Raw genomic sequence first — 120,185 nt, 5'->3', positions numbered from 1 at the left:
AATTGCTTTATGTATTGAAAGCTCTATTAACTATTACACGGCCCTTATTTAACTAATTTTGTTGATGTGTTTGAATTGTGAATTTTACAGGACAGTTTTTACTGCTGTTAGAATGAGGACTCATCAGTTACAATAATCAATATTGTTGCTTCAGCAGAGAACTGTAGCAAACACGATCAAATATTTTGCCATATTTAAGCTTTGTGTAGGTTTTTTGGTTTACGTTAGAAGAACTAAGAACTAAGTTGCTCCATGTAGGGAGGTTATTGGTTCGGGTCCTGTTAGCAGCCTGCATTAGGATCACCACTTGATTTCTTTTTTTCTTACTTTAACAGTTTGACCTGAAGGCCTCAGCAGCTCATTGAGCAGACTGGTGGGTGTTTTATTGCACTGCTGCTGAGAGTCTGCCACAACAAAACACTTGTGTAAAGGAGGGGACCTGCCCATCCCATGCTGCCATATGCCCGTGTGTGTGTGTGTGTGTGTGTGTGTGTGTGTGTGTATGTGTGGGGTGTGTGTGCGTTTCAACTAAAGGCACAGTCATGCAGAAACCAGCACAGCAAAGATCTTTTCCGGAGCCCCGCTTTATGTGCAGAGTTTCCATTGTTCTCTGAGCTCTGATTGGTTAATTAATGATGCTATTTATGTAAGCAGCGGGCAAACCCTCTTTGTCAGGCCCTGCAAAGACTCATCCATTCAGTAACCTGAGACCAATAGGCACATACACATCCACAGAAATGATCCTTACATATGGATGATTGTTTGACCTTTGTTTGAGAGCTCCTTCATACACACACACACACACACACACACACACACACACACACATATGGGCTAAGCCTGGTCACTGAAGGTGTTGCACATGCATATACCAATATTAGTCTTGCGTTGAAGTCACTGACAAAAAAAACATAAAATCTAAAAATTTATCACAGCGCACTGCATATAAAGTCAGAGACCAGGTGGAACAAATGGTGGAAGGGAGAGTCATCAGCCGGAGCACCAGTGTGATTTGTTTCTGTGGCTGTGTGAATAAGACATTTACTGTATGTGTACAGCCTGCCCTGCTACCATGCCCCAACATGGCATTTAGATAAACTGTATTGTCTCTGAGGTCCATTAATACTGGATGTGGCCTGTGTCTGTTCACCCAGACAATTTTCTCAAGTGTGACAGATTAGCTTTGACAGCAGGACATTACTTTATTTCCGTGCCTGAGATAGCATGCTAATCTTGGATGATAATGCCCCCTTCCTCATACTGCACTGGCAGACCCCTCATAGATAAAGTAAAACATTTAATTATAGGGTGATTAGAGTGCAGCTGGATTCATGTGTTCCTGCAATTCAAACAGTGCCGCATTCATGAAAATATTATCAGTGTAAGAGGGATTAAATACCAACACAAAAAATATACTAAAATGGTGAAATCACATTCATATTCAGTCCAAGGAATCAGTGGGGTCACATGAAAGAAGGAGGGAATCTTTCACCCTGGGACCTGAAATGACCCCATCATACATCATTCAACACTTTTGTCTGTGTTTCTATCGTTGCATACTGGTTTGCCACCGCTGTCTTGGTGAGTGTGTTTTCACATTAAGCTGCTGTTTGTCTTGGCTGCTTAAAAGGAAAGTCAGTAAAAATAAGCAGATGATCTCTGAGGATCACATGGAATTCTGTTTGGACCACTGGCTGCCAGCTCTGTTTGAAGGTATTTTTTTGTGTGTGTGTATGTGCACTGCTGAGTGTCTATGCATCAGTGTGTATGTGAATTACACAGCGGGAGGTGGATTGTGTGTTGGCAGCAGTCATATCCCAAAATTGTGCTGCTCACAGTGCAACCTCTTCCCCTCTCTTCCCATGAAGTGGAAGTGTTTGGAAAGTGTCTCCTCTTGGGAAAAGCAGACCAACTTTCAAAAAGAATACAGCAAGAATAGGAATTATAGGAGGGCATAGATTATTTAGTATTACCTTTACCTAAACATCCTATTTCCTGTCCTTTTCTTTTCACAGATTTATCATGAAGCTTCTCCTGTTGTCTATGGCAGTGCTGCTCCTGGTGGTGGGAGAAAGCACTGCAGACAGAATCCTGTCCAGACGGACCAAGAGGGAGCTGGCAAGTCCGCTCCATGTTGGTGGCATCAGGGATCCATTTGGCTCCTACTGCCAGAGGAGGGGAGGTTGCTGCCCCGGCAGAGATGACCTCTGCACTGTTCCCTACCTGGACACCATCTGCTACTGCGACCTGTTCTGCAACCGCACCGTCTCTGACTGCTGCCCTGACTTTTGGGGTCACTGTCTTGGCGTGCAGCCACCTTTCATTGGTAAGTAGGGGTGCACAAGCGGATGCTTAAATGTGTTTGTGTGCGCATCAGTGGATCTTGTAGGAGAGTGTGTGGGCCTGTCGTAATTAGTTAAAATCAGTCAGGGAGCAGCAAAGAATCCAACTGAGAGACTCTGAGCTGGAACACAGTTCACACCTGTAAATTAATTACAATTACATACCTTTCTTTTAAACTCACATGACGGTAAGCTGAATTTCACCCAAATTCTCAATAACAAAAAAAGCTTTGCAAATGCAATGCAAGAAAGCGACAGAAATACAGCCTCTCTTAGGCCCAGGCAGGTCCTTCTAGCTCCTTGTTTGATTCTGATGAGGAAAAATAAAGCCCATATACAGAGACAGAATTATTTTCCTTTGCATGTGGCCTAACATGCTTTTATGACATGACAGCCATCCTTTTGACTTCTGTTTGATTCCTTTTTTTGTTATCGATCTGAGAAGGGAGGGCTGAAAAATAAATAAAGTGAAAACATCAGACTAGCTTCCCCTCAGCAAAGAAATTACAATACCCTGCCCCTTCTCTGACCCTCCGTCCTGCCCTGATAAATTCTGAAAAGTCCTTAAGTAAATAAGTTAAGATTTAGCCAGTCCTCTAACTGTCTAACTTAACTACATTTGGACTCCCCACACAGTAATAGTACTATTCTCTTAAGGCGTAGGTGTAAAATGTGCCAGTGACAGCGGAGGCCTACCTGAGAACAGAGCAGGGAACAGTAGTCTTCTTATTAACCCAGACAGAGGGAGGGTGGAGGGGTGGATGGAGGGATGAATGGAGGTCAGGAGAAGGAATGTGGGCTATGTGGAGGGCGGGAGAGACAGACAACAGGCTTGGTGCAGGTATGTGTTCCCTGGACGACAAGGTAAGGGGATCACGAGTAAACGAGTAAAACACTAATGCATCTTTAAGAGCGTGCACACACACACTGCGACCACACAGTTACACAGCCGGGAGGGAAGCTGTGGTGCTTCGAAAGGAGGGAGGTGACAGATTTTTACAAGAGGTCCTTTTTCTTGTTGCTGCCTTACAGTCAAAGATGGTTGCAGTCCATAACTCAGTAGTCAGTGTTCGATTCAGGTGGGCTTTCTCAGTATGTTGTCAAATTCAGTATATCATTTTGTGATATTTGCTCATGGAAAAAAAGAACCCTATAAGAAGTGTCACATCATCTTATTACATGACACCACATACTTTTAGATTGCCAGAGTTCCCATGTATAAAATCCTTCACTGTCAATGTGTAACTTGTCACACATGCAGTAAGTGAGTTGTGACAGTCTTGGCAAGACAGCCGATTGGGGGAAGATGGGTATCAAAGGCCCTCAGTCATAAATCACACAATCAGCTCTGGGCCTCACACCACAGGCCAGGAAACCTGCTCATGTTGTAAATTCTCAGCCTAAATTCCATATGGATTTCACACTGACAGCACCTTCGATTGTAAATCAGCCTGTAGATAAACCTCACTGTGAATGTGTCACTAAGCCAATATAGTTTTCACTATCTAAAAGGAAGCAGAGTTCAACCTTCAAGTGTAATGGGTCAGATTCTTTGCTGTGTCACAGCTAAATTATTCTAGTGGTCACAAATGTTACAAATGCAATGCATGCTCACAAAAGTTAATACATTTTTGAGTGGCTTTTGGTGTTTTTTTTGTTGTTTTTTGGTTAATTATGGATGCATTGGCCCTTTCCCTCAGTCTCACTTGAGGTGGCGAAGTGAAGCGTAAGCTGGTTAAAGCATGACGAAGGCCCAGGAAGCCTGGGAAGGCAGGAAAGAAGCTAACGCCACATTCCTACAGTGGATTACTGGAGCTCAGCGCTCTTTAGACCTCACATGTTCTGTGTGTACACTCACACTCACACTCACACTCACACACACTGGGGGAGTTACTGTTAACACTTTTTTTATTATGCTTGCAAATGAATGAATTTTGCCAGTGTGACTGTATTAAGTGTGAGTGCTGTATACTGTATGTATGTCTGTCTCTGTATTTGTGTGTTGCTTTCTTGGAGATTGTTTGTTGTTTAGCTACATCAGACCCATATGTATTAAGTTGCCCCTCTTTTTCTCCTCTCAGGCACCTGCGATAGAAATGGAAACAGATTCTTTACAGGGCAAACATACAAAGAGAACTGCAATTTATGGTATGTAAACCCCTCTGTCTTCCCCTGTTTCTCTTTTAACCTCTTAAATCCTGGACTTTCCCTTAAGTAGCTTAAAGTAAAAAAAAAACATAGTTTCTCCTCACTTCGTCTTTATGTTCTATATTTACTTGATCTAACACTTCACATGACCCCTTAGATGCTTATACTGTGTGAAATATCAAAGCCCACGACGCCATGCTTCATGGATGTACATGGACACACAAATTTAAAAAATTGAGGTGTCTCGTGCCACATTTTTATTACATTTTCTATTCTTATTTATTGTATATATTCTGTAAATACTGAGTTTATTGTATCTCCCATATTTCTCTTTTGCTTCTCTGTATCAGAGCAACTGTAACGCCTGAATTTCCCCCTGGGGATAGATAAAGTATTTTCAAATTTCACCAAATTTCACTATGACTTACAGTACCTCTGGGAACTGTACTAGAATTATCAGTGTGGTTTTAAGAAATATGTGTCAGCACAGCATATGGCTTTATGGAGTAACATTAAGTTTTTACATCAAGGTTTTCAATGGAAATCATTCACTGACCACATAATCTTTATATTTTCATACAGACACACACACACACGCGCGCTTAACTCTCGTCTTTCATAGGCCTTTTTCTTGAAGTTATTTTGACATTCAATTCAATTTTCAATTCAATTTATTTGTATAGCCCAATATCACAACAGAGTGTCTCACAGTGCTTTACAAAGTTCACTGAAATAAACAAGTGTAAGAGAACAAGCAATCTAATAAAGAGTCCAGCAGTCAATGAGGCCAATGGATCAGTCCGGTGGATCTTTATGACCCTCCTTCTTCGGGAAGGAAAAACTCAAAAAACCCAGTGGGAAAAGAGAAACCTCCAGGAGCACCACAATGAAGGAGAGATCCAGCTCCCAAGGACGGACAGGCTGTAGCCTTGGACAGACGCACATCCATTGGCTGATGGAGAACCACATCAGCGGGACCAGGACCAGGACCAGGATCCAGGATCCATAGGAACCAGGGAACCACATCAGCAGAACCAGGACCAGGACCCACAGGAACCAGAGAACCACATCAGCAGGGCCAGGACCAGGATCCACAGGAACCAGAGAACCACATCAGCAGGGCCAGGACCAGGACCCACAGGAACCAGAGAACCACATCAGCAGGGCCAGGACCAGGATCCACAGGAACCAGAGAACCACATCAGCAGGGCCAGGACCAGGACCCACAGGAACCAGAGAACCACATCAGCAGGGCCAGGACCAGGATCCACAGGAACCAGAGAGATGAGAAAGCACAGAAAGGCTCCGGGGAAGATAGCAAGTTAGAGGCAGACATTTCACAATAGGAATAGCTCAGGTGTAAATCATATAATTAATGATGGCTGGACTCCATTTAGCTGCCTCAGTTTTAGGGTCCTGTTATTGTGCATGTTGTCAGTAACAGCTGTGCTTTTCTATGACAAGTGAAACTGTTGGCTGTGAAAAAGGGTCATACAAAAAAGAGAAACACAAATTTAGGGTAACAAGAGGGAACAGGCCTTGAAATGTTGAAGTCTTCTTATATGACGAACATTTGTTGAAAAATGTTATGTCCCCATTAAGATGAATTTGTAATTCAACTTTTCACCAATGTCATCAATTTGTCCAAAACTTAAGTTTATAATCAAATACCTGTAAAACTATGCTGACATGCTGATGAAGCCGGCTGTTATTTATTCTAAAGCATTATTGGGTCTGATCTGATATGAAGTGAAGAACAGCTTGGCAGTCTGTGTCTGTAACAGGAGGAACAGTAGCTGTATAACTCAGAATTAATCAAAACAGGCAACATAACATCCTAAATTTAATCATCGTTGAAACAGATTCCTGCTGATCAACTGAACTGCCCAGAGGGCTCTTAAACTGATGTAAATAAATATTCACTCTCCTCTAATGCACATGCTGAGGCTGAGGCAAGATATCGTACGACAAAGCTCATGTGTTCTTGGTCTGGCTCTTTTTTCCTGTTCAGAGGTACGGACAGATTCACAAATAGCTCTTCACTTAACCCCCACAATTCCCCAATTGTGCCCTGACCTCAACCCTGACCCTACATCGAGGCAAAATCAAAACTATTCAAAACCCCTAACCCCCTAATACTAACAGTAAAAGCGGATAACAGAGGATAGGAGAGGAGAGGTCAAGTGAGTGAAGGCAGGAAGAAAGGAAATTGAATTCCTCACCTTTCCCTCTCTGTAGTTCCTCACATCTGAGTCACTTGATGTTCCACTGTTTACATGTTACATGCACCCTTGCACACAGTTTTTGATTTAACATCCGTTTGTACTTCCATATTATATTTATTTTCATGCAACAAGAACACACGATGGCTGTTTATCATGACACGTCCGACCCAAACCACGCTGACCTCACTGATCTCCACAGCCTCTGCTTTTAGCCTCGCAGCTGTTTGACTCCAGTAGCTGTGCTTTGTCAAGACTGATAGCCTGGAAGTATGACTTTCACCAAGACAGGTTCTGATAGGTGCGTAGCAATGCGAGGGTGGAGGTTGATAAATGACGGGGCTAGCGTTTCGTCTTGAGGAAAGGTTGAGCAAACACAAGCTGCGTGGTAAAAATAACCTGCAGTGCTCCAGGTCACCAGAAAACAGCGTTTATGTGCTAATGCCCCTTTCCCCGCCAAACAAAAGAGTCTTATACACACACACTCTCACACGTGCTTGTTAAGGCGATACACATGAACACTTGAAAAATTGCACCACAACTTTGGTGTGGAGGGACGCACGTGCTCCCTGTTCCTACTCCCACTCTCTCCACTTATTAGTTTCCCAAATGTGCATCCTCCCAACTCTCAGAATCAGGGCTGCGGGGTGGAGGCTTCCGCTTTGTGTCGACAGGCTGCTCTCCCTCTGTTCCCTCCACATTCTCTCATTAGCAGTGGTCTTATCTAATCTCCTACATATTGACTAACCTCTAATTTTAGCAAAATAGGAAGTCACACAGCCAAATATCACAGATATTCAATAAAAATAGACTCTGTATTACAATGAGTATGAACTTTATCTTTTCCTACTGCATTACTACTACGGTTATAGCCTGAAATAACTCTTGGGCAGATTGTGTCAGTGCCAGACACCACTGAAATATGAGCATGAAGTATTGAAGCCATGCTTATGTTTACTGTGTGAAGATGTACTGTGATGTGTGTGGCAGTCTTTTGTTGTGTTAATGGGATCTCCAGCTGAGGCCTCTTCCTCCCTGAGCTGTTGGCATCCTGATAACTCTTTATCAGCCCCAAATGATCTGAAACGTGGCGCCTCCTTCTCACAATCACACACAGCGCGATGGAGCAACTATCTCCGCTTTGATTTGGCAGCAGCTCTGTACTTTAGATTGGACAACAACCAGTGCCGACTGGGACGCCCTAAGTTGTTGTATAGTTCCTCCGATGGTGTAGATACCTCATATCTGAACACACACAAACAAGGCTCTGTTCCCACTGTCCTGGCAGGGTCGAGCAAGATATGGCGAGACAATACACCTCATGACACCCAGGGGTGTGTATTCTTATGTATGCATGTATGCAACGTGTGTATGTGTATTGTCTCGGGGGGGGGGGAGAGGGTGTATCTAGTATCTAATAGGGAGTGTGACGAAGAATGTGAAATATGGCCTCCCACTGTCCTCGCAGCCCTCATATTTCATTCTCAGTCACACTCTGTCCCCTGTCATTATTCCTTGTCTGTCCTGTGTGTGTGTGTATGTGTGTGTGTGTGTGTGTGTGTGTGTGTGTTTATTTCGGTGTGAATTTATTGCTGATTTTGACCCACTGCCACTGAGCTGCTTGTACAGTAAGTGTTTCTGCTGAGGGAAGGGTGAGGGAAAAGGCCAGTGTCTCTGTCCTCCAATCAAAGCCATCCGACGGTCCTCAGTGGGAGGCTGAGCAGACTGGTCTAAACTCTGCCAATGTGTGTGTGTATATGTGTCTGTGGGTGTGTGCTTGAACATTGTACTTGTATGTCTCAGAGACCCAGCAGGGAGGGGTGCAATTGAGAGGTGATACACACTCTCTAAGCTTCAGTGTGACTAAAGGGGAATTTGGCCTCTTCATCACTGTGTGTGTGTGTGTGTGTGTGTGTGTGTGTGTTTAATGATCCTCTCGGGCAGGTTCCCCCCTCTGTAAACATGGCGTCTAATGTACAGTAGACTTTATGACTGGATGTCTATACGCGCCTGTGTGGGAAACACCCCTCATTCTTTATCTCTCGCTAATGCACTCATTTATTATGATATTTCCAAAACTGCCGCTGACCCTGTAGCTGTTACACACAGTAATTTATAATGATTTATCAGCTTTATTTAACCAGTTAGTCTTAGTGAGAACAAAAACATTTACAGCAAAGAAACCAAGAAGACATCCATTAAGCTTTATAATGTCCAAAGGGAAATGAAGGAATCTAGTCTGAGATCACACAATTCAGCTCAGGTCAACAACACCTGAACTTAGTCCATCCAAGATTACTGGGTACATAAGGAGATTTGTTGACATATAGGTTTGTCCATGTGACGTAGTTTGGAAGCTTTGACAGTAGATCTTTTCAGATGCACATCATAAAATAATTATACCCTCTTGTCAATAATGAAATCCATCTAAACTTCAGATACAGAGAGCATCAATTTTGTTAAATATTGAGCTTTAGAGGTCCTAGTAAGTACATTTTGTTTCCTTTGGACCAAGCCAAGCTAGCTTTTTCAGTTAGTTAGTTTGGTGTTTTGTTCAGACAACGGCTCTTTGGAAACATGAATGGAATGAAATATTCTGTAAATGGAGGAATTTACTTTCACTTATTTTATCAGTGGAAGGTGAACTGAAGTTTAGTGGGGGGGGTTATCAGCGACAATGACTCATCTGTCTGAGTAAGCTTTGTAACTGGTACAGTACTTTACTGAAGTGTTGCCATTTTATACTTTTTGTCCCCTACATTTCAGAGGGAAATATATTCTTACTCCATATGTTTCCATACATTTATTTTCAGTGTATTTTCAATTTATTTTACAGTCACATGCTAGACACATTGGCTGAGAAGCGATGATACATTATCATAGAATTATTAACCAGCCCATTCTACACTGCTCAAAAAAATAAAGGGCACACCTAAACAACACAATGTAACTCCAAGTCAATCACACTTCTGTGAAATCAACCTGTCCAGTTAGGAAGCAACACTGATTGTGAATCAATTTCACCTGCTGTTGTGCAAATGGAACAGACAACAGGTGGAAATGAGAGGCAATTAGCAAGACAACCCCTATAAAGGAGTGGTTCTGCAGGTGGTGACCACAGACCGTTTCTCTGTTCTCATCCTTTCTGGCTGATGTTTTGGTCACTTTTGCATTTTGTCAGTGCTCTCATCCCTAGAGGTAGCATGAGGCGGTGTCTACAACCCACAGAAGTTGTTCAGGTAGTGCAGCTCATCCAGGCTGGCACATCAATGTGAGCTGTGGCAAGAAGGTTTGCTGTGTCTGTCAGCACAGTGTCCAGAGCATGGAGGAGATACCAGGAAACAGGCATGCATGTTTCTGCTCAAACTGTCAGAAACAGACTCCATGAGGGTGGTATGAGGGCCCGACGTCCACAAGTAGGGCTTGTGCTTAAGCCCAACACCGTGCAGGGCGATTGGCATTTGCCAGAGAACACCAAGATTGGCAGATTCGCCATTGGCACCCTGTGCTCTTCACGGATGAGAGCAGGTTCACACTGAGTACATGTGACAGACGTGACAGAGTCTGGAGATACCGTGGAGAACGTTCTGCTGCCTGCAACATCCTCCAGCATGACCGGTTTGGTGGTGGGTCAGTAATGGTGTGGGGAGGCATTTCTTTGGAGGGCCGCACAGCCCTCCATGTGCTAGCCAGAGGTACCCTGACTGCCATTAGGTACCGGGATGAGATCCTCAGACCCATTGTGAGACCATATGCTGGTGCAGTGGGCCCTGGGTTCCTTCTGATGCATGACAATGCTTGGCCTCATGTGGCTGAAGTGCGTCAGCAGTTCCTGCATGATGAAGGCATTGATGCTATGGACTGGCCTGCCCGTTCCCCAGACCTGAATCCAATCGAGCACATCTGGGACATCGTCACGTTCCATCCACCAACACCACGTTGCACCTGTCCAGGAGTTGACTGATGCTTTAATCCAGGTCTGGGAGGAGATCCCTCAGGAGAACATCCGCCGCCTCATGAGGAGCATGCCCAGGCGTTGTAGGGAGGTCATACAGGCACGTGGAGGCCACACACACTACTGAGCCTCATTTTGACTTGTCTTGAGGAATTTCCTCTGAAGTTGGATCAGCCTGTAATGTGATTTTCCACTTTTATTTTGAGTATGATTCCAAATCCAGACCTCCATAGGATAATAATTTTGATTTACATTGATCATTTTTGTTCAACGCATTCCACTATGTAGTGAATAAAGATTTTCAACTGGAATATTTCATTCATTGAGATCTAGGATGTATTATTTTAGTGTTCCCTTTATTTTTTTGAGCAGTGTATATGATATGATATTTTGAATGGATAATGAGTACTTCTACTTTTGAAGTATGTTTTTCTTACATAATTCATTTTCATAATACATGAATACTTTTGGTTTTAAAAGTCCTCACTTTATGTGCTTGTACTGGCACTTTACTGAAGGAAAGGACCTTAATACTTTTTTCACCACTGGTCTGGCTCACACACACACTACTTCACAGTGAGTCATCAGAAACTGCACAGTGCAAGTTATTTTTGAGCTTTCCCAAAGGAAACATCGTCGTCATCATTAATATCCTGTTCTCTTATCTCTTCTGTCATCTTCTTGACATCAGTCTCTCTCCTTCCCTCTGACTAAAAAAGGATCTGCATTCTGCAGCTTAAATTGGCTGAATGTTTCTTTTAACCTCTCCCTCCATTTCTCACCCCCTCATTAGTTCTTTTTCCAGTCTTTTCCAGTTGTTGATGTTTTTCTCTCATTTCATTTCTTATTTGGGAATTCCACTGAGCCCCCACATATAGTAGTTGTCCATATCTCAGATGGTCTCTCTGTTGTAGTTCTTGGAAGTTCTATGGAAATCTCTCTATTTTAGCTGCAATTACAGTTGCCAATGCCTTTTAATGGTCTGATCAGTTTGCTCCTACTTTCTGTCTCTCCTCTGTAGTACATGTGGGACCACAGGACGCTGGGAGTGTGAGCAGAACGCCTGTCTGATTGAGTCTGACATGATCCGTGCTATCAACAGAGGAAACTATGGGTAAAAACAATCACAGGCACATAGAAACACACATACTTGATGTTATTTGAAAATCTGCAATAAGACCTTTAACACATGGTTGCCATCTCCTGTTTTGTGCTCTCAGGTGGAAGGCGACTAACTACAGTCAACTCTACGGCATGACTCTAGACGAGGGCATCCGGTTCCGCCTGGGCACACAGAGACCCTCCAGGACTATTATGAACATGAATGAGATCCAGGTATTCAACAGTCTTCACCTCTGACAATTACTTTGGGGTTAATAGGACCCAACTGACCAAAAATACTTGTCAAAAAAGAAATATGTCTGCGGTCAATTCGCCAAAGGCACAGGTTCAACCTTCAGTGTCAATTCTCTATTCAAGTCCGTTCAAATCCTTGCTATCCCCAGTGCAAATGTTTTGTATCTGACCTCAGACCTCTGACCTTGCTTTTAAAAGGTGGCAAGAGGCAACAAATGTCCACTCAGAGATTGAAGAAATATCATGTTGCTTGTTGCTAGCGGGTGTAGTAACCTATTAAACCCTGTATTTCCCCTTAAAATTCAACTTAACCAAATATTTACTGTGAACTTTACACACAATCACACATATTACACACATAATATTTTGTGATGTATCTCACAAAATATGTATTTGTTCCCTCTGAAGCTGCATGACATCACATTTTTTACAGCTGCACATTTATAGCAATCGTGGCAAAGAAATTATAGCAGGTCTTGAAAAATACTAGCAATACTAGGAATAAAATATATTTACAGTGCTAGACCCAACAATGTCTCCCTCGGAAGAGGGAACAGAAAAGTTTTACATTTTGAATACTTACAATTACATTTCTTGACACTTACACTTTATTTCTTTTTTGGCTATGATCAGAAGGAAATACTGTATTTAAAACAGCAGGGTGGAAAAGCAAAAAGTCAGCAACAATATTACACAGGAAAAAAATAATTTATACTCAGTTTGTGAAAAAAAAAAGTTATTTCATCAACCACAAATTTAAATCACCTTTTGTCTTTTAAGGTAATTATTTTAAGCCATAAAGGTTAATCTCATTTTTGGCTTGAAATTTAAATTTGTATATGTGCACTATACCAGTCAGAAACTAACATGAATCACATGTGTGACACATGTAGGGCAGGTGTGTGGGTGTGGTGGAGTGATATGTGGGTGGTCATGGTGGAGGAGGAGAGCAGGAAAAAGTGAACTGTTGCAGTTGTGTCGCGACTTTTTACTGCTGCATACTTCCTGTGAGTTCATGATTGATAGATATGCGGGTTTAAAACCTATTCAACAAGGGAACGCTGATCAAAACGTTTTCCACTTAATTATGGTGGCTTGTTGGTATGTGACGGCGTCTCCGTCTGGAACCTCAGCCCACTCTGATCCACTCAGTCTTTGTTTACGTTTTACCCAGACAGATTATATAAGACGGAACCAAAACATCAGACAGAGAAGATGGAGGGGATGGTTGCTGCCTGGAGAATAAAGAGCAACCTCCTCTCCGGTCTACCCCTCCCCACCTCCATCCATCTCTTCGTCCATCCATCCTCACTCCCCCCTGCTTACGTCTCCCAGCATTCCACGACTTCTTCCACTCAAAAAAACCTCACATCTCCCCCTCCTTCTTCCGGCATCAGCGTGTCCCTACCTGTGCCAGGAACCAGATCAGAGCCTTGCAGCCCATTCATAAATCTCTCGCTCCCTCTCTCCTTTCCTGTTTGTCTGAAGGCTCCTGTGTAAGGGATGGAAAATTGTGAATTCATGAATGAATTTATTACACAACGTCGTAGTCTTGCAGTACGTTTTCCTCTATCACGCTGTGAGGTCAGGTGTTTCAGGTGTCTGTGCTTTTGGACTTTGCCCTTCCACGGTTACAAATCTCTGACCAGAAGTGCATTCCTCAGTTATGCATCAGGTGGCCGTTTGCTCACTGAATACCTCACTATTAATCAGAGGAATGTGGCGCAAGCGGCCAGGCTCTTTATGAGAAAGAGGGGAAGTCAGTCGTATAGAAGTGTGTTCTCTTTTATCACACATAACTGGAAGATTAGGAAAGCATCCAACCCTGAGTGGAGACTAATAGATCAACCATGTTTGGCATCTGAGAAGTACCTGTGAGTGCGGAAAATATTTGCACTCCATCACAATCTTATCATCTAATTAGATTTTATCATCCCACTGATATTGATATTCTAAATGGAGACGGATGCCTTCATGAATGCTGCGAGTTCAGTAGGTTCAAATGACGCATTGGATTTTACGCTGATGTAACCAAACGGCCTCATGGTTTCATGGAGAGGACCAGGATCAAAGTTTTCTGTCTATTCTTCAGCGTCCGAGATTGACGCTGGGCCAAATGGTGCTAATCGCCTGTGAATAAGTCCCTTCTACTGGAGAGTTGATTAGCAGACTTATGTAATCTGCCAGTGATCCTAACTTGTCAAACAAAGCTGTCCACAAGTATTTTAATTGAAGCCGATAGTTTGTGCTCTGTTATGGGAAAACACGTTCTCTGTGCTGTCCAGCACCACATTTAAAGTCCCAATGGTGCATCTTCATGTTGTTTTCTCTATTTGACTCTAAATCCTCTCTCTATCAGATGAACATGGATGCTCAGAGTGACCGTCTGCCGCTCCACTTCAACTCTGCAGAGAAGTGGCCAGGAAAGATTCATGAACCACTGGATCAGGGCAACTGCGCTGCATCCTGGGCTTTCTCAACTGCAGGTAGAATAGGATAAATGGAGGGAAATATATGATATCATTACAAGACATAAAGGAAAATCTGAAAAATAGAAGAAAAATCAAGTAACATCCTTTTCAATGAGAAAAGGAATTGAAATTGTTATGTTACCTGTCCTTTTCTCTAGCTGTGGCATCAGACAGAATCTCCATCCAGTCAATGGGTCACATGACTCCTCAGCTGTCCCCTCAAAATCTTATTTCCTGTGACACACGCAACCAGGGGGGTTGCGCTGGGGGGCGCGTTGATGGAGCCTGGTGGTACCTTCGGCGTAGAGGGTAAAGACTAGAAACAAAGAAGCAATGCAGCATATGATAAGTTATGTGATTTATTGGTGTCAACAGACTTGACAATCCTTCCTCTTCTCACACAGCGTGGTGACAGAAGACTGTTATCCATACCGACCCCCACAGGAAACGCCAGCAGAGGTGGGCCGCTGCATGATGCAGAGTCGCTCGATTGGCCGGGGGAAGAGGCAGGCCACACAGCGCTGCCCCAACACACACAACTACCACAACGACATCTACCAGTCCACACCACCCTACAGGCTCTCATCCAATGTAAGCACCCGCAAATACAAAACAACACATGCATAAACAAAGACACATGATGCACAAATACATGTACCTACTCGCAGGTGTTCCCTCACACACGCACATGTACACCATCCTACATTAGTTCAACACCGGCCCAGCATAGCATATTCTTAAATCTCCAGTAAACATGCAGCTTTGGTACCCTTGCTGTACGTTTTTGAGACTTCCTCGTGCTACAGTAGACTATAATCTCTCTCACATGTTTATTACAGTATGTGTTTTTGCACATTTTCCTCATGCGTACTTGACTCCGCTGTGAATGAACAGTTTACAGGATTTAATGCTCAACAGCACTCTTCCTTGAATTTTTCCTTGAATTCCTTGAATTATTCTTACATGCATGTTTACCAATTTTCATGGTCCAGGTAATTGGATTCAGGACTGATAGGGTTGATTGAAATATAATACAGAGTTAAGAGGTAATTCTGATTGTAATCAGAGTAGTTTGGCTTTAGATATGTTGGATATATTGGCCAGTAAGTGAATTAAACCAGTTTGCAGACTACACTTCCGTGATCATTATATACTATAATTTCTACGGCACGGCCAATCTGGAATTGGATTTCTGTGTTTAGCTTCTAATATCAAATTACTCGACTCTTTCTACATATAATCTTTTCATGCTTAGCCACTATAGTGAGTTGAGTAAACTAGAATCAGTCGATATGAGAGCAAATGTTCTGACTGATGACTCATGAAACATGAAACAACTGTGCTGTATTAGTATCAGTGTTTATAAATTAGCATTTTCTTACAGAATTAAAAGTACACAATTAGAATATGAACTCTATATGTCTACATGTTCACAATATCAAAGCTTGTTGAGATAAATTTATATATAATTTTTTTACATCTGGTGCACTTCATGCACCTCTGTCCTTCCGTATCAGTGCAAAGTATCATGTAACAATCACTGAAACTCTTTCCAGAAGCCATCTCTGCATGCAGCTAAATGTATCTCCTCCAGTTCAGTCAACCACTGAGCTGCAACCAACATGTGGTTTTATCAGCCAGCATCCATCAATGCTAAATGACAGCTAATGCCTCTCAAAATCATTACAGCCTGTTGTTTCTGTCTCCAGATTGCCTGTGAAGTCAATAAACCAGGCATTAAGACCAGAGGCCCTGCTGGATTCAATCTTGTTATCTGACTTTTAACATCCAGGGGGGTTGTTTTCATCCTCTCCATTTCACTGACATGTAATGATCTTTCTGTCCGCCTCTCTCTCCTCTGCCTATAAATTCTTCCTTCTATCGTCTCTCTCAGGAAAAGGAGATTATGAAGGAGATTATGGATAATGGCCCTGTGCAAGGTAAGGTGAAAATTGACAATAATATTTTAGTGTCAACATTTGCTCCCAAGTGAGTTTTTGAGTGCAACGTTTTTAAAATATATTTTAAATATAAACAACACCGCTCTCCCAAGGGACCCACAAATCTAAGCACATGCACCTCAGAGCTTCGTGTTAGGTATCCGACCTCGCATGATGTCATGTTTGACCTTGTCATCTTGATGGGTTTGTCCCAGATTTCAACTATGACCCCAGTCACCTGGTCAGAAATGATGGGCCTTCATGTCAGTGTGGTTGAACTGAGCCTCCTTTACTAGACAGCCTCACTGTCTGGTGCCCATCTGGACCATTGTCAAGTACACTTGAATAGTAGAGTCACATGTAGAGGTGTGAATGTGTGTGTGTGTGTGTGTGTGTGTGTGTGTGTGATTCTCTATGAGCCTGTGCCAGCCACTTGTTTTATTGTGTACAGTCCAGGAAAATTATTGGCTTCACGTCAAAGTTTCCTTTTTTCCTTTGAGTTTCTCTTTGACTCAAAAGCATAGAAAAAAGTGTGTGCATGCTTGCATTTGTGTGTGTGTGTGTGTTATTGTGAGTTGTTTATAATGCGGGAGGTTCACAGACTTTTCTCAGCCAGAGAACATTGGATATAGTGCAGGTAGACCTCAAAATGAGGGAATTTCTATACTTCCAGAGGGTTATTCCCATTGAACTGGAATAGAGAAGTCACACAGAGTTATGTAGCTCTCACTGACACGCGCGCACACACACACACACACACATACACACATACATGCATGGCTGCCCTGTCTGATGTCTGGGTGTGTATGACTCAGGGGGGAAATTAAAATTTGTTTGGTTAAATTAGGTAATTACTTTTAGATTAATCAATATTTGAATAAGATTTTTATCTCTCGCTTCCATAATAGATTCAGCAGCCTGGATAAAGGATAAAGGATGTTGTGTATGTGTGTGTGTGTGTGCGTGTGTGTGTGTGTGTGTTATATCCGCCTACTAATTATCCCTGCTTGTTTGTTCTTGCAGCTATTATGGAGGTCCACGAGGACTTCTTTGTCTATAAGGCTGGGATCTACAAGCACACTGACGTCAGCTTCACCAAACCTTCACAATACCGCAAACACGGCACACACTCCGTCAGGATCACTGGGTAAGTTGGCAGTTTACAGTAACAATGCAAAATATTTAATAGCAAGCCTTTCCCCCCTTTTGTTGCGAACCAGCAGCCTATTATTCATAGCATCGCCCTAAGTAGAGGTTTTTCTTCTTGCACAAACCTGATTAGACTCAACATAAACACCTTAGGTTTTCACAGTGTGCCAGGATTTTATCCCTTTTGTTCAGTTGGAGTTTTTGACAGGAAAACCACCTGCCATGTCGCACAAACTTTGCATTCACTTATGAATGGGATCTGAACAAAAACATTTGCCCTTCCTCCTCCCGATCCAAGTCCTCATGTGTCTGGTTTCACTGTTACTACATGCGCAAGAGATGCCATTTCAGCAGAAAAGGTGTTTAATAAGGACAAATTAGGTTTTAATTTAGTAGCTGTTGGTATCGGGCTTGTTTCATAGCTTCACTTCACTTCACCTCCCTCCCAGTCTATTGCTCTTGGAGACACACCTTGGCTCCACTCCTCTGTCGGCCGCAGACAAGGCCCCCCTCCCCTTCCTCCTCTATCTAGTAACTACGACGACCACAAATATGCAGGCGGGTAGGCAGCTAACACACCTGGAGATTACCTGCCCTCACCCTCTGTCTGTCGCAATTCCCCCCGTCCTCTTTTTCCTGCCACATCTCGCTCTGTGGTGTCTCCTTCATCACTCCTCTGCCGGCCATCTGACTCACCGACCGTCCCGCTTCCTCCCTTTCTCTTGTCTCCACAATCAAAATATTGAGTAATCATTTAGACGGTTCTCAGATCCACAGGTTGTTGTTTGCTGTTGATTTTTACGTGTTCTTTGTAGGGCAGTGAGAGGCCAAAAATGTAAAACATCCATTTTCACTTTTACATTCTTTGCGAGTCATCCAGCTGGTTTCAAAGTGTGTCTGTTGTGACAATGATACGTTTGCCGTCTCACTTTCAAAATGAGAAAAATGAGCAGGTACCTCGTAATGGGTCTCTAAAGGGGGCTAAGGAATGTGTGTTTGTGAGCATTTGACTCAGCGTCTGTACCTCAGTGTCTGAGCTTGTCCCAGTTTCTAAATAAAAAATGAAAAAAATTAGAAAGAAACTCCAGACGGAGGATAAAAACACGTCTCTACTTTTATCTGATTGGCCAACAATAACAACAAAGCACATCCCATTCGCCAGCAGCTTTTCATGTCCCTTTTCATGTGCGTGACTTGCATGTATATTTTATGACATTTCATTTTATGACATAACGTGGCATGTGTAGGCATGTGTACAATAAACACTCAAGCTATCAGCCCCCAACCTGTACTTTGCTTGTTTAAATCACATAAGCATGCACTGCTCTGAAATGTTTTGGAAAAGTGTGTTTGTTCACCACGTTCTTGTGAGGATCACACTCAGTAGACTGTAATTACATCTCCACAGTTTTTCTGTAAACTGTGGAAGAAGGCAGACTTTGAGATGATGCTGAGGATAAGGTTGAGGATTTGCAGCTTTCTTGAATGCCTCCTGCACTTTGTCTCCTTCTACTGATTACTGATGCTGTGAATCCTCACTGGCTCACTCGGCAAATGGATGTGGATGTATCAGCGACACTAGTTTTGGGTCGGATGGAGGGACGAGAAGAGGGGGTGGAGCGAATGGGGGTGGGGGGGGGGGGGGCATAGTGTTTTGAGCTCCAACCTGCCAGCCACAGGCATCAGTGTGTTTACATAGGCCAAATCCCATAGCGATGCGTTCCTTTAAGCCCAGTGCCTGGGAAAGTTTGTGGAAAGAGCATTGAGGTCCACTGTGGTGGAAAGGGCATTGTCTGGGCTGCTGATCCTGACTGCACCGGACAGAGAGAGGGGGATCAATCCTCGGAGAAGAGGTCAGGGGTGGGCTGAGGGGCGTTGGGGAAGGGCGGGGCACATGGGCACAGCGGTATGCCCATCATTGTCCCTGAGAGAGCGAGTGCGCTGATTGGAGGCCGGATAAGAGACCAGCAGTGGTCCGATTCTGTCTGGCTCTGTCCATACCGATAAATATGCAGACGGGCAAGCATGCATATGGGATCGCACACAGATATGCAGGTGTGTATGTGCCCTTGCTAATAAACACAAATCCCATCTCTCCAGTCAGATACTGGTTGGCATCTGTTGTTTGCACAGCTGTTTGTAATGGTCAGTGTGATGTCTGACTCCAGTCAGGGAAACACTGTGCTAATAAAGTCACTCGCTGATAGAGGGTTGGCACATCTGCCAGTGTTGTGGCTACTGAGTTGGCAGAGTCTGAGACTAGCCACTCTATTTCCCAGCATTCCTTTCCCTCATAAAAGATAACAAGCATTTAGGTACTGGGAGTCTCTAGGGAAACGAAAGGCCTGGAGTGCAAAAACAGGATGGGAATTGGCTTTGGGAGAATGTTTTGATCGTGACGAGCAGAAACGGCGGGCGTCAAAAAAGTTGGCAGTGGCTGAGCTAAGACCAAAGTGTAAGGCATGATGGGAATTTTGGGGCCTTTGCCAAGGTTTCCAGGGAGGGAGAAGGATAAAGACAGGCCTTAAAGTTCAGATTCATACATGTATTTGTGTGTTTTTCGTCTTGAGTGTTGGTGTCAGCTGTCGCCGCATTGAGGTGGCGTTCACTTCCTCCTCACCTACCCTCTCCTTCCTATTTCATGCCTGCAGTACGGAAATGGCAAAGGGAAAGGGAAGTTCGGTGTCCTTTGGATTGGAATGATGTAGGAGTTCAACTAGGCGGTGTCCAGCCATAAATACTCTATTTTCAGGATGTTGTTAACAAGATGAAAGATCCCTCCCTCCCTCCACTTGAACACTACTAACGCCACTTCCTGCTTTTCTTCATCAGTAACGCCAGGCATGTCCTAGGTGAACACATTCCTGAGATGTATTTACATCAGGCATGTTTGTTGGAACGCATCCACACTTTAAAAATAGTAGAGCAACTCTGACACAGCTGATTTGATGTCTGTATTTGAGGATATTTTGCTGTGCTTTTGTTTGGCATTTTGACCAACCATCGTCTCCGTTTTGTGCACCAGGTGGGGAGAGGAGAGAATCTTTGATGGGACATCAAAAAAATACTGGGTAAGTTTTTTTTCATTGCACAAAACAAATGCATCTTTCTTCTGAATCCCAAACCCTGTAATGTGATTTTCTTCCTCTGAAAAACCTGCAACATTGTTTAATATTCTGTTTAAATTTTCTGTTGTAAAATCTCTATTTTAGATGTATAACATTCAAGTCCAAAGTTCCTCTTAATTGGCTCACTTTTGCCTAATGTGCATGGATATTACAAGATACTGTATATGCATTCACGAATTTGACTTTCCTTTCCTTTACAGATCGCTGCCAACTCCTGGGGAAAGAACTGGGGAGAGAACGGCTACTTCCGTATTGCTCGTGGGGACAACGAGTGTGAGATTGAAGCATTTGTGATTGGTGTGTGGGGAAGGATCACGATGGAGGACATGCACAACCATCATCACCACCATCGTCGCCGACACATTTAGAGGCACAACAGATGTTAAAACCCCACCGAGACCTTTGTTTTTAATCCCACCTATAGCTGGTTTTGACACCAGAGGAGAACCACACCAAGATTCTCAGACCTTCCCTCACCCATCAAGCTGGCTGGAACAGCCACAAAATCAGCCCCAGAGCCCCTGAGCCCTTTTTTTATATCTTACTTTACTCTGGGGATCAATACAAGCCCTCTTCTCCTCCATCTTTACCCTTTTAAGAGAAGATCCCTCCCCACTCTCCCTGTAACACAAGTTTTATGGCACCAAAAAAAAAAAGAAAACTCAACTAAGCTAAAGCTCTGTTACGTTGCCTTGCAATTAAGCACCTCAGGTACCTACTGATCCAAAGACCACACTTCCCAGAATCCTCAGCGTAATATCTGGTGAAACATGTTCATGTCAAAGTTGGGTGATGACAGCAGAAGAAGCTCAATCTGATCTCTTTATTCTTCTTTGTGCCTTTTTGTCAACCTAAACTTTTAGTCTTTTCTAGCTCTAAATCTATAATCCAGACAGACCCAATTTCAGAGGGACAGCTTAGAAAAGAGGAAATCTGAGAGCCAGATTATCAGACATCAGACCCTTTCAAAGAGACACACCCAGCCAAACTGTGTAACATGATAACATATCATAGATGACCTTTGTGACATTTACCTGTCAGCTATACAGAGGCACAGTTTGGCTCATTCCCTTAGTTTTAGGGAGAACACTTGTATAGACTTGGTTGCTGCAGGCGGTAGAGTTTCTCACACATTCCAGTAAAAACAGTAGGAAACAGTAGGAAATTTGATGTGAGTCTACGATTTCAAAAACTCTGATTTGGGATTTGACTCCCAGTAGAATTTAAAACCAATTTGATAATGAAACAGGCTAAATTTTGGCCAATTTTCTACATGTTTAAACTGGGACAGTGTCAGTAGATTTAACATAGATCATTTTGTCTTGGCTGCAGGTGAAATAGATACTTTTCAGTCACATTAGATGAAAAACGTCAGCGTGAACAATTATAAACATATAAATAAAAGCCATGTTGCCAATCTGGACCCCACCGTCTCATTTGAAAAATAAAACACAGATGCGGTAAGAAAGAAAAGATTGTAAAATGCCTTAAAGAAACAGAGTTGTTTTGACCACTGCAAACGAAAGTGTGTGAATAGTAGTCTTAATTTGCTCTGTTCTGTGTACACTGTTACTGATTTGAGCTAAAGATGTTATTATTTTGTCGCAGTTATGTTCTAAAGTTTTATTTTACTACTTGTTTAAAGATGTACTGTATGTAGTAACTTTCATAACACACTCATCACTCAGCCGCTTTTTTGCTTGTGCTTCTATATTAGTCGTAACTGTTTGTCCACAGCGAGGAGGATGAGGAAGATTACTGCTGCTAAAGTCCAGTCTGTGCTTCAGTCTTATGTTTGATGCATTTCATATGTAATATAACATGTAAAGCCGCTTCAAACTAACACAGAAACACCGGGTTCACACAGGATACAGGCTTTATGTTCTCATATTTTATTCCTCATTTTTTATTGTTTTCTGTTTGAAAACTTAACATGTTCCAACTTATCAGTCGCGTGCCTCTCTTTGCTTCAGTAAAACAGCGCTTTATGATGACTTTATTTTAACCTGTTGCAGGCTTATTGAGGGACTTTCAGCTATTTTTGGAGCATAGCCTCACTTGAAAAGGAAAGCATGGTGTATTATTGCCACTTACCTTAAATTACATCCTGGTGTGCTTCAGCTGTGTAACTTCAAAAGGCTTTTCCATTTCTATATCATCATGTCTTGTGATCTTTAAGGTCCCTGTATCATCTCTTTCAGGCATGGATAGGCAGAGTGACATAAAAGCAAAGAGAAATATCTGCACAGACAGGCAATGTGGTGGAGGGGCTGTAGATCTATAAGCAATTATTGCATGTTTCTTATGCAATGTACTGAATCTTTGTACTGAATCATTCGGAGGTGAGGAAAAGATGAAGGGCAGCCCATCAACATGAGATGGCCAACAGCTTTATAATGAAAGACTCCAAGAACAATGTGAAACTGAGCTCTTTGGCCTGAAGAGTGATTATTTCTGTCAGCGGAAAGAAGGAGAGTCTTCTTTACATATTTTCATCTGTGGGATTGTTGCTATAGCTCCTTTGCAAGAGAGAAAAAGATCAATGGACAAAACTTCAGTTGCTAGATTGATTTACGTTACTGCGTTGCAGCCCTCTCTGAAAGAGCACACGCTTGGTCTTGTATGTTTACTTACAATTTATGCATATTTTCACCAGTGAAGCTGAGAACCTTTTGATATTAATTTATACAACATATTGGCTGAAGAGCAGCACCAGCGTGAAAGCATAGGTTCTATACTTTTGTTTCAAACAGATTATCAACAGTATGAACTGGTGAGAAAAACAGACAAATTACTTTTTTCATGCAGAAGGAGTCTGCAAGGAATCTGACCAAAGCTGGGATAATTTTGTTGCCCTTGAGTACAGACGTCAGTGTCCATTTATTTTGCTATTAGTTTGTCAGTATTCAGGTTTAGTGTTAGCTTGGACCTAAGAGCTGTGACACTGAATATATATCAACTATATTGAAAAGATGGGTAAAAAAATTCTCAAGAAAATGTTCATGAACAACATGTGCCACGTTAATTATGATTACTTTTCGATAAGATGGGACCAATAATAACAATATTACTGTAGATTCTCTGCAAAACTCGAATCTATTCCATAAAAATGTATCTTTCTTTCAGCAATGTTTCTTTCCAGTCACACAAACTCTCCTCCAAACCCCCCAGGAGCTGCAGCAGACTTCCACACAGAAGTTGTGTATTTTATGTAAAACGAACCACTCCATATTCACTGATGTGTAGACTTTATTTATGACAAGATGTGTAAATTATATACTTTTATTCTTTGTTTTCCTGTGCAATGTTTTATTATCTCTCTGTCTCTTGTATTGTGTACACTAAATGCAATACCACATTAGTGTTCAATTGTGCGGCACAATAAAGTCTTTCCAAAACCACATGGTCTCATTGCAAACACTTGACATATTACAGTTTGTACTGTGTCACTGAAACAAGGTGGGAAGACCAGGAAAAAAATGTCTTATATAATCTGCATATATCTAGGTTAGATGATAGAGAAGGTGTGTGATTTTTAGGAGCATTAGGGATCAGAGAGCCACAATGGGAGGGACTGTGTGCTGGATGTTCAGGGGGAAGCTCCATGAGACAAGGCCGGGTGGGATGAGGACAGTTTTCATAAGGTCCTGCTGTGTCAGCGTTTTCTTCCATCACTGAGAGCAATAACTCTGACCATCAGTCAGTGGAAGACCAGGCCAAAGAGCATGCATAATTAGTTATAAATATATACATTTAAATTTACACATATAAATGCATATAATTAGAAATTAAGGACATATATATTTACTTATGAAACAACAGTTTTTGTTACATTTCGCCTAACTACAAGCCAAAGGTGTTTGGCTGCACAGTTGAGAACTGGTATTCTTCCTCTCAGCAGACTCTTAGAAAAATAATGGGGGACCAGATTGTGTGAGACATGTGGGAGATGTGGAAAGTTTTTTTTCTTTTTTACTCCACAAACTTTGATGATTTTATGGTTTTAATAAAACTGGTTCAAAATTATTGTTTATGTATGACTACTTTTTATAATTCATAATATTTACTCTAATATCTTCAGTATTGTGTGTGTAGACAGTGACGTCTGAAGATCTGATTGAGAAAGTTATTTCTTATATTCATGGCCTTTTTATGTAGATTAAAATGTATACTCAGCTCAATTCTGCAGTGTCAGGGACACATGATAAGGATCTTTTTTCACAGATATAAACTACTTTCCACCTATTCCATTTTCTAAAATCTATTTTAGTGTGCAAGAGTGTGTGTGTGTGTGTGTGTGTGTAGCATGTGTCTGGGCCTCCATGTCCCACATAAACACTTGAGTGAACATCTGCCTCAGAGAGAAACCTGGAGAGAGGACACCCTCCTGTTTGAAGTGAGAGAAATTGCAGGTCTGTAAAATTAGCCATAATGAGCCGATCGTCACATATATCAACAGGTTCTGCCAGTGAAAACTACCAGGTGTGAGCAGACCTGCTGTGTCCAGCACAGACGCCTTGGAGGTGACCTTAACCTTGCATTCCTGCATCAAATTACTCACCTATGAACATTTTGAGTGAGCTCCGAGCTTTGGTTAGAAATCACGCTTCAACTCTCAGCACACTTTTGGTCTACAGAGTTTCTGTTGATAACACATGAGTTGTTTTAGAAGAAAAAACTCTCTTGTTCACAAGCTTATATTCAGTCTTTAAATTAGCCTGTTTCACAATAGAGTTAATAATGTACATATACATCAGAATGAGGAAGAGAGTGCTGTTAGTTTAGAAATAACAATCTATTCTCTCTCTCTCTTACAGCACCGAAAATGTGTTTTGTTGTATGTAAATTAAGTTTTTTTCAGGTAAAACATAATATAACAGTGACTGGCAAATTGTCTTCTTCAGTTTGGACAAAATTATATTCTAGACTAGATGTTATCCAGATATTTTTTCTGAGCTGATGAAAAGACCAGGACTTTTTACATGAGAACTTTTCACACGTCTACTATAATTCTTCACAAATACATACAAACTACTCGTTTAAAATATTGCGATAATTGCTCACAAATTACTTAACGCATGAAAAGTGAGTTGATGGATGAATGAATAATCACCACCACACTCATTTCCTCAATTTACAACCCAGTTGATATAAAACCTCTTGTGCAGTTAATGAATATAACTAATCATTTAGTTGATTCGCTAAAATGTGAAAATCTGAAAGTTATCCCACAAGTTATTAAGACGTGACCCCAGTGAAAGCTTTCCAGTTGCTTATGAAAGTATCTGGAGAAAAGAACACAATATTACAGAGCTTATCTCCTCACAGCAGCCACAGGGACCAAGTATGGAAACTTGGATCAAGGGATCTGTCCGGTGACTGTTTACATTTCTTTCATTTTTCTGCGTCACCAAGTAGCCAAAGCATTCATTACCTCAGCTGCTACTGATCCTCTCCTCCCAGCTGATGGTGAGGAGTGGACGAGTACCAAGAAAAAGGAGGAAGCAGTTATTAAAGACAGAGGCAGTGAAACAATCAGTGGCTGGCGAGGCCCCACCCTGGTCCCCCGGTCCTGGAACATGAGCTTCTTCTCGGGTTCTGCGAAGCCATTTCTTAGCGCGCATGCAAACACAAACAGTCTCCCACCACTTTTCCATGTGCTGTTTGTACTTGAGTGTGCTCAGCGGATGTCAACAAAGATGTTGTGGAAGATCATAGTGGCTGCCAGAGGCAAAGCCCTTTCCCATGAACAACAATAGTAATGAAGAACATACATCTCACTATTACTTTGCGGGATTCCCTGTCAGACTACTGGAGCAGGATCAAATCAAATAGCCCCAAGGGGAATCCTGAGACAAATATATGTACTGTATACCTTTGATGTATTGTTTCCTGTTGTGCAGACTAATATTTCAACATTACATACATACACAATAACTTTTTGCTTGCAGTTATGAGCGTTTCCTGAGAAAAAAAAATTGGGTCACTTGTCTGTGGGGCTAAATAAGCTCCACTGTAAAAACTGTAGAGGATTATGACTGTAGATAAATGATCAGTGTTTCTCAACAATTAGTAAGTTTATCAGATATTGATTCAATCTGCAAATCGAATTGCTCTGCTCTCAGACGTCCAGTGGGGTGCTTTAGTGTCGCCATCTTCTGGTGGTTTCCCAGTACAGTTGCAAAAATTGCACGAAACACTTTGGCGAATGTGCCAAATTACAGTAATATTTAAAAAAAACAGTCCGCTGAAGAAAGTTAAATAAAACCAATGTCCCATTATAATAATTAGACACATGATCAGTTTTATTAAGTTTTCCTCTGTTCTATCATCATGACTATGCTAAAAAAAAACCCATATTGCAAGAATATGACTTTTGGAAAACATGTTGAGCAGAGTCAAAGGCCTCCAGGAGCAGAATCAGACGTCATCTCTTCGGTAGATCAGTCAAGACTGCCTTCCGCTTGTCCTCAACACAAAGCATTCTCCTCTTTTATTTTCTAAAACAAACTGTCTGTCTCTCTCTAGCGTGGGCCAGTTCCTCTCCTGCATTCACACATTCTGTAGGCACAAATGTAGAAAATACCTGCAACAGACAGAGGCACATTCAATAGGTCTACTAACTACAGTTCAACAATCTGGCTGAATCAATGAATGTTATGTTTCCAAAGTTATGTCTATGATATCAAATTTGTTTTAGATAAACACACACACACACACACACACACACACACAAATATATATATATAGTATATATTCATACTTTCCTAACAGGACTGGAGATTATCTAATAATATGTTGAAAAAAAGCTTATTGTCTTGAATATTTGATAGTAACTTCTGTGGGTATTGCTGCCTCTGAGCTCTTTGATAAATTTGAATAATAATGTTGCTTAAGTCTGGAAAAGAATGACCCCGGCCCTTGTCCCATCTCACCTGCAAAGAAGGTCATGAGCATGGCCACCCAGCCCAGTATGTAGGACCAGGAGAAGCGCCAGTCACCAAAGCGCCTCCCCAGGAAGTTGACCGTCACTCCAGTGTAAATGGCCATGCCCAGCAGAACAAAGAAAGCTGAGAGGGAGACAGGGAGACGCATGTCAGGTGTGATCAAGGTAAGTGTAAGTGCATGAGTGTCAGTTTAGCAGAAACAAGACTCACTGGAGACGAAAAACATGATTCCTGCAGCAAAGGAGCGGTTGAACCTTTCGAAGGATGAGAAGTGAGCAAAGGACATGATGCCAGCGATGATGCCTGCGAAGCACGACATCCCTGAAAGGATCATGAAGGCCCTGGTGGCATTCCAGTAAGCTGGACGGAAACAGGAAGAAATCATCAAACATGGCAACTACATACATGTATTAACAGACATATATCTGTCTGGATTATTTTCATTTTCAGTGCAGAAAACTCATTGATTTACACCTTGGAACGTTTCCATTTTATTAAATTCTCTCCAGATATGATTTAAGTTTTTAGGCCAGGCACACTTACTCTAACCAATTAAGCATGTTACTATTCAGTAAACAAATTAACTGGCCTTCAATCATTCTGACGCTCTTTGCATACTGACACATTAGATGTAGCAGTATGTGGCACCAGATAGCATTTTTCACACTTTTAAGCAAACTTATGTCTCTGTCATTAACTGGTTCTTAAATTGACAGGGACGTAGAGTGAAACTGTTGGCAGGAGTTAAAGGTTTTCCTCACAGACACATCACTCTCCATCCAGACCTTATGCAGTCACACAGCTGTATCAAAAAATCTGTATGAAAACAGAATTACCCTGCATGTGCTTTTGTCTCAGTTGCTATCTTGGCTGTATCACAGGGGTTAAAAGACATCTTACCTATGCTGTCAGTCTGCATGTAGCACTTGTTGGACATGCAGTACCTCCACAGACCCTGGTGGGCATAGTTTCCGGAGAGACGGTACTGCATCCAGTAATCAGTCGCAGTGGAGACCACCAACAGGATATTACCAACGATAGCGCAGAACAGGCCCCCTCCCATGAAGCTGTACATCTTGAGTTGAGATAACGGGGCTGCTGCAGAGCAACTGTGATGTAGTGAGGAAAAATCATGGAAGTTAATGGTACTGCAGATATTGAAGAATGATCATTTGCTATTCATCTAGAATTTAGGACGTTGAATATACAATTGCAGAAATAAAAACCTCGTATTAATTCAAATATGTGGCACTAAACAAGTATAGTGATAAAAACAGATTATCATTATATCATTCTCTTTGTCATTACCTTTAAAACTGTATTAATACTCAGCATGCTTGTACAAATTCTGCCAACACTGCCACACAAAGGATCCACAAACAAGGGCTAAGAAGAATGGTGAATTCTAATCTGTCAAATTAACTTGATTCTCCTTTTGGAGCTCTGTTCGAAAACCACATATGATGCCATCCAATCATGAAGCCACTTCTCAATAAGGAAAACCACAGAAATGTGAAACAAACTGAAAGCATTCCTCCATATAAGAATAAGAATAAGAATAAGAACACTAATATATGATAATATGATAATATATGAGCATTTAAGAAGCATGCAGACCCCTTAAGCAGAGTGGAGTCCTACAAAACATATTTAAACATATATTACCTCCTCTTTAGTGGAAACATCACTATACGTTGAACAGGAGCAAAGCAAAACCACAGTAAAAGCTATAATGTTGCAGTTTGTTGTTGTTGCCCTTCCCAATCCTCATGTCACACCAGTGCTTGTTCAGCAGAAATGAGGTTTTATCTGATTCTGCCAGCCTCTGTCCAATCACAGTCATCATAAATGAAAATGTAATGCTCTAGGATACACACAATAACCACTCTGAAATTTGATCCCTTACCTTGTTTCTGGAAATGCACCCTCTCTGCTGCCCACCTTTCTGAGGTACAGATAGAAACGGGTGGAGGGGAAAAGAGAGAGAGAGAGAGCTGCTGCTCACTTGGGGGTAAAGAGAGAGAGTCACAGACAATACTACAACCACAAAAGTTGTCCCCTCGTTTTTTCTGTCGATGAAAGCAAAATCCTTTGCAGCAATCAGTCTCCCTGTGTGGGATGCACTTGAATGAGACACCGAAGGGGCCACAGTGCATGTGACCCTGTACATTTGAGTGTGTGTGTGTGTGTATGTGGGCATGCATGCTTGTGTGTATGTGTCTGTGTGGGGTTTGTGGGGCCTTGGAAAAGGGGTGATGGTCCATGTTTCTTTTTTTGGGGTTTTGTTTGTTTGTAAATGGTGTGCTCTAGAACTGGGGATATGCATAGGTATGCAGGACTGTCTGTGTCAATGCGACATGCTGAAACACACACTTTTCTTTCAGTGCTGTCACACTGTGGCGTTGTGGAGGGACACATATAGAGGGAGCGCTCTATACAGGCAGTGTCTCTGTCCCTCCACTATAGGACTGTCTTAACTAAGAACAAATACAATACATGTTTCATATCCTGAGCTCTACCATACACACTATACTCAGATAAACATGCAAGAACTGACAATTTTCAACAACTACTGTGACTCATAAAAAATGCAAAGGAAAGAACAAGAATGTAGCATGCAAGCATGTAAAAGTAAAAGTATGCTCTCTCTCTCTCTCAAGCTCACAGACTCACTTTACCAGAGGCAATTACTAAAAGTGAGCTTTTCAAATCTTGCATTGAATAGACCAAGTATTAACATACAAAGTGTGACATAGCACATAGTACATGACAATTGCCACAGTTTAAATCTAGAGTATACTCTGGCCAGGGAGTGTGAGTAAAGTGAGATATTGCTGGATATTCTGTTTGTCTGCGTGTGTTTGGAAGTACGCATAAGTATAAGTGAAGGGATGATTCAGTCACTAAATCTGTGAAAAAAAATAAATTAGAAAGGGAAGATACTGTAGTTAGTTTTGACCTAATGGTTAGAGAAGCAGTGATTTCGAGCAATAGACTCCATGCTCACCTACTCCAGTGAAGCCACTTGTGCCCAACAGATTAGACTGTGATTGTACTGAACAGTGTCCGAGTGTGTATGTGTGTATTTTTACAGGACGGTCCTGTTTTCAGCAAAGCTTCTTCAGATAAATATGGGTCAGAGGAAAAACGGTACAGGAAATTTTTTTACCGGCACCTCGGATGCAATCCCAGAGTAATTTAGGAATGTGGAGGCCACTGAATGGCTCTGAAGGGGTTCGCATCTGTCAAACAGGCTAGATTAACATTGTTATTGTCAAGTTCTCACAGTATTATAGTGTAACATGTCTAAAACAGGAGCTGTTCTAAGGCCAGATCAGCAGGGCCCAGCAGGCATATTCAGGTGTATTCATAGCTAAAGAGATGCAGCGCTCCTCGGAGGAGTGTCATCTATTTAAGGAAAACAAAAACCCCATTTACTTTATCCGTGGTTACAACATTGTGTTATTACAGTTAATCAGCTGATCAAAACTGGTAATTAAGCGTAACTAGGCAGTCACTGTTAGCATAAACTTGACAAATGCAGACAAAGACTGATGTAATGATTGTCCATCATAATATGCCAGAGCACAAGGTGATGTTTTCAGATTTCTTGTTCGTTCCAACTAACAATCCAAAGATACTTAATTTGCAGTGATTTAAAACTGTGAAAAGCAGCAAATCCTTTTTTGAGAAATGTCTGATGATTGATTCATGGATTAGATGACTAATGGCTTCTGCTCGACTTGTTTACATTTCCTGTTTAGCTCTGCTGTTGGGTAGAAAAAATGTTCCAACAACTTTCCTGACACAAGCTGTCTGCTGAGTCAAGTAATTTCCTATTTTCATTTAAGCAATATAACCATCACCTATACAGACATGATCTGACAAGCAGCTTCTTCATCAAAGCTCACATCATCATGTATCCAGTGGAGGAACGTAACCAAATACGTTTTCTAATGTACCGTCCTAAAGTACAAATTTGAGATACTTTACAGGAACTTTACTTTTGTATTTCCATTTTAAGCAATACTTCTACTCCGCTACATCTCAGAAACAAATATTAGACTTTTTACTGGAATACATTTGTCTGACAGATTTAGCTACTTTTCAGATTACAATTTTTCACCACCACAAATGTACAAATTTGGTGATTTTGAATGTGAATGTTTCTGATAAACTGATGAAGTGCACGTTTATGGGTTCAGAAAATTCTTCTTCATAAGATGAATAAACCATAAAAAAAGAAAACATGTTGGATCAGATGGATAAATGCATTACCACAAAGCTGAAAATTGGTTGTTTTTCTGAGCTTGTAAAAAGTTGACTTTTTGGAGACACATGACTCTCATTAGAGAGCAACCGTACAAACACGATGATCTAATAGACCAAGATGTATTGTTTTGGATTAAATGTCTCAACGGTGTATTAAAATTAGCACAATCTTAATCTACATCTACAGCAGTAAAATGCATCATACACATCAATGCAGCAGTAGGCCGAATATTAATCCCAAAACACACTCAGAATCAGAATCAGAATTACTTTAATAATCCCCAGGGGGAAATTGCTTTTTGTTACGCACAGCTCCAAAAGAATAAGAATAAACTTCAAACACGAAAGTAATAATAATAATAATACCACTACTACTAATAATAATATATAACAACATGTACATTCAGATTGAGGAGATGTATTATATAATACTAATAATAATAATACCACTACTACTAACACCAACAATAACATATAACAACATGTACACTCAGAGTGAGGAGCTGTATGATATTATAATAATATTAATAATGTAATGGTAAACACTGACAGGACATCTGCATGATGAATACTTTTACTTTTGATAGTTAAACTACATACAGCTGATAGTTTTACTTGAGTTAAGTTTTGAATGCAGGACTTTTACTTGTAGTAGAGTATTTTCAGATTGTGGTATTAATAATTTTACTGCCATGAAAGAACACTGACTACATGAATACTGAATACTTCTCCCACCACTGCCTACATCAGGTACAGGGGTGTATTTTGAGCCTGGTACTTGAGAGGTCCATGCAGACCTGGGACTCTCCTCAGATTCGTTCTGGAAAGAGGTTTGACCTCTTATGACCCGGAAGTGGATGCCAGACCCGAGCTGTTCCATCGGCGGAGTAAAGATGGCTGACCAAGGCGCCGCAGATCCTGGTAATAACAACAATAATAAACCTGAGGAATCGGAGGGAACTATTATAAAGGTCACAGTAAAAACCCCGAAAGACAAAGAAGAAATCGCCATCGCAGAAGATGCCTCTGTCACTCAGGTTTGTTGATTTGGCAGGAGGGGAGCTGGCTGGTGCGGTTCAACGCCGTGCTCTAACGTCATGCCCCTGTCCACAACTTCAGCTAGCAGGCTAGTTAGCCGTGTTAGCATTTGTCGTCACTCTTACCGGCTAACTGATAGTGTGTGGGATTAAAGAGGTCGTGTGTAATAAAAGTATTGCTGCTTGGGTCAACAGCTGTTCGCTATTATTAACGTTGTTGACACCTAGAAGAGAGATATTACCATGTTATTACTTGTAATGGCTAACCGGCTAGCCAGCTAACGGTAGCAGTTAGCTAGTTAGCTAACTCAGGTTGCGAGCTGAGCCAGCGTTAGCTAAGTATGAAGCCAAACAAGTGTCAGCTGACGGGCTGCGCTCTAGCTGGTCCTATTGTAACAACCAATAACGGCCTGGTAGAGCCATGGACGTGGTTTTGGGTGGTAGATCTGCCGAATCGCGTTTAATTCCCGATTCAGCTCAGCAGCTTTCAAACATGCTAAAGCTTGCTATCTCTCTAGAACATTCTCACTGCTGCCACTGAGTCATTCAGCTTTCTGGGGAATATACTGTATCCTCACAAGTATTGTTGGCTTGGCTACGTGTTCCGAGAACATGTGAAACTACAATGCAAACCATGTAGCCAGAAGTAAATCGTAGTTTCTTTAGCTATGTTTTCCGTCTAGTCAAGCTCTTATCATTACTGTGTGATCTTAAAGAGGCCATTTTTGTCAGGATGGATGTGTCTGATAGTTATATATTCATGCTCAAACACTGGACTCACACATCTTTGCCTTCCAAGTATCTGTTGTCGTCCATGTCTTCATTTTACTTTATATGTCATATATGTAAAGGTTTATGTTGTAGTGTGAACTTGTTAAAGCTGACAATTAATTTGATTAACAGCTTTTATTGTTCTCTATTTTGTATTTTGACCCCCATCAGCTACTAAATAGCTGCTAGTCTGCCAGTGTGTGCAACCATGTATAGTGCGCTATATATGGTAAGCACTATAATAAAACTAAACCAATAAGTACAATTACGCAATTTCATTAGGACAAGAAAGGCAGAACAAAAATACAGGCACCAGGAAATAAGTGAATTGATCGTGCACATAAATAGGGAAGTCAATAAAAGCAGTAAATACAGAAACAAACAGCTAAAAAGAAAGATGCTCATTAAAACATGCACGATGGGGATCACCCGTGGTGCTCTGCCTCCTCTGTTTCAGTCATCCAAATGTATATCAATAAATGTTAAAACGTTACCAATTGGCCACATCTGCACCAGGAGTAGCAAATTGCAGTGCAGCTTTACGGTAAGATACCACTTATTTACAGTGAAAATGAAAGAGGTAACAACAGAGCAGCTCCCTAAAGGATGAGACAATTTTCTGCCCTTATTATTCTTCACATGGTAGTCGAAGAGTAATGGTGATTTGGCAGATTTGGAGTGTTAATGTGATAAGTACAGAGAACTTTCTTGGAAATTAGATTTTAGGGCCTGAAGATTGCAACAGGACAGAAACGCATTCGAGCAGCACTCACGTCTCATTTCTGTCAAGCCTCCTTTCCCTCTCATTGTCCCATTTCCTATCTCATCTCTCTTTATTTCTTGCTGTCTTTTAGTTTAAAGAAGAGATCTCAAGGCGGTTCAAAGCCAAACAGGACCAGTTGGTTCTGATTTTTGCAGGGAAGATCTTGAAGGATGGTGACAGCCTCAGCCAGCACGGCATCAAGGATGGGCTGACAGTTCACCTAGTCATAAAGACAGCACACAAGTAAGGCTGCACTATTTCACAAAGCATGTTGATTTTGGTGCGGACCTGTAAGAAGGAGTAATTCACCTTGTATTACAAACTTTGTGTGGAACTAAGTTAACTAATTTGTTTTTTCTATTTCTATTTAACTGCACTGAGTGTCCAGACACACTTATTCTTCATCTATCATATAAATCCTTGTAATTGTCCCTGTAGGGCAGGAGATGGTGGTAGCACCTCTGCCTCTAGTTCATCCTCCACTCAAGCAGGCAATACCTCCACCTCTAGTCCGGGTACCAACCCCTCCTCCACAGCAGGCTCTACTGGCACTGCCCCACCACCCACACAGACGCCCAACATACTGAGTGAGTCCATCCACATATAACAATGCACACTCAGACACCCTTTATTAGTTCAGCACCATAAAAATGATGTGTGTAACTATCACCCAACCATCTGTTCCCCCTCAGCTGGCTTTGGCGACCTGGCCGGTCTGGCTGGACTGGGCATGGGCTCAGCTAACTTCATGGAACTGCAGCAGCAGATGCAGAGGCAGCTCATGTCCAACCCAGAGATGCTTTCTCAGATCATGGAGAACCCGCTGGTGCAGAACATGATGTCCAATCCAGACCTAATGAGACAAATGATCATGGCCAACCCTCAGATGCAACAGCTGATGGAACGCAACCCTGAGATCTCCCACATGCTCAACAACCCTGAGCTCATGAGACAGGTAAAGGAAGCGGAGAGGGACTGAGAGGCACTTACTTAGGTAGTTATCACAGGCATAGTTATAAGAGGTTCCTGCTGCTCTTTGGTCTGTTTATTCAGGATTTGACAAGCTCTTTTAAACGTATACTGATATGCCTCCTCTCCCCTTTTATCTCATCTCCCAGACCATGGAGCTGGCCAGGAACCCTGCCATGATGCAGGAAATGATGCGGAACCAGGACCGGGCGTTGAGCAACTTGGAGAGCATCCCTGGTGGTTACAATGCCTTGCGGAGGATGTACACAGACATCCAGGAACCCATGTTCAGCGCTGCCAGAGAACAGGTATCTGCTTGTTTTTCCCTCTGATAACCCAAGTTAGGGGTTGTTTTTACACATTTCATAACCTTTGCCTTGGTTTTATGTGAGAATGTTATGTGGCTAAATATATTCTGATTCTTTTTGTATTTTCAATTGTGTTTAATCTGTTTTCCCTGTAGTTTGGTAGCAACCCATTCTCAGCTCTAGGTGGGACCTCTGAGTCCGGTGCACAGCCATCACGAACAGAGAACAGAGAGCCCCTGCCCAATCCATGGGGGCCACCAAATTCTTCTAACCCCTCTGAGAGTGGAGGAGCCACCACAGGAAGCACTAGCACCCCTGGGGGCACCAACCCCAGTGTGTCCAACCCCCTTGGCATTAATCCTGGCAGTCTGGGCAATGGTAAGACAGAGCAGGCTATGATTCTCAATACACCTAAATGCTAAGTAATTTATTTACATGCCAGTGTTTTCCATACACTGAATAATATCCGGTGGCCCGCCACAATATCAGCATAGACAGCCACAGATTGATTTTAAATTTTTTTACTACTTAAAATGGATACAATCTCATCTCATTGTAAAGCTGCACACAGTGCATTAATTCGCTCAGCCCCTACTTACCCCACTCTCACTCATACAAACAGATTGACAATGGACCCATGCGTGAATAGCCCCTCCTCCATGCTCCTGCGGCATAATCACAATACAGTTTACTTTCTTATATTCAGAAAGTATCAAATTGTCCCCACCCAGGTTTTGACTGTTATTGTGCTCCAATTGACAGTAATTTCATACTCGTTTAATGAGAATGGACTAACGGTCCAAATCTGGGTTCAGTGGAGAGAGAATCGCAGCTTGTACAGGTTTTGGCAAGACCGGATAGCCTACTATTTTTGTCAACACTGCAAAGATTACATAACCAGTGACCTTATTTTTGTAATATTTAAAAGCTGAACAGCAAAGTGATGCTGGTTTGAGTGAGGTCTACTCTCTACTGTTGGAGGTAAACAGCTGGCATCCAGCTGTCTCTGAAACTCTCGCAAGAAATAAGCTGTCTCTGCAAAACTAGCATGCGGTCGAACTACCACCCATAATATTATATGTCAAATATAAATTATGAACAACATGCAATATTTTACCAAATAATCTCACACGAAAAGAGTCTCATTCTGTGGGAAACTCTGCACACCTGTATACACATATATGTGAATAAAGTCTGTGTTGCAGGGATGTTCAACAGCCCGGGCATGCAGAGTCTACTGCAGCAGATCTCAGAAAACCCTCAGTTGATGCAGAACATGCTGTCTGCTCCCTACATGCGCAGCATGATGCAGTCACTGGCTCAAAACCCAGAGTTGGCCTCCCAGGTATGAAACAGGAAGACGTGCACACACACCCTCCATACAGAAAATACCCACAGATGTAGTCAGATTGCAGTGCAAATCCTGGTTATTTAGAATAAAAGCGTGGCTTAGAACTAGAACTTTGTTATTTGCATTGTGTACCGCATATGGAATCGATTGATTATAATGAAGTCTGCAGTTTGTAATGAATAGTTAATAGAAGGATCTAGCCAGGCCTGTTGCGAATTAAGCCAATAAGCTATTTAGTGCATACTTAACAGAGGGGATTGTCTGTTAAGCTCACTTGCATTTGCAGCAAATTATAAGAAATAATAAACACAGCTCTGACTTTTTCTATTTTATTAAACCATGCAGACTGTACAGCGAACCAGAATAACCTTACAGAGGACGATTTGTTTGTAACCTTTGCTAAGGTGTTTGAAGCAGATATGACTTTAATATCACCTCTACAGAGTAGGCAGCACAGCCAGATGTGGAATAACATGTTAGTTTGACTCTTTCTTTGTCTGCACCAGGTTTTGATGAATAACCCCCTGTTCGCTGGAAACCCACAGCTGCAGGAACAGTTCAGATCCCAGTTGCCCATCTTTCTGCAGCAGGTACCGCACACATTTAGTCCAATAACTTGGTCGTGGATTTTTAGTTTTTTTTTTTCCTCAATAAGACTCAAAGACTGTCCTAGTGTTGTAACAAAGAATGATACTGAATTGCCAAAAGGGGGCAATATAGCCTAACAAGCCTTGATTCAAGTGTTGTGAAATGTAGCACAGATATTAATCTGAACATGCTGAACATTTGTAATTCTCATGGACATCTGCCATACATTTTTGAATAGAAGCTTAGATTAATTTGATAATCGTAAATCAAAATTTCCGACATTTGGCAAGTGCAAGGTTCAGGTGTGCTTTTTTTTTTTCTTTATTTTGTGGAGATGTTATGGTACTGTAAATGGGCTGCTAATCGGTTGATTGATTAATCCACTACTTCTGTGTGGTTACAGATGCAGAACCCAGAAGCGCTGTCAGTGATGACCAATCCTCGGGCAATGCAAGCTCTAATGCAGATCCAACAGGGTCTCCAGACACTGCAGACAGAAGCACCAGGCCTCATGCCCAGGTATGCTCTCACAGTCAGATATTAACATACTGCATTTTTTGTAGATATTATTTTTTTCAAATCTTTTTTCTTTTTGGTCTAGTTTGATGTCAGGTGGAGTTCCTGGCATGCCCACAGGTGGAGTTCCTGGCATGCCCACAGGTGGAGTTCCTGGCATGCCCACAGGTGGAGTTCCTGGCATACCCACAGGTGGAGTTCCTGGCATGCCCACAGGAGGGGGCATGCCAGCGGAGAACCCGGCCTCCTCACCCAGCAGTGCAGGAACAAACACTGCCCAGCAGCAGCTGATGCAACAGATGCTCCAGATGTTTGCTGGAGGAGGTGGAGGAGGAAGTGCAACGGTACACACATAAACACATGCACCAATTTTACATCCCTCACACCTGTAGGATGTTTTTTTTTAAGTATCATTAATATCCCCCCTGTAGACCCAGACCCCAGAGGTGCGGTTCCAGTCCCAGCTGGACCAGCTGAGCGCCATGGGCTTCATCAACCGCGAGGCCAACCTGCAGGCCCTCATCGCTACTGGAGGAGACATCAATGCCGCTATCGAGAGACTGCTGGGCTCACAGCCCTCGTAAAGACATACAGTACATACTGACACACAGACACGTGCACACATACATACCTGACTCATAAACACACCCAGCATCTACAGAGAACCAAGAGAAATTTAAGTGTATTGTCCCAAACTTTGCAGAAGAAACTTGGGCAGGATCTGTAAGACCCTCATTCTACATCTGTTCTCAGATCATTCCCTAGTCCCCATCCTTTCTCTTTTTTGGCATCATCCAACCAGATCTCTTTCTCAGAGTGCTGCTGTTGAGCCGGACTGAGCCACTCTCACCTTGAGGGGTGTACTGGTGCAGAGAAAAGGAGTGAAAACCTCTCCTGAAAAGGGATTCCCGAACCATTTCTTCATTCATTGTTTCCTTCACATAAAACTGGAGTCGAGTGTTGCAGACAAGCATTTAAATAATACAGATTAACCATGTGATGTGATTGGTTGTTGGCTTTGTTTCTTACTTGGCCATTGTGAGGCAGTTTGTTAGCATTTAATGAGCAAATCAATAAAGGAATTTTTTTTTCTGGTATACAGACAGTAATCCTGAACAAGAACAGGAAGATATCTTGTCCATACAGACGTTCCACCTCATTCCTCCCCCTTTCCCCGTTCTCGACATTCTACATAAATAGCTGTTTTTGCCCAACAACTTTCACTATTTATTGCAAGCGCTTGAAAAATGACGCCCTCCACACTTCCCTAAACTTGTATTTTGTCATTCCAGATAAAAGTGCCCACTCACAGGTGCACAGTGTCTTTTCCTTCTGAGGCACCACTGCTGTGCCTTCGTCCTTCCCTGCTCAGTTAGAGCATTGTCGGCAAATTACACCCCCCATTCAGTGGGATAATTAAATCCCCCAATAAATTCAACACAGCATCATCCAGAGCTGTAACCATAATCAAATATCACATTGTAGCGGCTCCGAGGCAGAGGATGCTGCTAAAATGAATATGAATGAAAGAAACAAGCTTTCCTTTCATTTTAATCTGATTCTTCTTTTTATTCTATTTTTCCTTTTTTTTTTTGAGGTGCAGTTAGTACCTAGAGATGACTGATTTGTCTGGCATAAACTAAATGTGGAATCAAGTGAGTAAAAAAAATAAATGAATAATGGAAAGGCTTTACAAACAATTATGGTATGGTGGCACCATACATTTCTTAAATCAAGTTCTAGGTTGTCTTATTTTTTTTTTTTTCCTTTTTGAAAATCTCAGCATTGTAGTTGTGGTAACCTTGGCAACTGCTTCTATAGCTTTGCTTTGTCTGTTGACCTCAGCTGAAAGAAAAATCCATCTCCCAATTGAACATGTTGGAACTAACTTTTAACAGTACTGTACTAAAAAAAATAAAACATGGTCAAAAACAGTCGACGCCCTGTCTCAGTTGATTATAGCCTCATGATGGTGTAGGTGCGATGGTGCAAGAGGACATCTGACAGCTTTCCGTTCATAACATTTTTCTGGCCTTGAATTTAAAGTAATTAAGTTTGTGGTCTGCTTCTATTTGTTCTTTAATATAACATTGTTGAATATTGAATAAATAACCTGTTTTTGGGATCGGTTATATTGAAAGATACAATTGGCACAGTTGGTACAATTGTGGGCAACACTCTATTTTACAGATACCATAATTTATCAATTTCATAGATAGTTTTCAGGAAAGGCAAACTTAGAATTATTCTACCAAATGCGTCTGAATAGTGTCTCTATCTTGGTTATAGTTTGTACCAAATTGTATATTTATTTTTATAGAGAATTATTAGGTGATTATATATGGCCCTGTAGAATACAGCGATACCAAATCCTATATAAAACTAAATTGTTATAAGCTGAGTGAGTCAATATAACCATAATGTTGTATCTTATCCTGGGGAAAAAACTGACATCCTTTAATATTACCATGTGACCTGATATTCTGAATTTGCTGCTTGCAACTGTTTTAAACAAATATGTTTTTGAGCATTGAAGTTATAACATGTACAATCAAAATCAAACAAACATGACTACACCATCCCAAGTCTCCACCCACATCCATGCAGACAAAAGCCAGGTGGCAAAATGGCGACGTGTTCTGTGACACATCCACCTGTTGGGTGAGGTTTATTGTCATACAAATAACCCGAGTCAGACAGTGAAAAAAAGAGCGTAGGAGAGGGTGGAGTCTGTTCTAGTTGACTACCTGCAAGTGGCTCAACCTGTTCCACCTGCTTTCCTCCCCCTCAGCCCTCCCTTGGGTGTCAGCTGATGAGGGATCGGCAGACCACGGGACTCCGACCTGTCCATCTGTCCTCAGTCAGGAGCTACTCCCATCCACAGATAAGGAAGGAAGCGGGCAGGTGCAGCTGAACCTGTTCTCTATCTCTGCTTCATTTTCATCTCTCTCTCTCTCTCTCTCTCTCTCTCTCTCTCTCTCTCTCTCTCTCTCTCTCCACAGTGGAGGGAGAGACAGAGGAGAGAGGCTGTATTTGTTTTTCCTTCTGCCTGTTTTTTGCCCTCCTCTTCTTTGGGAGCTAATATTGAAAGTGGCTTCAGGATATTTATTTTATCAAAGAGGAACCCTTTGCAACTGAATCCAGCATGGGGTCTGATGAGTCATACAATTTTGTCTTCAAAGGTGAGTCACATTTACTTAAGCTGTGATTGTGTAACAAGATTTAAGACATCTATAGTGTGTGCTGCCACTATAGACGTTTATGCTATCAGGTGCAACTCTGGCTGTGGCTTGCTGGAAGTAAAGCAGGAAGTGTTGGCTTTCTGTCCATTTGGCTGTAAACCACCTGACCTTTGACCTGTAAGCGTGATCTTACATTTCCTGCTTCATAGAGCGACTGTTGTGTGATTTGTGTGTCTATTTCCCATAATTAGAATAAGCTACCTACGATTTTTCCATTCCATTCAAGTATAGTCAGACGGGGTAGTTCTGCCACGTTTACATGCTGTCACGGTGTCTGGTGTCTCGTGAGGGTGCCAGAAAGTCTACATGTGTTAGAGGATATCTGATTCATTACAGAAAGTTACAGTTTCGACCAATTAACAGACATATTTTTGGACTCATAAAAGTCATTAAAAATCTCCAGTGTGGTAGTCAGAAAAAGTTTTTGTCATGAATGAATTTTTGTTCTCTTGTCTGTGTCTTCTCAGTGGTTTTGATAGGGGAGTCTGGTGTAGGGAAGAGCAACCTTCTGTCTCGCTTCACAAAGAATGAGTTCAATCATGACACTCGTACCACCATCGGCGTTGAGTTCAGCACGCGGACTGTTCAGCTGAGCAACTTCATCATCAAAGCCCAAATCTGGGACACAGCGGGGCTGGAGCGCTACAGGGCCATCACTTCAGCGTGGGTACACACACACACACACACTCACACACACATACACGCATGAGTAAGTCTCACATCAGTATTGTGCCAGTTTAAGTGAGACTGATTTCATGCATGCAATTAACAGTCACACCTCCTTCACACACATTACACATTTTACAACGCCTCCAGTCTGAGTAGAAGATCCCTCTCGTGTGTGTTTGTCTGTCTCACCTGATGGACTCAGGTATTACAGGGGAGCAGTCGGAGCTCTGCTGGTCTACGACATTAGCAAGCACCTGACCTATGAGAGCGCAGAGAGATGGCTGAAAGAGCTGTACGACCACGCGGACCCTCACATCGTGGTTATGCTGGTGGGAAACAAGAGTGACCTGGAGACGCTCAGGACCGTGCCCACAGAGGAAGCCAGGGACTTTGCAGGTCGGTTAAGTAGTATAGTCTTTGCTTGGAATGTTTTGCAGTCACGATGTCCACCCTTCATGTGACTGCGTTGTTATTAAAGCATATGTACAGTATTGTGAATGCTGCTCCTTGAATATGTGAGTGTTTGTGTGATTGTGACCTTTTCCTTCCAACCCAGAAAAGAGAGGCCTCATGTTCATGGAGACATCAGCGTTGGACTCCACCAATGTCGAAGCGGCTTTCAATGAAGTCCTCACAGGTATGAGAGCTCAGTCGGTTTGTCCAAACACACACACCCCAGTTCATTGGTGCTCTTTGAATTAACCTCCTGACGTGTCTTCATTGTCTCCAGCGATCCATAAGAAGGTGTCCAGCAGAGAGGTGACCCGCGGCTCCATCAGTGCTGTAACGCTGTCCGTACCCATCAGGCCCACCACTGAGGCTCAGGAGGAGGGCAGGAGATGCTGCAACAGCTCCTAGCGGACGGCCCTGTAAACATCGGCTCTGTCCATGTTGAACCGACATCATGTCTGGCTGTCGTTCAAGCTTAAGCACGACATCATTCACACACAGTCTGAAGAGCGAGGTACATACTTGATACTTGAGCAGTCAATGCACAAACCTCCTAAAATATGTACAGTATAGAACAATAGATTAAAAGATGAAAATATTGTGAAAATCTATATTTTATACCATAAATTTCTTGTGGTGGCTAATGGACATTTTTTCCTATAGATGTGCAATTTTCTTTTCCTTTATCTTTTCTCTGTGTTTTTAAAGAGGCATTGCTCTGGGATTCATTTTGGAATAAATTATTTATGTTACTCTGTCTGCATGTAATTACCTCACAAAGACATGAATGTATTATCTTAGATGCCTTATCTAAACTGGATGAGGGAGAGGGCTGACATAAAATAAAGACAATGGTGGAAGAACTTAAAAGTTAAGTAAAAAATACTTAAATCCTTATGTAAACTCCTCTGTTAGCAGTAAAAGTCCTGCAAAATTTTGTTTAAGTTAAAGTGCAGATGTTTTATCATCAAAATATAGTTACATTGTCAAAGTATCAACATCCCCCTTTCTGTGTATCATACTACTATATATATTACAGTGTATTACTGGGATGCTATTACATCTTATGCTTACATTAACATGTGAGCAGCATTTAATGTTGGGGCTTGTCGAGATGAGGCACATTATAACTAATTTCTATGCCCTTGGGTAGTTCTATAAAATGCACAATATCTAATTTGTTAATGATATGGTTTGTGTCTAAAATCTCACCTGCAGCAACTAGAGATGTCAGATAAATATAGTGGAGTAAAAAGCACAGTATTATGTAAACAGTGGTGGTTCTCAGCCTGGGAACCCAAAATGATTACTGATGTAGGAAAATGAAAAGTCTGCTACACAATATTATGTGCAATTTTCTTTTTTCACAGTATAATTTTGTTTCCTAACATGAAACGTTCAAGACGAAAAAACATCCCTCTTTGATCAAACATCCCACATCGTAGACATGGACCCTGCTGGGCGTCACTCGCAGACATTGCTTCATATTAAGTGGTCACACTCAGAAATATTGGGACACCCTGCTTTGCTGTATCATGAAGGTGTTGTATCTCTTCTCTGCCTGTAGATGGCAGTGCTGATGTTGTAATTTGGATTTGCATGCATTTCTAACCCCCCTCTTTTCCTTATTAACTCAAGCACGACTCATGCTATCATCTTGTCCAACTGTTCATATTATTAATGACCATGATATTAAGCCCATGTGGCGTTGCAGTGTTGTCGCCATGGTACCATCCTCTGATGCCCTCTTGAAAAGCTAATCAGCGTGCTCATGAAGTAGGGAATTGAACTTTTCTCACAAATACAAAATTCATTCACAGATTTTATGGTTTTATGTCAGTGTATGTATGTGTGTGTGTGTGTGTGTGTGTGTGTGTGTTCCTATGCAGATGATCTCCAGACTGTGAATGTAATTGGACAGGCTCTTATGGCATGACTTGGAGAACATAAATCTACAGCGGTGGTAGTTAATGACATTCTGGACAGATATCTCTGGCCCACAGATGTGCGTGAGGATCCTTTACTGTGGTGTGTGTGTGTGTGTGTGGTGTCCCCAAGCAAGATTTCTTTGCCGGAGATCATTTTGCTACAATGAAATGACCACAAATGCTTTTATTAAGTTTCTCTTATGAAAATATAATAGGGAAGGCTCTGCACCGGGCAGTAAATGTTTGATTATTTCCTGTGAATAAGGATATTTTTATGGGCTGAGTAAAAGCATCTGGTGTAATAATCCGTGTAGGCTGCACAGGTTGAAAGCCTGGTCATGATATCTGTAAATCTCCCTCTGTCCTGAACATAGAGGGAGGGGTTACGTTTGCAAAAATCACAAAAATCTTTGCTAGGATGAGCACAGCCAGGGCATTCCTCCTGGATCTGTTTCAGGACCACTTTGTGACCTCAACCTGAAGGTAAAGCTCTCGCAGTGGTAGGAAAGATTTGGATTTAGCACATGCATGTGGTTGCTATTACCCACATGCTACTTGACATGTGTAGCCTGTAAAAAGTGTGTCTGAGAGCAGGACTCGTATATGCTAAAGCAATGAGTGGTATGGAACCTCTGACCCCAACATGCAGCTGTTTATTTGCCATTTACGAGACCTCTTCCGCTATCGTTTTGTGGGAAATCTTGTCTTCCAAGAATTTACAGTTGCAGCATCATATATGTATGGCTATTATTGGGACTTTTGTGTTCATATGACCTTTGACCCCATGAAGCATTGATTTTAAAATTCATGCTTATGGAGTCAATCATCTCTGTAGCCTTCTTTGCTGTTTTTCTTCAATCGGAGAAGATTGCTTATTTCACAGTCTTTTTTCCAACTTGTCAGGATTTTTTCCTGTTGTTTATTTATGCTTCCTGTGTTTGTTTGTTTGTCTACATGTGTGTCTACCGGAGACTGACGTAAAACCCAACAAACCTCCACTCCCAGGTTTGGAAGTTTGGAAAGCATCGATTATCTCTTTTATTTATCTGCTTCGCTCACTGTGAATTTAACTCAAGGTCTCTCAGATGCAGAATATTCCCAACACACATTCAAATGGTTAGTTTGTGGTATTTTTTGCACATTATTCATATTTCTGTGAAAAAAAGTGTATCTCCAAAATTTCAACTTTTCATGAGGTAAGGAAAACAGCATTGTCTGCAGCTTTGCAATAATGCATTTTCCAGACAACCCAATTGTTTTTAAGTGGTTTATTTAGCTTCAGGATTAGGAGCATTTTCTCAATCCATAATCCCAACCAAATTTGGAGATACAGGGTATCCATTGTATGTATAACACAGAGTGTGTGACAACCTACAATCCTCCATCATCCTGCATCTGTCACTGGATGTCAGCGGATAACACCAAATTTGAGATTTCCATGTCAGCTGACATCTACACATAAATAGAATCAAAGTCAATGTGCGCTGATTACCATGGTGATGTTGTTATGGCGACCAATCAAAGAGAGAGGTGAGCTGATGGGTGGTTATGTGTTTAGACTCGACTCCCAAAAATGCGCAGGAGAGAGAGAGAGAGAGAGAGAGAGAGAGAGAGAGAGGGAGGGAGACTGAAAACAAGCTGAGAGGTGGATTATTGCCTGGAGACGATTGCAAATGAAAATGTTAAGAGTGTGTTTATCACTTCTGCTTGAAGACTTGAGCAGTTAAGTCGTAGCTCAGCTTATGAGGTAAAAACATGCAAGAAAATTTCCATAACTGTGTGTGTGTAAGTTTGTGTGCCTTCTAGTTTTTCACTGTATCACCTCCCCATACACACTAGTCAATTAACTTCTTTAAGAGCCTCTGATTTCATAAGGGAGCCTGATGTGCCTGGCCATCCGTACTGAAGCCCCAGCTGGGGTCACAAGACTTCTTTCCGGCATGCAATTAAACAGGTTGCCAGTAACAAACAGAGCCGTGAGCCTCAACATTGGTTTACTTAACATAATATATCATACCTCAGTTGCCATGACAGCCGCAGTGTTTGTATGTGAGTCTGTGATGCTAAACGGCTGCAGGTGTACAGTGATGCAGTGAGCTATTATTTGAGTGCTGCTTTCAGCTGAAACATGAGGCCAGAAACGGTGTGAAATAGGACAGTCATTAACATATTATAGCCAGTGTGACAGGTAAGCTATGTGCTGAGTGTACATTTGTGCTTAAGTGATGACATCTGCAGAGCAGGAGGCAGATCGGGTTTTAGTCAGTGAATGGCAGCTTTTTCAGTGGCATTAGCATAATAAAGCTTTTATCCACAGTCACAACACTTGACTTTTGCCTGGTTTCACGCAGCTGCACTGACCACAACTCCACTGACCCACAAATTTCTGACAGCTGCTCCAACATTTTATCCATCAGAACAAAGTTTCTCACCACCACTTCAGTGGGGTTTTCTCACTTTGGCACAACTCTTATGCTTGAGGAATGAAGACACATGGCTATAACTAGAATATATGAAACCCTGATCTTCCAAACGTGTGACTCTGAGAAAAACCACTCAGCTGCTCCGTCCAAGGGAGGGGGAAAAAAGGCACTAATACCACCCAGCCCCTAAAAGTGCTCTGCTCTTTCTCAGAGGAAAACAAAACGTCTGGCAATACGGTAAGTGACAAAAGGGGCGTTAAATTGGGTTTATGAGTCGATATTTCCATATGTGTATTTTTCTCCTTCTCAGCTTTTGTTCCATGTGGCTTGTGGATGGAGGCAGAGTCCAGAAATGAAATGGCTCAGCCAGGAGATATGCCCTGAGCATGGAGATACCGGTGTTATTCCTATAGCTGCACTTCACATACTGTTTTAATCAATTGAACAACCCTGAGTGGGACTGTTTGTATAGCAGGCTTTCACATTATTTCACGTGGAGGTCCTTGTAGTGAGTGCTACACCTTCTAATCAGAAATGTGCCCCCTTTTTATGTGCGCTATTGATTAAAGTACATGTGAACACAGACTGTGTGTGTGTGTGTGGCGCTCGAATTTTTAAGTTGGTGAATTGATAGCCTTCCTGAGCTTAATCTCCCTGGAGTTGTAGATTGTGGGAAAACACATGTTGTTGTCCACTTTCCTGACACAGGGGAGGGGAACATGCTTGGGCTTAAGCACAAAAAAGTTGAGCCAAGGTCACTGCCAAGAGATACTGCACATCTACACAACTCTCTGCAGATGTGTGTAAGTGTGTGTGCAAGACAGAGAGACACACATGAACATGCAAGAGTCCTTCTCAGTGTGAGTGTGTGTGTGTGTGCGTGCCTACATGCATAAGCCTGCATAAATGTGTGCCACTCTGTGATGTTTTTAACTGGTCTGTGAGTAGTGTGTCGTATGTAGTTTCCTCTCTATGCAGTGAAAACTCCAGGACGCATCTAAAAATACCCGACAAAATGGGCCCGAGAGGAAAGTGAGGATGGGAAACCATTTACAGAAAGCATAAGAGGAACACGGGACTCCTTCCAAAGCCATCAGCCTGGGAGGGAAGCCCGCAGACAGGAGTCACACTGTGGCCTGGAAGAGAAGGATTTCCCCTCATTCTTTTTTTTTATGATATTGTTTTTGATGTTGCCTGAAAAGCTTAATAACTTCGTTCAAGGTGCGACGCCCTCCTTTCAGTTTTGCAGTGTTATAATGAGTTACACACTGAATCAAACCCAAATGTGCTTCTCCCTCTGTGTATGTTGGCACTGAGGGTTGCACTAATCCAGGGTGGTACTGTACACTCATTAAGGTCATTTCCGTCTATTTACTGAATTAAAAACAGATCTCTGGGAGATGCAGATACAGGAGCAGACTTGCGCACGAATCGTGAAGAGATGAGGAGGAGGAAGAGGAGGAGGAGGAGGAGGAGGGGGCGGGTAGTTGGGAGGAGGGAATCCAGATGGGAAGGAGCAGCATCGGCGCCGCAGGAGAGAGCAAGAGAGGAGAGACAGACTGTGGAGGAGAAGACGCAAAGCCTCACCTCAGCCTGGAGATGAAAGACACTTTTATCTCACACTGAACAATTGGATTTCACTTGGTACCGCCATGTATTTTGGTAAGTAAACGATGCGTTATGCTTTTCATCTTAAAAGAGTTTTTTTTTTGTCGCAGATAATATCGCAGCGGAGTCACTTGTTGCTATGTTGAAATGGATGTAAGCTTTGTGAAGTCGGTCACCTGCTCAGTGGAATAAAGGCGGTGAGAGAGCTCGGCTCTTAGAATTAAAAAGCCTTGGTTATGGTCTGCGTGTTTGTTTTAGTTGAGACCGCTTTTATTGCGCTTAATTCTCCATTAATCCTCATGAAAGTCACGGTTAATACACAGGGCGAGTTCTTCCTTAAAAAGAGAGAGTAGCTCACAAAAACACAGCCGCTGAATGCCTTTTATTATAAATGTCCTACAGGCTTCTAAACTATAGGAAAAACACTGTAAAGGGACAAAGTGAGATAAATTATTATTTCTTTAGATTATTACAAGTTATATAATTACATTTAATGATGGTAATTGTATTTTCAGGCCATTGAAAGAACATCTCAGGTCGTGTGTGTGTCATCTCTTCCACGTGTTTCTTGTATCTCATAAATTCTTTAAAGTCATTTCTTATAAAAGCACGTGAACCTGAAAGGGGGTGTGGTTGCTGTAGGGATGCAGCCCCCCCCCCCGCAGGACAGAGTTTTTTACCTTTTTAACAGCTGCTGTTGACGCGCTTGTAGGCGCACTATCCTGTGGTGGTTCAAGTATGAAATCGGCCTGTATGGCACAACTGAGGGATGAGCGTAAACGTGGTGATCTGTTTAAGCATCCTGGCGTGACTGCAAGCCTTCACTGAAGCTGAAAGTTTAGAGGAGTTGCCAAATATAACTGACCATGGCGAGATCATGGCGCACAAAAGCGGAAACAGAGTCCAGTAGTGAAAGAGACGCTGCATCTGTCCATCCACATGCGCATTTATGCAGAATTTACAGTGTTTTTTTTCCATGCATGCTGGATTTTGTTCTGTAAATCCAATGTTTTCTTATTTTGTTGAAGCGGTGTCTCGTTGCTCCATTTTGGATTTGGCGCACTGAGGTTATTTCTTCGATTTGCTAACTCTCCGTGCGCCACAGTGGGCGGAGAGGCGCGGTAGAAGGTGCCAAAAGTCACCCTGTTCCTCGAGGTGTCCATGATATTGTATTCATTCAAGTGTGTTTTGTCTTCCCGCTGTCATTTCATAATCCTCAACCACACACAAAAAGTTTTGACTGATTATGTATTAGAGGCAGCCAGACACACACAAAAAAAGCGCACTGAGTGATTATTACCAGCTCTGCACTCTGAGACAGGAGATGTTTCCTGAGCTGATCATGATGCTGGCTTTTACTGAGGGTTTCTCCTTTACTCTGTTGACCCTCAGGCATCTGAGGGCTGCAGGTGATGCTGTGCACTGTCAAAACACAACAAGCAGATTGATTTGTGTGAAATGATCTCTGTGCTACTGTGTTATGGTTAATTATTCTACAGTTTCTACAGCAAATCAGCAGGCGTGTTGGAGACTGGTAGGTTGAACACAGCTCACACGGCCTCATGAAAAAAATGTAGTTCACATAAAAGTTCACTACTAATAAATCAATAATGAATAAATTAATTCAACTTAAAAAGATCATCATCTGCTCTTGGGAGTATAGCTGAGCTGTTGTATTCATATGTAAACTCTGTCCCTGAGGAAAACTCTCCACAGGACTCCCAAACTGTCAAAGTCAGTCATGACGGAAACTAAGGGATGAAAACAGTGCATGTGACTGTCACTGCTTATAACATACAATCATACAGTATAATTTATGATGAGGGATTCTGGTGGTCCCACCAGAAGTGCTTTTGGCACACTGGTGCGCACACAGCAGTGAGTAACTCACCATCGACGTGGAGGTGAGGAGATAAAAACAAAGCCAAGCAACAAAGCAAAAAGCCTTTTTCTTTTCAGCTTTGCAGTTTTGACCAGATCAGCAGTAGATTGAGCTGAACCTGTCGCAGGTGTACTAAAAGTGCACAGCTCCCCTACTGCAACAATGCGTTTCTGGGCAACTGCCAATGCAGACACTCAGCTCAAACTCTCACAACATTACGTGCGCGCACACACACATACATACACGCTCTGGACTTCTGCTAGTTTAAGGCAATCAGACTAATGTCAGAGCGGATGGGTGTGTTGTGATTTTGATTATGATGATTACGCATGTGGGCTGGTCCTGAATCAAACTGTAATCAGTCACAGAGAACATGCAAAGTAGAAAACAAGCTTCCATAATCAGGACTCAGCAACACAAACAAGAGGCTTATCACACAGCACTCTTGGTAATGGCCTCATTGAACCAGGCAGTCTGCATTTGAGTGTGTGCGTGTGTAAGTGTGTGAGTATAATTTTGATTTAATAATATGTTTTTTGATATGGGTGATTGCTTGCCTGTGTGTGTGTGTGTGAGTGTGTGTGGAGCTCCAGACCTGCACCTGTGTAGAGTAGTTCTGATTAGCCTCCAGTTTCCCCCAAGGGTGTGAGCACATGTTGACCCATGAGTAGTCGTGACACAGCCTGAAGATCCTGCATTTAAAGTATGAGACGTTTTCAAGTTAAGTGAACATCTTCATGTTGATTCAGGATAACAGATGTAAATACCCACAGAGTGGGAGAGTTCTCCCACCTGAAAACTATAAGTCAATCAATCAATCGTCAGAATATTTATCAGATTGATATATGTCATTTTTTTAAGTGAAGATGCCCAATTTACTTTGTATATATAATATTTGCTGGTTGTCTTAGTTCTTCTTCATAGAAGACTTTGAGTTTGGAGACATTTGATGACATCACCTTGGAAACTGGGGATATTTTGTGACATTTTATGTGCAAAATAATTACATGATTAGCGTATTAATCAGTTATGTATATAATCATTAGTTACAGCCCCAGTGAGTTTGATGGAAGACGAAGTGCACTTTACTCAGGTAAATGCACAGTAAAACATACTTAAAAGTAAAAGGACAGATTATGCAGAATGGTCAGCTATCAGAGCATTATATTATTATCTATATTATTTTATTGGATTATTATTCGCCTTACCAGTGGATTAATGTGTAAGCAGCCTTTACTTGTTAATGTATTACATTTTCTAATATAGTGAAGGAGAGAAAGGACACAAGTAGGACACAGTGGAAATACTGAAGCACCACATAATTGTGCTTTAGTACAGTACGGAGTAAATGTATTTACCTTCCACCTCTGCCTGGTCTGTGCCACATTTTATTCCATCGCATGTGGATGAAGGAAACTCAGATAAGACAGAGGTCCATTCAGATCAAACATCATTTTGTTTTTTCCATTTTGAAAATGTTATTTGTTGTCTAATAAGCTACAGAATGTGTTTTGCTAATTATTGACAACTGTTTCTTTTCTCTGGCATATCAGCTTTCCTCCTCCTCCTCATCATATTATCAATTTTATTATAAAAAGGAATCACCTCATCTCTATTGAGTCATTGCCCTAAATGTTTATCCCCCCTCCATATGTTTATCTCTCCACCTGTCTCCTGCCTGCTGTGCTGCCTCCCAGGTAATGTGTGCCACAGCGCTCTGCCACCGCTGGCTCGTCCCACGCTGGGCAGAACCCAGCCCTCCCCAGACACGAAGCCCCTCCTCCCCTTCCACCTGCTGCCTGGATTCACTGACGTGAGTACCGTCAGTCACCGTAGTTACCATGGCAACCGCACTCTTACCAACTGTACTCCTCCTGGCTTCTTCTAAACGCAAAAACCCCGATTGTTCACTTCATCATGCCTCTTTCTGCTGCAAGTGGAGGAGTCTATTTCATGGAATAGTCTGCCTGCGTGGAGTTATTTTTCAATACAGAGATGCATGAGCGAGCTGCCCACACCTTTCCAAATATATCACCTCGGATGCAGAGAGCTGTGACATTTATCCACATAACCTGGGGCGCTGGGGGGTGCAGCTGATTCCTTGGTATTCCTCACGCAGCTTTTTCTTAGAGCTCTGTGCCCTAGTGTTTGAGAGGGGTGAAAGTGGAGAGAACCAAAGCTGACTAAGTCCAAGTCCCCAAAGAGAGTAGATGTGTCAGGCAGGGCTGTCATCTGGTTTACAGGTGAATCGTGCCCTATGTCTTAATATACTCCTGGCTGTATGATATATGAATACATTTTTCCTGCCTGAGTCAGTGTAGTATAGGTAATGTATCTTGACTGCACTGCTGAGATGTATTTACTGACAATGCAAAGCAGTTTCTAACACCTCTATGCTGGAAGTGTCTCCTTTTGTGGGTGTATTTGTTTGGAACACACAAAGCGAAGAAAACATGATGTGGTTTTTTTTTTTTTGTCCTCACACCTTCACTAATACCAAGCCCATCACAGTACCTAAACTCAAAATGAATTTGGGTTTAAAAGAAAGAGAGGCTTGTGTGTCTGCATTTGCTGGACTGTCAGTGTGCGACGTAGTAAATGTATTGTGTGTGAGCTGTATTTGTGTGTGTGAGCTGTACATTATGTGTTTGTAGCCTCTCTCTCTTTGTCAAAAAGCCATTTCACCTGGCTTTCCTCCTCTCCCCAGCCTTCTCATCCATCTCCTCCACTTTCCTGTGTTGCTCTTGCTCCATCGCCCTCTTCACTTCACTTCAGCTGTTTTCTTTTGTATTTTCCACTTTGTCTCCTGCTGTCATCCCCCCCATTGCTCACTCTCTTACGACCTTTTTCTTTGCTTTCAGAGTCTTTAACTCCTCCTCTCTCTCACTTCCCTTTTTCTCCTCCACTTGTACCACAATCAAAATCAAAATACTATAATTTCTCATTGATTTTAAACGGGCTTCACATTTCTCTGGATGACCTTCTTACTTCCTACTTAAGTCAGAAAACCTGCCTCACTTATAACTTACTACAGGTTGAAACACTCCTCAAGTATCTAACATCACCTTCTGCGTAGTCACATCCCCACTCACCACTCAAGTGCTGCCTCCCTCCTTTCTTTCATTTTATTCAATTTCCAGCACTTCTTCCTTTCCGCAGTTGGAGGAATATTGACAGCCCAGTAAAAAGTCACTGACTTTTACAATGCATGCTATTGGTTCTGTGTCATTTTGGAAATTTATGGCTTTTAAGTTGGAAAGGGAGCACTGGATGACAATTCTATTTTAATATGTATGAGTTCCCAGAGCCTAACATAACTTTTTCAGGGCCTTGTGTAGCAAACAGCCCAAAACCCCCGAATATTCTGTTCACTGTCATATAGAACAAAGACAAGAAGAAAGTGGAACTATAGAATTTCTGTATTTGAAATAATTAGTAATCAAAATAGTTTCTGATTAATTAATTCATCAATTACAAATGACTTGCCAGTTAATTAGCTAATCGTTTCAGCTCCACTTTTGATAACACGTTCCTCAGTAGCTTTTGAAATGTAAAGGTCCCATATTATGCAAGATGCACATTTTATTGTTTTTTTAACATAAATGTGTGCCTACAGACCGGCAAACTCTGAGAAACTACCATCCTCTCTTTTTTTCTCCTGCTCCATCTGTCAGTAAATGTGTGTGAGAACATGTCATTTACATTTGGCTCCCCTCATGATGTATAAGGGGATCTGTTGATCATGTAAAAACCTCCAGCCCTTCAGCAGGCTGACTGTCCCCACCGACTGAAAACCTCCTTAATCTACCTCACTGTCCCCTATTGTTTTCCCCTCACTGACACCAGCTCCCAGTAACACACAGATGTCAACAGTGAGAGCGAGGCAGCAGATTGTTCTGCTCTTCTAAAACGGAGCATTCAGACAGATGCAGCAGCCATACCTGCTAGAAGAAAAATAACGTAATTTTTGAACATTGAACCATGTACACCTGTTCTTTTGGGACCTCTAAACACAAATATGAACTTTAAAATCAGCAGAATTAGGGACCTTTAAATACTGTTTAATGGAAACTTTTGGTAGCACAGTATGTAATAAAACTACCAAAGAGAGACACAATGAATAAATAATTTTATCTGGAAACTGGATAGCACACCGCAGTGCCAAGGGAATCTGGTCCCTCCTCTGATTTTAACCTGTGGGTGTTAAGTAAGTGGGCATTGAGCTGAACCGTAGCTGCCAGTGTTTTCTCCTGGAATGTGTTTTTATGTGTGGGTTTTGCGTGTGTGTGGATGAGCCTGTGTTTTCTTGTGAATGTAGATGTGTGTTGGCCTCTGTAAAGCTGCACAGGAGTTTGTTTGGTGCCCACATGTGGGTTGTCATGGTTACAGGGTTGTGCTTGTGTGTGTGTGCGTGTGTGTGTGTGTGTGTGTGTGTATGTGTGTGTGTGTGTGTGTGTGTATGTTTGTCGTGAGCCTGGGATCTAGAGCTGCAAACTGGGACTTGACTGACCAGTTTGGCTCATGGTTCGCCAAAGCATTTTTTAAAAAACAATAAACTGAAACAAAGCAGTGTTTTTGTTACCGAGTAAATAGTAATTTAAATGACAAAGAACCAAAAACCAAGAACCATTCATCATAACCCACCCCCTTTTTAGCTGCTTGATGTCATGTGGTCACGTACAGCTGTCACACTGGTACACAGTGCAAATCCAGGAACATTCATCAGTACATGTGTTGACTGTGCTCTATGTAAAAGTCTGCTTTACTTCACTTGGCCATATGTTTCAGTCATCATTCACTCTATGGAGCTCAGTATGTCTGACACACCACCTTCAATGTGTGTGAGGAGGTGAGAGAGACTGCACTGATTAATACACAAGATATGTGGTGGATGGCATGTCTCTGTTAAATGTATCGTCCACTGAATTTACTGCTTTTGTTGTTTTTAATGAACTAATAAGCAGCATGGATTGAGGCAGTTGAGGAAAAGAGGATGGTTTCATTCTGCAGGTAGTGTGTGTGTGTGTGTATGTGTGTGTGTGTGTGCGTGTGTGCGTGTGTACAGAAGAAAGAAAGAAGCGGCAATGAGTAAGAAGGTTAAAGTGACTTTGCCACAGGTGCTAGTCCACCTCTGAGCGCAGAGTGGGAGTGAGGGGTAAGAGAGTGAGTCCATCGGGAGGCAGGAAGGTGACTTTGATCAGCCGGAGAGGAAAGGAGAGGCAGAGAGTTCAGAGGGGAGCAGATGGAGGGGGAAGTGAGGAATGTGTGATGGAAGGTCGGATGGTGAGGGAGGGAGGCAAGCTTTTACTAATGTTAAACTGTTCAGTCTCATTCAGAGAAACATAATCTACGCTCACATTCTCATAAAAGTTTAACGCTGATATGGCCATATTGGCGCTGATGTGCTTTTCACAGTATATTTCTATGTTGTGGTTATTACAGATATCTAATTAACGAGTTCCTCATTTTTATGATTCCTCATTTGTGTTTTGAATATATGAAAGAACTGTATTTGCTTGTGTTTGTGTTTGTTTAAGTTGTATACACACAAACAGCTGCTGGGAAACAGAGAGAGATAAGAGACCAATGACTGCAAAGATGCATTCCAGTGAAGCTGCCTAGAGTGATGATCAAAGAAAATGAGCAAGAACACACACACACACACACACACACACACACACTTACAGACAGATTCTGTTGCTTTCTTTATGTTTGAAGAGCAAATAATTCATCTTTGGCAATGAAAAAACAAGCATTATCTCCAGTGCAGTGCCAGATGTTCCTATGGCTTACAGAACTAGTTGGCTATACCCATAGTAACACATAAAGTTTTACGTCACCTCCAGACAGATTTCCATAAAGCCTCCCTGGTTGTGGCCTGGTTATATGGCTCCCTACATTTCATCACAGGTAATAGGTTTGTTTTGCTCCACAAAGGCCAGTTGGGTTTTATTGCACTGAGTATATGTGCTCATTAAAGATTCCAGTAGGTAATGTCCAGAGGTGCACAGCACTGTGTGGTCAGATACTGGTATTATGGTTGTGCACACATGCACACACATGCAAAGACGTGGAGGTTTACTACCCCTTTCTTACATTCATTAAGAAACAGAGGGTGAATGAGTAATTTTCTCATTAGTTAGTTGTTTTTTTTATGTTACAGTGCAACATTAACACAATATGTGATTTCAAAACCGATAGAACCCTGTTTCCTCTAAATGGCAAAATGCATTATTTTACCTCGCGAGGAATGTTTCCAGAGCCCACCTTCACTTCCAACTGTCCGTGTGGGAAGACCATCAGGATCTGTGCCATGGGGTTGAGGCTGGGTGTTCAGCATGAAGCACTCACCCCTGTGGGTTTGAAAGGTTGCTGTAAAATGTTTACTGTTTGCTCCATCGTGAGGAGCGGCAGGTGGGATTCATGGTGATCACACTTAACGGTTAACGCAGTTGTTTTTGTGTGGAAAATAAAATGATAGCGTTCATAGTCGATTTTCAAATCAAGTCTTTCTGCCTAACCTCTACCTCTCCGTCGTCCATATATTGCTGTGTAGTTATGCTGAATTTTGTTTGGGAAGTACAGCATCAGTTCAATTAGTGAGCGAGGATTAAGTGACTCTGACCAATGGAAGAGCAGGAAGCTCTAACCTAATGCCAGCAAGCTTCATATTTAAGCCATATTTCTCTCAAAATTATGGGTGTTTGGAGCGCACTGAGCATACTGATGAACAGGGGTGCAGTAGATTATGTTGCAAGAGTGGTTTGTCAGGATTATGTAAACATTTTGACATTTTGAAACCTCCTGTGTGCCATAAAAAAACATGTCACTACTAGAATAAATTGATCTGGTGGGAATCCAGGCTCACTACAGCCTCCCTTCTGCCTTTTACAGCCACCTTTCAAACATACAGGGTGTCAGTCGAGGTTAGCCTCTGCAGACATGCCATTACACATTATATTGTCCTATACTCTAGTGAATTACGTGTGAACATGTGCATGTTTCATGCATGTACTTTTGTGTTGATGCATGACTGGGTGCCAGACAAACGGCTCTCCCATTCAGCTCCTTCGTACAACCTCCACCCCTGACCTGAGACGTTATAAATCTGCATTTTCTTGAAAGGAGCATATTAGCTTGCAGCCGGCATGTCCTTTAGACCTCAGGTGATCACTTTCACTACCTACTCAGCCTTGTCTTTCATGACCCTGAACCAGTCACGACCTTAACGTTATGCTTCCACTTTGATGCAGATGGATCATGTCCATAAAGCTCTGATTGGCCCAGGCTTCGGGCTAACCTCACCTCTGAAGAGGAAGCCCAGTTCCTGCGGAGTCTGTTGTCTGAGGTTCAACTCTGAGGTGGGTGTGGGAAAAACACACACTATGTTTTCTTTCAGGGTGATTTTATTTCTCACACACACCCATACAGACAGTTGAACAGCTTAGGAAACCTGCCCTTGTTATTTGGATGCTTTACCGGTTCTGAGGGGTTAGAGCTGCCTCATATTATAATTGGGTGAAATGTGCACACCTCTGATAATTGACCCACGTGGAGCAAAAATCTTTTAATATGCTTATTATAAAATGATTCATAAACAAGCAATATAATGTGCTGAACTGAAATGCAATGTCACCACTCCTTCTAACAAGAGACAATATCTAGAGAAAAAAACATGGAAAACAAAAAAACAAAAAAAAGAAAAACACTGTCAGGTTCTCATAATTAAATAATTGTGTCCGGTTACTTCATACCTCCTTGCTTGATGTTTTCTACACAGGTGCAGGCTTCTTCCCATTATAGTGGCACCAAACACGCGAAAAGACTGAAAGCTCTGGACGCCCCCGATTCAAAGATCAGGACCTCTGAACCGGTCGCCAAGGAAACTACATCGCAAATCCTCTCGTCACCCTCCTCCCAAACCTCCAGCTCTGACATAACATCAGGAGGTGTGTGTCTCTGCAGGCATGCATACTTCCCTACTGTGCGTGTGTGTGTGTGTGTATACACACATCAAATGTATGACAGCATTAGAAATGTACTGCTCAGACCTTCTTTTCCCCGGCACGACTTTAACTCTTTGATGTATAAACCTCCTGCTGCTTCGGGTTTCACAGTGAAGAGATTAAACGCTGAACATTATCCTCTTCTCCTTCTTCATGTCAACATTTACTGACCTCTTTGGTGGCCTCCTGAGATCAAAAACACAGTGAAAACGTTTTGAGTATGATCTGTGGGTACAGTGTGTGTGTGTTTGGGCGAGCATCCGTTGTTCATGTGTGCCTGGAAATATGTAAGCATACAGTAAGTATGGAGGTGTATCAAAGCAGCAACTGCTTTCCAACTAATGCATATACATTATGTGCACCAGTCTTGATGTTGGCATGTGTTTGGGCATTAAGGAATTAAAATAATACATTTTGCTGCAAGCTAAAGAACAAGAGGAGTGAAGAACTGTACATGTCGCTAATATTAGAGAAAGTACTTGTTATCATTTCCAGTTTAGAGTTTTATTTAAGTGAATGAGATGGAAGGAGAACTCTCGGAAGATTACTTCAGCAAACAGCCTCATCCACTGCGATCAATGGCAACAAACAGACACCCACTCGCCTAGGCAGAGCTAATCATTGTTATTAGCAAAGGGTGAATCCTTAAATCAGTGTGCAATCCTCCAGGGGAACCTCCTCAAGTCAGTCGCACAAAAGATAATGGAGCCAAATCATCTCTATACAAAACTCTTTACTTAAGTGCTAGGAGGCAGATCCAAGGGGAAATCTTTGATTATTAGTGCAATTAGTGAGGTTGACAGAGCTCATAATCACCTGGTGAGTTTTTATATCAGTCTCTAAGCATGTCATGAAATTGGTGGTTCTTCTTGCAAGCAGAAAGAGTTCAGGAATTTTTCAAGTGGAAAAAAAATGTATGCCTGCCTCCTTCTCATCTGACTTCCTTGGTCTCCATCTCCCTCATGCTGTCTTATGTATGTGGCGTCTTTCTATTTCTTCAGAGCCCTCAGCCCCAAACCCTACCTCAGAGGCGGCATCATCAAGCAGCGGCCCCTCTGAAACTGTGAAAGCACCCTCTGAGCCTTCGCTGTCATTCAGCCCGAGGACACCAGAGAAAGAGACGCAAAGAGATGGAGAGGTGGAGGCAGCTCCAGACGAGGAAACGGAAGAGGAGAAAGCCATGCGTCTTCTTTACTGCTCTCTCTGCAAGGTGGCTGTCAACTCTGCTTCCCAGCTGCAGGCCCACAACAGTGGTGAGAAACTGTAGGCGCAGCTGTCGTCAAGCTCAGCCTGCTTGCACTGTTTGATACTCTGTTGACGAGACTTTACATCTGCCCAGGCACTAAGCACAAGACAATGCTTGAGGCACGGAGTGGCGACGGAGCCATCAAGTCCTTCCCGAGGACGGGAGTCAAGGCCAAGTTGGCCGCACCGTCTGAGTTGTCGACTGGACTCCAGAACAAAACTTTCCATTGCGAGATCTGCGATGTGCATGTCAACTCCGAGACTCAGCTCAAACAGGTTAGTTGCTGAAAAAGTCAGCCGAACAACAAAGCCTCAAATGGTTATTGTTATAACGATTAATACAGACACAACGGTCCATCACAGAGTTAAGTTTAGACTGGTTTTAGGCATCAGTGGAGATATGGGATAGGAACCTCCAAATGTCAGACATAAATTTAATATGATCCTGCCTTGGAGCAGCTTTTGGAACAGTGGCTCCCTAGAAGAATTTTTAACTGGGATGTTTTACATGGTCGTCCCTGAATTAGTGAGATCAAATCTTTAACTTTGTACAATTCATTTATTTTTTGGTTTTTCAAAACTTGGCTCAAATTGTTCCTTATGCATAAGACAACATGTTGATGTTTGGCATAAACCTAAATTACAACAACAGGGTAGAGCGTTGTGTGAAACAGAATTGAACCAATAATCCCAGGTGTGTGTGAAGTGCACTGTTACATTCAGGTATACTACCATAAACTATAGAAACATGCATGTTCAATAGTCTACCTGAGGAGAAAAGGCTTTGTCTGTAGTTCTGGTTTTGGTGATGTTGAAGTCCATTTTGTGTTTTAAAGCTCATAATATGATGGTTCCACTTTGTGTACTCACATCCTTTTAAGTAAAAGTTCCAATGCAACAGTTTAAAAATACTTTAAAAAGAAAAAGCACTCAGTACAGATGTATTTTCAGCAAAATGCCAGAGGGCTTTGACAGCAGCATTTTACCGTTGCAGCTGGTCAAGATTTAGTCTTAACCTTTCTGTTCATTTTCAGTTTCCAAAATGGCTCTGGATTCAGATAGAGCAGCGAAGCCTGTGACGCCACCAAATCCTGTTAAAAGTGGCAAACACATGTCTTATCAACAAAGGCTTTAAATGCAGTTGTTTGTTCTTCTTTTAGATAAAATATACCGACCATTTTGTTTAATGCTGATGTGAGCAGATTCAATAAAATGCCATCCTGGTATCAATCCCGCCTCATATTAGATTAATGGCTGTGATTGGAGCGATATCAGTGGATTCATGGTGTATATCTGTGTGAGGGTGGCCGGAGCAAATAAAACATGAATTTTCAGATTCGGCTGGTTCCCAAGCTTGGGAACTGGAACTTTGTGTACTGTTAAAGTAGGTAGTTTAGTCCAGTGGTTCCCAACGTATGGGTCGAACTTGTCCAAAGGGCCACAAGATAAATCTGAGGGGTCGGGAGATGATTGATGGGAGAGGGAAGGAGAAAAAAACAAACCTCTGCTACACAAATTTGTATTTATTTTTTAGACTTTCCTCTAATATCTGGATAATTTTACCTCTTTGGGCCTTGAACATTATTTTTTAACCGAAACCATGTGAGAAGTTTAGAGGGGAATTCTGTCTTTAGTGGAACTGCCAACCACTCACAGAAATCTGAAACATGACAAGGGGCTCCAAGTAGACACACGTTTTTGTCAGAGGTCACAAGCCAAAAAGACTGGAAACTACTAATTTAATCTAATGAATCTTTATGAAACTTAATTTATGTTTCTAAATGTAAATTTTAATCTAAGCAGTAAACTTTCAGATAATAGAGTAGAAAGTTCAATATTTCCCGTGGCTTTAAAAATATTAAATAGCACAACATGGAATCAAACTCAAGTTGAATATTTACTTGAAACTCAAGTAAATATATCTCAATAGTGCGTCAACTGTGCTTAAGTAAATGTACTTTGTTCCTTTCCACCACTGTTTTTTTGTGTCTTATCAGTTCATGTGTATGTCCACTAAATGACTAACCATAGTTGAGTGAACATTGGGTAGGTGACGCCAAAAAACTGGCTTTTCACCCTCCTTGCTGGTTAGTTCCTCTTATGAATGCAAAGCTATAAAAAGGTCAGCTGTCACACAGATTTGTCACTCTCAGTCAAAAGCGTCAACAGAGCCATCATCGCTCTATCCATCATGCACCACAGAAGGGCAATTCAGAACCGTGCATATTTTATTCCAAATCACAGTGTGAACATCTCACACCTGTCGCTGCAGGTGAGTTAAAATCACAGATCCCTCAAGATAATGAGCACAGAGCTGCTAAATCTAGTCTATTTCAGTGAGCATTTGAATATGATGTTAGATTCCCTGTACGTGATGTGAATGCACAGTGTTGGTCTTCATGACCGACTCTTTAAAAGTTAACTTTGGCCAGGTGCTCATGAATATTTAGCAGTTCACCGCTGATTGTGTGCCGTGCTGGCTGTAGCCATCTGTTTGTGCTTGTCAATCAAATCAAAAATATTTCCAAACCCGCCCCTCATGAATATTTCGAACCTCAAAGTCAGAGCCAACAAAATATCAACATTTTTGCTAAAATTGTCAAAATAGGAACTTTGATAAGGCTTCCTTTAATGTCCTCCTCATTCATGACTCAAATTTCCAACCAAAAGCGACCGATATTTTTTTTTTTGTCTGCTTTGCCTTTGTGCTGCAGCCTACGTCTGTCTTGCCTTATTTTGCTCTGTGTTTATCTGTTTTTCTCCTCCACTCCAGCACATCAGCAGTAGGAGACACAAAGATAGAGCAGCAGGTAAACCAGCCAAGCCTAAGTTCAGCCCCTACACTCCCACCCAGCGTCACCAGAGTTTCCAGGCAGTGAGTACTCTGCTGTTGCTTGATTTACCTTTGTCCCTCGTGATTGTGTTTGTGTAAACGAGCTGCATGCCTTCCAGGAAGCTCCAGTCTCTACTTCCAATGAGACAAGTCGGCACTGAAATGAGTAGAATCTTGTCTGAACTGTTTCAGTCCTCTGACGTCCTAAGGCGGAAAAGACGGCAGATTACGTTAGAAAGGACAGCAGATATAAGATAAGATTGTTTGGAAGTACTAGGACAGCATACCTTTCCAGTGGCCAAATAGCTGCAACAGCTTTATCTCCTTGTCACTCTCTGGTTTCCTTCTTGAACTGTCCAGTTTCCTTTTGAGAGATAAAAACTCTTGATTGCAGTTTGTTTGTTTGGTTCCTCCTCAGATTCGTCTGGCTCTGCGTAAGAACCAAGACCTGACCAAACCCCTGGCCTCGTGTCTCCTGCAGCGCCAACTCTCTGTCGCCGCTGCTGCTGCCATGGCAACGCTGCCCACTTTCCCACTCCGCCCTGCCTCAAGCTCAAGCCCCACCCTGTTTCAGACTCAGCCCCTTCCCCAGGCGCTGCTGCATCCGGCCCCTGGACCCATCTGTTCAACACACACGCCGGTGCTATTTTCCCCCTACTGACCCCGTCGGTGTCTCAATCAGCTCTGAACTACAGCTAAAAGCAGACCTGACACCTGGACGAGATGTGATATAAGACAGACCTTAATGTACCCCATGTAACAATGGGTGTCATGGACTGAATATTATTTGCTGGGGCCACAGCATGGTACAGGTTGGGATAGGGAGAAGTACAGGAGAGCAAATGAATGAGTTTTCTGATGTGAGCGTGTGTGTGTGTGAACGTGTGTGAGTGCATGCACAGATGTAGTCATCACAGAAGTAAGAGTTTTATGTTTTATAAAAATGATTCAGACACAAAACAACCAAGGGAGTCCCTCTTAATATGGTCTCATTCAGTATCGGTATAAGGAAGAATCACTTCAATGATGACTATGACTGTGTGTGAAGATATGCATATAAGTGTGAATGCCAATCAGAGCACGCTTTACTGACAATGTTTATTATTTTCCAATAAACAATAGCTGTGGGCACTCGTATTTGATTCCAGAAAATTCTTGACACCTTTCTGGGTATGAGCACATCTTCACAGGGTCATTGGTGAAAATGACTCCTAACGTCAATTCACTGCTCCAAAATGTGTATTTTAATCAATAAACAAGTGCAATATCCATTCAGTGTAATATGACATTTATCAGATGCATCTCTGTCCTGCCAGACGTATTAAATAAGATGCATATGCTGTGGAAAACATCTATGTCAGTCTTTTCAGCTCCTTGTGTACGTGTTCACCCAGACACTGCCAGAAATATAGAAGCACAGTCAGGCATCACCTCCTCCCAAACCCATAACTCTCTGCATTCAGACCCTGACCTAAGCCCATTTTATCCTCCTTCGCTACTTAGCAGCACGCAAAAACAATCCTTGGTCTGTGCTCAGTTATTTCCCGAAAAAAAACAGCACAGACATCCGTAACCTTTATTCGTCCTCTCAACCATTCATTACTTAAAAGTACAGATAACCCTTTGCCCCCCCTTCTCAACGCCCCCTCCAGCTTCATTCGCTGAGATAAATCAGAGCAGGAATGTTCTGTCCGACTTTACTGTCTGTCTTGCTGATGAGGTTTACTACACTGCAGCCTCAAGCAATGTGAAGCTCATTTTGGTAGGCTTACAGGAAGGTAATTTTATTCTAAAAGTATAGACAGAGTGTGTACTGCTGCTTTACTAGGTTTATTGTTTTACTGTAGATGCTCCAGCAGAAATGTTTCTCTTTATTTCTCATGTTATTTCACTTATGTGAAGAAAGTGAAACAACCGCAAACTGCTACTACTAATTCTGACTAAATATGTGTGACTGCACGCTGATGTTATCTGAAAGATGGATATTTTGACATCTCTCAGAAAGCCGACCCACTATCAGGTCAGGCCCTGTGTGATTGCTGCTTTTCAACTTTCTATGACCCTTCCAACTATCTCCTTGTTTTGGTCTTTCATCAGCCAACTGTCACCAAGCTGGATTAATTAGTTATATATTTTTTGCTGTCTGCCTCCTACAGCCGCTCCAAAGTAAATAATACTATAGGCCAATTCAGAGAATTATCATCCAATCAATCACTGCCTCCCGATTCTCCCACTTGTCACAGCAGTCATCATTATTATTATTATTAATTGTCTGGGGGTGATGATTGTTAACATCTGTGTGCGGGATACTCAATTCTCCACAGGCTGTTGGAATCCAGACATCCTCTGGCCCCTTAACTCCCTGGCTCATTCCCTCGGCAGCCTTCACTACCTTTTCTGCCTCACATTTTGTCATCTTTCTTTCGTTATCTCACAATACGTTCACGGCTGCTCTCTCCACCGCCTTTCTGTCTCTCACTCCTCTGTCAAATTCATGGCAGCCATGCGCACGTGCACACATAAACACATGTCAGCAACACAAAAGTGTTTCCTGGCATCTAGAGAATTTTTCATTCTCTGGTACCTGGAGGGAGTACAAAGGTACAAGGCAGAACTGTGCATGCCATGTGAACATGCAGCGTTGCTTGCTGTTCAAATAGAAAAAAAAACTATAATAAGCTCTTGGCGTCAGGATGCAGCATTTTGACTTTAAATCATAAAACAAAGGTGGTCATAGATAAGTGCTACAAAACTATGACCGAAACGTGGGATGGAAAACAATTTGACGAAAATGATTTTATGAAATTTAACTGGAAAATAAAACATAAAATACAACTGCTATCTGTATTCAATCCAAAACTTTCTTTTAACAGTACTTTTGAATGCCTGCATTAAAATAGGTGCTGTATGAATAAAGTCAAATAAAGATAATGCTGAGGAAAATCTTGAAGCTATAAACTATATCATATGGTCAACTGCTATATATATTTCCAATATATAATTACTTCTTCTAAGACAGAAGAAAAGGCGAGAGAATTGATTTAAAAAACAGTTCAACATTTTGGGAAATATTCCTTTTTCCTATATCTTGCTATATCTACCTTGTGACATCATAAGGGGAGCCAAGTCTCAACAGAGCATTTTCACACACATTTAATGAAAGATGGAGCAAGAGAAAAGGGGAGAGGACCGTTTTTCTCACAGTTTGAGGGTTTCTAGACACACTGGCAACACATATTTTTGATGAAATTGATTTTGCATAATATGGGACCTTTAAAACCCACTAATTAACATGTTACACCTCATTTGCTTAATCCATTTGCTGTTTCAAGCAAGCTAAGCAAGTGCTGACTCCTGCTTTGACAGTGGTATTACTCTTCTCAACTAAATCTCATTTATTTCACAGGTCAAAGAGTTATTTTGTGTGGCAAGCCAGCTGCAGTCTGCATCAATATGGCTTTTGTTTAAAGGGATCTGATTGAAAAATAATCTATTGAGTTAAAAAAAACATTTTTTGTTTGTTAGTGTTTTCCATATTCTGACAGGCCCGTCCAGAGATCTCACTGAATTTGACCATGTGGTGAACATCAATCCCTGTATCTTGTACATCAAAGCTGCCCTTGGGAGCTGTGTTTCTCTGGCTCTGATGTTTAGACAAAAGGTGAGTGGGCAGAGGGGAGCTGTGGTACAAGCACAATCTGTGTGGGTCAACACACGTCCATGATTGTCCAGCGAGCAAAAGTTGAAAGTTTCAACACAGTCGTCAGTTCCAGTTCCCACCTGAGCAGCAATTGTTACTCCTGCAGGATTTGTTCAGCATGTGTGGCTTTCCGGTACCGCGGAAGGCAGGCAGGGCAGCGGTATGGCATGGAGCAGGGGTATGGCATGGAGCAACAGATCAGTAAACGGAAAGGATGTTGGCTGTGAAGTAAATGGCCCAGCGGGGTCGTAAAGAGCAGGCTGTAAGGCATAATGACCAAGCTGCACCCCACGGAGAGTTGATTGTGTGTCTGGGGCTCAGTACCGCTGTTGTCTGGTTTCAAAGGAGAAGTGAAGGCAAAGAATGGCTCCTCTGGTTTGTTTGATGGCGATGCAGTCATACATTGGTCTTCCTTGGAGGGAGAGATTGTCATGTTAGAGTTCCTCTGCATTATTGGCATACATTGTGGATTTTCCCAATCGTGGTAATCATTGCACCAGTGGACCATTTACCCCCTCTAAATATTGTCAATTTCTTATTTAGGATAGATGATTAATTGTCTTATAATGTGAGTTTGAGGGGGCATTTGAGGCATCCTTTGGACTCAAATGCCCTCGATGATTGTCAGCCAGACAACAGCTAGTTGTGCTTGCTGGGGTTAAAACAAACATGGCTAACTGTGGTCCCAGAAAATTGGTTACCTTTGCATTACAAAATCATGAGTAAGCACCACAATTTTAAAAAGCAGTTTCAATTAAGCCCTACAGACAATAATTTTGTATTTATTTATGTATAATGTATTTTACGTATTTTTTGTCTTTAGGTGTGATTCAGAGTGACTTTATTGTTGTTGATCGTGTTGGTTCATTGGTAGTATAATGTTAGTCTCCTGGAATATCTTTACATCAAGAGTCATAATAGAAACAAGTCACCTCACTGTGTTATCCTTGACATTTTCATAGATGTGTATGCTTTCACGTCCTCAATCTTATGAATGTCAAATCAGTTCAACTAAACCACAAAAACATGATAAAGATGTAGGTAATCTGTTCTACACTTTCCTATCGATGCAAGATCTCTAAAACAAGTCATAATGTCATTTACTGAGCTGTTCCTGTCTTAAAAGTTGCTTTAAGGGTTGATTACACAACCTGTGTTATGATTTCATTACCATAAATTGTGATTATGGCACCATACACACATTTTCCATATTAAAAAGTAGGGCTGTGTATTCTTGGCCCCAGCTGAGGCGAGTGCACAGATTAGAGCTAATACTTTTCATCTGGTAGGAAAGCAGATGATCTTTACATTGGCCAGTCAGCCTGTCTGGACAGCGATGGGTGAGCTGGGGATCTGACTGGACAGAGATGAGTTTTTTAATCTCTTAATAATGACATCGGTGCATCACATCAGTAGATAAGCAGACTTTCGCTAGCTACTGTTGCACTAAAAAGGCGATGTGTGCTGAAATTCGTAGTCACAGGTTCTTTGTATCTACATGTGCTCTAATGTCTCACTTGGTTTTTATTTTAATCAGTCCCTCCTGTTCTGTCCTTTTCCCGTAGCTGTGGTAATAAGTTTCACTCTAGGCGTCTGACAAGAGGATAGTCAGGGGTGGCATGAAATAACTGTGTGATGGATTTGTCCATTAAGCAAGCAGAGCTAAAACCTGTGGTGTCCCTCTGGCTTTCTATCTGTCCGACTTATATGGTTTCCTCCCTCCTTCTCCGTCTCTCTCATTTTATTTTTAATACCGACGGGCTCACAAAAAACACTCATACACACAAACGCACAACTCACTGTTTCCCTGCTGTGAAGCAACAGCTGTAACATTTACTTGCTTTTAGCAAGAATAATACACCTTTTAGGTAAACAGAAGTGATCTTATTATTAAAACAGTGAGTCATTACTGGCCTGTATGGCTTACTCGCTACACTTACTCAGGCCCCTAACCCATACTAAAAGAACACACTTTTACAAAAAAAAAAAAACAACTATGATGTTAGCTGCTGATTAGGTGGGATTTCCAACTGTAATAAAACCGTATATTTATTTTGTTTGTAATAAAGCTTAACTGCTGCATATCCTTTCATACGCAATGTGGAAATAATCCCACTGAGAACATGTCAAATATTTGTGAGAAAAGTCAGCCAAATCAAGACCCGTCTGCTTGCTTTACTCAATGGTCTTGCCCGAAACTGGAGGCCTGTTTCACAGTTGAGGCACCCTCCTGAGGTCATTTGTTTTCAGTGGGTGACGCTGGCAACACCCAAGCTTTACCGAACCCCCTCCTGCAGCCTCAATATGACACTTAGTTGGCTGTCACGGACATTTTCTTGGATCCTCACTGGCAGAAGGCACAAATGGATGTTGCATTAGCGGCAGTGCCATGTAGGAAGGGTGCAAGTTTCTTCCCTACAGCCTGCCAAGTAAGACATGCCTGTTTGACTTCGAGCTGGGAAAGTAAATGAGATCATGTCGAGGTATTCAGTGTAATCCAATATTCACAGAACATTTATTGAGCAAAACCTGAGAAGGGTAGGAAGGGTTAATTATGGCATGAAAGCATGGTGGCTTTAAGAAAGTTGTGTGTATGCATGATGGCAAATGTGCATATATGTAAAAAATAAACAAAGAAAGAAAGACATGAAAAACAAACAAATAAGAAACAGACAAAAAAAAAAGCCCAGAGCATTGCAAGACTTAAGGTACTAACTCAAATTAAAATGTGCATTCATCTAATAATTGACTTTCTGAGCGACTGTGTTGTCTGATTTTGAAAGCGCAACGAGAGAGAGCTTCAGAAAAACCTCAAGGAATACAACTCAAATATTGCCTGTTAGTGGGCCTTTAGATTAACATAATTATCAGCTCTATCCTCATGCAGCACACACAACTCAAGCTCTTATCTCCAGCAGTCAATTAGAAATGCTCAATTAGTCATTTTGGAGGGGCTGAATGAGCCTGACCCTTGATGGGTATTAATCTAATTTCCATTTTTAAATGAATGTACTATACCTTCATTTCCCAGTGGCGCCTGTTCGCCACTTTGCTTTGTTTATTTCCTGAAGACAAGCAGACAGACAGCAAAGACGTGATAAGAGGCTGATTGAAACGCCAAGAGTTATAATTAGATATTTGCTGTGTGGTAGTCTACTGCTTAGTCTCAAGGGATGGGAACATGCAGACGGATAATGAATACCAAATTAGGTACATCTGCGCGGAAACAATTTTCCGCTGGACATTAGCGCCATCTACCGAGCCGCCATTTTGCCTTGACGGAAGTGACGTCGAGTTAAAACTCAACCAATCAGCGGCGGCGCTCTGAATTCGAACGTCAACTCGGGGAAAGAGTCGACAAGCTGCGATAAAATGGATTATTTCGCTGCCTAACTTCAGTCTCTAACGCATTTTGTTGAAGCGATAATTTACAGACAACATAGCTTAGTGATATACACACGTTGGTAAGTTTATTTTAATTTAAATTATGAGGCCAGACTGCAGCTACTGATGATAGCTTGTTAACTTAACGTCAAATGGCGTGCTAACCTAGCTAGAACGTTAGCGTAGTCGTTTGTTTTGCTAAGGACAAACATTAGCATTATGCTACACTGGTGAGAAGTTGGGCAACGTAAAACAACAACTTTAAGCTAATCAAAGGTCCTGAGCCATGGTGAAAGAACGGGTCCAGAAGAAGTCATACCAGCAGAGTCTGGAGGACATAAAGGAGAGGATGAAGGAGAAGAGGAACAAACGGCTGGCCAGTGCCTCAGCTCCCAGCAGAGGACGGCCCAGGATGATGAACAAAAGCAGCGGTAAGGAAATGCTTACAGTTTTATTTACGCAAAGGATGTAGGCATAAAGGATGTAATAGCCATAATCGTGACATGGACAGACGCAGCTGTACATTATATGTTGACATGAAGCAAATAACATCCTCCCGTGTTTTCTCCCAGTGCCTAGCTCCACTCATACCATCCTGAAGGGTGTCCAGCTGAACAACAAGGCGCTGGCTGTAGCCCTGCAAGCTGAAAAGGAAAAAGCGAGGCAGTCCAATGCAGTGATCCTGCAGCTGAAAAGGGAGCAACAGGCCCTGTTTCTTCACCTGCTTCTGCTCAAGAGGAAGTTCAAAGAGCAGGAAGCTCTGGCACTCACCGCTTCAGAGGTACATCTACGAGACCTGTGGCCCATCCTTTGTTTGTCACATTACCAGCATAATCCTGTCAAACATGTAAATGATTTGGTACTCTCTGCCAATGTGAAGGAAAACAAATAATTTCTTTGTGTGTTGATTTAGCCTAAACTTTCAAACAGCCATGTTGGTGCCCAAGACCACGTAGACTCAGAAAGGTAACTTTTCAAGATTTATCACACAAAACTTTATGATGACCTTTATCCTGAGTTTTATGACGATCAGAATCTATTGCCTCTCATTTTCCAGGAGAAAGCAGACCAGTCAGAACCTTGATGCGCCCATTATGTGCAGAGCCTCACCAGTTTGTGCAGGTACACACACACACACACACACACTGTAAACTCTGATATTTTAGGTCAATATTAGCAATTGCCATTATGGTTGACTTATTGTCAGCTGAGTATTTTTTTCCCATGTTGTTCTTTAATTTTAGTAGCTGATGAGCATTCATCCAAGAAAGTTCAGCACAGGCTGTTTTTCAGATCATCTAATTGACAGATTTTTTTTCAAAGAGTAATGTGTAATGGTCTCACTGTTTTAATAGAAACTATTACACATATCCTAAAAACTAAACTGGTGTAACAATAATGTTGTTTTTGTCTTTTACCTTATAGACCCTCAGCCTTCTGCAAATCCCTCTGAATGTGGCAAGCAGGTGACCTTGCCATCTACAGTGGGTGTGAGGCGTCGCCATGTGGATAGAAGCAGCAGGAGGAGGTCTGAGCGTGTCCAAGAAAAGAGGTTGTTGAGTGAGGGGGATCCTGTTGCAGGCTTGGGTGCTTTAATAGCAAGTCCTATTCTCAGTGATGATAGAAGTCCAAATCTGCCACAGCAAGCCGCAGAACCAGATTTAGCAGACCTAGTTGACACAGAGGAGTGTCAGCACTCTACTCCTGAATCTGTCCCACCCAAAAAGAACAACCAACAGCGGCCCAGCAGGAAACAAGCCCAGCAGCAGCCCCGCACCAAACCGGAACCAGCCACACGGAAGCCAGAGAGAGGCCGCAAAGCAGAGCGCGCCCCATTAAAGAAACCATGGGAAAATCCCAAACCCAGAGCCCGCTCCAAAAGTCGGGACCGGTCAGCCACACGGGCCAAAACAGCACCTCCACCACAGTCGAATAAGCTCAACACATCACTGGGATTTAATGACACGTTTGACTTTGACTGTGAAGGTGCGGTTCACGTCACACCGTTTAGGGCCAAGGCAGAGGACAATCAGCAGGCCACTCCCAACAGCGAGGAGACACTACAAAGAGGACAAACCCAAACTAAAGCCTCACCTGTGGTTTCTAAGCAGAATGAATCCAACTCATCATCACCATCTTCTGAATCAGAGGACAGTCTTTATGTTCCTCAGAAGACCAGACGTAGACGGGCTTCCCCTGACATGTCCAAAGTGATCACCACTCGAGGCCGGCCCTCTAAAGTCGTCAGGTGGAAAGAAAACATCCCTTTAAAAGAGGAGATCTCTGGTGAGCTTTTAGATTAACTGGTCTTATCTAACTACAACTTCATGTTTCATTTGTGGTTTGTCTCTTTATTAGAGTTCTATTAAAACACGTACTGCTTTTTGTAGTCTTTAGAGATGAGGAAAATGTAGAGCCTGAAAAGGAAGAAGCTCATCTCCATCAATCCCCCAATTCCAGCTTCTCTAACAGCCCTGACACAGCGAGTTTGGGACAGGAAAATCACCAAGGTGAGTAAATGTTCGTGCTGACTTTGTGGTTTCTAATAACAGTGTTATAGTGCTCAGTGCCACAGGAGGACTGAAGAAAACATGGTGCTGATACACATTCATAGTGTATCTGCATCACGTCTGAGTATTTACGCAGTAGTAATAAGAAGCTTCATAACGAGCAACACATTTCCCTTTATTCACGACTGGGTGCACTGCTCTTATAAAACTTTGTACATATTGTAGTATCCTTCCTAGAACACTGGATAAATGCTATTGTTTTGGTAAGATTGTTTTGGTTCATTTCGAGCAAATTGAGTATTTTCTGGATTTCTCAAAGCCAAAATGTGGTGAATTAAAGATGGTTACGTGCGTGTTTTGTCCTGGTTTTCCAGAGCAATGCAGAGAGGTTATTGAGAAGGATCGTTTGCCTCCTGTCAGCCCTCTGGTTGAGGCTGAGATGATGAGAATAGACAACGTCCTGTCCAATTTTGGAGATTCCTCCTGTGAAGCTCCACCTCACCAAACACCCCAGAGGATCAGGACATGCAAGAGGCGTATGTTTATTTGTCACGAAACTGCCTGTCGAAATAAATTCTCACAATCTGACAAGAACGTTCATCACGACATCAGTGAGCACTTGGGATCACATTTTCATTGTATTGTCACTTCTCTAAGCGTTCTTGGCGCTGTTGCACTCTCTGCTCACTGGTGTATGCACATGAATACACACAACTTCTGTTGCTCACTTCCTGCCTTTGGATCACGTCTTCCTTCACCTTTCTACAGGGCTTGGTGTAAGGACAGCGGGGCGGGGCATGAGTCTGTTTGATGTGACCAATCTGTCCCCTGCAGCCTATCGCAAGTTCTCCTGTGGCGGCTCACGCCCCTCTGATGCCCGGTGCTCCACCCCTGTTCCTGCCCGCAAGCGGCGCTGCACCATGGCGGTGGACTACAAGGAACCCACGCTGAATGCGTAAGTTCACATGGATGCTGCTCTCCTTGTAAATGATTTCAAATATGTCGTTATTTTTTCGCTGTATGAATGCTCAACAATCAAATTTTCATCTTGACAGGAAACTCCGGCGTGGAGACAAGTTCACAGACTTGCAGTTCCTCCGCTCTCCTATTTTCAAGCAGAAGTCTGGCAGAAAGTCAGTGCAAACATCAAGGAAATCCACGAGCAACCAGCAGCCATTTGAGAAATACAATGAGTCATTTGTTGGATGTCGCTAAAAGCAGCTAACTTGTTTGAGCTCTTTGAAGTCTGACTCCTGGCTGGCATTGCCAGTTTTAATGTGATTTCTTAGTTTTGACAAGTTTTGTTTTCAACTCTTAAGGTTGTGTTTCTTTGTCACTAAGAACAACTGTGATCAGTTTCAGATGTTACTTTTGTGACATTGCTAATTGTTTATTTTGCAGAGCTTTAGTGTTTCTTTCCTCCATTTCTCATTATCTCTAGGTAAATGTAGTAACGGCTATTTTCTGAAGATTTTCCAAATTCTATATGTCATCATCTGTATATTGTTATTATGAGCACATATTGTCATTAATAAATTTCAGTTTGTAACTTTTTCCTTAAACGCATGTGACAAACTATTTGCTCTATGATTTTATAAAGGTTTATAGTAATGAAAGGTAGAATGGCAATGAAATAGAATTAATGAATATGATGAGCTTGTTTGGAGGGGGGTTATTCAGAGTATCTGACTCAGTTTGTGCCACATCAGTGTTAATGGCTAATTGAAATGAACATTGGCCAATGCAAATGAAACATTGTACAATGCTGTACCATGATTTTAAATACTTTAGTGGTGAAGCAGTTTTCTTTTGTCGGACCTGAATAGTTCCTTAAGACACAAAGTGAAGAGCAGGAAAATCTTCCATGAGTAGAGAGACCACAGACACTAAATTAGCCTCACTTGGTTTTATTCAGTCTATAAAATAGGCTAATACTATGTCATTAAAACCAATTGTACAAAGCATGAAATAATTTTTCCAGACATTACAAAATGTATTTTTCCTCTAAAGTTTGAAAAGTACAAACACCTTTTTACAAAACAGCAAACTACATAGTATTGCACAATCTTTCCATTTATCTCCAAAGTATAAAGTTATCAATCTCCATCTGCAGGACAAAAATAAGAAAGAATAAATTAAGACCTTGTCTTTAGCATAATTGTTTTAAATTACAGCACATAAATAAGAATAAACTCTAGATAATTGAATTAGTCCTTAGTCAACAACGGTGATTTTTATGTAAAACAAAAGAAGATGCTCTTATTAATGTTAACTAATACTTGGAAAAATAAAAGTGCATTTTGATAGTCAATCTGCCCTACGCGGCTTGTTGGAAAAAAACAAGATGACTTTTTTTTTTTAAAGTTCTGAAACAGAACAGAAAATATATGTTATATACACATTTAAAATATACAGTGGGTATAAGTGCTTTAAAATAATTCAAATCTGTACAAATTTAAAGTACGCTTTCCTCTTTTGGCAGGATGAACTCATCACAGACAAACTTTGACCTCATTAACGCCGTGCGTGCACACTCAGGGACAAGAAGAGTTAAACTGACAAGAAGACTTGAACTCTCAGTCACATTCCTCATATGTAACACTTGTCTTAATGACTTAATCGATACACTGTAGATGTGGGCACTGCTCATGACAACTCTACCTGAGTCAACTGAGAGGATGAGTCAGACAATCAAAAAGGCAGGGGATGAAAATATGAAGGGAAAGGAGGAAAGGGATGCAGAGAGACAAAGTAAGGTGTGCGGTGAATCTCCAATCAGCTGTCATTCCGTGTTGCCCTTCAACACCTAACACAAAAATAAGAACGGAAGCTCTCTGCCCTGTTAAATATGTATCACTGTTACACCTTCCAATGTCCTGTTTTTCCATGGGACTCTGGGAGATGTGATGAAATATGAAGAAACAACGATTCTTTCGCCTGATGTCAGCAACAATCGCGTTGGCCTTCGATGAGGCCTTCCCTTGCGGCCTGCCTGCCAGTGTAAATGTCAGTCTAAGCTACTGATTCAGGATCTGGGGCCAGCATGCATCAAACATTAACTGAGCGCTTATCCGAGACCCATTCCCACCTTTTACATCAAGATATGTGTTTCAGAGACCTTTCCACTCCACAATCAGTAGTCCTATTCTTAACTTCCCCGTGCATGTCGCTATCACCCATGACCTGACATCAACCATTTATGGTCGGAGGACTGTCTTATCCTTTGTTCAGGTAAGGAGAAACTTCGTCCTCTCATCTACTTCTCGATGAGGCCTGCTTCTTTGATCTTGGTGTAGAAGAATTTCTCCAGTAAGTTGGCGCACTTGTAGTACTCGCTCTCTGGAGGGTTGTATTCGCGACAGTTGGTGAAGATGCGCTGCATGTCAGCCATGAACAACTTCCGGGTCGTGTAGTACCTGCTCTTCAGACGCTCACTCATCGTCTTAAGGTCTGTGAGGGGAAAAAAGTGAATTCTATAACTTCCTTGAACCTTGTCTGCAATGTCGCTTCACTTTTCAGAGTAGTTTTTAATCATTCATTCTAAATTATTAGGTCTGCATATTGGCAAGTGTGTTCCACTTTAAATACTCTCCGATCAAATAACTGGGGTTCTGTATATTGTACACATACCCATGGGGAAGCGAATGACTTGGTAGTACCCAGGTGCCTCTGTTTTCTTCACTGGCTCCATGAAAGGCCAGGCGTTCTGGTGACTCTAAGACATGAGACCAGGCTGGTTAGAAAACTGTGTGTGTGTGTGTGTGTGTGTGTGTGTGTGTGTGTGTGTGTGTGTGTGTGTGTTACAGGTTGTCAGCATGTGTAAGTGTGTGCATGTGCATTAAGCGTGTGTGTCTGTCCCTCACCTTCACGTGTTGGAGGATGGTCTTCAGGGTGCTGTACAGCTGATCTGGGTCCTTCAGCTCCTTCCTAAAGCATAATAAATAACAGAACACAGAAAACGCTGTGTTGAGGTCCAAGGTATGTTATATAAAGACATTTATATGGGAGATTTTCCCATCCAGTTCATGCAAGTGTATCAAGTTTGTATTCAATGTCACTCTTTCTTGAAGTCCTGCTTCTTGCCACAACAGTGAATATATGTTAGCAGTAGAGTCACACTTACCCTTTGCCCACAGGCTTCCACCCAGTTTCACCTGTTGATGTAAAAAAGCTAAAGTCACTGTCATACGTCATACCAAAGACATCCCTAAATGTTAAATATACATTTGAGATACAGGAAGACGATAGTGTAAGTGACGTACGTATGCCGGGAATGCTCTCAATGGGAATCTGCCGAACCCCTTCCTTAAAACAGGAAAGCCCCGGATAGACCTTTCTGATCTGAGCCTGCTTCCTCTCGATCAGCTTCTTGATGATCTGAGGGAGGCAAATTAAAAGAGATGGATTAAAAAAAATACTGAACAGAAAAGGAAGCAATCATGTATGAAATATTTGATTCAAGTGCAAGGACACACACCTCCTTCTGCTTCTTGATAATAACAGAAAACTCAGTGTAGGGAATGCTGGGGTTGAGCTCGCAGCCCATGAGTGTGGCTCCCTCGTAGTCCTTGATGTAGCCCACATATTTGGCCTTGGGCACCTTGATGTCCTTTGAGAAACCCTGAGAGGGAGGAGAGTTCTGTTTACTTGTTGCTGTATGTGCAGGGCCAAACAACCTCTAAAATACATCTTACATTATGACACCTACAAGAATATGTAAAGATAAAAAAAACAAGTAAAAAGACCAGTAGTAGTAGTTCTACTTGTTTTGAAGACATTTGTATCATATGACTGAAGTAGCCATGATGTTACAAGAATGCATCATGCATTTTGATGGACATTTTACCTGTTTCTTGAAGTAACCAATGGCGTACTCATCAGCATAAGTGAGGAAGTTGAGGATTTCATGCTTTATGTGATATTCCTTCAGGTGGTTCATTAAATGGGTCCCATAACCCTACAACCACAAAAAAAAAAAAAAAGAAGAAAATGGTCAAAACTGACCAATCAGACAGCGTGAACGCACCCAAGCGGAGAAACAGAAGTCATCTCACCTTGACCTGTTCGTTGGAGGTAACAGCACAAAAGACGATCTCCGTGAAGCCCTGCGACGGAAACATCCGAAAGCAGATTCCTCCAATCACACGGCCATCTTTGATCAGTGACAGCGTCTTATGCTTCCTGTCAGAAAGCGAAAGACGAATGTGTCGTCAGAGTGAACCTCCACTACATCTGTGAACGTGACGGGTAACGGTAAGGTGCAGTTACACTCACGGATCAAAGACCAGCCGTGTGATGTACTCCTTGGGCATGCGGGGCAGCTGGTGAGAGAAGACATTCTGGAGGCCGACGAGCCACATCAAGATCCTCTTATTGGGCTTCTGGTTTAGGGAGTTACCGATCACGTGGAATTCAATCACCCCCCTGCGCTCCTCTAGACGGGCGGCTTCATCACGTGCAGAGTGAGCTGACAGCAGGCTGGTCTGCACAGGAAGACAAAAGTTTTCTGTACCCAGTTTATGTGATTTCTGCAACCTGCCTTTTCCTATGTACATTTATTTCTCTTCACACTAATGGGGATCCAAAAACAAAAGGAAAAAGAATAACTAGGTACCTCTGGAATGGCAGCAGGGTCAGTGATGGTTGCCATGACTTCATTGATGAGGTCCATGGGGATGTCACCCACCACCCTGGGTCTCTTATTCTCCTCATGGGGGAGAGGCTCTGAGGGTTTGCGCTTTTCTCCAACTGTGATGCACAGACAGAGAGGACGACACTCATCCTCATTACATGTCTCTTTTACACTCTCTCACCAGCTGATCAGTGTATCTAAATCCAAACAAGACATGATCCAGCATTTAAGGTCAGCTTACTCTGGGCTCATCTCCAATTGTTGCCTACGCTTGTTGACGAAACTGACTTACTTTCAGTTTGTTTGGAGCAGTTCTGAGGTGTGTTTCACTTCTGTTTCTTGATAGAGCTTTAAGGCCAAAATTCAAGTATTTTAGGAAACGGGTTAGTTGTAGTTTTTTGGACATTCCCCCTCAAAACAAGATTTCTTTGAGGCAACAGATAGACTTGAATGATTCTACATTAGCGACTAAGGGTCAGGCGCAAATGCCACATCAACACTGTTTAAATAGACAACATGTGGCTACCTAATTGTTGTCTGTCATATGTGAGATGTTATGTAATAACATGGAGTAATTGTAACTTTATGACTTATTACTCATAGAACTGTATGAGTTATTGACTGTGATACCTGGGTTTGGTTCCAGTACAGAAGCTGTTTTCCTTGCAGGACTGACACTTCCGCAGGTGGATGGGTCGACTGACACAGGACTGGTGCTGTAGTACAATGGTCTGGCCACAGGGGGCGCACTGATGACTACAGAGCAGTAGAAAAGACATTAACACTGTAACAACATATTTTTGTTCTATCACCTCAGTGATGACTGACATAGTCATGAGTCATAAGTGTCGTTTCTTAGTCTGTTTAAAAAGGTAAATAAATTGTGAATCATTCTGAAGGGTGTGTCTGTAAGGGTGTGTGTTACCTGTGTGAATAGGAATCTGCCCTCCTGATGCTCCTGCCAAGAAGTCTTGGCTCCAGATCGGAGAACTATGGCTGTACACCTCCTCCTCAAGCATAGACAAGAACCTGAGCCAAGGAAAACAAAACAACCACAACTGTACAATAGTAAAAAAAAAAAAAAAACTTGTCAAGCATGCATATGTGGCTTCTGTGTGGTATGATACTGGGATTGTGTATGCATGTATAGTGCATTAGTCTCTGTGGCGTGGCCAATTTCATGTTGTTTGTGGTGTAATCTCAGAGTCTCTGTGTGTTTGCTTTTCTCACTTGGGAAAGTGTGTGAGAATTAGTGTGCGTTTCTCAGGCGGCAGCTTGTCCTTTTCTTGTCTGGCCTGCTCCAGCAGTTGTTTCCTCATCACAGTGAACACCGAACGCAATAGCGTCCGGCCGAAGATCTGAGTGGTCTCGTACCGGGGTAGACTGTCGCAGAACTGAGGCACGTTGCAGTAGCAGAGCCACCTACAGCACAGAGACGACTTAGTTTGAACACCGACTGGAAACAGGGCTGATGCATGTTCACAGGACGTCTTGCAGTGCTGCTACCTGGTGTAGTTGGCTTTGTATCCCGCTGCGTCATCATTGGGAACCCTCTGCCGTCTCTGGGAGGGCGTCTCCAGCTGCCAGTAGTTGATCTGGTTGAGAAACATCTTGGCCAGCTCCATAATGGTTTGACGTTCCTTAGATGGAAGGTGGCTGAATTTGTACTGGACAAAATTGTTCACCCCCTATTTGGCAAAGATAAATGGGCACACTAAAACACTCGTTTGTGCTGCGTAGAGTTGCTTTTGACGCACATGCAGACATGTGATTACCTGCTCGATGCTAGGTTTTTCAAATGGAGGACTCTCCTGTGCTTCCAACATCGGCTTACCCATCTGTAGGATGGATTTCCTCAACAGCTGACAAAGAAGCAGAAAAGCGGTTTGTGTACTTATACACGATGCCTGGTTATAAAATCCAGTGTTTGCACTTATTAATGGTAAAAGAAGGGGCTTACTTTGAAGAGGGAAAAGTAGACCTGTTTCGTATCTGCATCCTCCTCTTTGTGAACACATGTGTAGAGATACTCCACATCCAGGACAATACCTAGAAGCCTGTTCATTTCCTCCTCGGACACGTTTTCTAGATGGGTCACATGATCACCTAGGAAGGAAAGAATAAACGTTGTGACACAGCAGGTGATCTCCTGCCGTTATTATAAAAGTCATTTACAGCAGTGATACCACTTGTTCCCCATAGCCTCTTCCCTAGACTTGCTGACATACCCAAAGTGTGAGAGCAGCTCCGGCAGGGCTCCTGCAGGTTGACCGCGCTGGACTGCTGGTCAGTCCGTGGTGGTGTAGGAGGGGGGTTCTGACTTTTCCAGCCATTGCACTTACAGGCTCCCTCAGCCTATGACAAAACACATCTTTAAATGAGTACAAGCAGGATTAAAGATGAGAGTAAATCCACTTTATATCAAATAAACCACCTTTTAAATTTGTGCAAGATAGATTCATACTCAGCTGTTTTAGTGGATAGCAATAAACTGCTGCAGGCTATATAATAAATCTTTTACTGTGTTCTGAAATAAAATCACGTGTTGTTTGTTAACTTGGTTGTAGTGCTTCATGTCTGACAAGTTACTTTTGTCAGTCACTGGCATAGTTTGTCTGCTTTTTAATCACATCAGTGCCTAAAAAGCCAAAGGTACAAGAGGCACTTTTTTTAGGCAAATTTTAGAGGTGATACATTATTTTATTTTAAAGTAAATGCGCCCTAACAGCATACACACATTTTAAAACTTGACTCTTAATGGAGACGCTATGGGTGAGGAGGAGGCCTGTCACCGTCAGCTGGAGCAGCCGCACTGAGCATGCGCCGTGGAACAACAACAAACTCCGCCCCCCCCAGCAGCTGTCACCCTGTCAAAACAAAGACCTCGTCCCTCTCTGCGGATGATACACTGCATAAACCCAATAAAATCCTCTCTGTGTATCACCGAGCGCTCACTGACGGCGCGGGGACACCGTAACATTTCCTGTGGAAACCGTTTCTCCGCGCACGAACACGCACACACACACTGGGATGCAGCCCCCGTGCACACAGCCTGCTGCTCCCCAAGTACCAGCGCCAAGCCAATGTTTACGTTCACCAACCCCCCACCTAGACAGAAACATAGTAACATTGTGCAAACAGCTTGCAGCTGGAAGGCCTGCGCTAAAAAAAAAGTCCCGCAGTAAAAATAACGCTCTGATTAATTACATTATTGATCTCGCCTTTTCAATTATTGCTTCGTGCATGCAAAATGGAAAAAAAAAATGAAGTGCGGCAATGGCTTCCTTTGCTGCGCTTGCATTTTGTAAACTATTGCAACCAGATAGAGAGATAGCATCTATAAAGCATAAGAGCTCAAACCCGCTCTATTTTTAAAAAATCCGCTATCTGCAAATGTAGCGTACTTTGCAGGATGAATACACTCCGAGTTTTTCCAGTTTCTTTGGCCGAGGTGAGGAGCGGAGTTGCGCCTTCTTCACGGCGATACGTGCGGATCCTACAGCGGCGCCGGAGCCCTCCGTCCCCCCGGCTCCAGGAGCGGCCGGAACCAAGCCCGCGGCCCCGATGGCCGGCGAACCTTGCTGAATCCCAGCGCTGTCGGCCATGATTCGCACCGAACCCCGACGGGACCCCCGGGCCCGGGAAATATTCGCTCTGCCGTCCGCTCTATTCCACAAGCGGAGGATCAGACATGGCGCTCATCCTTATTTTCAATTTCTCACTGTAGGCCCATTTTCCTCCGCTAGGGGACTCGAATGGGATAGGCCAAATCCAGTACAATTCAGAGAGGAGAGGTCACAAAATGCAACCATTTGTAGCAAAATTTCAAGGTCAAATGTAATGGAAAAAATGTGGGTTGTTATGCGGAGCTTCCTCTGACTGGTGGATCATGGTAACTCCATGCAACATACAACATTAGTGGAATTAATACCAATAACCAACATTTTACAGACTACATTAAAATTATGACTCACTTTAACATTAAAAATATAGAAATACAGTTTTTGTTCATAGAAAAAAAAATTTTTTGGAAAAAAATCATCTCATCAAATTTGGACATTATGAAAAAGTTGTCAGGTAAAAAGTCAGAAATGGTTAAAGAAAAATCTTTTGTTAATGAAATGTCAAATTGCAGGTAGGGGTGGAAGAGCTGCCGAGATGAAAAACTATCTGTGGGAAATCCTTGAGAAAATGCCACCAAGTCCACACACGCACGCACACGCGCGCGCGCGCGCACACACACACACACACACACACACACACACACACACACACACACACACACACACACACACACACACAGCTTGATTACAATAAATGATCAAATTTATTTCAGTATTTATTTGGTCATTACATAACAGTACTGTAAAATGCTTGCATTTTAAGTGTTCACGGCAAAAAACATACAATTTACATCCTTATTATGTGTTAATTCATTTATTCATGAATCACCATTGTGCCAGCTGATAGTTGTTACACTGTTCCTACAATATCTTCACAAGGTTACTGAGATGTTATGGAGGGGCAGATCTGTTGGTTAATCAAACTGTTTTGTGTTGTATCTGACTCCTCTGGAAGTTCAGGTCTACTTTCGGGAAGGAGTACTGGACAAGGCATCGTAACCTGATACCACTAATAAGAATTAGTGAAATGCAAGAAAGAGATTATGCAAAAAATTTGAAACCAAGATGTTTGGACATTCTTTTTTTTTCTTTTGAGAAAAAGGTACAAGACAGACAACTAAATAAATGCAATATCTTTTTTGTTAATAACACTACATACATTTATAAAGACCACCACTGATTATAATTTAACCATTTGTGTGAAAAAAGGAACAGCAACAAAACTCCAAACCCAGATTGTAGCTGTTGTTTTCTGCTAACTGTACAGTTATTTTTATGATTATCTAGACAACTCCCTAGCAAGCATTAGTCTGTCACTGGTAAATCAAAAAAAAAAAAAAAAAAAAGGTACACTACACTGCAACACCCTATTTACAGTATATTATTTATATATTTATATTTATATATATATTTATATTTATATCACACTGGCTGTAATTATGACAAGATATATTCATGAGCATCATTAGTGCAAGGCATGAGTAAGACAGACCTGTAAAAAGAATTATTAACCAGGTGTGTGTGTGTGTGTGTGTGTGTGTGTGCGTGTGTGCGTGTGTGCGTGTGTGCGTGTGTGCTCTCGCTGTATGTAACAATGTAAAGTGAGGGGGGAAAAAAGAAATGCGTGCTCAACATAGGTGAAGGAAAGCTGTAACAGACTGTGAGTGTGCTTATGTACATTGATGTTTAGGTCTGACGGGGTTCAGAGGGAAGAAGTCAATGTGATACATGTGTTCATGTGCAAATGTGTGTTCAGAGACACACACATAAATGGGCACGTGTGAGTGAATCTGTGGATGAGATCTGTCATCAGCCAGCCAGCCCAGGCCCAGTTTGTACACACTGACACAAGGCTGTGTCTAAAGCACTTCCTAATCAAGAGACGATAACAAACAATTACGATTCAAAAGGTGAGCGTGAAGCAGCCGTACATATTGCAACTCCCAGCTCGCTACCATCACCTTCGTTTCTTACCAGGCGCAAACCCACCAGTGGTTCAGCAATATCAACGCAATGGAAAAGGTAATCGGCATCGACCAAATCATCCAAAGACAGAAACTGAGACACCCTAGTATAACCAGAAATGGATGGGCTACACAAGATTTATGGAAGGACAATTCAGAGATGGGGAGGTGGTGACACCTATGAGTACTTCAGAGCCTCCTGTGACTTGTTGTGGAGAAAGCTGGGTGGAACTGGGAGCTACGCTGTGCTGCATTGGTCCGCGCTGACACTCAAATCACAGAGTAAATACTGTGAAACATTGCACAATGCCACTAAGGACAGCTAGACGCAAGCCCCAGAGCAGAGCCCGAGGTTGGTAGAAGAAAATGTACACTAGTGCTACTTTGGGTTTAAGGGTGGAAAGGACATTGATAACATGGGCAGGCAGAGGGACACAGAGAGATCGTCTAAATGGACTACAGCTGACAAATGTTTTTAAGTTTCAACATAAAAGGTCCCAGTGACAAGAGAGGGGCGTGAAGCTTAGGGTTCCTCTCTTGCTCTCTCTCTACCCTCCGCCTTCTCTCTCTCTCAGATTCACAAGAATACACTCCTCTTTGATAGAAAGTTTTCTGTGCTACTTCAGACAAAAGGTAAAACACAGTTTTCTGTTTTTCTATTTTAGGCCATGTAAGTATAGTATGTGCATCCATAATTTTGAAAAAAAATAAGTAAACAATATTCAACATCTTTTTTTATCCAAAAAAAAGAACAAAAACAAGACTGGTATTAGAAATGCAGTAGTAAAGTCTTAAGCTATCCCAGAAAAGAGAAGTGACCACTTTCTCTAAATAAAACTCACATCTGCACGTTGGAAGGAGGAAGGATGGGAGGCAGGGTGCACTGTCTCTGATATCTGTGATCATTAATCCATCAATAATAATTGACAGATGTAACAAGCTGGACGCAGAAAGTAGGAAAGGATGGTCAGCAGGCTTAACCAGGAGCAGCAGAACCATGATAGAGGAAAAGAGGCAGAGCCACGTGGAAAGATCAGCGTAATGGCATTGATGTTGTTACTGCAAAAGAAAGGGAAGGGGGGGGTGGGCATGGGGCATCTTTTCTTGTTTTGCAAATGAGAGAATTGGAAAGTACAACACATTGCATTAGTAACTGCAGTGGCATTCGGGGGCATCGACCGCATTAGTTACTGCTATACAGATTGGTTGGGGTGAAGGCGTTCTTCACGTTAGTTACTGCAGCATGGAGCCTTGGCTGGCTGGGCAGCTTCTGTCAGGTCCACTCCCCGGTTCCGCCCGCTAGTGGCTCCTGCAGCCTGAGGCTCACTCTTCGGCAATCTCTTTGCTGAAGGGGAAAAAACAAAACAAACCAAACAGCAATAAAAGAAACTGGAACTTTTAATTTTCTGTGTGCAGAAGTTACTAATGAAATAACTTAAATAGCTCAGCCTTCGGTTAATCAGAATTAACACCTACAAGCAATTATACAAACTCTAGTAGGATTTATCAGTTTGGCTCGGATTGCCACAATACAATGGCAAAATCAGGAATCAAAGAATTACCCACCAATGGCCATAAATATCTCATTCACATTCATAGATGTCTTGGCTGACGTCTCCATGAAAAGTAAGCTGTTGTCATCTGCGTAGGACTGGGCATCCTGTGAACACAGTGTAAACACCATGAGGTTTTAATATATTCTCACACATGCACACATTCATGGACAAAAAAAAAGACAATTAGGTGTGGTATCAGGACTGAAATGTTCACTTGTAATGTGTGTCCTGGATGTAGTCACAAAAAACAAAGCCACAGAGATACCTCTTAGAAGTAGAACATGATTATTCCCAAGAAAGCAAAACATAACACTGACCTGGAAGTCGACAGCTCTCTTGTTGGCTAGGTCAGCCTTGTTGCCGGACAGAGCGATGACTATATTAGGGCTAGCTTGTCTTTGCAGCTCCTTCACCCAGTTCTTTGCCCGCGCAAATGACTCCTGCATGTAGAAAAAAAAATATACCTTGATGTCATCAGTAACTCCTTTCGACATCAGACATTTTCAGATAAGCGACCAGCTGCACTTCAGCTACAATTTAGTAATCTGCCTGCATCTTGAGGGAATGTGGAGTAAAGTATGTTGGGAAATCTGTATGAATGTAGTCAGGGGTGAATGAACGTACCTCATTTGTGATGTCGTAGACAACGATGGCAGCCTGTGCTCCTCTGTAATACATGGGTGCCAAACTGTGGTAACGCTCCTGACCTGCAGTGTCCCAGATTTCAAACTTCACTGTTGTGTCATCTAGACACACTGTCTGGGTGAGAAAGGCCGCTGAAAGCAAAAGATAAGGCGAGGGGTGAGTCAGTATTAGATAATATATATCTGCACCAAAACAATGCTGTATACGGAAAACAAGTCAAGCTGTTGCTCACATTATAGAACTACTCTGCAGCTTAAGTGCAAAAGAGACAGATGCTTGTAAAGTTCAGGATTTTGTTACTCAATTTAAGTTCCACTTTACAAATGAGGCAATGAGCCTGATTACATAATAAAACGGTAAACTTCTGCAAATTATTTTTACTTACAATCTGGCAAAATATAAACAAAAATATACCCGTTTGATCTACATTCAGCGGGCGGCTCATGAGTTAGAGCCTGGTGTGTTGATATGCAGCTCACCTCCTATTGTGCTCTCCTGGAATTCATGGAACTGACCCTTGACGAAGCGGAGCACTAAGCTGGACTTCCCAACAGCCGACTCCCCCAACAGCACCAGCTTAAACTGACAGATCTTGTTCCCCGCATTGGGCCCGTTGGGTCTCGTAGCTCCTCCCCGATTGGCCATGACCTACTCAGATCCGCCGGTGTCCTGTGTGCCGCTACTCACTATCAGGACTTCTGCTGCAAGAAACAACACAAGAAATAGGTTTACTGACTATCAAAGGCACACTCTGATGTCTTTTTGTTTGACACTTATATATTAACAGCCACACTGTCTACAGCAGACATTTAGTTTTAGAGCTGTCAACAGTTACTCAAATTAGCCGCTTTTTTTCTTTGTTTTGACATGATGTGGGACTTTAAATAGAACATAGTACTTAGCTTCTGATTTGACACACATAATTACAGCACTACTATGTGCAGAAGGTGGAAATAAATAAAACCTACTTACAACAAACATTTTGAATGGGCAGTTTGGTGGTTTTAACTAATGGGTAATATTGACATTTAAATATATTTATTATAATATACTAAGAGATATAGGACTGGATATGCCAAAAGATCATGGTGTGTAAAATGGAAAAAATAACCTTTTAACTCTGGAAAAAAAAAGTAGCAAGATTGATCTACTTCCATGTAAGTGAACAGGGTGCAGACTTTGTCACTCTAACTATGCAAAACATAAGTCTGAGCTGTGACCTTTTTACTGGCTTATCGTTATGAACATGTGATATTGGGCATTTCTAGAATTATGAGGAATGTTGGGGGAGGTGAACATAAACCTCACCTCTTCTGATGTTGTTTAATAAGACTAAACAAGAATAGAATAATCAATTACTTTTCACGTTCAATTTGACAAATGAGTAGATAAGTAGAATAAAATCATCTAACAAAACTCTCCAATGTCAAAAACAACTGTGAACAACAAGCGATACAAAACAAAAATAAAAAATAATTTCAAATCATACAAACTAGAGCTGGACCGAAAAATAGACGTAAAACTAAAGAAATTATTAATATGGAGGCTCTGCCTTACTGTTCTAGTTTAGTTCAGTAATTATTGATCAAGCCTCTAATGTATCTATATTGTGGAGTCTCATAAGAAACATTTAGCCAGCACCTTCACTGTAGTCACAGACCGCTGTCTATTCTCTTAATGATAAATATCGATGGTCTCGTCCTGCCTGTCCTGACTGACAATGCCAGTCAACTCAAAACAGACCCAGTGCATTGAAAGTGAGGAATTTTACGACCATGTTTTCACATGTAAAATTTAGACTCTAACCCAGTATAATCACACTTCTTTCTGTCACTTCTCAAGTTTTGCAGAGGCCATTTCAAATAGCCAACAGGCGTCTACAGAGCTTCCACAACACCACTGCTTTTAGTTTCATTTGCTACTGCTACATGAGACAATCTGTGTAGTTCTGAATTTCATTCAAAGTATGCACTGAAATTAATACATTAAACTGCTTTGAAATTAATACATTAAAATATGAACACAAATATACGTACAATGTACACAATAACTATCTTGCCATCTTTAAGTTATGAAACAATAAATTGACATAATTATTTATTTGTATAGAGTGCTTATTTGAATGACATCATGACAGAGGCAAAGATAGCTCACCACAACCACATACAGTCACAGCAAGCAAAAGAGGCCTGGTCAAGAAACACAACACAGTTTTCAAGAGCTTCACAGAAGAGTTTCACTCACCCACATTACTTGACCATGTTATGACGGCAAGAGCCTCTGTAGAAATAAATGCCATGCATTCATGCATATCTTAGTAACTTATTTAGGACTGAACTGCTGACTAATTTGTATACAACAGATGGCTGTTGTCAGGAGAAAATTGCACTATGTCCAATTTTGCAGGGAGAATTTCTCCTGAGCATGATTTGTGGAAGCTTATCCTGACAACAAAAATGACTTATCTACAGACAGATATTATGCTTACTGACAATAATGCAGATGCCCTATCATTGTCAGATGTTTTCTGAAACGCAATAAAGTAAAATAGATCTGCAGAAAAAAAGCTACTTTTATAAAGCATCTTAGTCACATTCTGATAATATTGTTTTCTGAGATATTTTGATGGTCTCTATCGTGACCTTTGAAGCCACGGCTTATGATGATGCTGTACTGCCATGTACAATAATGCAAAATGTACATGATGCGATTCTACACAGACACCAAACTCCAAACCAAATCCACAAAATTGGATTACAGTGAACAGGTGCTTGTTATGTTGTATATACTATTACCAAGATATAGTCATATCTATATTTACGTGCAAAAACAGGTCACCTACGTGCAAAGACAGGTCACCTATGTGGTGTTTTGTCAGTCTGTCATGTGCTGGCTTCCTGGCTGGCAAATTTATGACAGCCATCAGTACATAATAGATTATGCAAAACTTCTTGAATTCTTTCTCACATGAAGGGCCCAATCTGTACACAGCTTTAGTTTCACAAGCGTAGAAATAGAACTGAACAAATTTCTGCAATATAATAAGAGATCAAGTATGTGTAACACCTTGACTGAAGTCATGATACCAAATGACAGATAAAGCTTACAAAAATAGAAAACATTTCAGGTAAAACATTTCAGGGAATGGAAAAGGATACTGTTCTTTTGAATAAAAAACTCTGGGACACAAAACCCAGGAAAGTGATTAGTGAGGTGAAGTTGTTAGATCAGACATTTATCCAATATATGAGCCAAGAAAACGTGACAAATCTTTTATGCGCAGGCAAGCATGAAGAAAACAAACACGCATGAGACACTGCTGCCATAAAAACAGTAACTGCGTTTTCTCAGTCATGACAGGGACTGTCAACAAACGCTGCGCACAGCAATACTCACAAAATATTTGGATGTGACTGTCGTTAGCTGGCTGTAAACACACTAGCTCGTTTAAGCTGTAGTCATATATCTGTTTTGGTTTTAGAGGGGGACGCCATTTTCCAAATTATTTTGTTTAGCTAGTTAGCTTACTTGCTAACTTGTCCAGTTACGTTACGTTTGCCTCCCAAACACTTTAAGAAAAGCACATAAAAACGACTAGTTCAGATACATAAACACAAGTGGGGTTAACGGACTAGTTGTAGTATTGCTAGATAACGTCCTCAAACTGAATGTTGTGGTGGTTGGGTTATGCTATTTGATGGGGAGTAGCCAAACCCTCAATTAACAAACACTAACGTTAGCTTGCTAGCACTGTTAGCATTCCACCCATTTAGCTGTTAGCCATTACAAAGTCAACTGTAAGGCTGTCACACAGCTAGCTATACCCGACATTACTAGCCGTTTGCTAATGGCACCACTTCAACACAGAGGAAGAACAACTGGATTCAATTGGACGTGACAAAGGCCTGTATTTCTGCATTCCCTTAGCTACCAAACATCACCGACATTAGCTGGAGGCAGCTAGCGACAGCGCTAGCTAACGATGGTACCCGATGACAACTGAGCAAACGTTAGCGTTAGCCAGTCAGCCAGCTGGAAACCACAAGTTGTCGATTCATGTCAAGTACGCTACCTGAGAGCCAGACGGCGTTTTGAACTTTAAATACCACCGCTGTAGTAGTCACACACGGAGCCCGGGACACTATGCTGAGGTGGTGTTGGGGAGCCAAGAAAATAATTTCAACAATCCCGTCACGTCTCCTCCTTTCTTTCTTCTCGCAACTTCCCCTTAGAACCAAAACACAAACAAGCTCTTCCGCCCCCCGTGCCACGTCACACAGCACGTCTGCCATCCAGAAATCAGTCCCTCAGCCAATTAGCCACTAATAAAACAAGCACGTTGTATTGGAGTATTCATTTATCTAATAATACCACTCCATAAAAAGACTATGGGCTTACTTTGTATGCACAGTCATTGGTCTAATATTTGCATTTTTTGAACTTATTGCCCAGTTGTATATTTAATCTAATATTCATTAATATAGCCTAGGAACAATGTACATGCCTTTATGTCATTTGTATAAAAAGGAACAAAAGTGAAGCAGGTGGCAGACACGGTGTGATGAGTCCATACACAGAGATCAATATCTAATATTCTAGGATAGGCCATTTTTGTTACTGTTTTCAATAATAGCCGTGCAAGGGATGTTTAAAGCAGTGACCACAAGAGTGATTTTTCCCTTTCAGATTGGTTGATTTGATCATTTTTAGAGGCATAAAGAAGTGGTGGTGTGCAGTATTTCACAAGAAAAAGGTAAAAATAAATAAATAAATAATGCCAGACAATAAACATAATTTTGTGCAACCTTTGTCTGCATAGGCTGTGCATATACAGCATACCTATACATATATGCATATAGAGACCATATATGAACTGCCTATGTATACTTTCTTTGTCTACATGGGCAACATGATTTAAGTGAGAATAAACACCGAAGGAGATAAAGATAAAGAAAAGGTCCCCTGTATCTTCAACCTCATGTGTTCTCTCACTGGCCTGAGATGAGATCCTGTTTGAAACGTATCATGAGTTGAATACACATTTGTGCAAATGATTGGATGAGGATGATTGGGACACTCAGTGTTACAGCTGGCAACTCAGACAGGACAGAGCTGTAGTACAACAACAAGCCAAGAGGGGGCGGTGTTACAAAACTACTGTCGGAGTTTAGCTCAGCGAAGCTCCACCCTGCTCATTCCTCTCTTCCGGTTAAGGCCATATCAGCACATTTTATTTATTGTGGAATATATATTTTTATGTCCTGTCGGTGATATGTCATATTTTATAACGGGGATATCATAACACGTTGTTTATCCAGCGGTTGTCAGTTTTTAGCAGCTCGCGAAGACTCCTGTTGAACAAAGTGAGGAACATCCAGCCATGGAGGAGGAGATAGTGGAGACACCAGAGGAGCAGCTGGCAAAGCAGCACCGCAAGGAAAAGAAAGACATGCAAGGTAGCTAACTTCAGCTGTGGTTTCTAGTTAAAACGTGTTTCTTCTCATCTCATGTTTTGGAATCTAGCACAATCTAGCTACTAGCAAGCCAAGCAGTTGTAAAATATCACCATTGAGCAAAAATAAGGTGACTATAATAATAGTGCTGTCATTTTTAGGTATTAAGAATTTGTGCAGGGTTTTTACCCCCACTAATAGTTTCTCATTGATTGTAGTGTTAGGGCAGAAAACTGCTGCTGCTCCTGCTGCACAGATCTCCATGGCGTGACACTTTCAAGCTTCTGGTCTTTGTAGTCGTGCTGATGTCAAAGTTTGTTTTTCATCCTCTGTCAAAGACAAAATACAAGCTGGGACATCACAGATCGGGCTGTGGCATTACACTCTTAATGCCATCTTATGTAGGCTGTATTATGTTACTTCATGGAGAGAGGTGCAGCAACAGTTTTCTGGCACATATGAGTTATATTTGAAATAAGGTTGTTTATTTTAATTTCTTCTAACCAATCAACCAACATTAAGGTGTATTATTACTGTCCATGGGTGTGTGTTCTTCATATTCATCATCTTAGCCATCTAATTTATTTTTACTTGACCTAACCAACATCAAGCCCCATGTGAGAGCTGTATTCTGTATATAGTGTGTGTATGAGTTAATGAGGTGTGGTGGCGTCTGCTCTTGTGCTTCACTTTCAGCTAAAATCCAGAGCATGAAGAATGCAGTCCCCAAAAATGACAAGAAAAAAAGGAAACAAATGGCAGAGGAGATTGCCAAACTAGAGGTCGACCTCAGTCAGAAACATGATGAGGAATTCAAGCAACTCAAATCTACCAGTGGCACAAAGGTAAATGTGGGCATTCACATTATTGACACATCTCATGGCTATGCATCAGGATACATTATAAGGCATGGCTGCCTTAAGAAGATGCACCCTTTTCAATGTAATCCTTGTATAATTAATTGCAAAACAGGTATTGTTATCAATGAATGTATCGTTCCAAACTAGACACATGGTTGTATTGAAAATATACATCGTTTTTTCATAATTAGTTGAAGCAACAGTGTGATAAAAGCAAATGTTAACTAAGCAAATGTTTGCTGAGCAAAGTATGCACAGAATGTATTCACCTTTTCACCTCTGTATGTCATTATTCCTCCTTACAGTACATGAAGTCTTATTAGAAAATAAATATCAATTTGAAACTTAACCAAAACTCTCCTCACACAGCCTCACAAGGTGGAAGAGGTGTTAAATGGAGTGGAGAACATGAAGATGGAGGATGGAGAAGAAGAAGAGGTCAAACAGCCACGTGTAACCAAGGCCCAGAAGAGAAGGGTGAGATACAGGTTTCACCTCAAACAGGACACATTTAAATGCTGTTTGTTATTGCTCACAACACTGTGTAACTGTCATTTATTGACATAGTCAGTGTACAATGGAAGAAGCACAGTTCAGTCAGTTCTCTCATTCTCATTTATTAGAATCTCCATGCACAAAAAAAAGCCATCCTGAATAATATACAAATATCAGTTTCTTAGACGTGTGTGAATTTGTTTCAGTCGTGGTGTCTTGTTCTAATTAGATACATTTTATTTAAATGATCCTCTCCAGGACAAGAAGGCTGCCCAGGAGAAGGAGAGGGAGAGCAGGATAGCAGAAGCGGAGGTAGAAAACCTGCAGGGCGTGAGGCACCAGGAAGGTTTGATGCTGGCTCAGAAACTTGCCCAGCAACAGCTTCAGATTAAGGAGATCTCCTCTGATGGCCACTGCATGTACCGGGCCATCGAAGATCAGCTGGCACAGCGATCACAGGTACATACTGTACTGAAATTCATACATACATACATACATACATGTTATTACTAAAGCTAATGCGCAGAGAGTACATACTCTGTTGTGTGTTTTTCTAGCCCGGGTTAACCATGAGTGTGAAAGAACTGCGGTCCCGCACTGCTGAGCACATGAGGAGCCACAGTGATGAATTCCTGCCTTTCCTTACCAACCCCAACACTGGTGACATGTACACAACAGGTTACACATTTGTTTTTGCTTCCAGAAACAATCTGTCATAGCTTTTAGATGGTAATTATGAATATTCATCAAGGGTTCGTGTATGTGTTGGTTTCCAGACGAGTTTGAGAAATACTGCAGTGACGTGGAGCACACAGCAGCTTGGGGTGGACAACTAGAAGTGAGTTATTAAGCTTCTGCCACAGATACACTGTGCTGTTGCTTCCTGTACTTTTCAACATTTACTTTCTTTTTCATGTCTTTTGACCAACAGCTGCGAGCTTTGACCCAAGTTCTTCGCATGGCAATAGAAGTGATTCAGGCCAACTCCTCAACTATAAAAATTGGAGAGGAATTTGATAGTGAACCCATCATCCTTGTGTACGTTGTGTTTGCATTGTTCTGCTTCTTATAGTTTCAAGTTGTATTAGCATAATTATTAAAATACTCACAGCTAAATTAGTAGATAAATGCACAATAATGTATTTAGATTAGACATTACAGTTGGATTTACAATCTGGCATTTATTTAGGCATTTATTGCATTTTTTTGTCTGTTCTGATGAAGCTTTTTAGGGTTTGGGAAAGTTAATCTCAGACGTCTTGAGTCACAGAATATGTTTTCTGTTCTTTTGCAGCTATATGCGTCATGCGTACGGACTGGGAGAGCACTACAACACTGTGGAGCGGCTAAAGGACCCCGCCAATGCAGAGGACAGCTGAAAGACAGCTCAGTGTTGGTGTGTCATAAACCAGTGTGTGTATTGCAGAGAGTGTTGAAACCACTCACACCATGGGGCCCTAAATACAAACGTATTTGGAGGGAGACGCCCCCGCTCATTGAAGACATTGTTAAGCTGAGGTTAACAGGGAGTGCTGCTGTTTTCAGAATGGAACACATAATGGTAGTCAAAAGAAATCGGTGGGGAGAGCGAAATCTCATACACGTCATCACTTCTGAAAATGGTATCATTGTGCTAATGAAAAACAGAATAGAAAGGAAATTAAAGTGTTAATGCGTTTACACTGGGCACCCTTGGTCATTTTGGGATCACATACTTTTGATCCAAATCCACTTTTGGCAGGAGAGGATGTAAGAGCTGTTGATGATGCATGTGACTCAACCGGATGTCAACAGAGTCACGAGAGGTTGCTGAACTTTTGCAGTGCTCTGGAAATGAACTGACATGTTGAACTTGTAAATCACATCAAGGTTACATAAACACATACAGTACTAATGAGATGTGTTACTGCTTTATTCGTACTTTTTCTTAAGCGGGCAACTGTATTCATTGATTTTAAATGAGGACTGTTTTCAAGATCACCAGGGAGCATACGGACAACAATCATCTGTACAGAAGGATGAAGAAATAATAGCAATTCTTTAATCCTACACAGACATGACCTGTTGACCAAGTGGTCGCCTCCAGGTTAATTCAAACTGTCACTTGGATTCTGTAAAATAGTTTAATAACCTATAAATCATATCTGTCCAATAATATAATCAAACACTTTATCTTACATGTTGTCATTAGATAATATGAATGAAATAGTGTGCTTTATGCTTATTTATATTTGACCACTATAGTTACTACTTTTAGATTAAGGCTGAACTTGAAAAACATGTTAAGTTTAGAAAATACGATTTATTCTAACTAATAGGCCACTGATGCACCATGCTGTAGTTATTCATTGTACTCAGGCAAAAGAAGTCTATTGTCCAGACAAGTTTTTTTGTTTCTCGTGTGATTTACATGTTATAAGAGAGAAACGTTTTACACTTCTGCCTCTCAGAAGGTTAAAATGCTGTGCAGTAGGACCTTGGACTTGAACATCTGCTATAAAGCTGAAGGAGGTGGAGACATCCTGCAGCACTCAGCTGTCACCACCAGAGGTCACTGTGGCCTCAGAGAAAATCCTCATTGGTCAGCTAAAAAGCGTCTTGTTACCATGGGAACTTGGACGAGCGCGCTCCACATTGGTTTTTTTTTGCAAATGGCTGAGTCAGTGATAAGAGCTTTATACGGTGGAGCAACTTCTCTCAATCTGAGCTCGAGGAAAATGAACGAAGTTCCTCGGTGTGTTTCCAGATTAGCAAAGCTCTCAGTTCTGCTGCTGAACAACAACTCCATCAGCGCCCTGCCTGCAGAGCTGCTCTCCCTTCAACACGTGAGTCTCCTCCGTTTGTTTGCTCCGAGCTCATCTGTTTGCTGGAAAATCTCCAAGATAACTTTTTAAATGTTTTACACACCACGCAGATTTGTGATTAAATATTTTTCCTTATGCAATGCCTGCAAGCTGGCTGAGCTGAATTTAGGAAATAATGCCTTGAAGGTGGTTCCCGCTGTTTTGGGCCATCTGGACTCCTTGAAGAAACTGTATCTGTTCAGCAACCAGATTACAGTAGTGCCACCTGAAGTGATGGGTAGGCTCTCACTGATCTGCATGAACTCTGAAGATTTGTTAAATAAAACACGCACACACACACACACACACACACACACACACACACACATAATGCTACAATGAACCCCTTTATAGTCATATTTCTGTTTTACAGGAGGACTACAAAACCTTGTTGTGCTCAATCTGAACCACAACCAGATTCAAAGACTTCCACCAGAGATGAAAAGGTACATTTATGGCACAAATATCTTCATGCCTGCAATAATAGGTTCTTAAGACCGCTATGGATTTGATATTTTACATGTAAAGCTAAATCAACTCAACTTGATTTCATCTCTATCTCTGCAAAAAAAAAAAAAAAAGGGTCATAAAGGGTTTAAAATAATGGATTTCCTGTCTTTCCCATCAGTTTGAAGAAGCTTCAACATCTCAGTGTGCTGGACAATAAGATGGTGGAGGTCCCTGTTGAGTTAGGTCACCTCACCAGGTTGTCTGAGATAAACTTGACCTCCAATAATTTGTCTTGCCTGCCTCAGCAGCTGTACCAGTGCAGAGAGCTAACCAAGTTGTATGTAGCCAGAAACAAACTGACCAGCCTACCAGAGGTGGGTGGACACTGTTCATGCTTAGTTTGGTGTTTTTCACATTTACTTCCTTTACACTAGGCAAGGCAAATTTATTTGTATAGCACCTGTCAGACACAAGGCAATTCAAAGTGCTTTACAGGGACATAAAACGCGATTAAAACAAGACACAGAAACATTAAATTGCATGTAAAAGATAAGAGCACGAGAAAATAAATAGTTAAACTAATGAAAATAGGTTTGATTAAAATTCTGCCATTTTCTTGAACTTACAGAACATGAATATTAATAGGCTCATATTTAAGGTAGCTTTTAAAGATATTAAGCAACATCTACATATCACAGTCCGGTTCTGACTTCATGGTCATTTCGCTCAGGGAATTGTGGCACTGACGAAACTCCAAGTTCTAGATGTGGCTGGGAACAAGCTGTCCATGTTCCCCGTTGAGGTATGTTACAGTATAATTCAGCAGCCCGATGCTGTACCACAGTGAAGTCTAAAGGATATTGAATTACAAAGTCACTGTGTGATGCAGAACATTTCTGTATATAGTTTCAGCTGCTGTCCCTGAAGGAGCTCCACTGCGAAGGCAACAGGTTTGTGCGCTGTGAGCCGATGTCGTCAGTGCAGGATGTGGAGGTGCTTACATTAAAGGTAAACTGTCACTGAAGCACAGCAGACTGGGCAGCACTTACCATATTTATCATCCACTATGTAAGATATCTCACAATAGGGCTTTGTGTTTATCCGCTAACATTGTTTTGTTGAATTCACAGCTCATTATTCTTTGTTTCCCAGGAGCTGGTTGCCAGATTTGTCTTGCGGGAGGACAGGAACAGGTCGTCTCTGGTCCACAAAATGCTTCCTCATTACCCGTTCCTGACTGCCCTGTTGGCCAATGGCAGCTGCTGTGCACTCTGCCTGGGGCCCTTCCTCACCACCTGGCTGGAGTGTGTGCATTTTGTCAGTCTGAAGAAGGTGTGAAAACATTTATTAAATACTGGGATTTAAAGAATAGGATTCTATGGCATCTGTTAGATCATATAATATATCTGCACTGAAATAGGCTAAATGTGTAGCGGCTTGTGTAATCATATGTGCTCTGGTATGTTTTTGTGTGTTACAGGACATGAAGATGAGGAGTTCTCTGACTATTCCAGTGCGCGCACTTCTTTGTTCATACAAGTGCTTTAACACGGAGGGACACTCCTACTATGGGGCTGCTACAAGATAAATTGAAATTCATTATAAGAGGTACCATCCATTATCTCATTCACTATCCCATCTCATATTTCTAAATAAACCTGTGGACACAGATCTCTTAATATGCAAATTTTATAATTGACCTCATCAACTCATGCTGCAGTGATCTCCAGTGTACGAGGCTTGTGTCCTCCAAACATCTCACAGATGCCATTTAAGTCTGTGGTCACAAGGTGGCATCAAATGAACACTAAAAAGTGTCCATCTAGTTGGACCATGTTTCAGTGCTCATTACAGGTCAACCACAGCTTTCATAAAATTCCCAATAATAGAATAAACATTGCACCATTTGTATTCCAGGTCTGTACATGGTGACTTTGCTTACTACTGTGTGCTTTTGTGCCACTTACACAACACCTTTGTTTGAGAAAACCTGGATTACCTACAGCTGTTTTTTTCACAGCGGTTTGTCAGTGCAGGTATTTAATATATAATCGGCAACCTTGTTGATAATACTCACCATGTTTGTTAAACACAAAGCCTATGTGGACGCTCAACCATTATAATTAAATTTCATTTTAAAGTCACAGACTTATGGCAAAATTATCATAGAACCTGTATAAAAATGTACTAGAATATATTGCCTACACATTATTGGCTGTGCAAATTTAGTGAGATCCTATTCCCTTGTCTGTGCTGTTCAAGCTGTATTGACAGTCCATCACTGCCCCATCTCTATCTCCATCTCCAGTCAGTGGCATCTGTTTCAACCTGCCAGACAAGAGAGAGATAGAGAGAGAGAGAGAAGGAGGGAGGGAGGGAGGGAGGGAGAGAGAAGGAGAACTTCATTTCTAGCAAATTAATTTCCCATCCACGCCTCCAGAGCTTGCTAGCTCGCTCACTAGCTGCTGCGGCCGCTGCTGCGTGTGTCTACTGAGTCGGAGCCTCATGCATAAGGCATCAGGTTTAATTGCAAACCCAGAAACTAATGACTTTGGACTGGTTAACAGCAGGGGAGCCATACATCTCGAGCAAACTGAATGAAAAATCAGCTCAGAGGAGAGAAAAAAAGGAGCCTAGCCCCTAATTGATGAATAATTGAAGCGGCGAGCTACAGGGCATAATTGTGACATTTTGTTTCAATCAATTTCCAAGTGGTGTGGGCGAAAGTGCACTTAAAGGGAAAAGGCAATGACAAAGAATGAGAAAGAAAGAGAGATAGAGTGAGTGGTCGGTGATGGAAATGGACATTGGGTCCTCAGTCATTGCAATGACATTTGCTGGGGCAAAAGAACAGACTCATTCAAACACAAAATGACTTTTCTCTCTATCTCCATCGCACTTTGTAGGGTTTCTGTCAAACTCCTGTTATGCCACTGTAAGGTCACTTTTTCACTCCCAGCCAATGGGTCCATACCCTTTTTATCCTGTCCCTTTTTTTCCCCACTTGCCTTTTTGTTTTTAAGAGGTTAATTACTGTCCATTTACCACACAGAAAATCTAAAGAGAAGCCGCCATCTGTTTAAGTCGATGTGTTTGCGTTTTCAGCAAAGCCGAAATCCTTTTCTAGTCAGCTTAGTTAGTTTACTGTCAAATAGAGGGTGAAGGCACCGGGCCAAGTCAGCCAGTGTGGTGGAAGTAAACACCACACCAGTCTGTCTTGGCCTTGTTGGCGTGGAGTGGACAAAGCCTGAGGGTCAGGCAGACAAAGAGAAGCAGCCAGGGCCACTGAGGCACAGCGCAGTCTGCACTTGCCCTGCATAGTGCTTTAATTTTCAAAAGATTAAATAAATTAGGATTGTTCTATGATGTGTGTTTGCAACACACAGCACACCAATACTCCACTCCAAAAACAGAAATGATGTCACAACATCATCTTTGTCCACAACATACGCTTATTCACTTTCATATTGCAAGTTGGATGAGGAGTTAGGAAATATGAGGAAAACTTGGGAAAAGCTTTAGAGGTGCTACCAGTGCTGTAAAGTCTACTGAATGTCTATGGCTTTGGTACCGATGAAAGAATCAAGCTACAACGTGTTAATTAGTGAGATTTTCAGGTATAGATTTCATTATGTCCCACAAAGCTAGGTTAGCTGTTTCCCCTTGTTTCTAGTCTTTGTGCTAAGCTAAACTATCTGAATATTGACCATTTACTGTTATGTCACCACAGACTTTGATGTACAACTTCATTTCAGATATTCACTAGATTTATATAATGACCTCACAATAGTGATAATAGTTTTTAAGGGGTGTATATGAATGTGGCTTGTAAATAGGTCATTCCATTCTGCTGGCACCATACTAATGGGTGAAAGGCCAACAGTACGTGCCTTCTTGAAGGCAGCAGATGTTAGGTCCTCAAGCAGTGGAGCAGCGGCAGCGGCAGCGGCAGCAGCGCCACTAGCTCAGTGGCCTCAGGACTTGTCTGATAGTCGGTCTGGTGTCTGGTGTCTGGTGTCAAGCTTTATGCACGCATCCACACATACACACATGCCTCTTTAACACACTGCACAAAAGCAAATACAATCAGTCCGCCCACTCTGCACTGATGACACATCATCAAGATAATTTTGCCCTCAACGCTTTGTTTTCATCACGGCGCTTCACAAAACACATAGTCGCACCCCCACATGTGCGCAGACACACTTTTTCCATATCACTGAGCTGTCCCTTATGATTGCCATATTCAGAGAGCCCTGTGTTTTTGTACAGAATAATTCTAAAAACCACGCACAGCTTGATTGACGTCTATGGAAATGAGGAGGTTGCATCCTCAAAGGAGACACCATACGGATGGGAGCAGCACACTGACGAGAGGCATCTACAAAAGGCGCTTGTAAATTCCTGACATGCCTAGCATATGTTAATGAGCTATTCTCTCGCTCTGATATAATTACTACGAGGGGATATTGCCTTTGGTGGAAATATCTGTCTCACATGGCATTGGCTACCTCATGGGGGTGAAAAAAGTAAAGAATGATAAAGTAGCGGGTGCATAAATTCTCATTTACCATGCTTGGAGGTAAAGAGAGTGATGTTGGCAAATTCACTCAGGATGATATATTGGGGAGAAGACACCTGAGGTTCATTACATACCTCCTTTGTTATAACGCTTTCTGCAGTCTTGTATCGTTTGTTAGAGGGTATTTAGTCTGTCTTGTCATTTGGAGCACTTACTTAGGATGTCTTTAGTGGAGCCTTTTGCTGCTCAAGCTCACGTTGCATCTTGGGGGCTGGAAAGGCAAGACACATGTAAGCTAAGAACGGAATAAAGGATGTTGGATAGAAGCTTTCATTGTAATGGATATGATGTAAATGTGTATGTTTGCTGCTGAAGGTCAAATGCAGCTTCGTCTCTATACGCTTGACTGAGGTTTCTTTGATTTTATACCCCATTCTTTCTGTCATCAAATCTCAGCATTATATGTTAAGGCCTAATATATCATTTTCATGGAATTCTGTGGTTGTATGTAAAGTTTTATGATATTGCGCTGTCCGACTGGTTACGTAACAAACACTGTCCAGCGTGACACAGACACTGCATCACTGTATGTAGGATGTTTAGTCATTTTCAGAGATCCATCAAAGCCATGATTGCGGTCATCACCTCAGAGGAATGATTTGACACTGGTTCACCCTGATTTCTCCTCCTCTCTCCTCTGGGCAACAGCAGAGGTGCTATTAAAATGAGTAGCATTGATTGCTGAATTAGGGGCCTTGTGGCTGGAAAGAGAGAAAAACAACCATTGGATAGCGAGCGGTGGGTCAGTGTCATAGCCAGGAGTGTGCACCACTCCAATCAGTAGAATCTATTGTCGTGCATCGCTGCCCATGACAGATCTTGGTATCGAGCCACTGGCAGAGTACCAGGGTATTGTCTGTTTGACGTCTGCACAATCAATTCTGTTGTGTTACTAATGACTGGAGGCACTAGGGGGCAGTGTGATTCTCTGCTGGCAGAGGAGAGAAGAGATGCACTGATGCACAGCACACTGAGATGTGACTGATGAATCTAAGATAGAGGAGCTAATAAAAGCAAAAACAACACGCTCTTATTGAAATTCAAAGCTTAACTGTAATCTATGGATCAGATCAGAGCATTGTGACTCGTCTGATTATTAAATCTGAGATGTGCAACCAAATATGAGAAAAGGTGAAAGTTCGCTTGCACTCATTGATGCATATCAATAGAAAAAGAGATGGAAAAGACACCAGATGTTCGAGACAATAACTGTACTATCACTTCATCAAAATCAACACAATTCAACAAAAGAGCATCCTTGATATGGATTAGAAGGTGGGAAAAATAATCTAGAAAAATGTGATTTGAAGTGCACCACACTAAAAAGATCCAGGCCATGTTGACCACCCAGATGTACCAGTCTAATAACGCAGCTTCCTCCTAGGCTTTTTTCATCTTTTTCACATCACAGTATAACATATAAATAACAGTTGGAATGCAAGAAAGTAAACGGTCTGTCCTTTGAGGTTACTGGGAAGCGATGCCATTACTGAGCCATTCCTCATTAGGGGAGTTGAAACAAGAGCCTGGCCGTCAGGCCAGCAACCTCTCTCTGGCAGTTCTGGGTCAGCTCCAACCACACTGCGAAAACACCATTACCACGCTGCATTTGTCAAAGAAATAAGACAAAAACAGTGCTGGAACTTCAAAAGAACAAATAAATCTTTAATCTTGAATGTCTTTGAATCTCTTGGAAAGTTTCCTCGGGTTTGGTAATGACAGGGACCGTGGAGAGGGACAGAGAATCTGTTTTTCAATTTGTTTGGATGGAGGGAGTGTTTATTTATTTGGGGAACAAAACTGGAGGGAAAATCAGACTGCAAGAGATGCAGAAGCTGCATTATGTCTTTTGATGTTACTTCAGATAGCTCCCTCAGTAGGGTGCCATGTGGTATTTTATGATGTGTGTTTTGATGCTTTCATTTCCCCCAAATAATGCTTTATTGCTTTTTTGTTATGCTTTTGATATTACTCCTTACACTGTAGTTGGCTTATCAATTAGAAAATGCGTGTGAGTATTTCACACTTTCTTATACCTTATTTGATTCATTATTCAAAGCAATCTGGTATATGAATTTGGCCTGTCAGATACACAGTGGTGAACCTGCTGAGTCGACCCTACGAAGGCTTTCAGCGCCAGCTCCACTCTACTCTATCATCAATATGATTGACGGCACACAATCTCAAAACCCAGTTTGAGGTCATGTGATGGCCACTGGAGCATGCCCAGTATAGTGGAGCGGCAGGCGGGTGGGACACCAGGTAGCAGCATCTGGTCTCCGGGTTTTTCTAGAACACACACTGCCTGTGGCGCTGCAGGCTTGGCTGGCCGAACATCTGTCTGCGATGTGCAGACCGGCTGGATGAGCAGACCCACAACTCAACCAAGCAGCCAAATGAACGTCCTGCACAAGTGAACGTCCTCCAGGAATATGTGGGTTAATATCTCTGTTATCTCAATCTGAATCTACTAATTCCTGTCTGTGATATCATTTTTTCTGCTGTCGTTGTTCTTTGTTCTGGAGCAGCTCCTCAGGATAGAGACCGCATCCTCTAAAGGTTTATTCCTTGTGGAGCAAATGTTTTCTTCCAACATCTCACAAGTCAGAAAAGAGCTGTTGCCTCCAGTGACAAAACTGAAACTAGAATACGTGGTGCGCATTTAAACCACATATTCTTAACAAAATATGAAAAGAAAGGTTCTTGTGTTGCTCAGCTGTATTTTCTAACCCCCTAACCAACACATTTTCTGTTTCAAGCCTGCTTGGTTTTGTAAACACGACCAGAATGAATTTTCTCAGCACAATGAATGTGGACAGAGACGCTTTGCATGCTTACATTTCTTTGTATGTACAACTGAACAAGAGTCTGCATCCATGCTAGCAGCTTTGTGAGGCTGTACATGGGCCCATGGTGCTTTGAGCTAAATGCTAACATTTACCTCACAGCAAACATGCACACAATGACAACATGATGATGGTGATGATTTTGTCCCAATTAGTACACTACACAAAGTACAGCTGAGAGTAATGTTATTAATTTTGCCGGTATTTGGTTGTAAACCAAAGTTGTGAACGAGTAAGAGATAATGTACGAGTCTGTCAGGAGTCATAACGAACCCCTTCAGCAAACTTCTACTGCATTGGGGTCTTGAATCACCCTGTGTAATAATGGCCGCCATTCGCTGCAAATTATCCTGCTGATTACATGGCTTTGTACTAAAGAAATCAATAATTCGACATAAAATATTGATTTAAAATATCAGAATTGTGTCCATAACAACAGATTAACAGACCGTAGAATGCTGTATTGACCAATCAGAATCAAGTATTCAACAAAGCGTGTAGTAAATCTAATCGTTGATTGTTGGTGATGGCACTTGATGAAAAGTCAGAGGGTCAGCAAAGTCATTACAATTCATCCAGAGGGGAAGGTGTCACAGATTAGATAGCGATCCATCCAACAGTTATGGAAACATTTCAGTAAACAACACTCACTAAACTTATGGTGGCACGAGAAGAAAGTCAGTAGGATTCACCCTCTGAGGACCATGAATGGCTGTACAAAATTTCATGGCTGTTTATAGCTGCTTAGATATTTCAGTATGGACCAAAGTGAAAGCTGCCCTCAGCTCACCCCACGTTTTAAATACCACAATCATTTTTAATGGTTCTAACTACCCGTCCTTCTTTTCTATAAACAATCTCAACAGACTTAAAATTCATAGGTTACAGCAGCGTAGGTAGAGAAAAGAGTTTAGTATTTCTGTGTTCAGAATGACAAGGACCTGCTGTGAATCAAGAGGCAGCAATCGTAACCTTGCCAGGATAATTGAAGAAACTTTGCAGCCACTGTCATGTCAATCAAGAATTCCTGTGCTGTCTCCCTGTGAAGAGGGGTAAACATTTCCGAGATAATTAGGAGACAGTTCAATTTGACAAAAGGCAACCGTTTGCATGTGGTTTTAATGAATCTAAAACATTCTTTATGGGACATTGCTTTTGTGTAATTAGCACATGTTGAATTTCTTGGGGGAAAAAAAAGGTGTTAGTGCCTTCAAGAGAGGCTGCAGTTACTTTTAACTTTGTAGTAACAACTGTGCAGTTGCATTTTGTAGTTTATTAAAGGATAATTAAGATCCTTCTTTCTGTAGCTGTATTGTTTTAGCTGAGAGATGCCAATAGGAGTGAGAACAACAAAAACACCTTAACAACACTACACTTCACACAGCTCAGACCAACAGAAAAGAGCAGCATGATGCATCGTGCCCGCTTGCCCCCTTCCAATCCAGGCTTGCCGACAACAGATGGCCGTCTCCCACAATGCCGTGCGGTCGCAGATGCCAACAGAAGAGGTGACAAACACTCTGCAGGTGTCTGTCCCTCTGCGTCCGTGGAGTATGCGCTCGTTTGTGTGTGTGTGTGTGTGTGTGAGAGAGAGACAGGGGACAAAGAGCATCTTTCTTGCAGGGAGAGGAGAGTGTAATTGATAGCAGAGGACAACCTGCAGGAAGGAAGTGCCATCGTATGCTAAATGGATGGGATGGCACAGACTGGCTCAAACTGTTGGAACCAGTTCAGTGGAAGTCAACATAACTTTATAGAATCTTATAGTAGAGTATGTTTAGAGTCTCCCTTCCTCACAAATGATGAGTAGAGCATTGTTTCAAAAAGCACTGAGATCTATCTTGTCACTAGTATTTGATAATCAGTATTTTGTGTAGTCTGACGTCTAATGAACTGCCTTAAAAATGTCATATTCAGTATTCAGATTTTACATGTGAATCATGTTGTTTGTTGCATCCTTAACACTATATAGCAAACAGTAAATGTATCCTGTATCACTGCATTATTTCATGCTGCAATGTAGGACTGCTTTTCGCTGCAATCTGTTCCCTTTCCCTGTGTGCTGGCCAGGCCAGGTGTGGTGGTTGGCAGGGGCTAACAGAGCCAGGTGAGCAAGCTGCTGGCCAGGTGCCCTCCAGAGGCTTGCTAGACTGACCAGATACCAGATGGCTGTGGAGCACCAGCAGGCAGGCAAGTACACCGACACACACACACACACACACACACAGAAACACACACGGTTACTCATGCAAGTGGACTCTCTTGTACATACTTTACACATGTGCACGCACGCATACACTGATGTGTGCCATAAAAGGAGCATTAGGAAACATTGCAGCACTCCAGTGAGTTTAGAAGTGATATGCTTAATGTGTTTTTACTGTACTTCTCTCCCGAAGGCTGAGGTAGAACTCATGCACAACACAGTGATGTACAACTCACTCCACCTCCAAGCTCACATAAATGTCACTCATAAAGTCGAAAGCTGGACTAAATCAGGATGAATTTTCAAGAGGTTCTAGGACTCCTCTTTAGGTGTGGTCGAGCCACTATTGAAAACCTTTGTATACAGTTTAAAGAGATATTACAAACAAAGAAATTACACTTTTCATAAAATATTTGTAACAACTGAGCTGTTAATCTGTGTAAAAACAAGATCTAATGTGTATCGATGCCTATACCTAATACATACCTTATATATACCTACATGATTTCTATGCAAAATGAGTTTCTGCAATTTGTTTGAGCATTATTTGTATAAAGTACATCCACTCAGTCACTGAGTGGCTAAAGGGGCATACCATGAGTTTAGCCAGCCACTAGCCACAAGTCATGTCTTTTTATCAGATTAAAGTCCCCCAAGCATACTGTAAGTATAGGCATAGTATTTGAATGCCAGTAGTTCATCATGACTGGCCTTGCAGCTTCTCCGCTTCCACACAGCCGCCCACGCCAGTAATAGACTGCTTTGGATCCAGGGGTTGTTAATCTAGAGCTTTGAATCTCAGCCCAAATGCGATTAGCCTGACTATTTGGGTTTGGCTTGATTCAGGATCTAATTCCCTCTGGCTTGAATTGGGTCAGGTTTAATTTTATTCATCATTTCCCCCTAAATTGGAGCACTATTTATTTGTGTGTATTAATTTTAAATTAATAGTACCATATTTTGAATGTAACAGCATTCTTCATCTGATGTTGTTCACACTCAACTCTAGCCTGTAAGCGGCCCATTGAGGAGCGGTCTGGAATCCTCAGTTAAGAAATAGCTCTTACTTCACTAATAAGGTCATTTGGGAATAATTCAAATAGCAAATCAGGGCTAGGGTCAGGTGACTCTGTGGATATTATAGCAGCAAAGTTCAGTTCAGGTAAAACAGAATCCACATCAGGTCGAGTAGGGTTATTTCAGAGTTTTAAAACTTTAATATATTCCATTTATTCTTCTGCCCTTGCCAGTATCCTCCGTATCTGACAAGACCTGACAGCTTTTGAAGCTAATACCACAGCAGTACCTGTACAGGTTAATATAGTCTCAAGAACCTGTTTAAACTCAGCAAATTCCATCCAGGCAGTGGCAGTCGCTTAACATAGCGGTGTCTTAGACCTGAAATTGCATATAGCTTGTCATAATACATACATGTGTGTGTAATATCCAGCTTCCATACAGAAACAATGACAGCCGTTTCTTCCACATTAACTGACGGTTCATAAATCATGCTTGTGGGCCTGGCTGGGAGAAGACGGATTGGCCATCTGTAAATATTTATTCAGCATCTCTATAATTAAACAGAGCCAATGCATCATGTCAGGCATTCATGTCTGATGACGCCGGCTCACACACACACAGTGCTGAATAATACAGCGTGGAACAGCTTGGTCAAACATTTGTTGTAGATCTGAGAGAGAGTTAGAGAGAGAGAGCGCAATGAATTGACGGGGGATAGATGAGTCCAGCATGTTAGAATAGTCAAGGATGGACTCATAAATGCAAGATGTCATTTGACAAAGTGTGATAGCTGAAAAGAAATCGACAGATGAAATGATAAATACAAGATGCTGCAGGAGAGAGAAGAACGGGTGAGAAAGATGAGCAGCAAGGACGGGATGGATCCAAGATGTCAGAGGAAAGAAAGAGAGCGAGAGAGAGACAGAGTGGGAAGGTCTGGTGGAGAAAATAGTTTCAGGATGGTCTATCAGGAGCTATTTGACCTAATGAAACCCAGCACTGATGAAGGAGGATGAGGAACCAGGACGCACTGGGATCTAATCTACCTCATTCTCTGGATGTTCATTTGGAGAAAAGTTAAGGTTGTGTACTGATGTGAGGATTAAATCACGACAGCAGTATATTGTGTGGGCATGTGTGGGAGACGGAAGAGGAAAAGTTCAAAAAGTTTGACTCGGCAGAGATATCTTTTAAGTCTGATTAAAAGAAACTTGAAGTGCAGGCGAACAAAGTTTAGCAACTCTTAGCTGGCTGAGTGGAATAAAGTGTAACTGAGCGGCCGGAAGAGCTGTGGAGGTGAACATAGAGTTAGACAGACAAATTAGGCAAAAAGTATACTCTGAAATGGACTCAGCAACAACTCCTCATGTAGATGGAGACATTTATTGATCAAATTACTAGTCTGAACAGACAAATATGTGTTGGACCTTTCAGAGTGCTGTCATTTCATTCCACAGCTTGACACAAACAGTTCATAACCCCTTTAGAAATCATCTAATGTGCATATACTGAAGCTCATCATGACCTCACCTTCAAGCTACAGCACTCTGTATAACAACACTTAAGCACTTATGACATTAAGTTGCCCATCCATTAGAGACAGAGTGACACTTGAACAACCAGGAGTCATTTTTCTTGCTCTCTGTCAAAGTTGTGTATTTACTTATCTGTGGTTTGGATCTATATCGCCTGAGAAAAATGTCCAAGTCTCTTTGGCTCACTAGATATTTGACTTTTAACTACAGCTGATGTTTTTTTTTTATTTTTTATTGGCAATCCGACCAGACTGGCAGAGCAAATCAATGTAGAAAATGGTGCAGTAGTTGATACTCAATGGAACTGGCAATAACTTGATTTAAAGTGCACAGTTTATCAAAACAATGTTTCTTTATGCATTATCATTGCTTCTATGAGAATTCAGGCTTTCAATTTATATTACGCAAGTATTGTTGTATTTTTTCTCATTTTGCCTATTCAAACCATATTTCCATTTTGAAAATACTCTATGTATTTCTTATTAATATACATTTATAGTGATATACTTTTAGCATAGTAAGTTTCACATGTAAAAGAAGAGTACCATCACATTCTTCAGCACTGTTTCTGACTGTAAAAGCCAATATTAGTCGAATAGGTATGAACTGCATGCCCCAGATTTACGGCACGGTTAGAGGTTATTGTTACTTATTGTTACTTTAAGTTTAACCCCAGTTTGTTTCCTTGAGTGTAAATGTTGGTTGCTGCTATATACACACGTCTTCTATATATGTCTCTGTCTGTGTTCAGTTTGTTTATTAGTATGTGGATTGTGTCTGGATTTGAATCCATATGGGAGCTGCCATTTCCAATCCGAGACAGATATAGAGCAACGTTGCAACCTCCCCATGTCTCCTGACAACCAACCCCAGATAATTTTCATCCATCTTCCTTCCCTCTCACACCAATCAAATTTGTGTGCCATGGGAAAGCAAAGAATTCCCATGTATATTTCAACAAAATATCTCAGCCAATCTACATTGCAAAACTGCGAATGTGACATTTAGAATGAAAAATTGATTTCATAAATAAACTGTTCACCAATAAATAGCTTTTAATCAAGATGATGGCTTGATGTGCCTGTGGTGCTTCTATCACGTTTTAACGTTTTTATTAATACATAGCATTGGTTAAATTCATTTTATATTGTCCACAGGGACGACCTCATCAAGTACCCCACTATAAATATTCCATTCATCCTGTCATGCTTTCTTCAACTTTGTCAACTCATTAATAAAAAAAACTTTTTTCCGACAAACATAACAAAAGAAATTACAGATACTCTTTAAACTGGGTTTGTTTAGGTTTAGTTTGACTATAATGTGTTAATTTATGTACAACATTTTATTGTCAAACAGGAAAAATTCTTCTCAGTTCCTCCTAGTCTCATATATGTTGGCCTTGCCCAAAAAAAATATAAAAAAAATATATATAGTATAGTTATATAGGTCACATTTTCCTACATATTAACTGTAGCATCAAATTTAGAAAAAAAAGTTCAGTGGGGTTGAGCAGAGCCTGTAAGCAACATGGCAGTTGAAAAGTAAACTAATTCTGTTTATTATGGATACATAACAAATAAGTGTTGAATTGTGTCTGAATGTTTTATATTAATAAACACAACATGAACCTTGTATTTTAGTCAGTGGTGTCTGAGATGATCATAGTAACAATACAAGACAAAGATTCATAATCACCTACCCAAATAATTACTCATTATATGTTTCCTGTTCATTAAGTTTTGCAAGTGTATGAGTGAAATCTCACAGACTTCAGACTTCAGAGACCAAACCATCCACACTCGACCATCTCACACAAACTGGTTCAATCACCCCTCCTGTCTCAGACTGTAGGAGGTGCGTTCTGTTTTATCTCACCCTTGACAGTCATTAAACTACTTAACTATTAAACTCAGGGTGAATGTAGCAGCACCAACCCAAAGCTATATCATTTACTTTTCTCCACAACCCATCTCCTCTCGTGTCCCTTTGCTTCCTGAAAGCTCCAGCAACCCCCAACTCAACACACATGCACACACACACACACACACACACACACACACAAACACATGCATACACATACCTCACATGCCCCCTCAGAGAGATGGATGGCATGTATTCCCATCCCTCTCCTCGGCCAGCATCCAGGTGCACAACAGCTGGGGAAGCCAAGGGGAGGGTGCTGGGTGAGGAGGGATGGGGGAGACAGAGGACCAGGGATGGGTTGATGGAAGTAGGGCCAGTGGGTGTAAAGGATGATCAGGAATAAGCTATAAATTTCCTCAGGAGCGCTTCAGGTGCTTATGGCATCTCCTTGTCTGTGCAGACAGCATTACTAATCTATGTTGTTCCTGTGGTGAGTCCAGTTTAGTCTCAGCTCTGTGCTCCCTACTGCCCTCTGATTACTAGAAGTATATCTATGTAAGTATATCTGTGAGGAGAAAGCAGTATGGCTCCTCTAAACAGCAGAAAGAATTTTAAAAGAGGCAGCGATTGAGAGAAGAGTGTTGAGTGAGGAAAGACATTCATGCTGATTTACAATCCTGCTTTGTTGCTTTATCTAGGACTGTGGAAGATACATCACGGGCACTCAATAGTCCCATATTCTGTAAATATTCAATGTAGCCTACAGTCAGTCACTTTCACTTTTTGACATATGGCTCAAGTGCACGATTTAGCCCAAAGTAAGCAACTAATGTTTAAACTGAACTCTACGTGGCTCCAGAGTGAGTTATTGGCTCGATCGAACCATATGCAGCAGCTGGCACTTTTCCGGGAAACACACTTCCATTCTTAGTGTATCAAATTAATGGACAGGCTTATTTATTACTGTTCAGAATTCAGACAGAAAGATTGAATATGCTGAATAATGTCAAGATTTGAAGAAAATACTGCTAGAGGTCACAGGAAGAGAAAACAATTTTCAACTGACTAGACACTACTGTTGTCATCCATTTATATTTAAGGCATCAGCAGTTTAACATATGTCCTCCGTTTTTGTTATCCCCTGAGAAAAAACCTATTTGACTCTCATAACATACAACTGATAGAATGCAATGTTTGTGTATTTGGTCGCATGTCCTTGTTATTATATGGTGTCATAATCGGTTGAGATAATGTCAAATATAAGTTTATCACCTGCAGAGCTGGAACAGTTTGTCGAATAACTGATGCAGTAACAATTCTGATAATCGATTAATTATTTGAATAAGTTGTCTCTGTTTCATATAATCTGGAAACTGAATGTCTTGTCTGACCTTTGATAGATTTAACTTTTAACCGGGTATTAAAAAAAAAAACCCAAACTAACTAACAATGAAAACAATGATGAAAATAATCATTAGTGTGTGTTTTACATGTTTTACATGTACAAACATCACAGTCAAGGTTAAACTTAAATGTATGGACGATTCGTCACTGATCAAACTAACCTGGAAGATGAAATATGATTTCTCAACTCTCCATATGTTGCAGGGTTTATACGAGGCTCCATGCAGCGTCTATAGGATGATTCTGCATGGTATTTGAATGGTATGGGATGGATCCACTGAGCAGGAAACAGTGGGGTTCAAGATGACTGATGGAGTGTGATGTCCCACTGTGTTCCATGGTAAACTGTTTTTGGATGTGTTTCGGCTCAGTGGGTTTTGAGAGGAACTGAATGGCTTGTGGGAGAAAATACAACGTGATACAAGTCCAAAGTTACTGCATGTGTTGTGGAGATGAATGGAAATCAGCTAATGTCAGTCAGATTAAAGTGTATTACCTGGTAAATGAAGGACACTCAACGATACACATATAAAGCAATCAGCGAAATAGCAAAACTTTAAATACGTTCCTCCATATCCACAGATCGCACATAGAAGCATATCCACATTCATCAGTAGTATGTGAGGCTACTGTATCTCAGCGTGCCATCCATCATGTGGTAAAGCCACAGTAAGCAGCATACAGTGTGCTTGGCCTTGGCTCCTCATTCGGCCATCATTAGCCATCAATCACCTCCTCTCTACTGACTGCCTGCGTGGACCTCCTGACTTCACGTCCTACCAAGATGTTCATTTTGGCACTTAATCACCCACTCACACACACACACACACAAGTGAAATCATATTCTTGCTCACCCCGTGAAGTCAATGACAAATATGGAGGTTGAGAGAAATGCTTACTTACTGAGAGGTTAGTTGCTGTGAGAATGCAGTGCTGGTTATTTGTGATTTGACAGTCTGCCAGTTCTTGAAGTTAAATAGCTTGTTTATCCTGAACAGTTTAATGAGAATTTGAAAATGTCAAAGGGAGTCCTTAGTCATTGCTATCAGCACTGCAAAAGGGCAGCATTTTCTGTTTTAATACAATTTCAGTGCTATTTTTTATAATCAAATCCACAGATTTCCATATTACTTCTTATTGGTGAAAGATTTATTTCTTGCTTTGTATGAGAGATTGTCTACTTCACAGACACGGAACATGTCAGAGGAACACAGTGTTTTATAAAAGAGTAGCATAACAACATGTTTGACTTCCACGCAGACACATGGCACCACATTGAATATGATCTTAATTTCCAGGCTCTTTTGTCCATGTTGAACAAGCATGTGTGTCTGTGACTGGTCATACTTGAATGTGCATTTCCATTTGTGTGAAACAACTGTGGCTGTTTGAACGGGAACAACTGCACGGTGGATTACAGGATGCTGCCATGGCCAAGGGTGAGATTGGAGGGGGTGGGTAGGAGGGGGTGTAAAGAAAAGGAGAAAGATATTTTTTTTCTGTTGAATTCTCGGTGAGTTTTCACCATCCCCCAGGGGCGTAAGGAAGCGTAGTGTATTTTTCTCTCCACTCACCTGCTGGGCAGTGTATGGAGGCCATTACTTGACACTGATAGCTGCATGGGCTTTTGTCCTTGGCCTGTATATGCCACAGCTGAATACAATGTACTGTACTGCTGGGGAGACGTAAGGTTAGGGCATTCCTCGCACAGCAAACTATAAAGTTTGCGTCTGATTTTTGTTGGTTACTGCATGGTTTCCCTTCATCCTATATTGTTGGACTAACCAACTACCCATAATGCAACTGTGATGCATGACCTTCCTCAGATCAGGAGGGAATCAAAGTGGTTTAGTGGGTCACAATTTACTACATACAAGTGTTTTGTCATATGGTTTCACAGAGTCATAAATCATTTTGAACTTTGATATTTGCAGGTCATTTTTTAACAAATGCCACTGATAAAAAAAATAATGCATTTCAGCCTCATATCCTTTACCCCTGACTTCCTCGCTCTTCCCTTCATTCTCTCCGTCTCTCTCTCTCAGTCTGGTTCCTCTACTCCTATCTCTTCCTCCAGCTCTCCTCATCCATCTCGGCCCCCCTGTCTCTTTTGCTGTTTTTTTCTTTTCCTCTCTACTGTTCTCAATGTGTATCTGACAGAGAGAAAGAGAAAGAGAGAGAGAGACGGATAGAGAGAGACAGAGAGAGGCCTGACACATGGGCCCAGTTCCTTAATAATGTCGTTCGGTGTGAACGCTATTAGCAGATTACCCTTGGCCCAGGGCAGCCTAGCCATGTGCAGGAACTAGATAACCTTGTGTTCGGTAATTTAATATCAGCACTTCCCCTCTTTTCTTACCACGCTTTACAACACACAAATACCCTGCTTGTCCCCTCCGGTCCTATTTCTTTAACACACACAGAGAGAGAGAGAGAGAGAGAGAGAGAGAGAGAGAGAGAGAGAGAGAGAGAGAGGATTACAAGATAGTGACTTCTTGAAGATTCCTTTCCACTGTTGAGAAGTGTGGCAAATCGGCCCTTGTCCATGGATGTGAGAAAATACATAAACAGGCTTATAGTGAAAATTCCATCAGATTTAATGCAGTGAATTTAGCTCAGCACAACATCAAAGGAGCCGCCCATCTTTTAAATAACCCTAGATGGGGTAATGTCATTTCCACCCTCCTTCTAGTTTTTTCTCCTCGCGGGCTATCATAGACCTAACATTTACCACATATCAGGCCAATATGAAAGGCACAGAGGAAATTTCCTGTCACACAGTTTGATTTTGTGTGTGTCAATGTGTGTGTGTGTGTGAGAGAGAGAGAGAGCGAGAGAGAGAGAAATCTACCACTTAAAGGAGCAAGCTGTTATGGAATCAAATCCCACGCTCTATCCCCCACAAGCTGATTCCCAATCCTGCTTTAGCTGCTATATCACACTTCGTCCTACTGCTGCTGCTCCTTTCCCCGTCGCCCGTGAGCCAAGCGGGAGCGAGAGGGCCAGACTGCATGGCCCTATCACTCACAGGCACTCTCTCACACCGGCATTACCACGCCTTTATCTCATCTCCTGCAGCCTGGCACGGCCGGCCGCCTCCTGGTCCTCCAGGCTACTTTACTAATAACCTATTCCTTATCAGTCACCGTGCACCTCTGCCTGTGATCAAAGAGCCAATTAATGGAGCGGGGAAAGGTGAAGCATTCAAATAATGGAGACAGCTGTTTTTCTCTGTTTGAGAAAATCCATTTTGTATTGTTATCGGCTCCAAGCAGCTCCCCCCCCGACCAGCGCTTAATTCAAGTCGCTGTCTGCTTCTGCCTGGCTTGATAAGAGAGAGTGAGAAAAGACAGGGGAAGGGAGAGAGGGAGATGAGGGAGAGAAGAAAAGAGCCCTGGCCACAATGAACTTTATGCAGAAGAATGTGGCAGGAATATCACAGCAGTCCAACTCATCCCTGAGCTTTATCAACTCCAAAGTGGTTCAACACAGAGATAAAGATATTTGGGGGGGGCAGCTTCACTGTCATTCGTTTTGAAAGCGAGCAGCTGATCCTGTGCTGCTTTTTAAGGTCCAACACAATCTTGTCATGCAAAAACCTGAGGTTAGTTAGGAGGTTAATTGTATTGGTGACAAAGCAGCATAAAAATGGCTCCATCAAAGGCTCATATCTTAACAGCTTTGCTGTAATGTATATCAACCTCCTCAATATGAACAGTTCCCTTAGCCCTGTCACCATGCTTTGGTAACATTTTAAGGCGTAGGTTAAGGTTGCTCCACTGCTTGTCAAATCAGTTTCTCTTGTGTCCAAGATGCAACTTGATATATCTCTCAAGGAGTCAGAAGACTCATTTGGTTCTTATGCTTGTAGACAATTAGTCAGAAAACATGGACTGATAACATGGAGAGATTACGACTTAAAGTGCCAGGCATAGGCTCCAGACGGTTGGTTTTATTGTCTTTCTTAGCCAGCTGTGCTCATTTGTCAAATATGGTTGCTGATAGAGGTTTTAAAACTAATACATGTGACTTAAAATGGGCAATCAAATAGTTTACAGCCAGTCACACAGGGTCATAAAATTTGAAGAAACCTTGACACATTGTCGTATTGCGCATTCTGTACTTTACTTTACCGAAGCGCTTTCTGACCACTTCACATCAACATCCAAGACAACTGGGAACATCAGATTTCTCTGACAGCTCCAATAACTCCAACTTGTCGCTTAACAATGCGGAAATGCTGAAAAAAGCATTTTTGTCTTCAAGTATTTGCTGAAAATGCAAACAAATATGCCTCCTCATGTCAGTTGTCCATTGTTTAAAATAAAAAAAAACAGTTTTTGTCAATATAGTGCTACTGTATGTTGTCAGAGCACAGTATTTTTAACTTTCTCGACCAACTCTGCAATCATGCAACAGTGTTGAGCCATCTGATGAGTTGAACTCTCAAATGCTCCGTAGAAATCTATTTCCACCGCTACCCTCCATCCCACATGACGTCAAGACAGCATTACACCTGGCTGATGTATTTACAAAGAGGAAATAGAGAAAAATACAATAGCAGTTGCAAGTCATTATTTTTACATCTGTTTGTTAAGATTACTTACATTATCCATACTAGACCTTATCTCATACTTAGATACTGTATGGTATAATGTCTTTGTGGGTTTTGGCTGAAACTGTATCTGATGCAATACATACTGTGGCCAATGTGAGAGGATGAGAAAAACAGGCAGCCAGTCACAGGAAATTAAAGAGTCAGGGGAAAGGAAGAGTATATTTCAAGTCCACAATTATTTTGTTACAGTATCAGTGATTACTCTAAAAGCCCTTCAGTAAGATCTGAATGTTTTCTGAGCAGACTGCACGTGTGGTGGCCAAAGAACCGTCAAGTTTTACATTCATGAGGTTGAATCCTTTCTTGTAAATAAAAATTCACCACAGTCCATATACAGTCTATATGTTCCAAATATTAAATTGCGACTTTAGGTTTGTGTGGTATACAGGCATTATTCCAACGTTTCAAAATAAAAGATGCACAGATTCCAAACGTTAACTGTCTCCAAAGACACGTCAGTAGTAGAGAAGTGTCCAAGCTCTTAAAATGGGAAAAGTAGACAGTAAAATGGAAAAATAAAGCTGCATATGTACTTAACCCTGCTGCACAGCATTCATGACCATCAACAGCTCTGTACAGCTCTAAAAGGTCAGTTAATTCAAACTTTAACAAGATAATCACATTTAAAATTGAAATTGGTTACTTATTCTTCTGAAACTGACTGTTTTTAGGTATGAGCCTGATACAGGACTGTGGACTGTAATGCCGCATTTAGTTCTGTTGGTATGCTACATTATCTGAAATTTAAATCCATAAAGCAATCAGTAAGAAAACACAGGTGGTGTGTGTGTGTATGCAGTATTTGTACGTTACATTTACTACTGAGATGGACTGAAAATAGGAAGTTCTGGTCAGCTGGAACAGGTAAGCATTTTACACTAAACCTTCGCTCTACATTCTAGCACCATGTAGGTACCTGTTTGTGATCTGTAAATGCAATGTTTTGTTGGCAGACTGTGCTGTAGTTTTTTTTCTTTTGGCAGGATGAATTTTATATTTCCGCCTGTTAATACTTCCAAACAACTTTTCCCAAATTACCATAAAACAACCCAGCCCTTGTAAATTCCCACATTTTTCAGACCCCACACTTTCACTTTGTGAGGCGGGTTTTCTATAAAAAGAAAAATTATTTTTAAAAAAAGTCTTAAAAAGAGAGCAACAGAAGACATACAACTGACATGTAAACTGCTCTCAACTGATCTCAAATCGCAATCGAGTGTCCCTTTAATCTTGAATATGCTTAGGTGGATTATGTTGATAATCTTAGATATTGCTGCTGTATTGAAAGAACACAATCTCAAGTCAGAGGCAGGTATTAACATATTTATTACACCGTTAAGAGAACAACAATACCAGAATTATACTGCAAAGTTTCACAGACTGACAGACCATAGTTTACAGCCCAAAAAAGAATAAAAGAAACGAAAAAGAAAAAAAAAATCAACAAGAAACCACAGTTCTGACATAGTAGACTGGAAAGCTCTCTAGAGGACACTGACCCTAGGCGATGGAAAGACCGCCCAGTGTCAGCCTACCACTAACCTGCGGTTTTCATGTCTCAGTTAAGTATTGCACAACAACTTCAAATCATTTGAGCTCTTTTTTTTCACAATAAATTTTCTCAAGAGAACGCAAAAAAAAAAAAACAACCCTCCCACCCCTGAAGTTCAACTCACTCCCCTGGATTAATGCTACGGCCTTTGCTGTTCACTGTCGGCCCTACACATTTCTCCAATGTTTCTTGATAAGTAGGAAATTTAAATAACATTTCCCCCTATTGTGAAAAACAGGCATGCCTAAATTCATAGCCTTCATTTATTTTTAATTTTAAAGATTACAAGCTTTGCCTTTAGTATATCCCCCCCTTTTTGCTGACAAGTCGACAAGCACTTTAGCGTGTCTTCACAACAGAGAAGAGGAGAAAAAGGTGGAGGGGAAACAGGAGAGAAAAAAGAGTGAGGGAGAAACAACATTTCTTATCCGTGACCTTAGCTTGTATCATCGAAGAAGGAATCGATAACACTTTTCTTTAAAATTAGCACAATTTTTAAAGTCTGTTCAAACAATTCAAACTCTTGATGTACTCTAGAAACGCCACAGGCATAAAGGAACATAACAAAAGTTTTTTTTTCAGGTTTTTTTTTCTCATTTCTATTCATTTATGTTTCATTTATTTATGAGGTCTGCATTGTTACCAAGTAGTGATATGGTTTTGCAGCTGTATGAGCTTCAACTTTGGGTTTTTATTTTCCTGTTCTCTTGTGCCCATTTGGTTTAGACTAGACCAGTATCAGCGCCGCGACTGATGCTCTTATCGTGCTGTAAGAGGTAGAGTGAGACTTGTTTGCCACCGAGGAATTTGTAGCAAAACACACATAGAGGAGGGAAGAAAGAAAAAATAGAGCTTCTCAAAGAATCATTGAGCAATAATGTTTGTCTTCATTTTTTTTTTTTTTTTTCTTAAACCCAGGTTTTGCCCTGATAGTGATGAACACACGTTATTTGTTGTATACTTTCAAATACACTAGTGTTAAAACAGCTTTGCTGTTTCTTCACAGCTTCTGAGGAGTCGCTAGTAGGGTGTCAGACACCTTTTTGGATTGTTTAACCCTTTAGAGTCAAGAATGCAGGTGTGTATTTATTTAGACAAGAAGGGAGAGATGAGGAAGTACAGAGGGAGCAAACGGCCCAGAACCTATTTGGGCCTGCACTTGTTCCTTGAGGTCAGAATTTGTAACGCGCTTCTGTGTAGCACCAAGGTGTTTGGGGTGAAAAGCCTTTGTGTGCATCAGGGTAAGTGCTCTCTTACTGCGAATGAGAGGTTTGTTTGATTTACATTGAAGGTTTACAACAAAGCTGCGACTGATTAACTATCCCAACAGCAAAAATGACATACTTTGATATAAATAAATATAAAACAACTGCAAATGGCATTGGTGTGAAAACCCAGTCTCACATTCGCCGCTTTAAGAATGAAGAACTTAACTGCTTAAAGCTGAAATGGGCACTTAATCTGACATTTGTGTAATGAGAAAACAAGATCAACAAATATCTCAAAAATGTTGTTCAAAAATGGTTACAGAAGTCGTCAGTGTTCAGTCACATTAGTTATTATTGCTCCAGTTATTACAATGTAACACTGCGGTGAAATGTTCTTTATGCTTAATTCACACCTTCTCATTTCACAACGTAAGATGAGTGCCGTTGGCTTCCAAAAACTATTACAATACACGACTATCATGACACTGAGGATGGTTTCATTTCATGAATGTGAGAACAAAACCTGCAGAAATAAATAACCAAATATTTGTCTGAACAAACCTCTTTTGAAAATCGTTTAAATCAGGATTTTGGTCCTTGGTGTCAGTCTTTGGCTGTTTTTGGTGTTTTTTTTGTTTATCTCTTGTGTTAATACTGTATGTTACCTGGTGCTTTGCAGTGTTAAAGCTGTCAATCGGAGTCTACACCTCTGCATTTGGAAAGTTACTTTGTTAGAATATTTTTTGTATTTTTAACTTTTTTTGGTTGTTTTTCAGTTTTTCTACAAAATAACAAATATTTAACAAACGTTCAGTAATGTGCATGCACTGTCTGTAACTATTCATAAAAATGTTATGGCCGCCTTTGTTAGAATGTTGAGAAGGAGAAAAAAAAGTGGGTTTGGTGATTTTACATTTTTCCAACTTCCCCCATCCCAAAGAATGTAAAAACAGATAATGCTATCACTACATACAAAATGGCTGATGAGTTATGGCTCTATAACGACAACGCAAGTATGCTGAAAAGAAGCATGCCGAAATAACCTCTGTGACAGTGCAAATACATTTATGTATGTCCCTTGTACAAAACATTTAGGTTAGCATTCCGCGCAACATGCTAGTTCTCAGAAAAGATCTGGGTCGGACTCAAGTAGCAGCTCTGAGATATAGCTTGTGTCTTTTCTTGAGGACGAAGGGAAAACTTATAGAACTACGAGGGATCTACCACTTACACACAGAATAGAAAAGCAGCTTGGAAAAAAGATAACACTTCTTTTTTTTTTTATCTCTTTTTGCACCAGCTAGGGAGAGAGAGAGTTATGAAGGACTTAGAGTTGTGACTGGTTGAAGTACTATGCATTGTCACAATTGTCCAACACATACAATAAATAACCATTGGTGACACCACAGGACAGAAGTCATAAACACCATGACATCTACAGAAAAAGAATAAGAACGTGAAGAAAGATGAAAATGTTTTTTTTAGAGTTGAGACAGGAGGGGAGCATTTGGGGCGCAGAATGAGCTTCCTACTGAGTTCTGTAGGTTTACAGCTCTAAATGGCCCGGCGGCTGCTGTCGTAGTGGTTTGACAGTCTCACCAGTGGGATGATGACTTCACTTCCTGTTTGACAGCTTCTGTGACCCACCAAGCGTGCATGTGAGAATTGTAGTCAGTACATCCTCCACATGTGCAGTGGGCAAAGTTTTGTAGCT

At 41.6% G+C, this 120,185-nt stretch overlaps 10 protein-coding genes across 14 annotated transcripts in view; 7 read left to right on the top strand and 3 right to left on the bottom strand.

Moving 5' to 3' along the window:
* tinagl1 (tubulointerstitial nephritis antigen-like 1) overlaps positions 1-24,112 on the top strand; it is a 25,713-nt gene extending 1,601 nt beyond the window's left edge. The window contains exons 2-12 of the mRNA XM_070846492.1: positions 2,016-2,326; positions 4,424-4,490; positions 11,689-11,781; positions 11,888-12,002; positions 14,383-14,509; positions 14,653-14,803; positions 14,899-15,085; positions 16,389-16,434; positions 17,458-17,581; positions 20,609-20,654; positions 20,912-24,112. Coding sequence (XP_070702593.1) covers positions 2,023-2,326; positions 4,424-4,490; positions 11,689-11,781; positions 11,888-12,002; positions 14,383-14,509; positions 14,653-14,803; positions 14,899-15,085; positions 16,389-16,434; positions 17,458-17,581; positions 20,609-20,654; positions 20,912-21,079 — 1,428 coding nt within the window. The 5' untranslated portion in view covers positions 2,016-2,022 and the 3' untranslated portion in view covers positions 21,080-24,112. The remainder of the gene's footprint in view (positions 1-2,015; positions 2,327-4,423; positions 4,491-11,688; positions 11,782-11,887; positions 12,003-14,382; positions 14,510-14,652; positions 14,804-14,898; positions 15,086-16,388; positions 16,435-17,457; positions 17,582-20,608; positions 20,655-20,911) is intronic.
* A 3,123-nt stretch (positions 24,113-27,235) lies between these two features.
* LOC139215901 (lens fiber membrane intrinsic protein-like) lies at positions 27,236-28,733 on the bottom strand. The gene is made up of 4 exons (XM_070846940.1): positions 28,559-28,733; positions 27,869-28,018; positions 27,647-27,781; positions 27,236-27,297 (listed from the first exon to the last, which is right to left on the bottom strand). Exons 1-4 carry the CDS (start codon positions 28,731-28,733, stop codon positions 27,236-27,238), a joined length of 522 nt encoding a protein of 173 aa, XP_070703041.1.
* Positions 28,734-32,772: 4,039 nt separating this feature from the next.
* Positions 32,773-40,167, top strand: LOC139215473 (ubiquilin-4-like). Its single transcript, XM_070846446.1, has 11 exons — positions 32,773-32,967; positions 34,593-34,744; positions 34,940-35,088; positions 35,194-35,456; positions 35,620-35,778; positions 35,934-36,156; positions 36,984-37,123; positions 37,636-37,719; positions 38,121-38,236; positions 38,319-38,577; positions 38,665-40,167. The coding sequence occupies exons 1-11, from the start codon at positions 32,773-32,775 to the stop codon at positions 38,815-38,817; spliced, it is 1,893 nt and encodes a 630-aa protein (XP_070702547.1). The 3' UTR covers positions 38,818-40,167.
* A 910-nt stretch (positions 40,168-41,077) lies between these two features.
* LOC139215476 (ras-related protein Rab-25-like) lies at positions 41,078-43,346 on the top strand. Its single transcript, XM_070846452.1, has 5 exons — positions 41,078-41,415; positions 41,943-42,138; positions 42,347-42,540; positions 42,701-42,781; positions 42,875-43,346. Exons 1-5 carry the CDS (start codon positions 41,379-41,381, stop codon positions 43,000-43,002), a joined length of 636 nt encoding a protein of 211 aa, XP_070702553.1. The 5' UTR covers positions 41,078-41,378; the 3' UTR covers positions 43,003-43,346.
* A 5,156-nt stretch (positions 43,347-48,502) lies between these two features.
* LOC139215474 (zinc finger protein 385D-like) lies at positions 48,503-63,753 on the top strand. 2 transcript variants are annotated; one of them, XM_070846449.1, is made up of 8 exons: positions 48,503-48,607; positions 52,133-52,248; positions 57,689-57,796; positions 58,216-58,384; positions 59,443-59,694; positions 59,781-59,962; positions 62,460-62,561; positions 62,938-63,753. In XM_070846449.1, exons 1-8 carry the CDS (start codon positions 48,598-48,600, stop codon positions 63,178-63,180), a joined length of 1,182 nt encoding a protein of 393 aa, XP_070702550.1. In that variant the 5' UTR covers positions 48,503-48,597; the 3' UTR covers positions 63,181-63,753. The 2 variants fall into 2 exon arrangements, with proteins under 2 accessions (XP_070702550.1, XP_070702548.1); XM_070846447.1 differs by lacking the exons at positions 48,503-48,607; positions 52,133-52,248 and adding an exon at positions 57,463-57,601.
* rab5aa (RAB5A, member RAS oncogene family, a) lies at positions 62,933-89,755 on the bottom strand. Of its 3 annotated transcripts, XR_011585520.1 has the most exons (7): positions 89,606-89,755; positions 86,013-86,234; positions 85,513-85,664; positions 85,206-85,328; positions 84,899-84,992; positions 83,922-84,677; positions 62,933-62,943 (listed from the first exon to the last, which is right to left on the bottom strand). XR_011585520.1 is itself a non-coding variant. In XM_070846450.1 (6 exons), the coding sequence occupies exons 2-6, from the start codon at positions 86,176-86,178 to the stop codon at positions 84,562-84,564; spliced, it is 651 nt and encodes a 216-aa protein (XP_070702551.1). In that variant the 5' UTR covers positions 86,179-86,234; positions 89,606-89,755; the 3' UTR covers positions 82,072-84,561. The 3 variants fall into 3 exon arrangements, 2 of the variants coding, with proteins under 2 accessions (XP_070702551.1, XP_070702552.1); XM_070846450.1 differs by lacking the exon at positions 62,933-62,943 and having other exon boundaries at positions 82,072-84,677; XM_070846451.1 differs by lacking the exon at positions 62,933-62,943 and having other exon boundaries at positions 82,072-84,677; positions 86,013-86,231.
* Positions 69,615-73,615, top strand: sgo1 (shugoshin 1). 2 transcript variants are annotated; one of them, XM_070846616.1, is made up of 10 exons: positions 69,615-69,683; positions 69,870-70,034; positions 70,176-70,384; positions 70,517-70,569; positions 70,661-70,725; positions 71,029-71,889; positions 71,994-72,113; positions 72,488-72,649; positions 72,882-73,068; positions 73,169-73,615. In XM_070846616.1, the coding sequence occupies exons 2-10, from the start codon at positions 69,890-69,892 to the stop codon at positions 73,326-73,328; spliced, it is 1,962 nt and encodes a 653-aa protein (XP_070702717.1). In that variant the 5' UTR covers positions 69,615-69,683; positions 69,870-69,889; the 3' UTR covers positions 73,329-73,615. The 2 variants fall into 2 exon arrangements, with proteins under 2 accessions (XP_070702717.1, XP_070702718.1); XM_070846617.1 differs by lacking the exon at positions 69,615-69,683 and having other exon boundaries at positions 69,852-70,034.
* On the bottom strand, positions 74,005-81,437 carry kat2b (K(lysine) acetyltransferase 2B). Its single transcript, XM_070846859.1, has 18 exons — positions 81,150-81,437; positions 79,974-80,100; positions 79,706-79,851; positions 79,521-79,607; positions 79,252-79,433; positions 78,976-79,167; positions 78,671-78,774; positions 78,376-78,501; positions 77,728-77,861; positions 77,388-77,596; positions 77,168-77,294; positions 76,960-77,070; positions 76,591-76,734; positions 76,376-76,490; positions 76,237-76,267; positions 75,977-76,040; positions 75,744-75,828; positions 74,005-75,563 (listed from the first exon to the last, which is right to left on the bottom strand). The coding sequence occupies exons 1-18, from the start codon at positions 81,348-81,350 to the stop codon at positions 75,370-75,372; spliced, it is 2,379 nt and encodes a 792-aa protein (XP_070702960.1). The 5' UTR covers positions 81,351-81,437; the 3' UTR covers positions 74,005-75,369.
* A 991-nt stretch (positions 89,756-90,746) lies between the features above and the next one.
* otud6b (OTU deubiquitinase 6B) lies at positions 90,747-94,238 on the top strand. The gene is made up of 8 exons (XM_070846514.1): positions 90,747-90,989; positions 91,683-91,831; positions 92,216-92,323; positions 92,600-92,800; positions 92,899-93,019; positions 93,118-93,179; positions 93,273-93,379; positions 93,636-94,238. The coding sequence occupies exons 1-8, from the start codon at positions 90,914-90,916 to the stop codon at positions 93,718-93,720; spliced, it is 909 nt and encodes a 302-aa protein (XP_070702615.1). The 5' UTR covers positions 90,747-90,913; the 3' UTR covers positions 93,721-94,238.
* Positions 94,239-94,992: 754 nt separating this feature from the next.
* lrrc69 (leucine rich repeat containing 69) lies at positions 94,993-97,222 on the top strand. Its single transcript, XM_070847135.1, has 8 exons — positions 94,993-95,166; positions 95,296-95,422; positions 95,558-95,630; positions 95,813-96,008; positions 96,365-96,436; positions 96,541-96,642; positions 96,787-96,966; positions 97,115-97,222. The coding sequence occupies exons 1-8, from the start codon at positions 94,993-94,995 to the stop codon at positions 97,220-97,222; spliced, it is 1,032 nt and encodes a 343-aa protein (XP_070703236.1).
* The last annotated feature ends 22,963 nt before the right edge of the window (positions 97,223-120,185 follow it).

The sequence above is a fragment of the Pempheris klunzingeri genome, chromosome 16, assembly GCF_042242105.1.
Source record: "Pempheris klunzingeri isolate RE-2024b chromosome 16, fPemKlu1.hap1, whole genome shotgun sequence".
Taxonomy (NCBI): Eukaryota; Metazoa; Chordata; class Actinopteri; order Acropomatiformes; family Pempheridae; genus Pempheris; species Pempheris klunzingeri.
This window is presented reverse-complemented; position numbering and strand designations above follow the sequence as displayed.

What these genes read in the sequence shown, in the direction of transcription:
- LOC139215901 (XM_070846940.1), bottom strand. Translation starts at nt 28,733, where the DNA reads ATGTACAGCTTCATGGGAGGGGGCCTGTTCTGCGCTATCGTTGGTAAT. An exon ending in CATGCAGACTGACAGCATAG is followed by an intron (nt 28,019 to 28,558) that starts GTAAGATGTCTT and finishes GTTTCCGTCCAG; the next exon opens with CTTACTGGAATGCCACCAGG. An exon ending in AATCATGTTTTTCGTCTCCA is followed by an intron (nt 27,782 to 27,868) that starts GTGAGTCTTGTT and finishes TCTCCCTCTCAG; the next exon opens with CTTTCTTTGTTCTGCTGGGC.
- LOC139215473 (XM_070846446.1), top strand. Translation starts at nt 32,773, where the DNA reads ATGACCCGGAAGTGGATGCCAGACCCGAGCTGTTCCATCGGCGGAGTA. An exon ending in AAGATGCCTCTGTCACTCAG is followed by an intron (nt 32,968 to 34,592) that starts GTTTGTTGATTT and finishes GCTGTCTTTTAG; the next exon opens with TTTAAAGAAGAGATCTCAAG. An exon ending in GCACCAGGCCTCATGCCCAG is followed by an intron (nt 38,237 to 38,318) that starts GTATGCTCTCAC and finishes TTTTTGGTCTAG; the next exon opens with TTTGATGTCAGGTGGAGTTC.
- LOC139215476 (XM_070846452.1), top strand. Translation starts at nt 41,379, where the DNA reads ATGGGGTCTGATGAGTCATACAATTTTGTCTTCAAAG. An exon ending in ATACAATTTTGTCTTCAAAG is followed by an intron (nt 41,416 to 41,942) that starts GTGAGTCACATT and finishes GTGTCTTCTCAG; the next exon opens with TGGTTTTGATAGGGGAGTCT. An exon ending in GGAAGCCAGGGACTTTGCAG is followed by an intron (nt 42,541 to 42,700) that starts GTCGGTTAAGTA and finishes CTTCCAACCCAG; the next exon opens with AAAAGAGAGGCCTCATGTTC.
- LOC139215474 (XM_070846449.1), top strand. An exon ending in GTCTGAGGTTCAACTCTGAG is followed by an intron (nt 57,797 to 58,215) that starts GTGGGTGTGGGA and finishes TTTTCTACACAG; the next exon opens with GTGCAGGCTTCTTCCCATTA. An exon ending in GTCACCAGAGTTTCCAGGCA is followed by an intron (nt 62,562 to 62,937) that starts GTGAGTACTCTG and finishes GTTCCTCCTCAG; the next exon opens with ATTCGTCTGGCTCTGCGTAA.
- sgo1 (XM_070846616.1), top strand. Translation starts at nt 69,890, where the DNA reads ATGGTGAAAGAACGGGTCCAGAAGAAGTCATACCAGCAGAGTCTGGAG. An exon ending in TGGCACTCACCGCTTCAGAG is followed by an intron (nt 70,385 to 70,516) that starts GTACATCTACGA and finishes GTGTTGATTTAG; the next exon opens with CCTAAACTTTCAAACAGCCA. An exon ending in GGGACAGGAAAATCACCAAG is followed by an intron (nt 72,114 to 72,487) that starts GTGAGTAAATGT and finishes CTGGTTTTCCAG; the next exon opens with AGCAATGCAGAGAGGTTATT.
- kat2b (XM_070846859.1), bottom strand. Translation starts at nt 81,350, where the DNA reads ATGGCCGACAGCGCTGGGATTCAGCAAGGTTCGCCGGCCATCGGGGCC. An exon ending in ATTCTCACACACTTTCCCAA is followed by an intron (nt 78,775 to 78,975) that starts GTGAGAAAAGCA and finishes TCCTTGGCTCAG; the next exon opens with GTTCTTGTCTATGCTTGAGG. An exon ending in TTATCAAGAAGCAGAAGGAG is followed by an intron (nt 76,491 to 76,590) that starts GTGTGTGTCCTT and finishes TGCCTCCCTCAG; the next exon opens with ATCATCAAGAAGCTGATCGA.
- rab5aa (XM_070846450.1), bottom strand. Translation starts at nt 86,178, where the DNA reads ATGGCCAATCGGGGAGGAGCTACGAGACCCAACGGGCCCAATGCGGGG. An exon ending in AGAGAGCTGTCGACTTCCAG is followed by an intron (nt 84,993 to 85,205) that starts GTCAGTGTTATG and finishes CTGTGTTCACAG; the next exon opens with GATGCCCAGTCCTACGCAGA. An exon ending in TGAGATATTTATGGCCATTG is followed by an intron (nt 84,678 to 84,898) that starts GTGGGTAATTCT and finishes TTTCCCCTTCAG; the next exon opens with CAAAGAGATTGCCGAAGAGT.
- otud6b (XM_070846514.1), top strand. Translation starts at nt 90,914, where the DNA reads ATGGAGGAGGAGATAGTGGAGACACCAGAGGAGCAGCTGGCAAAGCAG. An exon ending in AATCTACCAGTGGCACAAAG is followed by an intron (nt 91,832 to 92,215) that starts GTAAATGTGGGC and finishes CTCCTCACACAG; the next exon opens with CCTCACAAGGTGGAAGAGGT. An exon ending in CTTGGGGTGGACAACTAGAA is followed by an intron (nt 93,180 to 93,272) that starts GTGAGTTATTAA and finishes TTTGACCAACAG; the next exon opens with CTGCGAGCTTTGACCCAAGT.
- lrrc69 (XM_070847135.1), top strand. Translation starts at nt 94,993, where the DNA reads ATGGCTGAGTCAGTGATAAGAGCTTTATACGGTGGAGCAACTTCTCTC. An exon ending in AGCTGCTCTCCCTTCAACAC is followed by an intron (nt 95,167 to 95,295) that starts GTGAGTCTCCTC and finishes AATGCCTGCAAG; the next exon opens with CTGGCTGAGCTGAATTTAGG. An exon ending in AACTGACCAGCCTACCAGAG is followed by an intron (nt 96,009 to 96,364) that starts GTGGGTGGACAC and finishes CATTTCGCTCAG; the next exon opens with GGAATTGTGGCACTGACGAA.